Source organism: Anomalospiza imberbis, chromosome Z (genome assembly GCF_031753505.1).
Source record: "Anomalospiza imberbis isolate Cuckoo-Finch-1a 21T00152 chromosome Z, ASM3175350v1, whole genome shotgun sequence".
NCBI lineage: Eukaryota > Metazoa > Chordata > Aves > Passeriformes > Viduidae > Anomalospiza > Anomalospiza imberbis.
Window position 1 is genome coordinate 70,256,262 of NC_089721.1, and position 144,179 is coordinate 70,400,440.

General features: G+C 41.6%; 3 protein-coding genes across 9 annotated transcripts; 1 reads left to right on the forward strand and 2 right to left on the reverse strand.

The window, feature by feature from the left end:
• The first annotated feature begins 16,105 nt into the window (after positions 1–16,105).
• On the forward strand, positions 16,106–37,863 carry LMNB1 (lamin B1). Its single transcript, XM_068177546.1, has 11 exons — positions 16,106–16,541; positions 25,337–25,493; positions 26,172–26,297; positions 27,269–27,439; positions 28,787–28,912; positions 31,401–31,621; positions 32,914–33,139; positions 35,070–35,174; positions 35,590–35,709; positions 36,427–36,540; positions 37,664–37,863. Exons 1-11 carry the CDS (start codon positions 16,195–16,197, stop codon positions 37,703–37,705), a joined length of 1,755 nt encoding a protein of 584 aa, XP_068033647.1. The 5' UTR covers positions 16,106–16,194; the 3' UTR covers positions 37,706–37,863.
• Positions 37,864–44,878: 7,015 nt separating this feature from the next.
• On the reverse strand, positions 44,879–102,578 carry MARCHF3 (membrane associated ring-CH-type finger 3). 7 transcript variants are annotated; one of them, XM_068175696.1, is made up of 7 exons: positions 102,367–102,578; positions 100,980–101,129; positions 98,043–98,138; positions 64,336–64,549; positions 63,137–63,344; positions 49,862–50,071; positions 44,879–45,069 (listed from the first exon to the last, which is right to left on the reverse strand). In XM_068175696.1, the coding sequence occupies exons 4-7, from the start codon at positions 64,524–64,526 to the stop codon at positions 44,911–44,913; spliced, it is 768 nt and encodes a 255-aa protein (XP_068031797.1). In that variant the 5' UTR covers positions 64,527–64,549; positions 98,043–98,138; positions 100,980–101,129; positions 102,367–102,578; the 3' UTR covers positions 44,879–44,910. The 7 variants fall into 7 exon arrangements, with proteins under 7 accessions (XP_068031797.1, XP_068031795.1, XP_068031796.1 ...); XM_068175694.1 differs by lacking the exon at positions 98,043–98,138 and having other exon boundaries at positions 64,336–64,599; positions 102,367–102,577; XM_068175695.1 differs by lacking the exon at positions 98,043–98,138 and having other exon boundaries at positions 102,367–102,576.
• A 4,456-nt stretch (positions 102,579–107,034) lies between these two features.
• Positions 107,035–114,355, reverse strand: CZH5orf63 (chromosome Z C5orf63 homolog). Its single transcript, XM_068177547.1, has 4 exons — positions 114,157–114,355; positions 111,284–111,404; positions 108,570–108,626; positions 107,035–107,822 (listed from the first exon to the last, which is right to left on the reverse strand). Exons 2-4 carry the CDS (start codon positions 111,401–111,403, stop codon positions 107,643–107,645), a joined length of 357 nt encoding a protein of 118 aa, XP_068033648.1. The 5' UTR covers position 111,404; positions 114,157–114,355; the 3' UTR covers positions 107,035–107,642.
• Between the last annotated feature and the right edge of the window lie 29,824 nt (positions 114,356–144,179).

The following is a 144,179-nucleotide window of genomic DNA, read 5'->3' on the forward strand; positions in this document are numbered from 1 at the left end:
CATCCAAAATTCCAAGTGCAAAAGAGTGATTTTTGATACAACTTGAAAAAATAGTTTATTAATGATTCAATTTAACTGTGGATCTTGAAAGCATCATTTGAAGTATAATTGCAATTTTATAGATTCTCCTTCCCCTTCAAAATAGATTATCTCATTAAGGTGTTCTTACGCTCTCTGGGCTTATTAACTGCTGTTTGCCAAAATTCTCAAGCAAGCATGTAATGACACAGTTCAAGGTATAAAGGTGATGGGAAAAGGAGATGATTGTATTAATTATGACATTTTCTGTTACAGAGAAGATGAATTCCTTGTATTTTTTCAGAGTAAAGGTGAAGGCATAGACTAAGTAATAAAGACAATTCTTGAGGGTTTTTTTTTAAATTCTGAGTTTTATCAGTCATAAAACTTCAGTATGACAATGCTCATTATTTATCCCCTTAACTTAGACCATCCTGTGACTCAGGCAAGTCTGTCAAAGGCTATATTAAAAAAAAATGTATTTTAATGTACAGAGGAGAATTCATGGCTCTAGTGCATACAGGCTTACTTGGTGCCCTGCTCCTGTTCCTAACTCTTGCTGGTCAGCAGCACCTCAGATATCCAAGCCTTTTTCTGAACCACTCTGGGGCTTCAGTGGATCTGGGAATATCCATCCATCCATCCATCCAGTCTTGGGAGCTTTGGCATCACAATTTGCTTAGGGGATTCGAGGAATGTGGCAGAGATTATAACTGCAATTTCCTGGCACCACCTGCTGGATTCAGCAGGCAGCTGGAAAACCTGTGGCAAGCTTTGCAGCTGTGACCTCTTGGTGATTCTGGACCTCATGCATCCCACCTTACTCGTGACCTGCCAGACCTAAGAATTTCTTGCAGAACGAAGCTTTATTTAAAAAATACGTGTTTGAAGGTTTCTCGTCTCCCCATCTGCAATGCTGATAGATGCCACTTTTTCAGAGTTGTGGGAGGAACACTCAGCTGTGATATACTTAATATTGCCCAGCCAAATGCATTTCTAGAATCACAAACATCTGGATCTAAATAGTGACAAAAATGAGGAATGTGTATCTGAAGGGAGACTTCCAGACACCTTTCAGGTTGTCTTGTTCTTGTTTCTTTTTTCACTTGACCAGAAATATTTATTTAGTTATTTAAAGAAACAAAAAAATCAAAAACAAAAATTTTGTATCATTAAATACATACAGAAAAAAAAATTCTTACTATCTTGAAAAATTTTCCCCAAATACAATGTTTTATTTGTGGAAAACTTACTAGTGATTAACTATATCTGCATTCTTAAGACATAATCCCTTTCAAAGGTATTCTCAATTTTCTGCCAAAGTTGCACTTTTTTAGTTTGCCATTTGAATTTTTCATTTTTCTATCGCTGATTAATGGTGCTTGGATTTTGGTGTTTTCCCCCCAATGGGCAGTAAAGCTATTAACAGTCATTATTTTACATTTGATGTTTAGTTACCACTGATTAGTTTTGTACTGACACCATTTCAGCCACTGAAATATCTTTATTCAACATGCAGAACTGGGGGAAATAGATCCTGGAAGGCCATTCTGCCTTGGAGCACCAGGAGAGACCTTGACATGGAGCTGAAAGAAAAGCCTCCAAAAAAAAAAAAAAAGCGAGAAGAATTTTAGTTGCTGATATCCTCACACATTCCCATTTCCAGATGTTAGGCATCTGTGATTGCTTTCCCATTTGGAAAATTCATGAGCTGCTTTTTCCTCTTAGAAAACAAACTGGGATGGAATGGTATGTCATGTTTAAATGGCATACAAAACTGCACCAAACTGTTGTGTGAACTACTTTCTTTATAAAGAACAATAATTTTAAAACCCCACCAATTTGCCATTATGTTAACACGCTTTCCTTGGTAATGAATATGAACCTAAAATATTTAGGACTCAGGGTTTTGGTGAAAAATCAGAATGTCTGTGTAAGTGTACATAGAGGAGCTATGTAGCAGCCCAATCTTTTTGTTTTTCCCTAAGTCTCAAATCTAACAACCAAACTGCATTTATATTTGCTTAGGAAAATATATAAAATTTATCTTGCACCTTGTTGCTGCTCCATTAAGAACTTCTGTCATGGTGGATAAAGATCTATGGTTGACACAACCTTCTTTTCTGCAGAAGTTGCTTGTAATACTATTTCCATGTTTTAAGAACAGGTAACACCTTCTGGTGAACCTCATTTAATATATCAGCATTTAATATATCAGCATTAAAAATAACATTTTTAATGTTATTCCTCTGAGCTGTTTTCTGCAAACTGCCTAATTTCTTACCTTACACAGATACTGCCCAGTGAAAGGCACTGAAGATGAGTTTCTGTGCCAGAACATCCTCGGTACCTCTCAAAAGATGGAGCTTTTTGCAGGCTTGGATGCCCCAATTAAGCCAAAAGATTGTAGAGCAGATAAATTCCCAAGCACCACAGCTGGAAAGTGCAATAATCTGCAATTTGGAAAATGATGGAATAAAAAAATCGGGGAGCAAGCAGGTAAAGAAGTGTCTGGTCTTCAGGATTCCTTAACTTGAAGATATATTTTTCCTGGGCTCTGCCTGCCCTGACTGACTGCCTGGGCTCTCAGGAACACTGCTCAGCGGCCAGCTCAGGCAGTGACCTTCTCCAGGAGTTTCCTGTAGATAGGTCCAAAAGCATTTATGGGATAAGCTCCATGCCAAGGGCCCTGGCCCCTCGGGACACCACTTCCTCTCCTCTCTCCCTCCTTTTTCCCTGCTGCAGTTTTGTTTACTCTCTTCACGAATGAAAAGAGGGAGTGAGACATAAACCTGCTGCAATTTTCTCTGCACAGCAGCCCCATAGAGAATGGAGGAGTGTGTGCATGTGAGGCAAGCCATAAGGTAATTCTTAGAGTCATCTCAGCCTTAATACATCATTTTGCTTGCTATCTACAAAACTGAAGTCCCTGCCCAAGAGATAGCTAAGAGTGAAATCAACAGGCTCCTCCAGCAAGCCCTTAAAAAAATGGGGAATTAGAATAGAAATAGAAATAGAAATAGAAATAGAAATAGAAATAATAGAAATATTCCTATGAAAATCATCTAGTTCAACTGCCTGACCATTCCAGAGCTGAGAAAAGTTAAAACCTTTCATTAAGGCTATTGTCCAAATAATTTGTTTTAAGGCAGGGGTCAGGCATGGGGTATCCATCACCTCTGTAGGAACTCTGTTCCTGAACCTCCTCCGAAACAGCTTTGAGCCTTTCCCACCCATCCTGTCACTGGATCCCAGGGAGTTCTGTGGCTCCCTCTCCACATCCCCTCCTCAGGAAGCTGCAAAGAAGCATGAGGTCATCCCTCCAAACAGGACAAACCCAAACTTCTCAGCTGCTCTTCATGGGACATGAGACTCTGGATGCATTCCAAACCTTAAAATGCTGCTTAAACTGTGCCCAACACTCCACACAGAAAACCCCACAATGTTCCTTTGGCCTTTTGGGAGTGTTTAAGAGCTACCAGTTTTCTGTAGGGAAACTTAGGCCTTCCAGCAGTGAACAGGAATTGATAATGATGCTAACCACCTCTCTGAAATTATCTGATTTTAGTAATAAATGAATAAAATAATTAAGATTATTTGATTTTTATGAGGGAATGAGTTCAAGTGGGGAAAGCAGAATTTTCTTCTCTGAAGATGTAATTACTTGCAATTTTCAAACCAGCACACTTTCACTGTAGTTCAGAAATTCCTTAAAAAAGATGTAGATACAAGTGCCTTGATACTTCAGGATGAAGCAGGTAGATGTTAACAGCTCAACTTGTAAAACCTTTAGCCTCTAAACTGAGAACACCATATAGTAGGATTTAATAAGCCTCTTTCAAAAGCCTAAAAATTATCTACAGACTGCAGTCCAGAGTTGATTGTACTGCAGGAAACAGGCTGTGCTACAGCTTTCATTTGTTGCAGCTTTCATTTCCTTACAAGTCTGATTTGCACAGGGTAGAAAATAGAGGAAAAACATTTCCACTGAAACATAACCAAGTGATTCTTTGGTGGGAGGGGTAATTTCACTTGAGATATTTTACCACTACTCAGGGCAGGGAAAGAAGACTTTAAGAGCAACATGTGAGAAAATGTCACCTCTAGTTTCACTACTCCTTGCATGGGAATTTCTGCATGCCCACAACTCCCTCCAAAATATTCATTTTTGGCTCTGTGATTGTCCTTAATTCCTCTTCCCCACACAAGTACAGCAGAGTGTTTGCCCCAGTTGTCTCTAAGGGTGATCAGACTTCACCAGCAGCATGCCGACCCCTGGGCTATCCTAAATGTTTCAAAAGCAATGATCTCTACCCTGTTTATTGTACAGTATTTTGGAGAAATAGAGTTAGACCTTCCAGGAGGTGGCACTCAGCCTCACCTGGGAGTGAGCTTCCTACCCATTACTGGAAAAAAGGAAAACCATTATGGGTCTACGAGCTAAGAGTATTGGAAATTTTTCAGAGATCATTCAGGAGACCTGAGAGAAATTGGCTGATTTTTCTTAAACTGAAAGCAAATAGGAAAGTGTTAGATTCAGTGACTGGTGGTTCAAGCTGAAGATGTGGGAATGGCACCACATTGAGCAGTTGCATCCCTGAAGGAAATCCTGTGCAGGTGCTGGACAATGTCTGTGAATCAGGAATGTGAGGGGAAGAAATGTGGATCTGGTGTGTGCTGGGAGGACGGGCTCCCCCAGAGGAAGAGTAAATGAAGGAACTAGCAGTTTGATGTCTGAGAAGGAGGTGTTATCAGCAGGACCTGGAGCCAAACTCAGCAAGCCCCAATCATCTAAAGTGATGCTGGGGCTCCCCGAAATCCAAACGGAGGCACCCACCATATCCCCGCCTCGGCATGGGTAGGAAAATGATTTTATTTATACATATTTATTTAGTTATATTGAAAACTAATTTCAAAAAATTCTGCCAAAGTGTGTAATCGCTGCTTTCCTCTAAGTGTCGCTCATGCCCAAGCATTCCCTAGAGAAGGACAGGCACTAAAACAGCTTTTTGTCAAAAGGAGCTGGCTGCGGGGTTGTTTGTGCTGCTTGAATGTGTTTATCAGAGACCAACAGTATTTACTCTTGAGAACAATGATAATAAAAAAAGATAACACATTACCACTGCTTTGTGTTTCTGACGCACTTCTTTGAAGGCGGTTTTATGATGTTTGTCTGTAGAGCTACAATTTTCACCTTTAAAGCTCAGGTAATTACACAAAACTTACCAGGGGAGGGGGAAGGAATAATGAATTTTCTGTCCTAAAGCATGCAAACACTACTTGCAAGTGAAAAGGTTTACAGTAAATAAATCAACTGATTAATAAAGGTAACTATCCATTAGATTTTTCATGTATCTGTGAGTAGGATAGTCCTTTTCTACTTGGCAGTAGATTCAGAGTGCAGAATGAAGTTTATCATGCAGGCTGAATAAAAAATAAATTACTTCCTTATTCTTCCTTGGTTGTTTCTATACACTATATTTCTCCAGCAAAATATTCTTCCATAATGTTACATACAAGAGGAAGTGGTATTTTGCCAGGGCACATTTAGGGGAAATCACAGGCAAGAAAAATTAGCTACATCCTGAAAGGCAAGGAAAGGCTGGAGATTTTGTTGTTTTAAATCTTTATCCCAGAACTTTGGAGAGGATATCTTGCAAGTCTACTATTGCCTATCTGCACGCATATTTTCAGAACTAAGTCATCTCTGCAAGATGTTCAAGCAATCTTTGGCACAAGGCCTGAAATAATTACTCAGATATCTTTAAACTTTAGAACCAGCAGAGTACTGCTTCAGTCTTCAAGAAGTTTGGGAGATGATGAACAGATCCTCCGAGTTCTAGAATGCAGAGGATTTTTCAGTTGTAGCCAGCATATCAGTATCTTAGCTATTACCTTGTTTGCATTACACTACTTTCTTTGTAAGAACATATAGGAAGTGCATTATCCTTTAAAAAGCTTTATTAAAAGTTGTTTTTCCCACTCACAGGCTACTCCAAGGCAGAGCACCTTTCATTCATGAGATAAGGTTTCTGTCTGCTAATTCCAAAATGGTTTTTTATCAGTAAGAATATTAGCTCAAGTTCTTTATGGTGCTCTTAGCAGTATTTAACATCGTTTGCCATTTCAACAGTGCCCAAGAGAAGCATAAAGAATTCACTTTTGCAAATGAGTACGGAATCAAATAAGAGCCTTCTGTGAAATCCTGTCCTCTGCTGAGCAGAGCAGATCACATTAAAGTTGGCATGGATGAGCAGTCATTTATCCCTGGATGGAATTTGGCCCTTTGTGAGATGCCATTTGGAATTAATACCTAAATCTCTTAAACCATGAGGAACTAAGCTTTAGGATTCCAAAAATGCTTCATGTGCAAGGCAGCCAATTATCAGTGTAAAATAATTTTATGTATTATTGCAAAAATAATTTTATAATTATGCAATTAAAATAATATGGCCCTGTAGAAAATTACCAGAACACCTGAAACTTACAAAGGTGTGACTTAACAATAGTGATTCTCTCCTTGTCCTCCTTAGAGAAATTTCTAAAGGTAGTATGATTTTAAATGTAGTTTCTTGTAGTTTTAAGCAACAAGCACTCTAGTGACCAAGAAGCACATGTGCCCTCAATGCACTCAGTGCAAAAATTAAGGTGATTTGGGGAAACTGCTGCAAACAGTGTCCATTTGGTGACAGCTAAGGCCAACATTCACAATGAGACACTCACCGATCATGGAAAGTCTTATGTTTGGAGTCTTATCTGCAAGAAAAACAAAATTAAATAAAATACAGGAGCATGAAACTACAAGAATACATATAAGGCTCAATGAAAATAGTTGCAGTTAAAAAAAAATAATAAAAAAATAATAATAAAGGATTCTTGTTATAGAATAACATTCTATATAAGGATATAGGGATATAAGGATTCTTGTTATAGGGATATAAGGATTCTAATATAATGATTCTTGTTACAGAATAATCCTATCTTTAGTCTGTGATTTGTAAATTTAGCAGCTGAGGGGACTGGTAAAGTTTTCCCCTCCCATCCACACCACAGGAATTGTGATCCTCAAGCTGAAAGATCAGATTTTGTGTTGTTGGACCTTGGTTTACCTCAATTTAATTCCTTAATTCATGCCGGGAAAGTGAGCTGTTTTTATCGAGTACTTGCTAGCTGAATATTAGAGGCAAACACAAAACATTTCTTTAGCCACTGAAGCCAAGTGGAAATAAGCAACTTTTAATTTTCTGTAATTAATTTCAGGGTGCTTTTGCACTATTTGTAACGGGGAACTTCAAGAAGTGTTGCTCTATGAGCAAATTTATTCTGTGAAAGGCAGTTAATAATGAAAATTATAGGGTGAGATCAGTTTTGCTGAAGTACCCAGAATCTGCACAATAAAGCTCTGCACCCTGGTACAGATCTTTCTTTCTGAATAATTCGTCCTGCACTGTGCACTGAAAAATGCTTATAATGATGTTACTGGTAATTTAAAAGGTAAGAACCTGCCATCAATGTCCACTTCCCTCCAGAAGTAAGAAGCATCACGCCAAAATTAAATAGAGCCATCGTTAAAAAGTAATAAAAAATAATTAAAAAATTAAAACCTCTTAAACTTGTAGAACTGAAATTCTCCTACACTTGTGGTTACAATGTTGTATTTATAAAGCCCAGAACTAGACTCTTATAACCAAATACATGTTGAAACTTCCTTCTCAAGTTTTGGCAAATCTTTACATTTGTTCTCAAAGATGTTTTTTTTTCCAAAATGGCTACCTGAGTGCTTGTATAGTTTTCTGGGGATCCACAGTCCCACCTAACTTGGTGGCCACATATAGCTGGGCTGTGAAAAGGCACTGCTATGGCAGTTTTGAAATTGCAATCTTTTTCCTCTGCTAAACAAGATTTGGGACAGTTCGACAGATACAGCTAAAGCAACACTTAAATGAAGAGGTTTCAACTATCAACTTCAGCAGCCCGAGCAAGTCTCCTTTATTCTGAATCTTCAGAGAACTCACACAAAACACATATAGAATTTCCACTGGAGAGATACTGTAAGGCAGTATTACGTATCTAAGAAATTAAGTTTTCTTCTGGGCTTAGGAGGAAGACTCGCCTTAATTGCATTGAAATTGTTTTGTGGCTTACAATATTTTCCTTATGTCAGTCCTCTGTATCAGAAATCCCTTGACAGGTTGAAGTCATCGAAGTTCCTAACTCTGGAACAGTACAATTTTCACAAGGCTTCTTCACAAATGTGACTTTTAAAGAATAACTCTACAGCCAAGATGCCAGAGTTTAACACAATAATTAGTATGTTGCTAACTCATTTAACAAAACCATAAGGCTTTTCTATGCCCCTGTGTCCTCAAAGTATGAGAACTGGTATATCCAATGCCTGCAACACCCCTAGAACAAACTCTGACACTCCTTATCTTTACAGCCATATAGAAGAGGCTATTGGAATAAAACTAAATGTAAGGGCATGTCTGGACCAGAAATCTGCTGCATGTTTATTGTATTTTATTTGCGTTGTCACCCACAACAACTCCTGTAGGAGCAGACAGACTGTCCACATTCTAAGATTTGAGTGTTTTTGTGGAAGGTCTCAAAAAGCACCCTACCCCACCCCAACTCATTCCAACAGTGCTGAGAGCAGTTCTACAGGTGGGGTCTCACCTGAGCAGGGCAGAGGAGCAGAATCCCCCCATCCCTGCTGCCCACACTGGGGGATCAGCCCAAGGCATGTTTGGCTTTTTGGGCTGCAAAATAAATAATTTGTGTTATCTCTATAAATACAGTTGATTTGCCAGCCTGAGTCCTGTGAGGCTCAATGACACCTGTGCAATCCTTTAGCCATAAACTGCTGACCAGCCCTGGCGCTGGGGTTGGACCATCTCCTCTTTGAGAAGTACTTCAGAAAGTCTGGAGGTCATTTTTGCCACTCATGACATTGCAGGTGGGTGTCTGATAACGCCAAGGCTGTGGCTTTGATCCCTGGACGCGCCATTCACTTAAAAGCCGGACTCTGGCAAGGCTCCTGCGTCCCTACCAACTCAGAACTCTGTGGCTGCTGCGAAACCTTGTCTGAAGCTCCCCCCAGGCTGCTGCTGGCTCAGTGGCAGCAGCACAGCGCTCGCAGGGAGCGTTCTGGTCTTTGCTGCTTCCTTGGGCTCCTCAGGATGCAGGCAGTCTAAGGTGCCAGGCAAGAGACGGTGGGATCGACGTCTGGAAGGGCTGGAGAGCTGTGACCCAAGGAAACAGAGCCCAGATCAGCCCCCGTGTCTGCAGAGCTCCCCGGCTGCCGCCAGCCCTCGCTCCCCGCTCAGGTGAAGGTCGGAGGCAGCCCCTCCTCAGCCCGGCCCCGCGTTCGGCGCGGCCGTGCCCGGGCACGGAGCTCCGTCAGCTCCCGGCGCGCTCCAGCGGCCGCCCCAGCCCTGCCCTCGCCCCTCGGCGGGGCTGGCCCCGGCGACCACCGGGCGCGGCACGGGGCGAGGTGCCCGCCGAGCCCGGCTGTGAGGGCAGGAGGGGCAGGGGGAGCCCGAGGCCCTGCAGGTTTGTACTGCAGAGTGAATTCCTCTTTCTCATTGCGGGAGGCCAGCAGCGACAGGACCCCAGTGTGAGCTCCCAGCAGAGCCGGCAGGGCTGCCCACAGTGTGCAGCTCCTCGTCCCCAGCAGCAGCTCTGGGGTCACCAGGCCTTTTCCTGCTGACTCACAGCCAAGGTGATGAGGCAGGTGTCCTCCTTAGTGTGGAAGAGCCCTTTGTGCCGGAGCTGGATGTGTAGGACTTCTCCACCAGAGTCTGAGGTGCGGGGAACATCCGCTCCCACAGTCTGAGGCTGTCCCTGCTAGGGAATGCCCTGCAGCATTCCTCGGGTCTGGCAGTCAGAGAGCCTCAGGATCCTTCTGCCCACAGGGAACAAGCCCTAGGGCTGATAGCTCCTGTGTGGTGCCACAAAGGTCAACATGCAGTTTCCCGGGGTACTCGTGAGCCAGCATTACAGGCAGGGCAACCAGGCTGTCCCCAGCTGACACTGCATCGGTGTATTCCAAGTTTTCTTGTCTGCTGTCTGCAATTTGTGGGACCTGGAGGGGCCACAAGTGAGGGTGGAGCAGCCTCTGGAGTGCAGCCTTGTCCTTAGCCGCCCTTCCCATCCCTCTCTGCTGCTCTAAGGTGGTTTCAGGTGTACCTGGGCTTAGGAGACAGGCTGGGCTCATGAGCACAGGGCGGTGGCCCTACAGACACCCAGGGCTTCCTGGTGGGCATGACTGGAGCTGTGCTGGGACACCAGAGTGTCCCCTGCTCGGGGACAACAGGAACGTTCCCTCCAGGGACAGCCCTGCGCCGTTGACATTGTGGTAGGTGGGAGGCCCTCCGTGGGGGTGACACAGGTGACACTGCAGCAGAGGGACAAGGCCAGCCCCATGTCCAGGCAGCAGGGTGGGGGAGGTGTGTGTGTAAAATTTCATGGTTCCCTAAACCCTCTGGGCCCACCCCAAGACCTGCTGGAGAAGGTTTGCTTTCCACCCCAACTACTATTTTTGGGTGTAAAAATATAACAAAAATAGTTGTGCTTAGTAATTACTTAATAGTTGATAACGACAATCTTCCAGGTGTGGGTGAGTGGAAATGAGACATTTTCACTCCAGAAAGAGCACTAAATTATTTTCTAGAGGAGCAGCTGTGGAAGTTAAAACCCTCCAGAGCCCCAAACTCTCAAGATCTTTGTAAAAACAGAAGAGTGGCTCTCTGACTAGCAGGAGAGCAGCATATTTGAAAGACAAGCAGGCTGCTAAAATCTGGTTTTCTGAAATTCTGTGCTATACTTGTCCAGAGATGTGGAGCACATCAACTTCACAAGCACTCACCTTAACTCAGAGAATCTGGGAAACTCACCATGACCGCTGTTACCTGTCACATGCCAGATTAGACTTAGGGCAAATGTTTAATTTTCTTTAAGATGTTTAATTTTGCATTGACTCACACAACAGGTTTGCTTTTCTCCCCTGCGTCTAAGGGGTCAAGGATCTGTTAACTAAGACTTTGAGTTGTGATTAATCTGACAAGTTCATATTACTAGCCTTTGAAAACAAAGCCGACAGTTTCATAAAACTAATTACAAAGTCTCAGAAGATGGCAATAATTGATGTATTCTCTAACCATGCACTTACAGTGTGAATTAAGGTTGTCCTGTCACAGGACCAGCCAAACCAACACACTCCTATGTACTAATAGGGCTAATACCTCTGTAACTTCATGGCAAAAACATTTTTTTTCCTTTTTTACCAAAAACTAGTATTTCTCTATAAGCATAAGCCATCTGTGCTAATAACTGGGCTCTTTAGCAAGGAGATTCTGTATTTACACTCTGTTTTGTAGCCTGTTCTGCAGAAATGCAACTTTTCCAGTTTTGCATGGTCTTTTTTAAAGTGAGCCTTACCTGACCTTCATGTGGCACTGTGTAATTACGAGTTTCTGCTTCTTCTTTACCTTCCACAGCTTCTCCCTCTCCCTCCCTCTCTCTCTCTCTCTCTCTCTCTCTCTCTCTCTCTCTCTCTCGGTGTTTTGCAATCACTGTGGGGAGTGATTTCAACCACAACTAACAGCCATATCACTGCTTCTCCCCTGTGGGTAGCTCTGCAGTGTGGTTAGACAACTCCCTGGGCCGTTCTCAGCCAAAACCCAACGCCCACCCCATGTGTTTATCTTTTCAAACACACATCCCTGCCTGGCTCAGCATCTGCCTAAGCAAGGCAAGCTGGAGAGTGGTGGTTTAGATGATGATTTAGATGGTGAAAACCAGAGCAGGGCAGTTCTTGTGATGGTTCTTTTTGCTTCTGTTTCTCCTGCTCTTCTTCCTCTGACCCTGCACTCCTTGATCTTCCAGCCTCTCACAGGCACATGTTGTGTGTCCGTGTCCCGAATGTGTTCATTCATCCTATTTTGGGCTTCTCCTGGAGAAAGAGACCCCACAGAACACTAAACAAAGTTTTCTAAGAAAGTTCTCAGTGTGAAAGATTCAGCAGAAATGAAAAACAGGCTTTCCATTCTACCTGAAACAGCAGCTATAAAAAATTGCAGATTTTTTTTTGTCATTTGTTTGTTTTCATGTCATATACTCATTTAGCTCAAACAATATTGGTAGCTCTCTTTGAATCCTGGTAAGATACAGTGCTGAATTAACATTTTTAAAGTATTTTCTTAGGAAAGGCTTCAAGTTCTGCATGAGGGAACCTACAAAGTGCAGTGTAGTCATACTTAAGTTATTGCTATACAGAGCAGCAATTAGAATTTTCAGCAGGGACCATGCAGCAGTCACAGTTATCATTTTCACATCAATGAAGCCAAAAACCAGGGAGGAGTATTACTATTACCCCATCTGCTCATGTGAGGAGTCTCCAGATTTTGCTCTCTTTCTAAACAGCTGCAGACACCCCCGTGCTCTCTCCTCCTGCCATGGCTGTTACAGAAAAAAAAAAACATTTCTATTCATTTTTTGTTGTTTTGCTTTGTTTCTTGAAAGCCCAGACTGAAGCAAATTCTCTTTTTGACTCTTCTTTAGCAGACATTCCCCAGGTGGAAACAAACACAGTATTTTCTCATAAGTACTCAGCTTAGGTAATATAAAGTTAAATATTTTTATATTGTTCTTCTTTAGGAGAACAATATCTGAATCACTGAGGCAACCCTCAGACTATGGACACATATGCAGAATGTATTGACTATAATTCTTGTCCAATTTAAAAGTAAATATGGTATAAATACAAACTATTATATATATCCATATAAAATCTGTTTTAGCAATACAAAGTTGGCAACAGCAAAATTGGCTCTTTTACTAGGAATTACAGGATCTATGCAAATTTCCCAAAACTTAAATCAATGTACAGAGAAAACCTTTGCTACGAAATGGTGCATGTTGGAAGGCTTTTGTTAAAAAATGTCTCAGTTATTGAAATGCTTTCCACATTTTGAAGAGATGAGTCCAAGAGGTGTAGTCTGTTGGGTCTGTAAGTTGTACAAGTCTGTAAGTGTATGTACAAGCCCCATATACACAATTTATGCCAACTGCAAAAAAATAGTTTATTAAAATTAATAAATTGTAGCTGCAGTGGCATTTTGAACCCATGTGGATGCTGTATTTTAGAGGTGTGTCAGAGGGAGGGCTGAGTCACACGGGTAAACACCACATTCCTCTTTTTCTGTTTGTTTGGAGCTGCCCTCAGTAAAGAGGAAAAGTGCTGATACTCAGTTTCATCAGCCCAGGCACATTTTGAAGATCCATCATTTACTCACTTCCTTTTTCAGGCTAATCCAGCAGGAAGAATTCAATCACATAAACACCAGAAAGAAATCTCAGATATTAAAAAAAAAAAAAAGGGAGGGAAATCTTGGAAATCTTGCAGCAGCAATGATTACTTATTTCTTTATGGAAGCTAGTCTTGCTGTTGAAACCAACACAAATTTATTTCTTTAAAATCATGCAATATTAATAGATTTAACTTTTGTAATTTTATATGCATAGAAAATGCTACATCAATATAGTTTTTTTATTAGGTGTAAGCAGCAACCTGAAAACACAAACTGGTGACAAATAAGCACGGAATCGGCAAGATCAACATTTAGTTTTTTCACTGGGTAATTACAATAAGAGGACTGATCTGGGCAGCTGCTTCCACTACAATATTTGTTTCCATTAATATTTTTTCATTGTATTAGCCAATCTTGTCTGCTAAATAAGCACCATTTAGTTCAATCTCATGTGGTAGACCAGGAAGCTAAAATGCAGTGGTTTCAACAACACAAAGTTGAATCTTGTGGCTTCAGAGGGGGAAAGGAAGGCCTCCTTACAAATAGTTTGGATTTTTAATACATCCTTTTGATTTGGGAGATGAAATAGAAGACATCACACACATACCTCTGCTGGGAGAGAAAAGTGCTTTGTTTCAGACAGACCAACTGCAAGACAAATATACAGGAGTGGGGAAGGGATGATACCACATTTTTGTATAACGAAATGAAAACTCCATGATTTAAAACCAAGCACCAAACTAAATTCTGGAAGCAGACAGAACCAAAGCCAGAACTAAACACCTGCAGAGGGCTCAGTTTGTCCAACAATAAAACCTCCCAAACTTTGTCTCTTGTACTGCCTGTGAACACAGAGCCTTTCACACCAGTGCCAGCTGCAGTGTATAAAATTACCCTGGGTTATAATCCTACTGTGCTGACAATTTTATGTTCCAGCAGGTGCTGTAGAATTTTTTCCCAGCTGCTATCACTCTTGTCACCCAGCTTTTCTATTTTTCCAGTGGAAAAGGAGCAAATTCTAGTAAGTGGCAGGGAATGAAAAACCAGAGATAATGGTTTGTGTCAGCAAAGGCACCATGTGGGAAAAGCAGGATCTCCCAACTATGACTTAATTACTTTAGCTATATACAACCCTGTGACTAGAATATATTATTTTTGCACTTTGAATGCTGCCACCTAGCAGTGGAAATTTGGAAAAGTATTCCTGTTTTTCCTGAAGAATTAATGTTCAACCTGTAAGTGAGTGCCTCTCACTGGCAGCAAAACTTCAGGAGCCACACCGACTTCAGCCAAGGAATATGAAAATGCAAACTCCAAATCTGGGCTGACTCTACCTGAGGAATTGCACTTGAGTCCTGAAATGAGCAAATTTGCAGAATCATGGAATCAGTTAGGTTGGAAATGAGCTCTGAGCTCAAGTCCAGCCTATGACTGAACACCACCTTGTCACCCAGACCATAGCACTGAGTGCCACTTCCAGCCTTTCCTTAAACACTTCCAGGGACAGTAACTCCACCACCTCCCTGGACAGCCACTTCTGCCCTCTCATCCTGTAGCTGGGAGATCCCTGGATACCAAACTCCTTCAAAGCAGCTCCACACTGGGTGATCAGGCAGCAGCAGGAGCCAATGTTGTTTTTTAAACCACAGCGAGGAGCCTGTGGGTGGGAGATGTAAATTCTGGGTAGGAAACATCTGGGACAGCAAAATTCCTTATTTATGAGGGGTTTATAGCTGCAGCTGAAAATGAGCCCAGATATGCCCAGGCACCAGAGAAGGCCGATGGCCCCCGGGCTGTGCCAGCCGTGGGGTGGCAGCAGGAGCAGGGCAGGACTGTCCCTGTGCTGGCCCTGCTGAGGCCACCTCGAATCCTGGGGGCAGCTCTGGGCCCCTCACAACCAGAAAGACCAACAAGTCCAGAGAGGGGAATGGAGCTGGGGAAGGGAACGGAGCCCCAGGAGAGGCTGAGGGAGCTGGGAAGGGGCTCAGCCTGGAGAAAAGGAGGCTCAGGGGGGACCTTGTGGCTCTGCACAGCTCCTGACAGGAGGGGACAGCCGGGGGGGTCCGTCTCTGCTCCCAAGGAACAGGGGCAAGAGGTAATGGCCTTGTTGAAGCTGTGTTGGGGGGAGTTAGGTTGGACATCAGGAGAAATTTCTTCCTAGAACGTGTGGCCAGGCACTGGAACGGGCTGCCCAGGGACGTGCTGGAGTTACCATCCCTGGAGGTGCTAAAGGAAAGCCTGCACGGTGCTCAGCGCCACGCTCTTGTTGACAGGGCGGTGTCCGGCCGTACGCTGGGCTCGATCACCCCCGCCTGATTTACCCCGTGATTCTGCAATTTACAGCCGCACCGCCGAACGAGTGCCTCTCGCCGGGAGCGTTCGGCCGGCCGAGGGGCGCTGCGGGAGGCGGTGCGGGGACCCCCGGGCGCGGCGGCGGAGGGGAGGCGGGGGCCGGGTCCCTTTGTCCCGAGCCATAGGCGGGAACGGGGGCGGGAATGACGGGCGGGAACGCGCGCGGGGCGTGGGCGTGGTCGGGGGGCGTGGCCTGAGCCGCACGCCCGCCGGCCGTTGGCGGGTTTTGAATTTAGCCCGCGGCAGAAGGCGGCTTGCGATTGGTTGGCGCGGGGTCACGTGGGCGGGAGGGCTGCGAGATCAGTCTGGCGGGGCGGGCACACGGCCATATTGGATCGGTGCGGAGCCGGTGGAGGGGGAGGCAGTGGCGGCGGTCGGTCCGTCCGTCCGTGCGTCTGTCCGCCCGCCCGCCCGCCCGCCCGTCCGTCCGTCCGTCCGTGCGTCTGTCCGCCCGCCCGCCCGCCGGTCCCCCACGCTCCCCGCCCCGGCGGTATCCCCCCTCCACCCGCGCTCCATGGCCGACCCCGCGCCGCGGACCCGCGGCCCAGCCGTCGCCGCGATGCCGCAGAGCCCGACGCGCATCTCCCGCCTGCAGGAGAAGGAGGAGCTGCGGCAGCTGAACGACCGCCTGGCCGTGTACATCGACAAGGTGCGGAGCCTGGAGACGGAGAACAGCGCCCTGCAGCTGCAGGTGACCCAGGGGGAGGAGGTGCGGGGCCGCGAGGTCACCGGGCTCAAGGCGATGTTCGAGGCGGAGCTGGCGGACGCGCGGCGGGCGCTGGACGACACGGCGCGGGAGCGCGCCAAGCTGCAGATAGAGCTGGGCAAGCTGCGCGCCGAGCACGAGCAGCTGCGGGGCAGGTGGGCAGCGGGGAGAAGAAAGGGCCGGGAAGCATCCGTGGGATGGCGGGATGGAGATGGGGATGCGGACGGAGCGGTGGCGGAGGCACCGGCGGTGCGCGGCCTGCGCTGCCGCCCGCCCGTCCCGCCGGCGCTCGGCCGGGGGCTGCGCGGCCGGGATGAATGAGGGAATGAATGAGGGAATGAATGAGGGAATGAATGAGGGAATGAATGAGGCGCGGGCAGCGCTGCCGCCGCTCCGCCCCGGCGGGAAGCGCTGGCCCCGAGCGCCGCCCCTGCCGGGTGCGAGTGCCCCGGCCCCCGCAGCATCGCGGGATGCTCCGGGACGGCTCCGACCGGTGCGGACGGAAAAAAGGGGGAAGTTTTGGTTAGACAGGTTAGATATTAGCCGCAAATTCCTTACTGTGCGGGTGGTGAGGCGCTGGAACAGGTTGTACAGGGAGGCTGGTGCTTAAGAAATGAGGTGCTCTGATTGCTACCCGCAGTAAGGGAGACCTTAGAGCGCCTTCCTGTAACTAAAGGAGGCTAGGGAGAGATTTTTGACAAGGGCATGGAGTGATAGGACAAGGTGGGAACGGCTTTAAACTGAAGAAGGGCAGGTTTAGATGGGATATCGGGAAGAAATTCTTGTCTGTGAGAGAGGTGAGGCCCTGGCACAGGTTGCCCAGGGAGGTTATGGATGCCCCATCCCTGGAAGTGTTCCAGGCCAGGCTTGATGGAGCTCTGAACGATCTGCTGTAGTAGTGGCATCCCTGTCTGTGTCTGGATACTTGGGACTGGACGGGCTTTAGAGTCCATTCCAGTCCTTAGCACTGTGATTCCATGACTATTCACCTCCCCCTGCACGGACAGAGGGCTGTCTTTAAGGCTCAGGCTGCTTCGGGGTGAAAAATTGAACCTTTCTGAAACAGATTAACTTCATAATGTGAAAATACTGACTAGGTAATACATGGATCATACTTAAAACCAAAGATAACTGTAATTTCTGTGTGCCCTCCTGGATGTTCAGATGTTACAAAAGGTATTTGTGTCCACACATTCCACAGATTGCCAGCTTTAGGCACAATGCCAAACTCCCCACTCTTGCAGTGAACTGATTTTGAGACACTAGATTTTGCTTCTTAAACATTCGATTCGATTCAATTGTTTATTTGGTTCCTTGATTGTGTTCACGTTTAATTTGATTTTTGTGACTACTTCAGTTTTAGGCATTCACGCTTTAGTCCTGGAATCACAAGTTGTATCAATGCTGGGAGGGGAAAAAAACCTCCAGAGTTGTTAATCTTCCTCTGCTACTATGTCTTAAATGCCTTCTCAGGTCTTAATTTTTGTGATGAAAAAGATACTTAATGTGTAACCAGCCCATTGATGTTCTTGCATGTCTGCAGACAGCTCTGATATCTTTTGGACTCTGTTATTTAAAGGACTAAAACCGTGAGCTTCTAATTAGTGAGTCTGGTTGTTCTTGGGGTTACCTCTTGGTGCCTTATGAAGGTCTTAAATCAAAGTAGTCGTTGACAGTGATAGGGGAAAGCCAGGTGTAGCTGCAGACAGGCACCAACATTAATTGACTCCAAGGTCAAGCCAGGAATTTCCATCTCTTAGTGCTTTTATTGAGGAAAACACACTCATGTCAGCTTCTCACAAGATTTCATGTGTGGGACTGGGATCTAAATGCAGTCTTGTAGTGGATTCCCTTTTTGTGGCTGGAACCAGGGCATTAATAATGTGGACGTGGTCATCTGCATATTCTGTCTTGCATTTGCCTGTGATGGGATACTTGGCAAAAACCTGTTTTGGTGGGGGCAGGGTGTTGATTTGCTAATAACTCCTGGGTAGTTTAATAAAACAAACATTCAATGCTGTTTGAGGCTCCCAGTTTCTACTTATTTGTGGCTGTTTGGTGCCAGACTTCACTATGGGCATGCAGTTTCTTAGTCGTCTTTGAGTGTTAAGATGGATATCTAAGCTTATCTGTAATTCTATTTACAAAGTCTTAAAAAGGAGCAGAGGGGTTTTTCACTTGAACTGGAGCACACTCCTTCATGGCTTCTTAAAGCTGTTAAGTCACATTATAACCTGACAAAAAGTACTTTTAAAAGCACTTTGCACAAGTGTGCATAGGAGTACTGTAAAGGTTTGCAAGGTAAGATGAGAATGTGTGCTCTCAACAGAATTTTCCTTGCCCTCTCTGAAAGCTGAAATGCAGTGTGCTGTATGCACTGGCTTTAGTTAAAATCTGATATGTAGTAGTTTGGATCTAACAGAGCCAGTTGAGGGGGAAATAAAAAAGGAAAAGTTACCTGCCATGTTTGGTTTGTGTGGTTTAGGTATTCTGGTAGCCATAATATTCAAATTAGTAATGGCTTTGGTTCCTTACAGAGCGTGGAGATAAATGTGAGGAGAAATGGCTCTCTGGGTTTTCTGGGTCTGTGGAGGGAGCAAAGATGGTTTGCACTTAGTTACCTGAAGCTGGGTAATACCATTCATGCTCTAGCTGGCCTTATTGTGTTATTCGAATATTTTTGCAGGTGTTATTCTTGTGCAACTCTGTTTCCTCTGGTTAGCATGGCATCTAAGTGCTTGATCCATTTTATTCCAGTCATCTTTAAGTCACTCTTAGTGCCTCAAACTGAAGCTTCTACTTACTCTTGAAGTGCTGTAGGGCTTCTCTTATTCTTTCTTCATAAAAATTAAAGATACAGTCACCTATTTGTTGGATTTGCTGACTTCAGTGCCATCTGTATGGTGTAATGCATCAAAAAGCTTGCTCTGCACATACTTCTAATCCCTCAAGAAAATTGCATTTGTTTCTTTAGCTGACACTCCTGTATATAGCAGGCTTGTTGCATGCTCTCCTTCTAGAGTGCTTGCCATGCAGTGGGTTCTGCTGTAGCAAAAATATGAAGGTTTCCCTTGATAGTTCAAATCTCTAAAGAACTAGTTGGTGGGGGGGAGTGAGATTAAAAAAAAGAGCTTCCCTATTTCTGTTCTGGGGAGAGGATGGGAAAGTGATACTTATAGTTGTGTAAGTAGGAACCTTGTGATGGGCGGAATGGAGATAAAGGGAAAGAAATCTCTGTATCTCAAGACTTGGGGGGGAAAAAAAAACCATGTAATTTGAGTTTAGGTGTATAGAATTCTTGGAGAGCTCTTGGGAGGTGGAGAAGAGGGAGCTCTCTCTTCCATAGTTCGAGAAAGAATTGAGAGACCGTACCAATTTCACAGTATTTCCAATTTATTTTCTCATTAGTGATTAGACAAGACTTTGCTGTATGCTTTGCCGTTGGTGTTGGCTGTTGCAGAGACATGCCTCTACTTTTATCCTTTAAATAAATAGTGTAGTTAATTGTTACTGCTGCAGTTTTGCCAGTCGAGGGCTGTGGAAGATGCCAGCAGCAGCTCCACAGAAAAAAATGTCTGTGCATATTGATTTCCAGCTGCTGGACTTGCTCATGAACAATAAAGGTGAAAGGTTGCCTGTAGATAGTGGGATCATGAAGTCTTAAAATGTGTGATAATACAATTACCAACAAATTATTTTGGGGTAACAACTCCTGTTATTTTTAGGCCTCCTTCCTACAACAGAGCTGCGTTGCCTTGGCTGGGAGTTCAGATTGCTGCAAATTCCCTCTTTCTTGAGAAAAAGATTAAATAGGCAAGGCATACAACTCAGTGAAAGATGTGATCCTTGGACATGTCATAATACCATCATTTAAGGACATGTGATAATACCATCTTTTAATACCATCATTGGGACCTGCTGGTCCCAATTGCTCCATCACATCCTACAAGACTCGACAAAGCTTCTGCTTTTGAGTGGAAATGTGTCATGGGTTCATCATTTGCCACAAGTGCACACCAGGGAGAACTGCTGGGCCGGGATGGTGGGGGGAAAAGGTCTCGTGTGTCTCTGGAGCAATTAACTTAACAAGGGTGCACATTGTGAAGTTTGGCACAGCTGTGTCACCAAGTCATGTTGAACAAGGGCCGTTCAGAAAGCCAAGGCTGGCTGCTGCGTTGTGTGGCTCTGCTGATGGGTCAGGTTTCAGCATAGCTTCCCACTGGTGGAAATGGTTTCCAAGATAAAGAAAATTTATTTCAAAGAATGTTTATGATGGGGACTTAATTCGGTGTACGGCAGGTCAAATATCCCTGGCTGGACTTGCCCACGTTCTGGTGGGTTGTGTGAGGAAATTGTGTTCTTTAGGAGGTATAAGCTGGTGTTATCTCTAGTTCATTTAGGAAACCCATTGTTTACATTTGTCTTTGGCAGGCTGGGGTTTCACTGTGGCAGTTTGCCAGTGTTGAGGGACATCTGCTCTCCTGGAAAGCAGACAATGTGATTAAAGTAACTTCGAAGGAAATTGTGTGTTTTATTGAAGATGTTGGTAAAGGACTTAATCTTCCTTTATTATCTTCAGGTGTTTTGTAGAGTGCAAGCATTAATGGAAAATGTAATTGTGGCAAGGAACTAAACTTCAGTTTTAAATATCAAAGAGAATTTTTCTGTCTGGCTGGCTTTGCATCTCCAGTTGGCCTTCCTTCCCATCTACACTCTGAAGTACATTTCTGCACTGAGATTAGCCAGTAAAATAAATATCAGGAACAGCTTCCCATCAGTCTGTGACTTGAATTACTGTGCAAGTGTGTGGCACTCTGCAGCTGGTACCCTGAGCAGCTACACAGAACCATGTGGTGTTGGGGCAGGCAAAGATGTGACACCTGTTCCTGGCTTTTCCAGGGTGCATATGTGCTGTAAGGAGCAGGGGAGGTACTATGGAAAGGAATCTGAGTTGAAATTTTTTTAGGCATATTTTTGTTATTGTAGGTGATCTTGAAAAGTGAGGGAAAGATTGGAGTCTGTGGAATTTCAGAGCTTTAATCTGAAATCTGTCACTGTTTGGATGTGTACCACAGAGCACCCAGAGGGGGAAGAAGTGGGATGATTAATTTGTTGCAAAATAATTCAAGCCACTGAAATTTAAGAATTTATATTCTGAAGTAAGCTTGTCTTCTGTGCAGTATAGGTCATAAATATTTGGTCTCAAATATGTGGACATGTAACGATGACAGGGTAATGGGCAGTGGCTTGACATGTGTTTATGTGTGCAGGTTCTGCTTAGAAATGGGGTTATGGGATTCACAAAGATGACCATGAACTTCAGGTTGGATTTGTCACTTCAAGCAGGGTCACAGCTGAACAGTATGTGACCAGAGATGATGTGCTGTTGTTGGTTGCAACTACATTTAAATAAAATGGGTGACATGAGACAAGTTGACACCACGTTACATATATTTATTTACAGGAAAGCCAACCTCATCTAGTTACTCTTATTTTCATGTTGGTCTTTATTCAAAATTTTGAATGTTCTTAGGTGCTTCTTAAGTTATTTTAAGTCACTTTCTTGCAAAATACAGCCTTAGTGTTTTGTCTGCCATAGGGGAAAAATGTGGGAAACTGACTTCTAGCTAAATAAAACATAAAAAATTCATTACTATAGTTGGGGTTTTTTTATTATTTTCATATTTCTTTACAACTGGAGTAGAAAACCAACCCACTGTGCAGTAAATGTAATTTTATATGGGTCTAAATATAGGCTGCATTTTTATCAGGAATTGCAACACGTGTGTATCTATGTCATGACTTGGCTGAAAGCCAATGCTTTTCAAGCAGGGTTTGATTAATGTTGGTAATGCTTAGCTTTGTGATCAGGCTCTTAAGTAGTGGCAGAAAAGAGTGGGTGGGATGTGGGAGGTGAGAAGAATCTGCTGTGGGCTGGTGGCATGCTGCACTAGGTCAGTTTCAAATTCACTTCTGAGTTGCACCTCCCAAGGTCTGGCTGCTGACTGCTTGCCTTGCATTAGGTGTGTGGTTTGTCTGGCTCCAGATGGTCAGTTCAGCTAGAAAATTATTTCTTTGGGGTTTTTGTTTGGTTGGAGTTGAGTTTATTGGGGGTTTTTGTATGGCTTTTCTATTAACTTAGCAAGAAGTTTTAAGAGATTACGGGAAATTCTAGGTTGTTGTAAACAATTCCATGGATAAGAAGATCCACACACTTTGAAGTCAAAAAAGAGGAGACCAAGCTGCTTCTTTGAAAAAGATGCAAGTCAGCAATTACTTGTTTGCTTTTATTTTCCTTTCATGAGTCAAAGTACTTGAAAAGGAGTACAGTTCTAGGTAATTTCTGAACACTGCAGCAGGAAGGTGTTTGAGGTTTTTTCATTTGCTGTATTCAGATGTAGCTTTGGCTCCTTGGGGAGGAAGAAGCCAGCTATTGTCAAGAGGCTGAAGTTCTTTATGGTCAAAATTAGTGGGTGTGAGGGTGAAGTATGTGTTGTATACATTAGTGTTTGTTTTTATAAATCACAGAGGCTCTTCTGATCTTTCCCTCCTTTCCTATGTTCCCTTTAGGGCTGGGATGACACTGTTGAGTTGCTGAGGTTTCATCTGGCTTCCAGCATTTGAAGTGTTGAGCTCTAGTTTCTGCTTTCTCTCTGAGAATGTGTTCAGATGAGCTGTCTCATAGTTAGACAACTCATGTCACTAACAACTAATAGTGCTTAATTTTAATTCTCCACCCACCCATCACCCCCCCCCCGCCGTGGCTTTTGTTGCATTAAATTATAGTGTGGCTTCACAGACAGTCTTGTTGCAAACAAGCCAGAAAGGGCTGATCTAACTGGTAATACTTTTTGTGGTACAGGTACTACACTGGGTTTTAATCATGTTGTTGTTGCTAGTCCATTTTATTGTAATAACCTTTTTTCTCTGCTGATGTATGGCAGGAATGTCCTTCTCAGCTGCCTTTCAGTATGTAAATGCATTAAAAAGGTATTTGCATTAGAATAATTTAAGATCCAAGCAGTTTTAATGTATCCACACACTTTGGGGTAGTGGCATATTTTGGGGAATCTCTCTGTTTCAGAGTCCAGGATAATTTAGGGCAGACTGGGGAGCAGCACATTGTCTATAGTTGTGCATCTCTCTCATTTCAGGGTCTGACTTGGTAGGTTTGGTTTCAGCATGGGAGAAGCAGTTTTTTCATGTTTTGATTAAAGCTTTTATTCTAGAAGTGATCAAACAACAAATGTTTGCTGTGGGCCCTCATACTTCCTAATGTTTTTTTTTTTTTTTTTTTTTTTTTTACAGATGTGTTTTTGTACAGATGTACAACTTACCTTCCCTTCCTTTTTTTTCCTCTTCTGCTGCACACCTTTCTTGCATGGTGAAGTTAGAGCAGGCCTCTGTGGAAGGGGAAGGACAGGACAGAACCTCTAGGGAATAATGCAGAGAGCTGGAAGCAGGAGTGTCCAAACCCTAAATCCTGTGGTTTTGTCTGAGCAGTGGATCCAGCTGTGGGTCTGAGGAGTGAAATGCCACTAAGGCGGTGGGGAGTGTTGAGCAGGAGGAAGCAGCTGAGTGCAGAAGAGAGTGTTTTTGTGTCTCAGGGGTTCCCAGTCTGGCCCTTGGATGCCACAGCGGGGGGAGCAGGTGCTAATCCCATGGGATCGAGATTAGCAAGCGCTAAATCTGTTGCGTAAAGCCTGCCATGTGGTGTGGCTGTGCTGCTGAAATCTCCAGACATGCATTCCATCCCTGCATCCCTCTGTGTGCACACACCTCTCCTGAGCATGATAAGTGCAGATAATCTGGGGAAAAAACAGATCTTGTAAAGCTGAGGGTGCCTCCTTTTAAAATTTTGTTGATTTTGCGTTAGGTCTCGTTTTGTCAAGAAGCAGTGCTGTTGTTTTATAAGCTGTACAGTGACTAAAAAGAGTAGTGGATATATTCTGAATCTATCCAATTTTAATTTTATTTTAATTTATCAATTTTCTGCGCCTTGTGTTGTTAATTCTGTTTTTTTTTTGTTTTTTTTTTTTTGTTTTTTTTTTTTTTTGTTTTTTTTTTGTTTTTTTGTTTTTTTTTTTTTTTTTGTTTTTTTTTTTTTTTTTTTTGTTGTTGTTGTTTTTTTTTTTTTTGTTTGGTTTTTTTTGGGTTTTTTTTTTTTGGTTTTGTTTTTTTTTTGGGGTTTTTTTTTTGTTAGGGTTTTTTTTTTTTTAATTCTGGAAAGAAAAGCATAAGAACTGAAGAAGGATATGCCAGCTCTGGTATTATTGAGCCTAAATCTGTCCATTCCTTTAAAAAGTTCATAGTTCAATTACAACCATCTAGGACTCTTGTATGCTACTGCCATTGATAGACAAATGTGGAAATCCCAGGAAGAAAAATGGTGAGCTCCAAGGCTGAAGAACTTGTTACACATTTAATGGCTGCTTGTGCCATCTAAGGACAAGAAACACTTTGATTCATGAATATGGGTTTCCTTTCTCCTGTTTTTGATAGTAGCCTGTTACAGTATTATTTGTGAATAATAAACTTGTGTTAATGTGACATTACTTTTTTCCCCTGTTTGATTTCCATGTTTGAATATGCTGGTTTAGGAGATAAACACCTAGAAAATGCTTGACTGCTTGTCTAGACACAAAAACTAATTTGAAGGTAATTTGAAAATCTGTGCTTGCCTTCATAAAGAAATCACATCACGTCTGCACCAGTGTAATTTCTATCATGGCAGATATTGTTGTATAGACAGGATTTGGGTCTGTTTCCTCAGCTCTGTGAAACTTTGCCATTTTTGAAGGGTGCTGCAAAGCACGGTAAATTTAGCTAACACAAAATGTTTTTGACAGGTGTTTCTCAGGTTCAGGATTCAGATTGCTTCATTAGTCAGCAGTCGACTTTTGGGGCATTTCTAGGTTTTCTTGCAACCACTTTGTCTGGTTTGTTCCAGCTATGCAAAAAAGGAATTTGACCTCAGTGGAGTCCAGGTCAAAATTCGTGAGTTGGAAGCAGCCCTGAATTCTAAAGAAGCTGCACTGGCCACAGCCCTTGGTGAGAAGAAAAGTCTGGAGGGAGAAAATGAAGATTTGAGAGAGCAAATTAGAGAGGTGAGAAGAAAAGATATCTAATCATCAGGTTCTCTTAGCGAGTGAGGTGGTTTTCTGTATTATGAGCTGCCAATCTGTTAAAATATAACTTGGTAACCAAAAACAAAAGGATGAAAACCTGTCAATTTTAAGAGCTGAGGGAGCTCTTAAAATTGCAGATGCTGAAATTATGAGGGATGTTACTGAGGGGGAAGAAAGCAGGTCAAGACTCAAAGTACACTTGACACTTTTCAGAAGTGTTTTGGGGGGGGCCAAATTGACTTCACAAGAACAGATAACTGACAAATAACAGTTTCTCTCTGTCCTCCTTTTGGTTCTGGTGGAACAATGAAGAGGAAAATCTCTTGTCCTAGTTTTGTTAGCCTTTGTTAAACACCTCCAGAGGACAAGTGGTGAAGACCACAAAACTGGTGTTTTCCATGTATTAAAAATTGATTTGTAAGGAAAATTATTAAGTAGTAGTTTTAGTGCCAGCTACTAATGTGAAATATATAGAACTCACTTGTATAAGCAACTGCAAAAGTGTGTATGTGTGATGTATAATATTACTGGGGTAAATATTGAGATTTGATTGTGAAGGTAAACCTTAATGTGTAGTTGGCTGTAGTTCTGTGAGGCTTTGGCCATTGTGTGAGTTCTGCTGCATAACTTTTTTGTTGATTCTTTTATTTCTTAAAGCTTGAAGCTTCTTTATCTGCTGCCAAGGACCAGCTTATAAATGAAACTTTGCAGAAGGTGGATCTTGAAAACCGTTGTCAGAGCCTCATTGAGGACCTGGAATTCCGTAAAAATATGTATGAGGAGGTAAATTTAGCCTCAAGAATTAACATTTTTAAAGGCAAGAAAACTGGGAGGTCATTTTTGAATAGGAAAATAATTTAGGTTGGGAGGTACCTCTGCAAGTTGTCTGAACTCCTACTCAGAGCAGGGTTCTAGCATGAAGAATTCTAACTTCCTTTTTCTAGGAAAAATGATTTTAACTCTGAATTCTTGTGGTAAAAAAAGTTCATGTATCATGTTGTTTCACCTTAAATTCTGATCATGGTATGCAATACGCATGTCTTTTTTTATTAATGAGAAAATTGGTTAGTAATTTCCCACATAATCCCATTACAAGAAATAAAGTGGAGGGATACTCAAACAGGTGATCTGGACCTGCAATGCTTTTAATTTCAAACCTTTCTAATAGGATGCTTTTGAATAATGGAAACAAAAGTGGATGAATAGTTGTCTCTTAGAACTTTCTCTTGCCACCCTCCCTTTCACTTCTGGCATTTGAGGCTTTCCAGGAGGAACCTTAGGGCAGTAACAAATGTACTTAACCATACTGTCTTTTTATCATGTGTGCTTTTTCTTGCTAGAAGTATATTCATAGCTTTTTTTCATATTGTTGGAATCCCTTTCTTTCCAGAGAAAGCACAGGCAAACAGAACTAAATGGGGAAAGTGAGGTGACTGTTATTTCACAGCAGTTTTATTTTGTTGAAGCACAAACGATACCTCAAGAAGGGAATATATTTCTAAAATTTAATGATGATGAGGTGTATTTGTTTGAAAGTTCAGTCAACTCTCTGAAAAAAATGCTGTTGGTATCCTAGCTCTTATTTTAATGAGTGGCTATTGCAAAATAAGACGGGGGACACCGTTTCTACTAAAAGTTTCTTGCCAGAGTAATCTGATACTAGAACCTGCATTACTCTCCACTCAGCAGGATAGTCTTCTGAAATTTTTGTCCTGTATTTAATTAGTGTTACCATGTTTCTGTGGCTCTCACAGGAGATCAATGAGACAAGAAGGAAGCATGAAACTCGCCTGGTCGAGGTTGATTCTGGGCGTCAGATTGAATACGAGTACAAACTGTCCCAGGCCCTCCACGAAATCAGAGAGCAGCACGATGCACAAGTGAAGCTGTACAAAGAAGAGCTCAAAGAGACATACCATTCCAAAGTGAGAACATGTTTTCACACAGCTGTTTGATGTGCTTTGTTTTTGTTTTGCTTAATAGCATAATTGCTGGCAGCTCGGAGGGGTTTATTAGGGAGCTGGGTTTGAAATTAGCATGCATTTGAGTGTGGATTTGCATTTTCACATCTCACTTTGGGAGCAGGTTGAATCCTCATCAGGCACAATAACAGAAGGGAAGACAGCACTGTTTGAAGGTGATCTGGGGGGGAAAGTGATTAATGCTGGGATTACTGTGAATTCAAGGAAAGTTTGTGCGTTGGTAAGCATGATACTGAACAATGATCCATAAGGTGTCCCTTGTTTTGTATAAAAATTTATAATGGGGCTTGCTGAGAAGACAGAAGATAAGAGTCCTCTGACCATGTACAAAACATGGGGAAGTTTTACAATGCCCAGTAACTTCTGTTTTTCACTCACCTAGGCAGACAGCTGAAATCAGTTATACTTCATCATTTCCTTCCTCTGCTGTTATTCAGCATTTATGTCAGGAGGCACCCTGATGTCTCAACTGAACATGGTTTCTGTGGCTGTGCTTGTTGCAGTTAGTATTTTTTAAAAGCAAGTGGGATTTTACAGCAGAAAAGCCCATATAAACTGAATTTATTAGCATTGGTTTTGATCTTTTCAGCCTGCTTATCTCCAGGCCTTCAATCTAGCTTGGAAAAGATTGTTTAAAATATGGTCTAGCCAAAAATGCAACCTCTCATTGCTTTCTTGGTCTTTATCATCAGGTATAACGTATTTTTGGAAACTTAGTTTAAAAAATTAAATTAGATTGCTTTGCATCATCATCAACAAGTTCAATAAATCTATGGTGCAGCTCAAGTGTGTGTAGTAGTGTTCATCAGGAATGATTTAGTTACTTTATAAAAGTAAAACTATTCAAGATTGAAGTGGTAGAATGAAGCAACAGTTGCTTAGGGCACTGGTACTGGTACCAATTTGCTTATATTGCCTGAAAGTTAACAAGTTTGTCTCTTTTTAGAGAATTGGTAATTTCAGTTCAGCTTCTGTCAAGAAGTTAAAGCGTATTGAATGTTTAAGTGTATTAAATAAACTTTGTCCTTTAGTAGTTCAATTTCAGTAATGTCTACAAGGGAAAGTTTTGATCCTAAAGTAAATACTCAGAGAATTGGAATTCCAGGCAGGGCAATCCAACATGGTAACCACATTTTAGCCCTAACGGAAGAAAGAAAAAAAGTTTCACTGCTTTGGAGCTGCAGAGAGGAACTAGGGTGGCTTAGCATCGCCTGTGGGTTTTTAGTGATTCATTCCTTCTTCTACTGGAAGTTACTTTGAAACTGATGTCTTCACTTGGTTGCCCTGCAGCTGGAGAGTGCCAGGCTGGCCTCGGAGATGAGCAGCTCTGCGGCCAACACCATCAGGGAGCAGCTGAACGAGAGCCGCATGCGCATCGACAGCCTGTCCTCCCACATCACCAGCCTCCAGAAAGAGGTATCCAGCTGTGCCTCCTCGGGCCTGCTATTTACAGATGTTGGCTTTTGTATTAAAGGGCTTTTCTTCCCGTTACATTTGTTGGTTTTTGAATTAAAGGTCTGTCTTTCTCTTAATTTGTAAGTGTGCTCAGCGTCACGACCGGTGTTCTTCTCTCCTACTGCTCTGTACTTTTTCAAATTCCTTAGTGTCTCCTCTTGACAAAATTTATTTTCATTTTCTGTGTGTAGTACTCTGCTATAGAGCCAGTGTTTGAAATGGGGTACTGTTAACTGTCTTTTGTGAAAATTTCTGTGGATAGATGAGGCAGTTTTAGACAAATGTGTATTAAATGATCTTGTCACTCTGAGCAGTTTAGTAGTGACTGGACCAGCCTGTAGAAGTCTACAAATCAATATTCAAGGCCAGAACTGGAATTTCCAGGCTCTTTTCATCCTAGGTCCAGTTTGCATGTAGACATCTAAAAAAAAAGCCAAAACTAATGATGTGATCTCGTCTAGATTAGGAATGTGAGACTGAGTAAAAACATCAGATAACTTAAGCATCTGTAGGGCAGGACCTCGAGCAGAAATTGGTTGTTCCTAGATCACAGAGGGCATAGATCACACCCAGAGAAGTATGACATAATGTATGACAAGTGATACGCTCAGTACTGGCCTATCAGTAACATTGTGTGCACTGCAGTGGGAAATTCAGAGTGAAAATCAGAAGTGTTAGGGGGAAGTTCTGCAGTAAGCTTTTGTAACTCACTTGAAAATGCAACGAAACATTTCAACTTTTTTAGGAATATAAAATACTAGTACTGTTTGATCCTTTCTGTGATACATTTTGAATTTTATTTCTCCTGTACGGTGGACTCGAATAGGACATCAAAATTCTGTGTATTTCTAGTGAAAAACATAAATTTGGGGGATATGATTTCTTAATTTTCCAAACAAATTGGCAGATACTAGTAAGAGTCTTTCTAGTTTTCCTTTCATCTAGTCAAGTTAGTTTCTGGAAAAGATCAGATGAGATAATGAATGTGCATGAGGTTCCACAGCAGCTGGATGGAAAGTTTTGGCCACTTAGGTCTTATTTCTGCCTTTAGATTACCATCATCTTTTAGAGGTTCAGTCAACAGGTTTCTGAAGTTAATTTCCTCTGTTCTGTTTCTTCAGAAGTGACAACTTGGTTCAGAGGACATGCTTCTGAACTGGCAGCAGTGTTTGTTGCTAATTTCAGGGCAGTCAAGTTCAGGGAAAAGCAACTTCTGTCAATTTGACTGTGATCAAGAAACCATTTTGCTATGGTTTTGGGGTGTTTTTTTATGGTAGCAATAGTGAAATCAGCCAGGACACTTTTGTTTTCCACTTTACTAGCATTAAGTAAAGCTTTATTTTCTTGGAAATCTCTTATCCCTGGTGCTGGTCTGGTTTAAATTGCCAGCATTGAGCTCTGTAGTAAACTCCACTGTGATCTTCCATGTGACACAAAACTCCATTTATTAAATTCCTTATCTGACTCTTAGCATTGACAACCAGTTACACTGGTCCCTTGTGTCAGACATGGAGACTCTCTTTTCTGTCTGTCTCTGGAATACATGGTGACTTCCTAAATTTGGGTTACATGCATAGCCAACTTTGTGATTATGGGGCATTGGTTCCTGTGTCCACTCCTTAATTAAAAAAAAAAAATTAAATCTCAAAGGGCTGTGAAACAGAAGAAGGCATGGTTATGGAAAGTAGATCCTAAAGCTGCCATCAGTTTGGGCTTTCTTTGATTAGCATTCCATTCCATGGGTGTACAGTTTTAAGATCTGCTGACCTCATGGAATTTTTGAAGCAGGAGACAAATCAGATTTCTTCCAGGAAGCCACTCTGAGCAAGCCTTGGAGGCTTTAAGGATAGCAGGCAGGTTTGCACTGACAATAACACCTATTCCTTTAGGGGAGCTGCCTCCCACATTTCAGGATTAGCAGCACCAAGCCAAAGTAGAAAGCAGACGTCTGGAGACTGCAGAGCACTGAAACACCTCCAGGGGTGGTGATTCTTCCATCTGCCTCCTTGGGCAGCCCATTCCAATATCTAACCACCCTTTTGGTGAAGAAATTTGTCCTAATGTCCTGCCTAAACCTCCCCTGGTGCAGCTTAAGACTGTCTTCCTGTGTCCTGTCTGGCACATGTTAAACACTTAAACTCTTAAACTCAACTTTTCTTACCCAAGTAAAGGCAAGTACAGTAGCATATTTTCACACCTCAGAAAAACAGAACAAAGTAGTTCTTTTTCCAAGGATGTTGCAGGTTTCACTGGAATTTGAGGTGCTTATGTCTGTAGTAGGTGAGGTGGAGAGGAGGAAGCTGAACATGGGTGAGTGTGAACTCAGAAACAGGGGAGGATGTAACTTCTGTGTTTTGAATTCTGTGTTGCCTGACCGGCAGAGCAGGTGGAGGCTTGGGTGGGCTTTTCCTTTCCACCGTCATTGATGTTTTCAATGTTTTTTCTCTAGTCCAGAGCGTGGCAGGACAGAGCACAGGAGCTGGAGAGCAGCTTGGCCCAGGAACGGGAAAACTGCCGCAAAAAGCTGGTAGAGAAGGAGAAGGAAATTGCAGAGATAAGAAATCAGATGCAGGAGCAGCTGACTGACTATACGCAACTCCTGGATGTTAAACTGGCACTTGACATGGAGATCAGTGCATACCGGAATTTGCTGGAGGGTGAAGAGGAGAGGTAGGAAAGGACATGGCAAGGAGGTGGTGTCTCTGTTCTCTCTGGGCTTTTCTTGTGTGTTTTCTCTGTTAAAAAGCAGTTTTCAGTGGTGCTTGACTGCTTTCCAAGACCCTGTTTTGGCCCCCTCCTGTCTGACACAAGTTCTAAGTCACCATGAGACCAAGCACACTGATTATCAGACCATCTCTCAAGGCAGAAAACACCTTTTTTTTTTTTTTTTTTTTTTTTTTTTTTTTTTTTTTTTTTGTTGTTGTTGTTGTTGTTAAGATCCAGCAAAGAAGAAGCAATGAATTGTCATTGTATGCCTGTTTGGTGCCGTGCTTAATATTCTTCTTCAAAATTAATTGCAGGGTTAATTAATCGTTACCCAAATTCCTCTTAAGTATAGAATAATTTTAATAAAGTCATAGCCATTGTTATTGCCCAGCTCATCAGCCAGCTGCATTTTCCACATCTGGCCTCAGAGTTCTTCCAGTACTGAGAATTTTCACCTCTGTCACAACTGTCATTTAAAGCAGTTTGATTCTTCACTGTATTCTGAGCTGCTCACTGCTGATTCCTCTCAAGTGTGGGGATGAAATAGCCAAAGCTTTTGTGCCAGTATGTTTTTGTATTAATTTCCCACAGTGGCTTAAGTCTCCCTAGGGTTTTTGTTTCTTTGTAGTCTTCAACAAATGCACAGAAATGCTTTTATGCTCTCAATGTAGTAGTCCATCAGTGTTCTATGCTCCAGGAACATTAATCAGCTGTTTGACAACATTTTATTCACCTCTTAAGTACTTAAGCCTTCACTTATTCATGTAACATGCTCTGCTTATTATGTTCCTGTATAAATCTATGGGAAGAAGAGGAGGTGAAAGAAAGTTTCTTTTAAAAGAAAGGTGGGAAAAGTAAAACCGAATAATGGAATCATTAAGGCTGGGAAAGATTTGAATGCAGCTGTTGACCCAGCACTGCCGTGGTCAGCACTAAACCCAAGTGCCCAAGTCCCCCAGTGTCCCCAAGTGCCATGTCCACATGCGTTTCCAGGGCTGATGACTCCACCACATCCCTGGGCAAAGCCTGACTGCCTTTTCGGTGAAGATATTCCTCCTGATACCCAGTGTACACCATCCCTGTCCCAGCTTCAGCTGTTTCCTCTCACTCTGTCCTGCCTTCCCTGCCAGTGCAGCCTAACCCCCAACTCACTTCACCCTCCTGCCAGCAAGTTGTGGAGAGCAAGGAGGTCCCTCCCTGAGCCTCCTTTTCCCTGATGTGATGTGTGTATCTGTTTTCTCCCTTGCCCATGCCAGGCTGAAGCTGTCCCCCAGCCCCTCCTCCCGGGTGACCATCTCGCGTGCCTCGTCCAGCCGCAGCGTCCGCATGGCCGGCGGCAAGAGGAAGAGGATTGACGTGGAGGAGTCCGAAGCCAGCAGCAGCGTGACCATTTCCCACTCTGCCTCTGCCACGGGGAATGTGTCCATCGAGGAGATAGATGTGGATGGGAAGTTCATCCGCTTGAAGAACACTTCTGAACAGGTTTGGAAGTGACCTTGCGTGTCGTGAGTTGAGGTGCTGGGGCGTCCTCGGCGCCCTCGTGGCTCCCAGGGCTTCACTTTGACCCCAGAGCTTGTGGCATTAGGGAGCTGGTGTCTCTCAAAGAAAGCTTTCACACACTATTCTGGATTGATGGTGACTTTTCCCCAAGGATTTTTGGTGCTTTTGTTTTACTACAAGGTGGCCTGTCTACCTGATCGTTACCTCGCACTTCTGCATTCTGCCTTGCAAGTCATGCACCTGTAAAACTTTACAGATGACATTGTTCCTGGTGAGCTGCAAGCAGACACCAGGCTGCTTTAGAAGCCTTTTTAGCACTTTCTCTGCCTTAAAAAGGTTCAAAAGAAATAAATAGAGATGCAGAATAAAGGTCTAGATGAAATTAACTGCCAATGTCCCTTGTATCTGCATAGACCTTTCCTAAATCATAGTTTTTGTTCTTCCTTGGCTGCACCCACAATTTTATGAGCCCTTACTTCCCATGCCAAAGCCACTGTTATAGTGACTACTGAGATAATTTGATTCTGTGAATAGGTTGGAATTTGTATTGGGAGGGTACACACATCTACACAAATGAAGAACCCTTTGATAAATAATAACCACTTCCTTACTTTGCCCTCAAAATGATGCTGTTACATACAGTACATTTCCCTCCTTTATCTTCACTAAAAGGCAGCTTGTTTTGATGAGCTGGTCTGGTTCCAAGTGTCCCAGTCCCATCTAATCAGTGAGGATATGGACAGGCTCCTCCAGATAGTGATAATGTGAGTTTTAATTACCTGTAATTACCACACCTGGGGAGCAATGGTTTTGTTTAGTGAATTCAGGAAAACTTTACATTTCTCTTGGTCTAGACAATTCAGTCTGTAGACTGACTCAGTTCAGCTGGGTCAAAAACTATTTCTGGTGTGTCAGAACCTGCCTTTTTTTTTTCTTTTTTGGTGTTTTTTTTTTTATTTTTGAGCTTCCCCCCAACACATATACTTGTTTAACTCCACATACTTGTTTTCCCTCCACCTTTAATTTGCCTACACATCCATTGTTTCATAATGAAGGAGGAGCATCAGTTTTGTTCCCAGTAACCATGGGTGGTTCATGTTTTTAGCACTTTTCTAGGGGTATTGATTTGAGCAACTCCTTGTAGTGCAGTGTAATAAACTGTACTTGGGGAATATTCATGAGTGTTTGGACAGTTTATATAAATAAATAGATTTTAAACATTTATAAAATCCTCTCTAAGTATGGTATGTTTTGGTGCAATGACAAACTGAATGTCAGCATCCGTTGAAATATATAAGATTGTTTATTTTAGATAATTTTAACTGATGGTGGCAACTGAATGATGAGAACCTATGTAGGTGGGACAGTTTAAAAAATGCTTGTTTTGAATTTAAAAAATACCTACTCCTGTTTTGAAGCAGTCATTCTGTAAAGATGACTTGTATATAATTTGTTAATGCTTTTCAAGTAGTTGATAGGGAAAAAATATATAGGTAGTATGTGGTGGCAAGTGTGCATATGCAAAAATATTTCAAGAATACCAACAGCAATATTTTGTTTTCTAGGAAGCCTACTTGCCATTCTGTGCTTCAAAAAACAATAAATATTTGTAAGGGGATTTTAATATTTAATACCTATTGCTAATATGTATTTCTCTGGACCAAGTGATAACAAAACTGATGCAAATCATAAACATTAGTTAAGTTAACATCAGAACTCAAAAGTAGGATGTATTAAGCTTTAACTTCAAATAAGAGGTAAGATAAATTTACCTAAAATTATTCTAATTCCATGCTGAAGATCAAGTGGTAATAAACCCCTTCACTGGAAGTTTTTTGTGTGTCACAACCTTAAAGATAAAACATACTACATGCATAGCAAAAAAATGGGGTTTTTTCCTCTCTTTTCTTAGGATCAACCTATGGAAGGTTGGGAGATGATCCGAAAAATAGGAGACACTTCTGCAAGCTACAGATATACCTCAAGATATGTACTAAAGGCTGGCCAGACTGTTACAGTAAGTTGTCAAGTTTCCCTTGAAATGGACTTCAGGCCACCTCCTGTGGGTCAAAAAGACACAAAGCTTTTAGTTTTGTCCTTCCTCTGTACATGTTCGGGAAATTACCACCTGAGTTTGTGTTGGGCATTCTTTGTGTCAATTGCTGGGATAAATACTACAGAGGGATGTTTTTGAGAATTTTCTGCATGAAGCAGTGATTTTCCCCATGTGCAGGTGAAAATTTTACATCATATTACATATTCTAGAGTCCCTGCATTAAAAACACGTGTGTTTTATTGTACAAAACCTTGGAAGATGCTTGGTTTTCCTCACTGGAAGAGATGCACAGCATCACTTAAATGAAATATAATAACTGAATTTGGAAATGTGGTAAGACTGGCAAAAAATGTTCCTGTATGACTTCTGTTGTCAGATCTGGGCTGCAAATGCTGGAGTAACTGCGAGCCCTCCCACTGACCTCATCTGGAAGAACCAGAATTCCTGGGGCACCGGTGAAGATGTGAAAGTTGTGCTGAAAAATTCTCAGGGAGAGGTAAAGCACCTCAGATCTGTGTGAGATTTTTTCTGTGGTGGCGTCACCTACAAGGGTTCAGACTAGGGCTCCATACAGGAATGCACCGCAGTGCTCTTTTGATAAAATTTTCTCCTTTTGGAGAACTAGCTGCAGTTTAGAAATGCCTCTACTGTGATTTTTTTTTTATTCTAAATAGTGAAAAAATATCTAAATAGTGGAAAAATTACTTGTTCAGGCACCTCCCTCATGGCAGGAGCTGGGCAGTGCCTTAGAATACGCCTTGGAAAGAGAGCTTTGGTAAACTCTTGAGTGATTTGTCTTCTAAATCAGTTTTCCTTAAGTCTGTGTGCTTATGAGGAGTGGGGAATTCCACAGTGAAATCCACATGAAGCACTGAGGAGTTAGTTCAGGTAAGGTGTGATTTAAAACTTCTTGTGCAATAGTTACTGTGACATGCTGCAAATGAACGAAAATATTTAAATATATATGAAAAAAAGCAGACTTTGGAAGAACCTGATGACTGTGTTGTCAGAAACAGTCCTTCTAATCGTTAAGATATTTAAAACTAAGCTGTTTATGATCAGCAATACTTGAGAAATATACAAACAAAATGAGAGCAAGTAGTTTTCCCAGCAGCTGGAGCTTTCATTTCTCGAAGTCTTGAGCAGGTGAGAAACAAGAGATTTTTTTATTTTTTCTTTTTTTAAGAGTTCAAGTCTTAAAACTGTCTTGCAGGAGGTTGCGCAGAGAAGCACTGTGTTCAAAACAACAGCACGTAAAGGGGAAGACGAGGAAGTTGAGGAAGAAGTAGCTGAAGCTCTGGATGAGGAAGACATGTACCGTCAGGAGGTATTTTCTTTTAGGGTTAACAAGATTATTTACGTTGAAAAAACGGAGGTATAAGTCATGAATTCTTAAATAAAAATATAAAAAATCGAGTGGGGATGTTATTTTATTTTCTTTAATTAGTAATGAAGGAAAGCATGGAGCTATCTTGTAGAAGCCAGTGTAAAAATATTGCCTTATCTATCCTCTTGCAGAGAAGTTCATTTTTTTTTGAAGTTTAAGATATGGGGATTTTTTTTCCCGTAAACTCTGTTCCTCGTAAAATTCCCCCTATGCTAATTGTTTATAGTAAAGTTTGGTTTAAGCAGGTAAGTTTACTGAAAGTTTTCAGAATTTAAATCTCTCTTTGTTTCTAATAGAGAAAAATCATGTTATTGTCTTATATTCACGTATTTTCTCTGATAGAGATAATTTGAGATTTGAAAACTCTTTGAGAGAAAATGTGCCTGGCATGCTGAAAACAATGAAGTTCTGAAGACAAAAAAAAAAAAAAAAAAAAAAAAACCACAACCAAAGGACTGTGTTGGAAATCAGAGATGTTACATTTATTACATAAAACCTCTCAAAGTTTTCTAAGTTCTTGTTTATGCTCCCTGATTCAAATATGGTAATTATTTGTGTTTTGCTGATACCTGTCCTCTGTTTCTCCTCAATAGGAAAGGACATGTAACATTGTTGTAATTCCAGGGTAAAACAGGTTGTACAGCTTTGCTGACTCTTGTTTGTACCATGCCAGGCCAATAATTTCTTATATTAAAAAGTGTATGTGTGTGTATATAATGTGTAGGTGTATGTATGTGTATTTATATATCTGTGTGTGTGTGTGTATGTATATATACACACACAGAAAAATATGAAATTCAAAATATATTAACTATATATGAAATATATAAATATATATTTGATAGGTAATATATAATTCATATAAAATTAATATCATCTACTTATTAAAAATTATATAATAAAAGACAGTAGATTATTTTGAGTAGAAAAACATTTTAAACATTTTGCTGCTGGGGTGGTTTGTTTGGGTTTGTTTGGGTTTTCTTTTTTTTTTTTTTTTTTTTTTCCCTGGTTGTTTGTTGGTTTTCTTTTGGTTTTAAATGGTTCTCCCTGTTCACAACAGGCAGAGCAAAGGGCATCCAACAGAAGCTGTGTGGTCGTGTGAAATTCCAGCTACTCCAGGCTCCTCCAGTATTCCCTGTCTGCAGAACAGAGCCTTCTGAGAAGCACAACGTTTTTTTCCCGTCTGTGAATTTTTAAAGCTGAGAGTCTGATGGCCTTAAATTTCCTTTGCCACTTAAAAAAAAAAAAAAAAAAAGGATTGTCACAAGCATCTTGACTTCCTCACAGGACATGAGCTGGTAGCTCTGACAAGGAGAATTCAGAGCTGATGCTCCTGTCCCTCTATGATTTATACACCAGTCTCTCTTCATTGAAACCTTGCTGGAGTAGGAATATTCCAGTGTGTTTTGGGGATCGATTTTTCTTAGATTATACCACTCCAGACTAGTTGCTACGACCTCTTTGTATTTTAGGTGCTGTTGGGGATTGGTTTAGAGTTCCTAATTCTGGAAGAGGATTCATTTTACACCTTGTAGTTGTGTTGTTGAGATAGTGTTACCAGCTTAAATTTTTATGTGGTTTTTTTCTAACAAATTAGAAAGCTGTTTTAATATGGCTTGCCTTACTTGTTTACAATTTTTAGTAAGAAAACAAAGTCTCTAGAAGTCTAGTCTACATTTGTATTGGAAACAGTTGTAACTTTACCAGTGTTGAAAGTTTTTCTGTCCTTTTCACATTATTCCAATGTCTGAAAACTATTGTAATAAAGTATCTCAGTGCTAAAGAGTAAAGTTTTTGGAATTTGTTTTTCCTAGAACGGAGCTAAGAGTTGAATGAGCATTGAATCCTTGAAGTTGATGGGCTTTGAAGCTGAATAAACATCCATTAAATGAAACAGTGGTATTTGAGGTGCAAAGATTTATTCTGAATAATGGCTGATACTGCTTCACATTTGGAAAATAAATTCTTTAGATCTTTATTCACACTCTGCTGCATTTGTGCGCATCTTGGCTCATGGTTCTGTTCTTACTGGACTGGATTTTACTGCATCCTGCAAGCACCAGACTAAGCAATGTGAGCAAGCACAGTAACATAAAGAGAAATTTACAAGTGCTGTAAAATAGTTATCTTTGACAGAGCCTGAATGTATTGTTTCAAATGCAAGGCCAGAATTTTGGAAGTTGACTGGGATTTTTTTTCTTTTTTTAATTGACTGGACTTTTTGTGACAAAATTAAGTTTTTTTTTTTTTTTTTTACATGTCTTTCACCGTGGATGAGCCCCTTTTCTGGTGGCATTTCAACCATGTGCCAGCAGAAGGTAGAAAGGGAGGGGTTGATATACAATTCTCAAGTTATGGTAGGAACCTTCCTGCATGATCAAATTCTTGGTTCTAGCTTTTGTAGAGCCTGTTCTTCCATGATAGTGGGAGAAATGCAGATTTTAGAATAATTTTTCTTTTTTTTTTTTTCTTTGCTGTGGCAGGAATTCATGTAAATTAGGAGAAGGGACTGTTGGGAAACACAACTGTGAAACATCCTGCCACAAGGTGGAGGTCTTGTTTTGCTTGTTCTGTTTTTCAATACTTGTACAGCAAGAACCCAACACTTCCTGCACTTCACTGCAAGTTCCATAACTTGATTATCATTGGTTCTGGCATTAGATGCATATTACATTCTCCTGCAGGTGAAAACTCTTTAGCAATTTACTGCTTGTAGGTGGATAAACACTTTGCCAGAAATGTTTCTGCTCAAATACACTCTTTCCTGTGAGAAACAGATTGAGAATTTAGGAAAAAAGTGGTCTGACCTGTGCAGCAAACCTGTGAACTGCATTCTTTTTTTTCCAGTGTTCATTATAAAAACCCAAGTGTAGTCAAAACCGGTGAAAATTATTTTATGGTGCTGTTAACAGCAGTTTTGTGCTAAAAATTGTTTTTTGGTTTGTATTTCCTTGTTCATGATTTACATACGTACATCACATTTGTCCAAGCAGACAGCAAAATATGGGCAGAGAAATTAATAAGCAAATTCTGTTCAACAGATCTAATTATTAATTTCCTTGTATAAATAATGCAATTTTAAATGCTGGTCTTAGTTTAATTTTTTTCCATGGAAATCTGCCTTATCAGTGTGTCATTTTGATACTAATCTGGGGGTTTCTGGACTGAAAAGGGTGGTTTTATCTGTGAAACACTGGGTTTCATATTCAGATTGAACCGGAAGCTGTATCTGTACTTTAAGTTAAATGCTGCTGCTTTTACAGAAACGGCCACGTGATAACCATGAAGGATTTTCCTCCAGGCAAAGAAATCAAGTAGTTGATGGAGAATAAAAGCTCTTAATGCCCCTGTCCCAGAGAGGACGACTGGTAATAACTGGTGATTTTTTAGAAAGGGAGTGGAGGTTGTGTGTGATGGATATGAATGCTTATTTAGCCTTTCCGGGACATCAAGGAAATGCTGGGACACTTAATTATTTATAATACTCAGCTAGCTCCATCACAGGATTATGGCAGAAGTTAGCTATTTTGTCTCAGGTTTTGCTTGGTGTGCATTTATTGCTCAGAGCCTTTTGCTGGTCTCCTGGTTTCTTTTTAGCAAGTTTGCATAAATACAGGAATTCTGTGTGATAAAAACACTGTGATTAACCCCAAAGAAAAGCTGCATTTGGGGCATTAATAAAGGAAGGCACATTTCAGCTTAAGGTGATTGATTGATAGAATTTTCCTACAATTAAAAATTGAGTCTTGGATGTGAGTTTTCATAGCTGTTCTGCGCTTTCAGAACAAAAAAATATTATTTTTGGCAAGAAAGTCTTACTTTCTGCATAATAGTAGAAGCCATGGAATTAAACTGTGACATTGATTTCCCCTGCAACTGCAGCATCTTTTTTTTGAGGTTGGTGTGTTTTGTTGTTGCTCCTAAGAGCATGTTGGACATCGGATCTCAATATTTATTCTTTATTTTGACACGTTTTATTGGGAAAGTATTTGGTACGCTCAGACTAAAGAAAATTCCCTTTGGTTTTGTAACCTTTCAACACCAAAGGGGGAGGACAAGTGTTTTGTAGCCTAGCCACAAACAGGTGTGGAGGAGGGGCTGTCAGCAAAAGATTCAGTACCTGAAAGGAGGTCAAGGACTGAAAGGTGTAACCCTTGATTTTTCAAAAAGCTGCCTCGTGAAAATGCATGGGAAACTAAGTTTGAAATGTGGAATAACAGAGTTGGAACAGTGAGGTGTCATCATCAGCGTTGGGACAAGCTCTGGTTATTATTTATCTTTACTGTTCTGGAGTGTTCCCTCAGTGAATTTGGAGATAACAAAATTGGAGTTCTGGATTACACTAAATTGGATCTGCTGGAGGGCAGGAGAGCTCTGCAGGAGGTCTGGATCCATGGCATGAGGCCAGTGGGGTGAGGGACAGCCAGGGGCAGTGCTGGGTCCTGCCCTCGGGTCACAACAACCCCTGCAGCTCCAGGCAAGGTGTAAACTGGGTATTAGGAAAAGTGGCTTCAGTGAAGGGTGGCATGGGCTGCCTAGGGAAGTAGTGGAATTATCATCCCTGTGAGTGTTCAAAAAACCTGTGGATGTGGCACCATGTGGCACATGGTTTGTGGTCATCATGGTAGTGCTGTGTCAGTGGTTGACTCGGTGCATCATCTCTTCCAACCTTAAAAATTGTGTGATTCTATGAGTTTGCATTGTAGTTTTATTTTGAATACCAAATAATTGGCAGTAAAGAGACAGGGCCCAGTTCTGCTTGCAAGGAAAATGCTTCTTTAATTAACCAGTTCTGTGTTAAATGAAGCGCCATCTCACAAAAAGTAACAAGTAAAGATATTTAATTATTAACATTTTGTTGGTTTTGTTTTTTTTTCAAAGGGAGAGCTTCTTTAGCTCTCTTAGTGCATGAGTCTGTCCCAGTATCTGTTCTCAAACCCCTTTCTGATGATACCCGTTGCATCAAAGGCCAGTTGCATTTGTTGGCTCCAGGTCCCTTTATGCAGAGTTGTCACTTTGCCCTGTGTGACATTGTATTGGTGCAAAGCCAGTTTACATAAAGGAAATGTAAATGATATTTTGAGATCTCAGTCTGGCAGAACTGTTCAGTCGAGTAATGAAAAAAAAAAAAAACCAAACACCAAAAACTGAAGTATCTTTAATAACTGTTTGTTATTCTGTGACTTCCTTCCAGCTGAACAGAAAGCTGGGGTATTTCTAAATCTTTATGTAATGTGATAGGTGGGTCCTGCAGGGAAAAGACTATGTAAAAAAAGTAAAGCTTCCTCATTTTGCATTACACTCATCACACTGAATCACAACAGGCTGCTTTTATCATTTGCAACTCAAAATACTGGCTCAAGTACTGTTGAATACTGTTCCTTCAATGTAATTTCTTATCTGGAAAGGGAATGTAAATGACAAGGTCAGCTGCATGAGAAGAAAGCATAAAGTTGCCGAGAGAGAAGTTGAGTGACATTTTAAAAAGATAAAAAGGTGGTCAGTCCTCCTGTTATTAATGATGTTCTTTAATTAATTTTGTTATTAAGGAGAGCATAACAAAGGTGTCATTGTACTGCCAGGAGCTTTGTTGGCTGCGGCTTCTGCTGTGGTTAATTTTGTCTTTCACTTTTGTTCAGACAGAAATGGATGTTGCTGCTGTTGTAGAGTATTTGCTGTGATGATCCAGCTTTTTATGGAAATTTGGGCTTGGTGTGGCATCTACAGCATCAACTCATGGAACAAAAATCAGCTCCCATCTGGGAGATCCTTCTGTCTGTAAATCTTTAGCGCAGAAGTGGGATTAAGAATTAATATCTCTCAACTCCCAGTTCTTGTGTTTAGGAAAAACAAGGAAGAATACAAGTATACTTTTTTTCCATGGGTTTAATGCAATGTTAAGTGCTTGACTGGGTTTTTCCTGCCACTTTTCCATCAAGAAAATCCATGGGACACTACTGTGACTTCGCCAGACTGTTCTGCTGTGCTGCTGCATCAAGCACAGAAACTGGGTTAGTGATGTGTGTGCTAAACTGGATCATAGTTTTAATCTCTGTCTGCTTTGATATGCTTTCTTCAGGTAAGTAAAGATGTCTTTACACCAAAAAAAAAAAAAAAAAAAAAAAAAAATTTGAAATCACACAAATGAGCTGGGCCAAGCCACTGTGCTGATCTCTGTTCATAGACCTTGCAGCTTCCTTTGAATAAATGTTTCTCTGAATGTTTTGCCATTTAATTCCCTATCACCCTGATTTTTGGTTTCATGAGGCAAAGCCAGCAATAGCACTCATTAAGAACAACAATTCTTTCAAAGAATTCAAGAGCAGTAATAAAGTTCTGAAGATAGCTTACCTAAAGTATGTGTGTAGGCATTAAAACACTGACAGCATCCTGACCCAGCTAGATTTGCTTTATTTCTTTGCCCCTGGCCAGCAGATATTTTTTAAAAATCTGAAATTCTGCTTAAGTGTGTGTTCTGTCTTCATTCCAAATAATTATTTACCTGTGGGAAGAGGTATTAAAAAAAAAATAAAGCACTACAGGGCTTAGGCTATCACACAGATTGTGGTATCCTTATCTCCAGAGCCTTGTATAGTTTTCTCTGGAAGAGAAGCAGTTATTCACAGCTAAACATGAGCAACCCCAGCCTTGTCAGACTGATGAGTACAGATCTGCAGGTTCATGATTTTCCTACACACCTTGGCTCGTTGTGTAAGTGCCTTTCTGTTGGAATGAGGCTGTTATTGCTTTATATCCCCATGATTCTCCTATCCCCATGACTGACAGTTACAAAGAACATTGTTAAATAACATGCTCACAGCTAGACTGGTCCACAGACAGAATAAAGAAATTTAACAGATTTGGCTTTGTGTACTAAGCTTCTTCCCCCCTCCCACAGAGCACACACAAAACATCAAATAACTTCTTGTCTGATGGTAAATACCCATAATACCTTGAACTTTATGAATAACAAATTTTTAGCCTTCCTGCTATGTCTTCCTTTTGATTTTCAGTTCCTGCAGTTTTTGGAAAACAAAGCACATGGTGGTATTGCCATCCATGCACAATTCTACGAAATTCATCTGTTCAGAGGGACTCTGTATCAGTTTCTATTTCTAGCAGCATTTGGTAATGAGATCTTGTGTAGTTATTTAAAATAAGTGTGTCTCTTCTGGGACTAAAAAATTGCTGAATGAATTAGGCATAAAACCAAGGGGAAGCAGATAAAGTCACACAGGAATAAAGTCTGATTTTACACTCCAAATTCAATTTGGTTGCCATAGAAGACTATGTATTACATATTTTTAATTTTTTTTTTTTTTTGTCTCAGTGCTACCATGAGAGGTCAGGGTTTGCACACACTCTGCCAAATCCTACCTGTCAAGCTGGAGTTTCTGCTCCTTTAAAATAATGCTGTTCTTCATGCAAGATGAGTCCCTGCTTCCTAAAACTTATCTGATGATCTCATTCATTATGTATGCAGAGCTTTCCCTATACAAAAGTAAGCAGTAGAGTTAAATTCAGCCTGGTATAAATGCAGGATATGTTGGCTAACTTTGAATTCATACCAGCAGAATGTGTACTTCACTGAAGAATGTGGTAGTTTCTCATGGAAAAGTACAATATTTTTTTTTTTCCTGAGTGCTATATACTATAATACTTTTGACAGGAAGATTATTGCAATTTGTGTAATTTTTTTCTTGCGCATGCTAGATTCATAACTGAAGAATCTTCCTGTCAGACCTTTCCTGCCAAATAGGAAAATGGGTAATACAATTTTCTAATCACTTTGTAGCATTTAAATAATGTGCCAATTTGTAGAGCTCATTACACACAGATTTTAATAATCAAAACATTGGTATAATAGACCTGCAGATAAAATCAAATGAGGAAATGCCATTGCTGTGCTTTAGGAAGCAGAAATAAATATTGGTTACTGTCCAGCTGCTCAAAGAAACAGTACTGTAGGAACAAGAAACCATAAAAACAAAGCACTTTTTAAACTTGTTTTGCATTGTTAATTACCATCGTTTAATACTTTAAACAATAAAAAAGGTTTGCATCACTTGATGACGCAACAATTAACATATTTGCAGAATCCATAGGGCCCCTGCTAACTAAACACGTTTGGCAGCTTAGCAAATGCCACAAATGTCTGCACCATTCATGACTTGAGTTCTGACTGTGATTTATCTCGCTGCAGTCAGTCTGTAAATCCAAATTGCACATTCCTGGGTGCCGGACGCTGCCCGACCCCAACAGGTCTGAGAAAAAAAAAACATCTTTAGTTTGCATCTGCACCCCAAATCACACGATTGTCTCCTTGGAGCTCCTTTTGAGGGGCTGCAGGCCCAGCAGGGACTGCTGGGTGGAGGGGGCGTTGGCTGATTTTGGGATGAGGAGCATCACCCTCTGATTGTTCCGACGCCACTCGTGGTACAGCCGGCAGTGGTACCTGAAGGACACCTGGGGACAGAGGGGACACGAGCTGCCTTCAGTCACTGCCACCCTGCAAAGACTCAGCTGGGGCTCCAAATGCCTTCCAGTGGCACAAAATGGGTGAGAAGTGGTGAAAAGAAAAGACCCACCATGCCCCGAGGTACCACAGCAGAGGAGAAAAGCAGCCTGTGACTATTTTACCTCTCATTCCCCCTTTTTCACAGCCTGAAAAATCAGACATCCTGCCTCTGCCTGTCTCAAGAGCTGTTGGCACACCTGGAATGAGAATTTGGGATATCTTCTCTTGTTTCAGGTTGCTAAATCGACTAAGAGTGTAGTTGTTTGCAGGCAGATGAGCACAGGGTGGTGTGTTCTACCTTGTAATGCTTTACTGCTGAAAGCATCAAAGCTGGGCTTGCACAGAGCCAATGAGCTGACAACGTGCTCAATTTAGATTGTCTCAGAAAGTTTTTTGATGCTGTTTTCAGGTAATTTCAACCTTTATGTGGAAAAGAAATGTGTGATTGCTGTGGAGATGCAAGGTAGCTAGGCCTCATGTTTTTAAAAAATAGTTTACAACTTGCTTTAGTGGCAGCCAACAGTTGTGGGAGTTGTAGCTCTGTAAGAGGATGTATATGTGCAGTTAAAAAAAAAAAAAAAACTACAAACAGTAAATTTTGAGAGAAATGTGCCAAGTGATGATTGTTTTCTTCTTGAGCTGTGGGCAGGAGTTGCCTTGTGCACCATATCCTTTCCTTACTGCGAAAAGGGTGCTTTTAACTAAAGAAATGTACCTTTCAGTGATGTCCTACAAGGGCTAAATATATATATATATATATATTTTAATTATGTCTTTTCACAGCCATCTGAAGGAAACATATAAAACTTTGGTTTACAGCTGGAACTTTGGATGTTGAGATTTTTAAACTTCCTGTGCTGAAAGGCAGAGATCCGCAAGAGAGCACTGCATTTAACTTGAGGCTGTGAAGAAGGCTTCTAAAATTGATTAACAGCACTAAAGTTATAAGTGTGTAGTTAGTTAGAAATGTGTAATATCACAGGGTGGAAAACTTAGAGTTTGGGGTTTTGGAATATAGAAATATATATAAAGTAAGACAGAAGTTTTAAGGTAGTGAAAAGTTGTTGTTCTTTACTTTCTTCTTCCTTTTTCTTTATGAGTTTGGGTAGTATTTTGTAATTAGACAAAAAAGTCCACATTCCAGGCTTCAAATTATTAGTTATTAAGTTAAAAGAGAAAATAATTTAAGTGTTATTTCTTAGTTAGATATTTTACCCTTAAAAGACCTTGTAACAAGAGATAGCCATTTTGTACCTTGCTAATAAAAATCTGCAGAACTCACAGTAATGAGACTATAACATAGATAAGAAACAATAAATACCTGAGTCTGAACATGAACCATCGTCTCAAGTGCCTTCAATCCCAGCCTCAACAGAGGTAGAAAAAACAAGCAGAGAACCCACAGTTCACTAAGCAGTTTTGCAAAGACAGCTCTTCACATTGATTCCCCCAACTTTCAACTTCCTCTCCTCCCCCTGAAGGAAAGCATCCTGCATCTTCTGTTTCTGTGGAGCAGTGTGTGTGAAGGAATACAAGAAATCCCTTCTCAGAAGACACTGCAGGAGCAGCAGAAGTCACTTGGAGTAGTGAGGAGGGTGAAAACACCCCAACATCTGCAAAGTTGGATGCCCTGTAAAATGCAGTGAGAGTGAGCTGGAGTTTGGTTTGGGTTTTCAAGCAGCACAACATGAGGTTCTTTGAGTAACAGCTGCTTCGTTTGCAGGCAAGTATGTCGCACAAGGGAAAGCAAAGTGTGGCCCTGAATTCTTAGTTTAAGTAACAATCCCCTTTTTGTGTCTGGAGCTTTCTTCTTGGGAGGACCAGGTACCTTTTTTGGTGTGTATCAGTGTTAAAAATAAAGAGTAAAAAGTAACAGTGTTTTATGGAAAACTTTTCTGTTTTAGAGAGAGGGATAAAACAGCTTCTGGGATGCCAGAAATAGCATCCCTGCTGTTCACTGCTCACTGGGATAACTGTGGTGTGTAAATAATCTGTATGCCAGGTTTTGCCTCCAGACAAGCAAAGCTGATTTACTGGAAGTGAAACAAAGTTTCATTCTCTTAATTTCCCCAGGACCTAAAGGAATATTGTATCATCTTGTGTGTAATTTACCACACAGCACTGAACCTATTCCCTGCACAGCCATAGCTATGTAACAGCATTCTCCCACTCCTGAAAGTGACAAGGCATGTGCTGCTGAAGAATTCGATGAAATTAGCACTTCTGCGTGTGGGACCATTCCTTCCTGCACGACAAGGGGAGCCTGGAGCCCTCCCCAAGGCAAACCCAGGCTGGAGCTTTCCTACATCACTGAAAGGAGAGTTATTGTGCCTCCCAGCTTCAATAATTTGGTGATTCACTCCCCTAAAGGCCTCCCTGCCTTGCCCTTCTCAGGTTAACACAGTTCTTCCTTAGCCCATCCATCTCCTACTGCCCTAAATAACAATTTAAAATGGAATTACAGCTGTCCACAACTGAGTGAGCATCTAAGATAGTGAGTTTTGATTAAATCAACCAAGGTGTGCATTTACATCAGGCTCACTATCACTAGCATGTTCTCCAAGAGCCAATAGCACATTTCTCTGTGTGCTTTTGAAGGGGTAAAATTTATAAAGTGAATATAAGGGATTTTTGCCTCTTACTCTGCAAATGCGACACCCAGGGATAGGGACCAAAGTTGAGATGCTGCAGTAGTCTTAATAAGCGAGGCTGGATAAGTCCATGTGTCATAGCTAATTAAATCCACCTGAAAAAAATTCCTCTTAACCACTTCCAACCATTTTGGTGATGGTGAATTAAGTGTGTTAGGTAAATTGTTTGGCATTTTGGTTTCTAAGACAGCCATACACAAAGGAAATTTGAACAACATTTGCTTGCATACCTGCCAGGCACATCTACACCCAGCACTGCAGGAAAAACAAGTGTGGCCTCACTGCTGGAGTACACGGCCTGTCTCAGGAGAGTGCTGCTGCCTCACAGAAAAGCAGAAACAACAAAAAAAGATGAACTGCACGAGGCTGAGGCACAGCTCTGAGCTTTCCCTCCTGTAGAGCACTGCCTGCATTCTTCCGTGGGTGAGACAGGGCTCACAAATGTGCAAATGAGATTTCCCTTTCACAGGTTCCTTGTGAGGAAGTGTAGGGTTTTTGTGCTCCCCTCACATCCCCATTTCCTCAGGGCTCAGCACAGGGGGGCTTCTTGCTCCACCAATGCAGTTTTTTAAAAGAGCCACCTCCTCAGCAACTTACACGGGTCCAAATGTGTATGGCCGTACCCAGTGAGGGACAGAGCTGTGTGCTGGCCCTGTGGGATGTGGCCATGCCACGGGCAGGTTGGGCTTTTGCTGCCCCATCAGCACAGCCCGGCACCATCTGAGTGCATTGCTGTGAGTGCTGCCCCCCTGCACCCACCCTGCTCCCCCCGCTCCACAGAAAGAGCTGCGAAACGTCAAGCACAGCACCAACCCGGGCTTTTCAGTGAGCTGCTACACCATGGCTTGATGAGCACCCTTTCTGGCAGCTGTCCCCTGTGCTCCTCTCCTTTCTGCTGGGCCAGTGCACTGGGGCCAGTAAATTATCTCAATAAACAACCTGACAGCGAGCGAGTGGCTCTCAGGATGGATTGGCATGAGAGTGACTCGTGCTGGGGTGCAGGATGCAATTTAACCTGCACTGCAAAGCCAGCTCTGTTTTTACAGACCTGGGCATGTGTGTGTTCTGACTTTCTCCACATCCAATACTTCTGAACTGTAAAATTGGTAAGATGTTGAATTTGAATAAAATCTGAATCCTCTGTGGCAGCCAGGTTGTCCACCTAAAACTTTTTTTTGTGTATGTGTGCTGTGCCTTCACCCTTTGCACATCACATTTGATGAAACTCCCTCCTGTAGTGTGGATTCTTTGGGGTTTTTTTGTTAAGGTTGGGGTTAAATGTGTGAAATGGTATTTTTTGTTCAGACTCAGATGTTTATTACTTTTTATCTATATTACAGTAACACAAACTGTGAGTTCTATAGGACTTCACTCTAACAAACTAAAAATGGAGCTGTCTCTCTCTCTTTACAAGGTTTTTTAAGGATAAACTGTCTAATTAAGAAATTACATTTAAATTACTTTTAACTTAATAGCTTACTCCTTGTGGCCCACAGTGTGGACTTTTTTATCTAATTACACAATACTACCCAAACTCATGAAAAAGAAGGACTAGTCTCCGCCCTAAAATCTCTATCTTGTTTTATATGTATTACTATATTGTAAAATGTCAAACCCTAAGTTTTCTACTATGTGATATTACACACTTTTACTCAAATTACACACTCATAACCTTAGTTCTCTCATTTAATTTTTGAATCCTTCTCCACGGCTTCAGGTCAAATGCAGTGTTCGCTTGGGGCTCAGCATGGAAAGTCCAAAATTCTCAGTAACCAGGGTTCCAACACTGCAGCATCTGTCTTGAACTCCCCCCGTGCTACTTCCCTGCCTCCCTCCTGGCTGTCCCCACTGGTGCTTGGGATTTGAGAATCCTTACCCCGAAGCAAGCTGTCTTTCTGGTGTTCCAGATAGTTTCAGGGAACTTGAATGTTGTGGAAACAAGAGGTTTCTTGCAGGTGCACTTTGCACTCACCAGCAAAGGAGGCAAACAGAAGCAATGCTCCCCACAATGCTCTGTGCGATTAATTTTCCCATTTGCTTTTTCCCTTTTTTTTTTCCCCGTGAGTCAAATAAAAGCCCTGATACTTACCAGGGTCCAAAAGAGGTAAATAGTGAAGAGTGCCACAGTGAGTGCAATGAGGCCAACAGCTTCCAGCCTACTGCTAAAGTGCAGGTGGTCCACGGCTCCTCGCAGGCACAGCCAGCCGGAGACGGTGGCCAGCGGGGTGATGAACAAGAAGCACACCATGTCCCCAAAGAGAGTCCTCTTCTCATGCTGGGGGCCCGGGTTCCTCAGCCACTGCACAGGCACAACACAGGCAAGGCAGGTGTCAGCACAGGGAGGATGTTTTACCCTCAGCTCAAAGCACAAAGCCACCCCTTGGAGGACTGAACACGGAGCACGCGCAGGACGCGGCTTTTGGTGTCCCCCGGGATGCCTCTGGTGGATCTGTAGGTTTTTAATGTATAGCTCCATAGCTCCTGGTACTTTTCTATAGCTCCTCCAGAGCTTTACACTAATATTTACACTAAAAATGTTGAAAGCAAATCAAATCACATCGAATTTGATCCCTTACCCTCCTGAAACACCCTTGGAACCCCAAGAATTAGCATTCCTGCTTTCCGTGAAATTGGACTTTTATGTTAATTTTAAATACACGGGAAGAAATCAGTCTAAAATTTTTTTAATGTTTCTCCCTATCACCCCGTGTAAAAGAATCAAACCTTTTGGTACAATTATGCTTCTGGCAGTCTTTCTAAATACAGTAATGCAGCTGCCATTAGGATTGTTTTTAGTTTATAAAGATCAAGCCTGAGCCTTTTAGTGGCTGGAGTTTTTTAACTACAAGATTCTTTTTAGGATAGGTATGTATGTGATAATTTTATTAATCATGATACCTTTCAATCTGTGCATAGATTAATTAATAAAGCCATTAAAGGGGTGTTTTTGGTCGAAAGGAAAGGGGGAGATGTTGGAATATTGAGGGACACAAGACAGATGATGGGCTTTGGACCGGGTTAACATAGGAGATTTGATAACACCATGCCTTGGCAAAAGCAAAAAGAACTTTGAGGACTGCAAGATCCAGACAGGTTTACCAGAAAAAGAAAATTACACCAGACTTCTGCAAGCAAGAGATGTTTAAAATGCATAAGTTTGTTTATGTGATCTTTAACCCAATCATTGTAGTACACATTACTAGCCTCCCTAAAATAGTATATAAGAGTTTGCATCCCACGAACTCTTGTATCTGTTCATCATCGACACTTTTCCTGCCCCCTCTCACATTTCAGAATGAGAAGCCAACACTTTCTAACACGTTCTTGGAATTCTGTTTAGTCTCACTCTCAAGAAGAGAACTTCTAACCAGGATATCTTGGTTTTCATCACAAAATATAGAGCAAACAACTCGCTGGACCAACTCCAAGGGGCAGACCCCAGGACAAGTCTCTTATTGCATGTGCCTGCTAAATATACTAATTAATTAACCTTATTAAAATTGTAGAAATCCTGTATCACTCACTTGCATACTTCCACTTTGTGCACCTGAAATCTTTCATTAAAGAACTGCTTTTTACCTTACCTCTCTTAATATTGTTTGCAAGGTTTTCCTTTGTTTTTAGGCAACACTAGAGGCCTGAATTTCTCCCCCTTGTTTCCTGGGCGTCCACCTTTATCTGTACCCACCGTATCATTTATTTAGCTATGGTAAAGGCTGCCTTGAGAAGTATTTTATGTATTGTAGCCCCTTGCATTTGCCCACTGGCTGCTTTGAAAAACTCCCTTCTTAATGTGTAAACGAGCGTGCAGAAAATATTTTAACATTTTTCATGCTATTTTAGGATTTTTTTTTTTTTTTTACATTCTGCTCATAACATTTGCAAAGCCATTTTCAACTTGCTTTCAGATACCCCCACATTTAAGCAGAGTTCAATGCACACAAGGTTATTTTTATTAAGAAGGTATTAATCTTGAGAAACACAGTGCCTGAAAGTCAGCTGCTGAAGCAAAGGTTAGGATTGAACAGCTATCAAGTCCACACACCCACATTTCCATAAACAGGATTTGGGGTAGCAGAGGTGAAAGAAGTTCCTACAACAGTACATTGAGGTCTTTTGATTAAAAAAAAAAAAAAAAAGCCAAACCAAACCTCATCACACAAGTCAATATTTGAACAGGAGAAGTACCCAGCCCTGTACTTTTTGGCAGTGTGAGCTTTAGGATTTGATCAAACCTGCTCTACAGCATCCTTTTTTGGGGCCAGCAGAACCAGATGAGGCTCATGCATCCCTAAACACTTTGGTCCTCTTATTTCCCCAGGGCAGTAGAAGCCCTGTCCCATGTACAACTCAGGAATTTAGAACGCAAAAAATACGTTCATAAACTTTGGTGGGTTTGGTTTTTTTGTCTGTTTATGTTTTTTTTTTTTTGTTTTTTTGTTTTGTTTTTTTTTGCAGGATATAGACTTTTAACTTGCTTGAATGGTTCTGAAATGCTAGGTAAGTACAAAGCACTTTAAACCAGCTACGTATTACTATGAGCAAGAAGTTGTAAGGGAAGATGCCAATTAAAGAGGGAGGCTCAATACTGTATTTTTCCTCTCCTTGACCAGGAGAGATAGTAACCAGCTGTGGTCAGTTTACCCCAAGAAGCAGCTAAATCCCCACACAGCCATTTCCTCACCCCTCCACCCCATCAGTATGAGGCGGAGAACAGCAATAGGCTGTAAGTAGAGTTTTCTTCAGCAGAGCTTGTGCAAAACAAGGGGACATACATTTACATTTGAACACCTCTTTATTTTACTGTAGCTTGAAAAGGAATGCTAAAAAGTGAGTAAAAGTCTCACACTACTTTCCTTGGAGCTTCCAATACATTTATTTATAAACACCCCCAAGGGTTTATGCACAACAGCTCCAGGTTGTATGTGGTTGCTTCTGAAAAGACTGATTGCAGTCTTCCCCTTGTTTTCCATTTCCAGGAACTCCTGCAATGTGAAACCACCAAGAAACTGGAACACCAAGAGGAACTGAAAGCACCTGATAGCAGAGATTGTGCTTTTAAAGGTTTTAAAATCTGAAAAATAAAAAAAAAAGTTTTGTGGAAAGCACTTGTTTGAAAGGTGACCTGGAAGAGAAACACCAGGCATTTGTACACTTCTCCTTGACCTCAACAGGAATTGCAGGTGTTCACCACTTTCCCTGGACAGACTCTGAAATTTTGGCACCCGTGCACCTCAGGTAGTGCAAGAAATAGTTCCCAGTTCAGAGTAAGGAGGAAGAAACATCAGGAATGCAGGGGAGGGAGCATGCATGTCAAGGCCCGTGCTGTTATCCCCACCCTGTGACTGTCACTACACACAGTGCAGCGCACCTGAATTAAGACAGCATTTTAAACTGTGCCATCAAACCTGACTGAAAGTCTGAGCAGATTAAAACTGTGTGGAGCTGCTTCACAGGCTGATGGCTCCCTGCTCCTGGTGCCCTGTGGCACAAAGAGTAAAACCCAAGCAATTCAAATATTAGATGAGGCTGTGACAGGCAAGAGTAGTATTAAATAATAAAGCCATCACAATTCTACAGTCTAGCCTCGAAAAGCCGGAAGGATTTCATTAGCTAGCTCTGAAGCATAAGTCAAAAGCAAAGATTAAGCAATTTCAGTGGTTGTACAGATTTCAGCCACAGCACTTATTTTTCTCCTGAATCTGTACCCACCTGCTTCAAAATCTGCTTCTGTTTTGAGGTTTCAGTCATTTGTTTTGGGAATGGAATGGGCACTGTCAAGTTACTTTATAGCTAAAAAGCTAAGTCAGCAGATCCTTTTGTGCAACTCATACCCACACAGGGATCCTAACAAAGCTCTGAGCTGATTAATTACTGTGACAGTATGTTATGGACTATCCTGCTGGCCAAGAAGGAGATGTAAGGCCAGATGAAGCTGTCAGATCTGCACTGTGACACCCTGAAATCTGTCCTATTAAAATGTGTCAATGTGCCCAATTATTTCTGCAATAAATCCAGACTCTCAGAGTGATAACTTCCATTTAGGGGAGCAGGGAGGATGGGGAAAGAAAAAAAAAAAAGAGGCTATAAAAAGGGTCATGTTTGAAGTAAAATTCTAGCCTGCCAGGCATTTTGTGAAGTGCAATCTTAAAGTGATCAGTGTTCCCTGTTCCTGATCCACAGGTAACTGGAGCTGGAGTAACAAGACATGAAATTACTTCAGCAATGGCAGCAAAAAATATTTCAAGAACTTTAAGCACAGCACCTGATGCAAAACCCAATCTTGGCTCATGACTGAAACAAGTCAAGAAACCCTTTGAGAATCCAGCACCTCAGAGAGATGGGGGTTAACATTTATCTCAACAAAGTCTAAATGCATCTTGAGGAAATCCAGAAGGGAGAACTGAAGGGGGCCATCAGTGAAATAAAAGTGCTACTCAAGGTAAGGGACTTAAGGCTGGCTTCAGAACAGATGGATAATAGTTGTCCCCAAATAAATTTAGGATAAGAATAAAGAAAAAAAAATATCCCCATCCTTCAGAAGATCCAGCTCTGGAGCAGCCTCCCAAGAAGAGCAGCTTAGGCTAAAACCCTTAAAAGCTGACATAGTTTTGAGAAGGAACTTGCTTACATCCTGAAAGAGATTTTTTGATGCACTGCATTTGACTTGACAAAACACTGTGAGCACACCTGTGGCTCCTCCACCCCACACAGAGAAAGATTTGCTGCAGTCACTTCAAAAAGCAGAGCTGAAATTGGAGAAGGAAATCATTGGAACAAGCTGCAGCCAAGAACCAGAACTCCTGGAGAGGCTCAGAATTTATCTATCCTAACCAAAATGAGCTGCCAGCAGAGCACTGCTGTAAAACACCTCCACGATTCCGAGCTGCCTCACCACTGCCAAAGGCCAGATCCTGGAAGTACTCATCTCTGCAGGTCTAACTTCAATCAGATGACTCACAAAAGTAGAAGTAAAGTGTGTGCACAGTGTTCTTCCTGATCAGATCCTAAGGCTACAATCTGTTTCTGCTGGAGAGCCCCTTCTGGTTCAGTTCATTTTCCTTGGAGAAGTGATTTCAAACATTACTGGAGCTACACCACGTAGCTGGGTGGAGAGGACAGGAAGGAATTATCTCCCCTAAATGCATTGTCCTTTGAGCAAAAAATAGCTCATTGCACATCAAAACTCATCAGTTTGTTTTGTCATTTTCACTCTGATGGCTCAGCAGTGAGTCCTGGTGGAAGCAGGCTGTACACAAGCTGAAGTGATGGAAATTACTAAGGTTTCTGGTTTCATGCCAGCAGCCACCAATGGGAGCATTCTGGCTTTGGCTTTAAGCACTGAAAGGCTGATATTACCTCTTTTTTTTAAAGAATAGTTCTCTGGAATGAAGAATATTTTTGAAGACCAAGAGGACCATTTATTCCTCCTCCACTTCCCATTTATTGCCCATCCACAAAATATTGCATCTGAGGGGTTTTTTTTCCTGACACTATTTTTACTTGAAATATTCATTTTAACATTTTTCAGTGAAATGTTTTGAAACTTGGCTTAACTACATGTAACTAAAAACTAAAATCTCCCAGACTAGAATGGTAGATATGCTTGTTTTCAGTGTCATGAAAGATTTTGGGTGACTTGAAACTTTCCTAGGTTAATGTTTTGCCAAGGAAAACAAACATTTGACAGTTACATTTTTGTGAAGAAAAAATATTTATGCTTCAGTTTTTGGGTCTCCTCCTCATATCAAACATTCTGTTACTGACACAGTGATATTATCTTCAGCAGGTGCCTTTAGAAAGGCCATGGTGATAGCTCACAGAGATGTTTCTTTGGTCTCAAAGAGTGTATTTGAGAGTTAAAATCAAAATTATTTGATCTCTCTAATGTTATTGTGCCAATATCGTGGCACATATTTGTAAATGAGTCTGCTCTTACTTAAGTTTAACCCCTATTTTAACTCAAATTGCAGGAAATATTTGAAATGTGGATGTCTCAATGAGCCAAGCGTTCTTTTTGAAATAGCAAATAAATTTTGCATTATTCTGAGTGTTTCTGAAAGGGGAAAGATTACATTTTCCATTGTAAGGAATGATAAAACTTTAATTTTTGTTTTGTTTTGTTTTCTAGAAAGGGTAAATCACAGCACAGACAGCTACGACCTAAGGCTGGTTCCGCAGTGTGAGGAGATCACCACAGGCTGTTACTGTCACACCACAACTCAATTTTCAATTTAGACCTTGGGTCATTTGCCAGCCAAAAAACAGGAGCAAGAAATTGGGCAGGCAAGGCAAGAGACCAGCACGGGTCACTGGGGACCTGCTGGCCAAAGGAAAGGGGAAGAAGCAAACAAATGCACAGGCAGTAAAAGCAAGGACAGGTGAGCTGGGAAGAGTCCAGAGATTGAATTCTCTAAGAGGTGGTGGAGGGTTGGGGTCAGGAAGGCCAAGGTGAAGCTGGAACTGAACCTGGAAAGGGGGAAAGAGTACCAGGACGTTCTAGACCTTCATTAAACAGGAAAGGAAGGGCACAGGAGGTGTTTTTCCCCACTCCAAACAACACTGGCACACAGGTGACGGGGGATGGGGAGAAGCCTGAGGTGCCCAAGCTGAGCTTTTCTGCCTCAGCCTCCAATGGCAGCCTCTCCTCCCAGCCCTCCAGGTGGATGGAGAGCAGGATGGGCCCTGGGGAGCAAAGGCTCTGCCCTGGAAGGAAAGACCCTGCTCAGGGCCAGCTGAGGAGCCTGGGAATGCTCAGCTCGTGGGACCTGATGGGATGCAGCCCCGGCTCCCCAGGGAACTGGCTGAGGGAGCTGCCAAGCCACTGTCCATCACTGGAAAAGTCCTGGCAGTCAGGTGAGATCCCAGGAGGCTGAAAAGAAGGCAAGGGAAAAGGAAGAGCCTGGGAACACCCAGCTGAATTCCCCTCTGTGCCTGGGGAGGTGATGGGACAGACCCTCTGGAAGCTCTGCTGAGGCTCATGGAGCTCAGGGAGGGGATTTGGAGCAGCCAGCACAGCCTCACCAGGGGCAGGCCCTGCCTGACCAACCCAGTGGATTTCACTGGTGGGGTGGCAACACCAGTGGACAAGGGAAGGGCTACAGATGTCATTTACCTGGGTTTCTGGAAAAAGTCTCCCAGAGTCTCTTTCTGCAAAAAGAGTCTCCCAGAACAGCCTTCTGTCTAAACTGGGGAGAGATGGATTTGATGGATGGACTGCTTGAAGTGTCCCAGGCCAGGCTGGACAGGGCTTGGAGCAGCCTGGGGCAGTGGAAGGTGTCCCTGCCGTGGCAGGGGTGGCCCTGGATGGAATTTAAGGTCCCTTCCAGCCCAAACCACCCTCTGATTCTGATACAGAATGCTCCACCAAGCAGCATCAATGCAGTGGTTCATAGGTGTGGTTTCATGTTTCTGGATTGCACACACTCAGCTTCTTAGAAAGGATTAGTAATTCTCTGGCGGTGAAAACAAACAGCAGAGCTTGCTAAATGGCACTATAAAAGCCTATGAAATGTCTTGCAGGTCCAATTACACAATAGTATGATTTTTTAACATTAGTCTGGCTCACTGCTGTTGTGTTTTCCTACTAGCCACTTTTAATTTACAGTTCTGGAGATTCTTGTATCAGTTAAAGCATTTCAGGATGTGTCAAGAAAAAAAGGACTTGGTGGAACGATGGGAAAAGCTGTGTTTCTTTCTATCAGTGTGTATTTGCAATGCTCTCCTTCTGTTTTGGATGACTGTATTCCCAGTTAGGCAGACAAATATGCATTCGAGAAAATCAACAAGATAACATTTCAAATTTTAAAACAAAAGCAAAGCAGATTTGCTATTGGCAAAACTTATTTCAAGACATTGTAAATGTCCTGATCTACAAGCTCAAATATATGGGAAGCAAAGACATGATAGATAATTAAGGCTTGATAGGTCTTCAAATAAAGACGGATCCATTAAATCCTACCACTTCTATTTTCCTAGAAAATGTAAACTTTGACTGGCTCCTGTCAGGGCTAGGAAATGCTGCCAGCAGGAAGGACAGAGATAGATGACAACTGGGCAATTCAGAGCTATTTTACAGGACCATGATGTCCAAAGAAAAGTCACCAAACCCATTGTCTAAAACAAAAGAAGCTGCGCCTTTGGAAACTCCAGCATCTTTCCCCTATCTTGCTCATTTTTGAAGCAAATCTGACTGTTCAGCTACTTTCTTCTGGGAACTTTCCTTGAGATTTTTTTGCCCTTGATTGTTATAAATTTAGGAATGAGCAGTTACAGATGTGATTGTTTGAACCAGTCTGTTCACTGACAAGTGATTTAAACTTTTATTTTTTTACGGGGAGTGGGTTGCTGTTGTTTGCACTCTTGCTGCCAGTACTATAAGAAAGATTTGTGCATTGTAGCAAATCCTTGCTGCAGGGAACATAAAACAGCTACCTAATTTCTCTTTAAAGGAGAAAGAGCATAATGGTTTGGTCTCTGGATTTCACTCCATTACGAATAAATACATTTAAAAAAATGCATCTTGGAGAGTTTATGGTTTTAAATCTGTGCTGGGGAGTTTATTACTTTTTTTATTTTTTTTTTAATACTTTCTTTAACTCAGACATACTTCTACTGGAGATCTACATGGCTGCTTCAAATCCTCCCTGCATGAGTTGGTCTTAGGGAGATTATTTTCACAGCAAAAGACAACTAGGTACATAAATGTCTCTATCACCTTGCACTTTTAATCTGCCCTTTTTGGGTCAAGAAAGGAAGGAGGATGGACACACCTTAATTATCTACTCCCAGCCCTAATATACTGTATGGACAGCTGCAGTTCCTCCAAACTTTGATTTATGAAAGTTTTCCTGGTAGGTGACTATGCTGAAGAACCATTTATTTTCCTTCTGGTTTGAGGCATGATCCTTTTATAAACTACCTGCAGCAAATCGGGTGTCTGTTCATTACAGTAATTTAATGCTAATGACGTGCTTCACTGAACAGAGGAGAGGAAAAATAAGTAAAAATAATCCCAACAGATAAAAACATCGTGACTCAAAGCCTTGCACAGGAAATTAATTCATATTTCAGTGTAAGGCTTCGTGAGGTTTCAATTTATAATACTTCATGCATAGGTGTACATTTTAGAGGGTTTTTAAATTTATTTTACCTTACTCATATAGGCTGTATAGCCAGCAACACAGCAGGGAAAAACTGAAGTTAATTTCTGCCCAATATTGCTGTAATTATCCTGACTTTATTTTTTCTCCTAGTCATGCTGTTTTGCTTATGAGCTTTGTATTGTTAATTAAGTGCTTTCTGTTTGTTTACAAAAAAAAAAAAAATAGTGAACCAACAGATACCAAATCCTGGTTGGTTTAAAACATGTAAGTAACTTACAAGCAATACAAGCCTGACTTACATGGTCACATAATACTCTTATACCATTTTTATTTTGTATCTGGCTGTTCCCTAACATTTTATTATTGCACATAAATATATTTGTACTGCTGCATTTCGTGCCTGCTTCTGCACTGAGTCAAATGGAAGCAACACAGATGCAATGTGGAAACTGAAATGAAGATGATACATAATACTTACATAAAGCTTGACTAATCTTTATGCTGAAACACAGCAAAAGCAGCTACATGAATAATACCACACATTCCTAATGCAGATTTTTTTTTCCTGTGGATTGGCTGAATTAAAAAGGCAGCTTATATAAAACTGGAAGGTCCATAAAAGTCAGTAATGGAATTACTGCAGCTTTAGATTTCCCTGTGCTGGTTTTCAGGTCCTTGGCTGGCTTGTCACAAGGAATATCAGCTCTGTGCATATCAGCCACCACATAATAGATTTCTCTTTCCTTTGTCAGGGGGTAGAAGGGGTGGGTTCAGACCCTGACTCCTCTGACTGAATTTTGCACTCTTGTGAATGCTGAAGGAGGGTTTTAATCACCACCGTAGTGCCTGATGCACATACCCAGTGTGGAAACACAATTTTCTGGGGACAATAACGTGAGTTCAAAACCAGAAATGAGCCAAGAAGCACCACAGATTTATTGTTGAGGGGATGGATCTGCCTGACAGACTGCACCACCATTGCCTGCTGCACTGGTTGGGTTTTGGGCAGCAAAGAGTCAGCACTTTGTGCATTTCCAAGGAGAAGGTTCTCCCCCAGACAAAAATACACAGAGGCAAAGAAGGAGCTCAGACTTGTCTCTTGTCAACTCCTCTGCTGCTTCCACAAGGATGGACAGAAGGAGGAAGGAATTTGTCTGAGCCATCAGCCACACCACTTACTCCATTTCAAGCTCACTGTTGCTGCAGACTTTCCTGCTAACAGCAAGAATAAATTCACATATGATATTTCCAGATAAAATGAGCAAAGTGCCTCAATTTGTTCCCACTGAAACAGATTTCTTCCACTCCCATGCCTAAGCCACCAGAAAACAGTGATAAATCTAGTGAGGGATGAGGAGAAAACATAATAGCATGGTTATTTTTTGTTTTCTTGGGGTTATTTTGTCCTGTTGGGATTTTGGGGGCTTTTCTGGTGTGGTTTTTGGTGGAGTTTGTTTGGTTTTGTGGTTTTGTTGGGGTTGGGTTTTTTCTTTTTGTGTGTGTGTGTGTGTGGTTTTTTTCAGGTTTTTTTTTGTGGTGTTTTGGTTTTTTTTTTTGTTTTGGTTTGGTTTTTTTGGGGTGTTTTGTGGTGTTTTGTTTTGGTGGTTTTTTTTTTTTTTTTTTTTTTTTTTTTTTTTTTTTTTGTGGAATTTTTTTTGGCCCTTTGAAAGAGAGTATAATACATTTTGGAATAGTCAGACATACATCCCCCACCCCCTCGCCCCTCCCCCCCCCGTTTGGAAGATCTCGTGGAGAAAAGATCAATATTATGACTGATTGCTTGGAGCATTTCTTTACTACCTGTCACTGACCCCTGAATGGGATGTATTCACCCTGTGAGATAGGGCCTGTTGAGGAGTTACTGGATAGGTTTTTAGAGTCTGTGCTCTATAAATCACTTAATGAGTACAATAGCCCCTCTTGACCTACTAAAATGCGCTGGTAAAACTCATCACTCACCTCCAGTGAGAGGAGGACCATTTACTCTTCCCATTATCTAGGTCAGGGGAATCTTTGGAGAACTAATCACCTCACTAAACGAAGAGAACTTTGACACCCCACCCCAAAACCTACCCACTCTGTGGTGTTAAAAGCAGGTGGCCACTTTGGCTTGTCACTCATCCAAATGTTACAGTAGGGTTTTTGTGAGAAATGGTCCTACTATGCCTGATAAACCTCCTTCCATGTCCTCACACTCTGGGTGACACAGAGTGACAGGCATGGAGGTGCTTTTAGGACACAGGAGATGAGGGAATCTGGCAGCTTGCATCTGCTTTAGTCCTGCTTTGGGAAGTTTCAGATTTTTGCTGCAATTATTTGCATGGGGAGGTTTTTGCATTTCAAAGCACTGTGTATTAAATAAGTATAAATGTCCAGGATAAACTAAAATTACACTTACAGAAATCAATAAGTTTGTTTATCTTTCTGCTTAATTTGCCCGCTGGCATACAGCTCATCTCTGCTGCTCTCAGCTTTGAAAGTACACCTTCATTTTCCTTCTAAACTGAAAACATATTGCCTTTATAAGATCACAAAGGATTGTGGGTTTTTATGACCTTTCCTGCAACTGCACCCAACTGTTGATTTCTGCACTAAAATACTGTGGGTGTAAGTAGCTGAGAAGTCAGAAAATAATGAGTTGTAAAGCTAAAACCTATGTTTCAGCTATGTTTCAAAAATATTCTTGCTCAGGGTTTTCACTTGTCCTCAACAAACAGAAAAAACTGGCAGTTTTACAATTATTACTCTAAATGTCTTTGTTGCTGTTTCTACTACTTATTACTGCTTCTGCCAAAAAGAAGCCTCATTTCATCAGGGAACAATCAAGCAACCACAGTACCCCATCCTGAGCAGGGTCAGCTTTGCTTTCAACTCTTTCCATCATCAGCAGCTCTGGCCAGCACCACATCCAATTTGTGCAGCACAGGCCTCACCAGGAGCCATCACAAGGGAGAAATTTCCAGAAGATGGGCTCTGCAATTAAACTGTGATGCCTCAGCATCACCTGTCTTTCTTCTCAGTGGGCAGATGCAGAGTGGCATCGTTCTTGCACCAAAGATTGAGAGGAGAGCCAGACAGCAACCCAGAGGCAGCCAAGCACAGCTGGCCAGGACCTGCTCTGGGTGCAGGACTTGTGCTAAATGCCATGTCTTGTACCTTTTGTGGGGGCATCCTGAGGAAGAATGAAGATATCCTTAGGCTTAGGCACAAAATGTGCATGCCTATCTCAATTAAAGCAATTTTGGTAGTGTTGAACTGCTCATCCCCTGACCCACCTCCCAGCAGTCAGCTCTGTCCTGTGTCCTCTTCCCTGTGAGCAGGAGAAAAACAAAATGCTGCTTCCCCCTACCCATTTCTAATACTGTGCCTCCTCCCACCAGTTTTGACACAATTTAAAGGAACAATTAAGATGCACAGGAAATACACTTTGTCCTGAACCCAAGTTCTGCATATAGGTGCCTGTGTCACCAACAGGCACAAAACAGTTCTTCTCATTAATTTTGCCAAAATGCTTTAAATTAACTTTTTATTCCAAAAGAAACCCCAACTTTGCTTCATCTTTTCCCAAAATAAAATAAGGGAGGAAAAAGGTCATTAACAGTGTCAAGAGAGTGAACTTGTTTTGATTTATTTTCTTTTCCTGAGGACCAAAAATTCCCTAAAACCTGGAAAACTTCATGAAGCTGCTATCTATAGTTGGCAAAAACTAAATTTTCAATGATAAAGGCGAAACAATTGCCCAATTCTCTGTCAAGTCTGGCACATAGGCAAGAATAGGCCAGAAGGTGACTCACAAATGTCAAAACATGCCAGACACTGAACAAGAACTATTCCTTCTTGTGGGCTTGACATACAAACTGGGTTTCCAAGGCTCCTAAGTTTGTTACCTCCCAAAAGCAACTATAAATAAATAAATTTCTGACCTATATTTAATACTCTCAGTCCAGAGACCTGTCCCGCATTCCACAGAAATTGCAACTTGCCTCTCTTCCACCCTCAACCAAGCTGGCTGGCACCCCAGGAATTTGCTGCAAAAAAAACCTTGGCTCGGGCTTGCAGTGAAGCAAACCCACTGATCCCACTCTAATAATTTGCTCTGATTCCCTCCAAAACAAGGGGTTCTGTCACACCCCACCCTTCCCCTGAGCTCCCACCCTCACATTGCCAAACCCCACTGGACCCGCAGAGCCCTTGTGATGCCTGCACGGAAGCAGGCAGGATTTTTCTGGCCAAAACTCAGATTTCAGGGCCGTACTGACCTCCACCAGTGGCCTGGGCTTGCGCTCCACTGCAAACCTGAAGTGGCAGAGCTCACAGTAGCTGGTGTTGGAGGACGACAGCCAGTGCTCCAGGCAGCTGCGGTGGATGGTCCCCAGCGTCCCCGTGCACTCGCAGGGGGACAGCAGCTCCTCGTGGCTGCTGCCCTCGTGGCAGATCCTGCAAATGGGCCGGTCATTGAAGGGGCTGCTGCAGGAGAGGGAGAGAAAACTGCTGGTCAGTGCTCAAGGGTTGTGGCGACAGCTTTTATTCTCTCTGTGTTTGCATTGCTTTGCCTTCTAGTAATCCAGGCTGGTGGGCTAATGGTTTAAGGTGTTTTGTTGTTCTTGCATAAAACACCTCTTTTATTAGGGAGGGGAAAAGTGTAGAGTGGCAGATGAGAGGCAGACGACCAAGTCCTTCTGTATTTTGTATCTCCCAGCTCTTCACAAAGCAGCGGTGCAGCCACCTCAGGAAACCCAAAAGTGCACCATGGAGGCTGTAAATCTGCTTCAGCTGGGCACTTCTTGGTGATCCTCGGACCTAAGTATTGTTTTCACTGGCCAGCAGCAAAGGGCAGCAAAGGGCTGCTGAAAGAGCAGCACCTTGCCCTGTATCGCCTCGAAGGCAGGGCCACGACTCCAGAAAAGAACATGAAGACAGAAACCTCCTCTCTCTGGAAAGGGTTTCCCTCTCTTTGGGACAGCCCACAGGCAGGTCAAGTTGGGACAGAAACAGATGTGTGCCAGACACATCCCTGCTGTGTGGCTGCAGATGGGTATTTCTTCTGCACTGCTTTAAGATCCATGAAGTCATTCCAGCTCACCACCAGCAAAGACAAATTTAATTTTGACCCAAGCATCAAGTCTGGATAAGGCCAAGCACATCAGAATACTCTTTCTTGCATCTAATGAGAACAAAGCCAGCCTGAAGCATGCTTCAAAGGCATAGATTAACAATATATTTCACCACTAATCTGCCTCTCTAAACCAGCAGCAGAAAGAAAGGTCAATCACTCTGACGACTGAAGCTGCAACACTAATGCTAGAAACAGCTTGTCTGGCTGCTCAGCATGCCGGGGGCTGGTCAAGTGTTTTAGGAAGCTGATGCATCCCGCAGCACGATCACTGTGATGCTGGGATGGGGGTTTTGATCACACCTGACGGGAAGGGACCTGTTCCTCCTTCTGTCCCCCACATACCTCTGCACGGCCAGGGTCCGCACGACGGACGAGAGCAGCTGCCCATCCTTGGAGGACACCTGCATGACATACTGGGGACAGCTGGTGGCCAGGCCCCCGCTGCTGCCAGGCAGGCTCTTGCCATCGGGGGCTGGAGGGCGCGGGCACTCCGGAGGGACTCCAGGCAGGTGGCTGCAGCGGCTGGTCCTCATGGCGCTGGGCAGCGGGTCCCCATCTAGGCAGGAACAGGGACAGGGAGGTGCTGGGGGGCACATCTCTCCCTGTCTGACCAACAGCAGGCGTGAGAAGGAGCATCCCTCGCTCCCCACCCCAGGTTTCCGAAGCCCACTCAGCAGGGAAAGGGGGTTTGCAGTACCAGGCGTTGCAGAAAAACAGCCTGCACATCCCACAAGCAGCAAGGCGGCAGCCCTGCTTTCTTCTCCCCACAGACTCCTGAAGTCAATGAGTGATCAATAGAGAGGCTGAACCTTTTATCACTCCCCCTCCAAATGTTTCAAAGGAATATACAGTTTCACCCTGTGCACTTTCAGATTTAAAGGCTGCCACTGTCTGCCAACAGGGAAAGTTATGTACTGGAGGAGAAAATGGTGGATTGGCTTCGAATCCCCTTTGAAAACACCTTAATGATGCTTAGTGTCTTCTGCCACCAACCCACAGCAGAGCACAGACCTGGCAATTAATCCTGTACAGAGCTTTAGTCACAGAAACCTGTTTAATCACAGCCTGAGTGCAGCAGTAATTTATGCCACAAGGTGAGGCAGAAATCACAGCCTGCCCGTGCCTCTCTCCTCTGCTTTGCTCCTTCTCACATCACTGTGAGTGTGTTTTGTGCAGTGCTTTCACACATGGCAATTGGGAAGGAAGGGTTGTGCTGGGGACAAGGGTGATGATTCGTTTGTGGGGAATTTTGGAAGGAATTTGAGACGGGGCTTCTGAGTTGTTTTTGATGATGTGGTTTATTTTTCTTTCCCACATAGGTAGGAAGGGTGAATTTGGCTCACATCTTCACTGCATGGTTCAGAAGGTCACAAGACCCCTAGTTACAAGACATTTTAAGGAGTTATTGATTAATGAAACACTGCTAACAAAGATAACTATGTTTTTGACCCAATCCTTAAATATTTTGTCTTATGGACCCATGCTACAGTGTAAGCTATCTTAGCCAATCATGCTATGACACACAAACCTACAGCACTGCATTCTAAACTCCTTGTTTACCTTTGTAACTACTTTTATTTTTACATCTTTAACTCTAAAACTCTAAGCTTTCCTTAGCTTAACGTGCCTCTGCTTTAAACTATAAATCCACATTCTCACTACTAGCACCTGAGTTTGGAAGCCTTCTCCAAGGCCTCAGATCAAATCCTGTGTTTAATTCTAAGCTTTGGCTCACGGGCCCAAAGTTCTGAGAGTTCCCTGCATTTTGGATTCCAACAAGGAGGAGCATGGGTGTGTAAATTCCTGATGTCTTGGTGGGATGGATGCTCCTGGCTAGGTGTGACTGTCATGGAGGGTTCCACCGGGCCGTGTCCCTGCCCTTTGGGTCAGGCACCAAAAACACACAGGGTGGGTTAATCCCTCTGCAAAAGCAGGGAAAGATTTCCCAGCACGCCTTGGGACACTTGGCTGCAGCCCTGTGCAAACTTTGCAGGTTGCAATGATGATATTCCCTTGTTAAAATCAGGAGATTCCCCCTCACAAAAAAAAAGAAAAGTGTACTGCGTCACTCAGCACAGCTGTATGGTGCCAGCACTGTGCCTGAGAAGAGCCTTTAAAAACCAAACACGGACAAAACCCTCTTAACGGGGGTGTTTCTATAAGGGTTTGGGAGAAACCCTGTGATTTTACTTTGTTGGGTTTGAGGAAGAGCAGCACCAGCCTTGGGAAGCCCCCTGAAGGGATGTCCTTGGCAGTAGGATTTTGTGGCATGTGAGGACTGGTGTGGATGCAGGAGCACTTGCACCACAAAAGTTTTCACACAGGGAGTCATATTCCTAGAAAGGCATCTAAAGTAGGAAAACAGGTTTGTTTTGCAGGGTCACCTCAGCTGTTTTCAGACCACACATACCCCAGGGAGTGAGCTGGAGGCTGGTGAGACAGCTCACAGGGCAGAGAGGGTTCACGGAATGGGGAAGGGAATCGGGCTCTGAGCCTCATTTACAATGAAAATGAAGCAAATGGCTGATGTCAACACCATTAACATATAAAAGATGCAGACATTTCAAGGGAATAAGAGCCACAGACTCTCCAAGGAGACCATGGTATTCAGCAACGTTTTAGTTTTAAAATCCATGCTGAGACTGTTTAACAAGAATGTTCAGCTGCTGAGTAGCTGCTTCATTAAACTTAAAAAGCTTAAGAAGTATCATGCTTACAGACCCATGCTGCAGAATTATGTATTTTTATCCTGATTGCTTCACTGACCCCATTAAGTACAACAGTGGGTTTATAATTTCAGACATAATGACCATCCAGGCCTTTACAAACACATCCATCAGTCACTTGATGAGTTTGGAGGGTTTGCTGGAGCATCAGAAGATGCAACTAAATGCAAAGCTTTAAAGCACACGGGAAATAATCTGGCTGCATCTCAGCAAAGTTAATTCAAATTTCTGCCTACAGCACTGCATTGATGTCCCACTTTGGCAGAGCAGATACAGGTAATCCCTTTCTACTTTTTTTAAAAAGTAAGTTGAAAGTTACAGTATATTTTTCTGAATTCAGAAGAACCACTTTCACTCAAAATCAGTGCATGTACCTGAAAAGTGACACAATTATGGAATTAAATGATGTGTGCTTTAACACTGAACTCCATGGTAAATAATGAAGATTAGTTGTCCCCAGAAGCACGGAGATCCTAAGCAAATCCTAAGTTAAAGCTGGCATTAAGGAATTGCAAATCTTAACAGCCACAAACCCTCAAAGTCAGTATTTACCCATATGTATGTATTATGTCAAAAAAGTTTTTTACCTGAAACAAGTGGAAATCTGTCAAAAATGCCTCAATAAATGAGAAAATAAAGAACAAAACCAGGAAGATGTGTTTAGCTAGTATTTATGAAGGCAAGCAATATTAAATTGGGGAAGACAGAATATCAATATTTATTCCAGACACCAGAAAATTCTGAGAAAATTGGCTGAATTTGGCATGATGAATGTATGGTAGTATCTAGCTCTTTGTTTTTATCTTTTCTGGGTTGTCACTAGTTGTAGTTTTTCATTTATATATATATATATATATGTGTGTGTGTGTGTGTGTGTGTGTGTATGGGTTTGTGGGTGTCACAGTAAAAGTAAAGGTGTTGCAGGTATTTTCTTTATGCAGTAAGTGTAAAAACAATGACAAACCAACCAATAAACTCGAGCAAAGTATCTGAAGGCATGTTGAAGCTAGGCAGAGGATTCAAGTGCAGAAGACATCCTTTGCCCCATAATAATTTATAGGATGCTATTTTCCTATTTATAACTCCTGTTCCAAAAAACCCACAAGGCTCAACAAGTGCCACTGAGCAAGGTACTGCCACTCCAGTTGAGTCACACTCGAATAAAAAGCTAAAAACCAGCATTATTGCCCTGAAATGGAATTTAAAGCCATCTGCAGACCTGGAATACAGCTGGAATCCTTGCTGCACTCCTTCTGGCTCTGCATGAGTTCACCCCAATTCTGAGACCCACAAGGCATCATCAGGGTGACGAGTTAAATTATCACAGCAGAGCTTTTTTAAAGCAGTGCTGTTTTCCTGCTGAAGCTGTGAGTGGCTGGGATTTGCACAAGCCAAAATGATCTTTACACTTCAAGCAGAGGGTTGCAAAATGTTGAACAAATACTTGTGGAGTTGTTCCCTTTTCCTTTTTTAATTTTTTTTTTTCAGCACCTCTGCTAAGAATAGCACTTCCTCCACCTCTCTCAGTCGTGGTTTCAAACTTGGAAACCCATTCACCTCTCTTATTCCATGTTTCCACGAGTTCACCCTATTAGTTTCAAGAAATGTGACATAAGCTTGCATCAATCAGCTTCAACACTTAAAAATATGCATGAAAAATTACTAGCATCCCATCTGGAGATGTTTTCCCAAGAAATACTGGGTTATTTTAAAAAGACAGCCAAAATACTAATATTAATAATGATTATGACAGCAACAACAAATCAAACCAAAATTTAAAAAAAACCAAATCACACCAACAGAAAAATCCCAAATACACACCCACAAAGAAAAATAATTTTAAAAAAACCAAACCCAAACAAAGAAACAAAAAAAAAACCCCACCATCACCACCAACAACCCTAAACAATCAAAAAAACACCCTCCAGTTTTCAGAAGCCTTCAGAGATCTGTTTTAGTTTATTTACTATTTATTTATTATTTATATTAATATTACTAGAATATTGTCTAATACTATGGTGTAATATATAATATTATTATATTAAGCAATATTATAATTTATATTATATATTTCTATACTATTTATTATTTATTTATTCATACTACTTATGTAATTTCACATAATTTTGCGCAGCTTGCTCCAGAATTTTGCACCCCAGTGATGTGTGAACAGTTTTTTACCTCAGACAGGTCAGCAGATCTGGAGCATAGAGGGAGATAGAATTCTCTGCCTTACATGCAAATCATGGAGGAGCATCTCCTACCCTCTTTTCTGCTATCAGTCCTGGCTGGCTGCTCAGAATGCCAACTGTTGCATTCTAAGTAATAAATCATTGTTTTCAAAAGCTGTCAGCAATGCAGTTTTCAGAGGCTGGGTGAAAAAGGTATTCCAGTGGTCTCCACTGGCTCAAGTGTCACAAGATCGTGCATTACCTTTGTTTCTAGAAAAGGGGAGCAGGAACTCACCTTTCCCTCAGTGAGGTTTAGACAATAATTTTATGCCACCCTTTAGGATGCCCCAGGGACCAAAACAGCCACTGCACTCCCTGGATCACACACAGCTGCTGGGTGATCCCTGTGTGCCCTTCCCACCAAAAAAAAAAAAAAAATGCAGAGGAAGAGCCAAAATTCTCAACTCCAGAACACTCTGAAACCTCCTAGATTTTTACTTACCAATAAACAAGGCAGGGTACTGTGAAGGTGGAATAGACATATCACTTTTTAAAAAGTAAGAACCCCTGGGGCACCTGAGAATTCTATTTTAGTTGGAAAACATTGAGTTTTATGCAGGTCCTTTCTCAGACACTTCTATCTGGGATAGTTTGAAATGTTTCTTGACTCATTCCTCCACAAGCCACCACAAAGACCTTCATGGGTGCCCTCCTAGTTTCAAACACACAAATATTGAGTAAAGAAATTGGTGAAGTAGCTGGCAGTTCCAGCTGAAGCTGTGGATGCAGCAGCGCCACAACACCCCCAAGCCCCCCAGAGCAAAAAAATAATCTCTCTGAATTAAGAAGAAAAATTCCTAGAGTTGATAATGATATGTGGCTGAGCACAAGGAGAGGAAAAAAAAAATGCTGCCTGACCTGTTCATTTTGGAGCTCTAAAGCCATCAGTAAGAGAGGACACGGCAGTTCTGGGACACGGTGACAGGAGAAGGCTGGAGAAAATTTTATTTTGGTCAACAGTATCCAGCTTGCTGTGTTACACCACCACCTTTTAAGGAGCTATGAGAGACCACTGAAAGGTGCAAGAGGAAAATGTGGCAATTGTTCCCCAGCTGAGGAGGACAGATTTCATGTTAAGGTCTTTCGACACATAGAAAGTAGCACGGTACAAACCCAGATGACATTAGGCAATTTTACTCTGTTTCAGCCCACATTTTACTAATTTTTCAAGCTGTAAATAGCATTTCCCATTCATCTGGTCTGACTGCAGAGAGCTGCAGGGGCTTTTCAAAACTACCACACAGTAGGCTGCATTCAAAGTGCAATTTCATAAACAAGCTCATCAAAAAACTGAGTGCTCATTTGAGGCAGCAGCACAAAGCAGTTCAGCACAAGTAGTCCTTAAGAGTCTGACCATGCATTTAAAACTTCACTGCCCACCCATAAATCATTGTTATTTTGTTATGTACTGAACCTTGAACCACTTTCCATGAGAGCAATAGACTCCCTTCTTGGCACTGTGAACTTTAATAAATTGCTTTATATGCCTGCACAGCCACGAACTTGGGTCATTTGCTTAGATTTGTATCCTTTTGTTGGTTGTTGAAATGAAGGTTTTCAGATGATAATAAATACCACAAGTACTTGTGGTGGTGGCATTTTAGCCTTGCATTAATAAGGGAAAAAAACCAGAAGACACAAATTCAGTTTACAACTGATCTGGAAATAGAATTTTTTTCCCCTCAAGGTATTAGGAAATATGTATATTTTCTTTCCTTGTATTAGTTTTTTTCTAACAGAAATGTCTTCCCTCACAGGTTACAGAGGCACGTACTCTAACATGTTCCTAAATTCCCTTTTTTTCATTGCCAGATCTGCTTCAGATCCCCACTCTCCTATTTCCTGTCCACAAAATTCCTGCTTTTCCCCAGAACATGGCTTAAACCACAATTGTTTTCACACTTAAGCACCAAAATGCAGTGAAAGAATTAGTATCTGCTTACATACGCAAAGATTGCATATTAAAAGGCCCAGAAGTTTGGATTTTTTGCACTAGAAAGTTCTAGATTCTCTTTCCTCTCCAAATTAGGTCACCTTATAAAAATGAGTCAAGCATTTCTTGGCCTAAAACGTGAAAAATGAGAATTTAATTTGCTCTCAACAGCTGTCAAAGGACAAAGAACTCCATGTCAGTCGAGGGTTCCTCTCTAAAAATCATTTTGTCCTGGAGAGTGACAGTATTTCTTTTGCACACTGTGTTTTACTGATGAGGCACTTCCTTCATCATGGAAACTGTAAAACTTTCAGCAGTCCCATTCCCTGCAAGTACCTCGGATTTTATCAGAAAACATGTCTTTTGCAATCTCCAAATTGTTTTTGCAGTTTTAACTGCATCAGCCAGTGCCTCTGGACTCTGACCTCTGTTCCATTTAGGTGCTTCATTCCTGCTGCTTGTCTTGTCAGTAAAAGCAAAATCTGAGAGTGCAGGGTGCTCACTCCACCCCCCTGAGACTCACAGCACACCTGCACACAGCAGAGTGCACAAAAAAAATTGAACAGAAGTTACACCTTGATGTTTTCAACTACTCTTTCAGCAGATGGGGAGAATTGAGACAGCCGGAGGACCAAAGTTTCTGTCAAATATAAAGTCTTGAAGTCTTTCTTAAATACAAGGTCTTAGGAGGGCAAATTCAGTCAGATCTGATCCAAATGTGCTGCATTTGGTGGAACTGTTACTATTGACCTTCCCCACATTTAGGCTGGACTCAGAACTTCTGTCCCACAGTTGTGGGATGGAGCTCAGGGGAAAACTCTCAAAGTTAAATATGTATGTACTCCCAAGGCCATGTTTTCACATGTAAAAATAGCTCTCCCCATTTCCACTGCAAGGCTGAAAGGAGGGCTGCTAACATCACACAGATCATTGCCCTGCCCCATGTAAAAAATCCCCATTTTGGCTTTTTTTATTTGCTCACCCATAAAACATCAGCTGAATCCAACTGATTCCTCCTGGCCAGGCAAGACCAAGCTGAAAATTACTTACTTAAACTGCAAATGGTGTAAATGTTTAATACTTGAAGCTTGACTTCCTGCCTGGGGTTTGGTAATGAACTCCTGTTCATGTAAATCTTGTGTAAATTAACTCTTTGACAAATAACTCTTAAATTTTGGGTCTACCTGGCTCACAGTGGCCAAACACACATGGATTTTGAGGCTGTGAGCAAGAAATTTGTTTGCAGAAGAGTTTGAGCAATAGAGAGCACAGAGAGCGCTGGCAGGTGATAGAGGAAAGAGCCTGAAAACTGCAGGGCAAAAAGAGCCAGCAAAAAGCAAAATGTTTTTTAACTACTAATGTGGGACACTTGGAGAAATGTGGTCATGGTATTTCTACAGACAGCCTAACAAAAATGCTAATTCTTCTGGTCATCATTGCTAAGTTAATTATTTGACTGATTTTGGTACATTTGATTCTTCCAGATCCTGCAGTCGATACTGCACACAAATATGATCCTATTACAATTATTGCATTTATAGTTCTCACTATTGATGGCAAAACAGTTCAATGTATGAAACTTAAGAAAGATACTAAACCCACTTTTAAATTAAAGTAAGTGGGAAATTGAAAACATTTCTCTTTGTAATAGCTTTATATTTTAATTCCAGAGTTCAGCAATATTGGCTGCATCAGTCTTGCATTTGAGAAAAGCTTCATTAGAAGCTCAATGAGCACAACTTGTCATTAAGTCTCCAGTTTTGAAACAAAGATTATTATCATACCGTGCATATGTTTTGATGCACTGTAATTTAACCTGAAATCTTTCAGGTACCTTCATATTAATTTTTTGTCTTCCTTAGTCTTCAACTGCATAAACAATTAATATTGATATTTAGTTCCTGCACAGAGGACTCCTCTCCCTTCCATGCGATGCATCCCAAACATCCCACTGTCTGCAAGGTGCCTGCGTTACTAAAAATGTTGTCTGGTGCTCTGCACTGAAGCCCAAGTACAATCAGAAGATCTTTTTCTTCTTCCCTAGGTACTGTCTGTCACTTTTACAACAGGACTGAAAACCCCATGGGGTGGATTAAATTCTCATGTTTTATTCAGCAATGAATCACCTGGATGACAGTCTGCAAATACATGAAACTTGGCTTGCGTGTGATGCTTTGCAAAGCATGTCCCAGTCTAATATATTTACACGTGGAATACGTGCTTTCACTTGTTCTCTGGCTGTGGGATCACCCCAGGTGCTTCTGGAGGCGCCCTCTAACAAGCCACTTTCCTTCCCTGGAGAGAATTTACCTTGCATTATTTTATCTTGTTGTGTTTCAGCTGGCAGCAGCTGAGTGTTTGATGTTTAACGATGGGGGAATTTAGTTTTCCAAATATCTTGTTTGAAAAAGAGGAAAACACTTTAAAAAGCAAAATGCCTCCAAATGCAGGTCTACTCCTCTCCCTTTTCCCTTTTTACCCTTCAGTCAAAAGCGGCTAAAAATATTCTTGCTGCGTTTTCCTTCACATGGGAAGATAAACCCTCCCTGTTCCCATATCAGTCTATTTCTCTCAGCAGGACCAAAGTGTGGACTCCGTGAGTTTCTATAATATTTACATAAAGATTTCCCTCTGAACTTCAAACTGGAGGAGGGGAAGAGTTTTTCATCAAACTCCAACACTTGCACTCTAGTCCAGAATGAGACAAACACATGGGAATATTGTGAGTTAATTAAAATCAGTGATAATTCCCTACACTAACTAGTTTTACATGGGTATGTGGTGTGTTATGTGAAACTATATGCTGTGGGGACTGAACAGCTCCCTCTCTTTTCCAGTTACAAGAACACCAAGAATGCTTTTAGTCATTGTCACATGAAGTTGGCATTGGTCAAACTAAATCAGATGTGACATGCAGACCTGGAAAGGAAAAGTTATTGCTGCAAAATAAAGCACATAAAATTCAATTTCTCTTCAGTAATCTTCAAGCAAATTACTGAAATGCTGCACTAGTGAATGAAAACTACAAGACAGAACTAAATCAAAATTGCAGAGGTAAAATTTGACTGGACAACATTATTGCCCTAATAAAATCCATGAGAAATACCAACGAGAGAAATAACAAGAGTTAGAAGTGAACTGGGTACAAGACTTATTTATATGAGAAATAAAGGCAGTGGAAATCTGGAGTGGGTTTGAGCTGATCTCAGCTGGGATTTTACTCTGTGTGTTGTTTTGACTTCTGCACTGAAATCAACCATGACGTGCAGATTTTCTTGCACACCTAAGACAAGCTTGGTATAGGACTATTAGATCTTTGCAGAACAGCAGTGAGCCAGGCAAATGCTAAAAATATATACTATTGTGTAATTGGACCTGCAAGACATTTCATAGGTTTTTATAGTGCCATTTAGCAAGCTCTGCTGTTTGTTTTCACCGCCAGAGAATTACTAATCCTTTCTAAGAAGCTGAGTGTGTGCAATCCAGAAACATGAAACCACACCTATGAACCACTGCATTGATGCTGCTTGGTGGAGCATTCTGTATCAGAATCAGAGGGTGGTTTGGGCTGGAAGGGACCTTAAATTCCATCCAGGGCCACCCCTGCCACGGCAGGGACACCTTCCACTGCCCCAGGCTGCTCCAAGCCCTGTCCAGCCTGGCCTTGGGCACTGCCAGGGATCCAGGGGCAGCCACAGCTGCTCTGGGCATCCTGTGCCAGGGCCTGCCCACCCTCCCAGGGAAGAATTTCTCCCTAATATCTGATCTAAACCTACCCTCTGTTAGTCTGAAGCCATCAACACTTGTCCTATCACTCCAAACCCTTATAAATAATCTGTCTCCATCTTTCCTGTAGCCTCCCTTCTGCATCAAAATGGTCACAATTAGGTCACCCTGACACCTTCCCTTCCCCAGGCTGATACCTGGAGTTGCCCCAAACACCGGGGCCAAGTCCCACGAGGTCTGAGAACGTGATGATTGTGATATTCCTTCAACCACACTTTTAAAGCAGGATCTTTAATTAAAGATTCACTTGCATCTCATCAAAATGTTCACACGTCTTTGTACCACCTTGCACATCATAAGACATCACTGAGGGCACAAAAATCATCCAGAAGCGGGGAAATGCTAAAACTTGGCTGAGCACTTTGGCTCTGCTGCAGAAGAATCTGTGTGAAGTTGGCTGTTGCCAAAGGGCAAAGTAATTAAAGAGCTCCAAGTTTTACCCTAGGGGCTGCAAAATCCTGGGGTTTCTGGAGATGTTGTGAACAGCCAGAAGTAAAAAGTAAGATAGAATACTTATGTGCTTTCAACAATATGTTTTACCAGCCTACTGCATCCTCCAAAAAATTATTTTTTCTTAGTAAAGAAGCAACTAAAAGATTTCTCCTCCAAGACTTGCCTTCCTGCCATTGCCTGCTGCTGAGGCAGGTGAAAAGGAAAACCCGGCTGGAAGTTTAGGATATAGGTTTTCCACAAACTTTTGATTGATTTCTACCTTACACACTGCAGGGTTTTGTGGGTCTGTGTCCCCTCCACTACTCTAAGTTTAGGGTCAGCCAGCCTTACCTCACTCTAGGGCTGTGGAAATTTCTAGAATCTCCTCACTCACCTTCCATCTTGACACTTACGATGCAATGGATGCAACAGCTATTGAGGAGAGTTTAGGTAGAAACAATCACCAGTGAAACCTAAAAATGGAAACCTTAACAGCCCTAAAAAACAGCCCTAGCTATGTACTCCAGATCCATCTCTTAATCAAGAGCAATTTATATTTACACAGCTCATGAAATGTAAACTTTGAGGATCCTGGCTTCAAAGGCACCCTGCTATTTAATAGGATAAACACACTATTAATTCTATTAAACTATTCTATTTAATAGAATAAGGACACCAAGTTTTCCATGTGGAGAAAATTCCTTGGTTCACCTGATGCTCAGGACTGAGCTTTCAAAGCACACTTCACAACAATCCACACCTGGTGAGCAAACACACAGGACCAAATGCCCAGCTCCCAGTTCTGCCTGCCTGTTTGGCACCTGATGAGCACAGAGCTCTGCTCTGTGTGACAGAGAAAAGATGACACTCCTCCTCCCTGGAGGCCTCCACGCAGAGATGTCTCACACACAGTGGTAAATTGAGTATACAGATGATTCTGCTGGTTCTGGCAACCAGAAAGAAAGCAGAAATACTATTTTTAGCATGGCACTTCATTACCAGTTTAATGGCATCCCAAGGTTTAGCAGCCTGTCAGGTCAGAAAGAAATTACACCTTGTTAGAGAAAAGCACTGAAACAAATTTCCTCATTAAGTACCACGTCTCCCAGCTTTTGCCTATTGCTGGAAACATCATTTTTCACCCTGCAAATTGGATAAGTAAGATTCAGTCTTTTTTTTTTTTGTTTTGTTTTATGTTAGGCTATCTCCACCACTTTTATCTTCCTTGCCATTGACTAGTGAGATTTTAAGTGGGTGTTTCTGGGTCTTTAATTAAAAATTATTAAAATACTTCCACAAGTATTTTACAGTAACATTGATGCTGAAGTTGAAAAATGGATGCCTTTATATACAAACATCTTAATAAACTAGTGAATATTAGTTAATTTTTGTATCATCATTTTGAGACTGCTGCATTGGCCAAAGGTTAATTACATTTCCCTTGCCATCTGGGCATTGTTCTCAGCTAGTCATACTAGTAATAAAATTTGTTCAATTTTTCCATCAAATGAATCCCCAGTGTTTTTCTGAGGAAGGTGACATCCTCCAACAGCTCTTTTTCCTTTCTAACTCCTGATTTATCTCCTACCACAGCTGTGGGAGCAGAATGAATCCCTGATATACCATCATTCTATAAAATATATCTTAATACTCTTGGCATACTTGTCTGTGTAACATCCTTCAGGCATACAACGTATCTGTAGCCTTAATGAAGAACAGTGAGTTAGAAGAGTGACAAAAAATGAGTTTAAAGTAAGCCAAAGCCTTGTTCAAACCCCTCCTCAGTGCAGCTCATCTCCAAAGCTGAACAGTCCCATGTAAAAACTGCAATAACTAAACCACATATTTGCTTCCAGTATTTGTGATATTTGTCCTTTCTGACAGCCAGTATCTGTTTCAAGCACATTACACACCTGGTTGCTGATACAGATAGAGGATAAATTAATTATGGGTAGGAATTTGTGACCAAGTGTTTCCAGAAACTCGGACTATCTGTCTCACTGCACAGAGCCACCTGCTCTCAGCTGCCAAGCAGGACTGAAATAAGCAAAACAAGAGACAGGAAACTCACTGTCTCAGCCCCGAAATACTCAACAACCTTGGCCCAGGCCAGAGCACACTTGTCTTTTGTCAAAAGCAAAACAACAGAAGCCTAATGATCAACAAAGGCAATTAATCGCAACAGGCCAGCACTGGAGGAGGTGAGGGAGTCCAGGTGGTAGAAAATTTCACTTGGATTTTGGGGGTGGTTTTTTGTGTGTGGAAATGGGAGGTGGCAACAGATTCACTGCCTTTTGAGTCTTCAGGGAAGAGAAGAAAAAAAAAAAAAAAAACAAAAAACACATGTTTGCACGCCCCTGAGCAGATTGTGCTCCTAACAAAGTGTGGACAGCAAACGGAGAAACTCTGGCAGACACAACCCAAGCGAGCTGGGATGGAAGTGCCCTTGTGCCACCCAGCTCTAACAAAGATTTATACAAAACATGGGGAAACCTGAGCCATAGTTGCTCTCAGTTTTTCATTTTTTCCCATTTGCTATTTCATTATTTAATTTGATTCAGTCGATAGAAGCTTTTAAATCAAACTCTGTCTGGAATCTGTTCCAGTGGGTTGAAAGCCAGCAAGCACAAGCAACCTGTACATGCATAAAACATTTCAAAGAACTGGGAGAGCTGTCTCTAATTTCTAAACCTTAATGGCAGCCGAGCCCGATTACAGCAGCAGTGTCCAGTGAAGTACTTCCAGTTGCTCTTCTCCATTGCAGTTTTTTCAGTCTTTATGACTGTTTTCTCCATTGCAGTTTTTTCAGTATGACTGGCTGCTCATACTGGCAGTCAAACAGCACACAACTGAATAGCAGGCAGTCCAACAGCAGCTAGAAATTAACTCTGAGTTGTGTGCCACAGCTGAAAGCCCACACCAGCCTCGCAGCTGCCAATTACTGCCAGCCCAAGATGTGTTCTTAAAAGCAGGATTGTCACAGAAGCCTGTTGTAACAAAAAGTGAGCCACCAACCATTGCTGCACAATGAAATCAGTTTACAGGCAAGGAGCTGGCTTTAAGGGCTCTATAAGGGATGAGTTCCTCTTGTGCTGTTGAAAATACTTTGATCTCCTGGGTTTCAGAACATGTCTAAATTTAAAATAAGCTGCTGCAAGGGAAACTATCCTTTTATGCTGCAATTGAGCTGCATGGATTGGAAGGTTATGGGCACAAGCAGGAGGGCAGGAATGGGCAGGTTAGCTCCCACATTCATCTTCCTGCCTGGCTTGGCGCAGGTGCATGCACTAAGTCAGAGAAACCACGACTTCAGCAGCTGTGAAAAAGTGGATCTGCAATTTGGTAGGAGGAGAAAAGAGAGGGGGGATTCAATTTCCAGCTTCTGATGGTCTTCAGGGACTGGTCCTAGAACACAATGCTTATTCTGTGTGTTATTGATACTCCCACTGACACTGATTTAACAACTCCTCCTTCTGCTGCACCAGCCCCCTCAGACATGATCTGGCACAGTTCACCTCAGGAAGGAGCAGCCTGAGGATTTCTGTAACATGAAGTTCACAAGATCTCCAGCGGCATGCACAGGAGGTATTTTATTCTGTTTCATAGAGACCTTAAGGAGTAAACTGGGGGCAAAAAGCCCAGAAGATGAAGGTGTAAACCTGTCCTCCTCCTGTGAAGATACCAAGGGCTTAAACAAGGCCTTTATATTCCAGCTCCAGCCATGAAATGCTACACGGTTTTATTTCCAAGCGTTTTGGAGATAAATGCATTTGATGCTTCTCATAAACAGCCTAGAGCAGATAAGCAAAGAACCAACACTGACCTTGTGTCAGATTTACAATTTTTATTTTTTAAGCCCTCAGAAAACCAATTACCTAAACCATAAGCTAGTTTGGAGAAAACTAATCTCCCCAGAGCTCAGCCCAGTGGGGCTTGTAAAACACCCAGCTCACACAGAGGTAGGAGGAGCCACACGGATAAGAAAGGATTGCAGGCTATTGCAAATAGCTCTGACCCTGCCTCATGCTTTCATGCTTCTCATGCTCTCTCTCTTTGAGGTAAAGCACTGCCCAGACAAAAAAAAAAAAAAAAAAAAAAAAAAAGTCTACTACATTTCACTTGCAATTTAAACACCTTGGATTATTTTTTCTTCCATTGTGTCACTGATGGTGGCTGAATGGAAGGGTTAAGCACCAGTATAACACCAGGTTATGGGTCAGCACCTCACACTGAGCACCCCAAAGCAGCAGCCACCATTCCGAGTGTGCAGCTTTAAACCCCTCAGAATTCCACACCAACCTGTAGGAATCCCAGGTCTGCTAAAGGGATGGAGTGAGGAAAGAGCTGAACAACTGCAGCTCTGCAGCAGCATCAGCCTCCTGACCTCTTCCTCAGAAGTGAACAGGGTGATCCTGAGCTGTTCACTCAGCAGTTTAACAGGTGAAACATGAAGCTTATCTGAAACAGGGGCTCCAGAGAGAAGAAAAAGGAATTACGGAGTCTACCAACCCCTGCAATGATCATAACCTGATCACTGGATAAAAGTTAAAATGTTGGGTGAAATGCCATTGCAAGGGTGAAATATGGCCAATTTCTTTCCACACCAGCTTTTTATAAAATACCAATTTTAAAAAGCTTCAGACTGCCTGGGTTGTAACAGCTTCACAAGAGTATTTATTCATTTGTGTTTACCGTCACATCCTAATAAATATCACAGTCAGTAAAAGCTTTATGCTAGTTGCCTGTATCCTTTGGTTAACCTTCTGCAAAATTTGTCTATTCATCATGACTGTCATCATCAAGACAGAAATAAAAAATGTTTTCTTTTGCTAGTGTTGTTGGTTTTTTTCCCTGTGTATTTTAACACAGAGACGCCTTTGCAAATTTTATGTGTTAATATTTTAACACTTGCTTAGTGGTCTTACAACACTTGCTGTAAAGTTTAGACAGCCTAATATAAGAATAATAATTAAAAAAAATCAAGCACTGGTCATCTCTAGCAGAGTTCTACTCTAAAATTCCAGTGGCCATCTCCACTGCTGCTTTATATAGAAAAGCATGGCTTCTACCTTTTTTAATTATTCCTTCTAAAAAGACACCCAACATCTGAGCAGCAGTTTATCAAGGTCCCCTGGCAAGCCTCGTGAACCAGAGATTTATTTCATGGCTTTGACTATTTCCTCTCATTCTAGCAATCCCAAGTCTTGCAGAGACTGCCCCAAGGGCATGATGTCTCCACAGAACAGTCAACATTTAAAAAATCAGTAAAACTGAGTGGAAGTAAAAGATTTTGTCAGAGTCAGTGTTCTCTATCCAAACCAATGTGCTTCTCTACACGAAGCCATAGCAGTTAGACAAGGAAATTTTGTCCTCAGAATTCAGCAGTTTCGTGTTACAAGTAGAACCAGATTAATTCAATATTAAAAAAAAAAAAAGTAAAAGAGATTAAAAGAAAAAAAAAATCTTCTCACTCCACTTTCACTTAGACCAAACTGCACCAGGGGAGGTTTAGGTGGGACTAGAGGAGGAATTTCTTCACACAAGGGGATTGGTCATTGGAAGGGACTGCCCAGGGACGTGGAGGAGTCCCAGCCCCTGGAGGGGTTTAAGGAATGACTTGGCACTGAGTACTCTGCTCTGGTTGACAGGCTGGACTCAGAGCTCTTTTCCAGTGTAATTGATTCTGTGGTTCTGTGTGATTCCACAAAATAAAACTCAGTAAAGATCTGCATGGATCAAAGGGAAAGCATTCAAGATCTGTCTTGAGCATTTAGAGGGTTTTTTACAGTGTTAGAATAAATATTTTGTCTCTGCTTTAGCAGTGCCAGCAATGATTCATCCTTACAAAATAATGTTGAATAATTAAAACTAGATGATATCTCTGTTCTCTCTTAATAACATTTTTTTTCCAACTCCTATTTTTTTCCTTTGAAACAAATGTCTACCAGTCAGTTAATTAACATTCATTTTTCTAGGATCTGCTCAGCACGGGAATACACTAACTCTTCAGGTGAAAGTAATTTATAGACTACATTATCCAAAGTTATTTGCCATTCCTTTGTCCTTGGCAGAGCAGCATTGCAATGACAACCAACATCTTAGAGCAGAACACATTAACAAGATTGTTAATTTCCTGATTCTGCTAATGAGGGAAAAAAAAAAAAAAAAAAAAAAAACCAAAAAAACAACAAACTTCACCACTGCATTAACTAAAATTAAATGGCAAATATTTCCAATTTTTTTTTCCACAAAGAACAGAGAATGAAATCCTCAGTTCAGTGAGCTGTTAATTACTCCAAAGGATAAATCCCAGATCCATGAAACTTCTTATTCTCTGTTTTGTGGAGCTTTTTTAGATAATGGTGTGAAAAAAAACCTCTTTTCTGAGGGAGACTGAGAGGGTACCTCAGCCATTCATCATTATTATCACAGACCTCCTTGGCCATGCAATCACAGAGAAAAACATTTACAGGGGGAAAAAGGTTGGGTGCCTCCCATAAAGTTTAACATTTCCTCCTCAACTGACACAACCTTTTGCTCATCTCTGGGGATCAGCATATGCTGTCCAGGCTGGTTATCCCACTGTTTACAGGGCTGCTGAGTGCTAGGATCTGAAGGTGGGACTTCACCCTGGATCTCTATGTACAGCACAGTCACCCCCACTGCCCCGTGGTGGAAATTAACATTGTGTTAATTAACATTCCACTTGGTGAAAATTAACATTGTGTTTCAGCTAAAGGAGGAGCAGAGCAAGAAAGGCAGTTTTCTCAAGTTTTTTTCCTTTTCAAGTTTTTCCAACTGAGTGGGATGTTTCACTTTGAGTACTACATAAAAGCACTTACAGTTAAATTGTGAGGAAAAACGTGAGGCAGAACTATGACTTTTGGTCACATTAAAGTGATGTCTGTGCTAATGCTATTTTTTTTTTTTTTTTAGAAGGTAGGCTTTTCTGGAAAAATTGTGATAATCTGGAGAGCTGGAGACGTGACTGTTGCACCAAGTTTCTAAATTATTTCAATTTTAGAAGACTTTCCTGGAATCACTTCGTGCTAGGTTTTATGAAACCATGAAGCATTTGGGGTTTGCATGCCTGTCTGCATACTTAAAAAGCAGGAAAAGCACTTAACCTGACCTGCAACTGATCACATATTTTCCTTTTATATCTGATAAGGAGTAATAGGGTTTATTTCACCGGTGGTAAGAACTGGACCCTAGTGGTCACCTTGTTAAGAAGAATTATATATTTTCAAGGAGTTTACTTCCTCCTATTTTGGGAGGCTTTCAATGTGTACAAGGAGTTTAGTGGATTTTAGGGTGTGTTGAGAGTAAAATGGACACTGGCTGTGGGTAAAGTCTGAGTATTTACACACAATCTTACTACTAGTTCTGCAATACCAAATTCAGTATTTTCACAGTATCTACCAGTATTTTATTCTTAAACCTGTGTCTGGTTTAAACCTGTGTCTGGTAATCCAATGCTTCTCTCCTTCTGCCAAGCACAAATTTATAATGTATTTTGCTTTATTTTATTCTCTTGAAAAAAAAAATTAAATCTATGTATTCTCTGGAATGTTTGACTTGATTGCATGTGCAAGTGTTTACTAATTTTCTGCAAGGGCTGCAGTTAACAAAAAGAACTCTATTTTTAATTTTAGGCTTTAAATTTTTGAGTAATTGCATCCCTAGGCACCAAATAAGAAAACGGGATACAGAACAACAGAGTTGCTTTCTTCCAGTATTTATCTGGCACCTCATGGGGCCCAGCAGCTTGGTCCTGCCACATCCTGTTGGACTGACCCAAGAGCAGCATCAGACTCATGTCACCTGGAAAACAAGTTTTTTAAAACTCCACACTGAGGGAAAAACCCCAGATTTTTGTGAAGTTTGTGACAGGAACAAAGCCCAGCAGCAGACAGCGAGGCAAGCTCACAGTGAGGGAGTTTAGCCAGGTGCAAATCCAATAATGCAACACAAACATTAGAGGAAAGAAGAAAAGGAACACATCCTGTCCTGCTGATTTTCTCAGCACAGATTCAACCTGGAGCTTTCCATCTACTTCCATCAAATTCCAGGGGCTCTGATCCAGCACCTAAGATGACCTGAATCCACTGATTTCTAGGACAAGTTTGCCACTGAATTCAGTAGGGCCAAGATTTCCTTGCTGTTGCATTGGCCATCATCATCCTACTGCTTTAAAAAGGTCCATCTCAGTAGGTTCTTGGCAAGATCAAATATTCTGCCTGTTTGCAGAACAGGCTTGGAAGCCCAGATTACAAAATTGCTAATTAGAAATGCTAACCATTCTAAGAAACAGGATTTACAGCAATTAAATTCAGCTTCTTTATTTATTTCTGTTTTGCCTGCTGACAAAATTAGTATTACGTTATTTCTCTCTGATTCTTCACTTGATATTCAGCTATTTTGTGTCAAACATTGAGTGGCTAGTTTTACTTTCAGCATCTCAAACCCCAAGTCAGACACAAATGCCTCACAGCAGTCCTGAGGCAGGCTGAGAAGCCTTTCCAGCAGTTCAGGTGAGGTTACAGGATGTGAAAATTAAATTTATGCTGTACCTACACCACAGTTTCTAGTTGCCACAGCACTAGAGCAGGACAGAGATTTCAAGCAGAGAGTATTTAGCTCATCATTCAGTCATGGATAACCATCCATGACTTAACCTGGGCTATAACTGATCGCAGGTTTCCTTTTATATCTGATAAGGAGCAATTATTATTTTCCATTTATATCTGATAAGGAGTAATAGAATTTATTCCACCGGTGGTAAGAATTGCACCTTATTAAGAGAAATTATATATTTTCAAGGACTTTACCTCCTCCTATTTGGGGAGGCTTTCAATGTGTACAAGGAGTTCAGTGGATTTTAGGGTGTGTTGAGAGTAAAATTGGCTGTGTCTGAAGTAAAACTGGCTGTGAGTAAAATCTGGGCAGCTGCTCACTGCCCAAAATTCACCCAGTCAATCACGATGCCACAGGCACAAGGGACATGTCAAGGCTCTGGGAATTAATGTTTTGTTATAGCCTATTGCATCAACAGATGGAAAAGAGGCTTCCACAAGATGCATTCCCTGGCAGGCTCAGAGTGACTTCAGCACAGGGCTGTGGGGGCAGATCTCTGGCTCAGCTGGCCACCCTTTTTCCTGTTAAAGCTTTAATGCAAGAGAAACTGGCATGCAGTTCCACGATACCCAGGTTTGGCTGGGAATCACAATGCAACTCCAGAACAGCATCAGCATCTATGGGGCAGCATGGTTTTTTGGACCACAGCTTAGGAAAAAGGCAGAGATTACTTTTTCAGTGCCCCTCTCCACTAATGTTTTGCTTTACCAGGATTCAATTCTGCAGAAGCAGAAGGGCATTCAATTGTGTGATGCAAAAGAAAGCACCAGGTACTCACAGCCCATTTGATTATTCCTAGCCCGGATAAGCATCTTCTCTAAACTCATGGCAGTAAAATCAAAAGATTATTTGTTAAGCCCTCCTGACAAAACAGGAGGGAGATCTTGCTGGCTACACATGGCCAAGCTGCTTGAGAAATCCCTGCAGACAAGAGCTGCCTCCCAAGGGCTGCTTCTCCCACCGACCGTGTTCCAAGCACTCACACAGAGCTTTTAGTGCTCCAGTCCCACAACATATGTTTAATTATTTAAAAAATAAAACTGAGTACAATGCATTCGTAAGATTTTTATGACCATCCCAAACATATTCAGAAGCACTGAGTTTGTATCTTTAGCCAGTCATTCACTCTAATACTGCACAAACACTAACACTTCTTTTAGTTTTCTGTAACTGTGAAGACACCCCACGTACCCCCGGTCTTGTTTTCTTGAGATTATAGGGCCAAATAAAGAGTTCTATTTCGATCATGAGTTCTATTTCTATCTATTTCTGTCATGAACACATATATAACTGTTCACTGTACAAAATTTAAACACATCTTCTGCTAACTTTTCTCCCATTTTCTTCTGGGATAAAAGCTTCGGGAACCTTTAAAACACAATAATTAGATTATATATCCAAATGTACTTCAGGTTATCCATCCCTATGATTTGTGCATCTGGTCTTCAACTCTCAGTTTCAAAATCACATTTCAAATGTTGCACAGTTATCAGCAACTGTGATTTCTGCCTTTTAAAGAGACTATACTTACTTTCATGTTATTTTGTCACATCTAGCATGAAAACTTCACAAGAAGATTTCAAAGCTTAGCATGCCTAAAAAAGGAGCATTTTCCACTGCCAGAAACATATTCCTGTTCTCTCCCACATATCTTAGTAGACTGTGAAAGTAATTTTGTTTCATATAGGGAAGTTTTAAAAGAAGAAAAATCCTTTCCTCTCCAAATCACAGTCACAAATATCAACACCTGAAAACCAAGGAGTGCAAAGCAAAATGAAGAACCAGGCTTCACCCTGGATATATTTTGATTCCTTTCCTCCAAACCCAGAACGACAATTCCTGTGCTCTAGCTCCCTGTGCACCTTTGGATGGCACTTCCAAAGCAAACAGATGTTTCCCTGATAACTTTTTTTTATTTTTTAAATTTCTTTTAAAAACTTGGGGAAATGTATCCATGAAACCCTCTGCAATGCCTAATTTTGCGTGTGAGCTGTGCATCATCCAAACTTATTCCTACAGGGGTATTCAACTGGAGAAAAGCTAATTCATTGTGAAATGCACCACTCTTCAAAATAACTCAGGACTTTGAAAGAGCTGACTGCTACGTAACTTTTTTCCTAACACTTCTAGCTCACAAATACATTAACAGCTCAATGGTTAGCAGTGGTTAAAAGTGGTTAAAAATGGTTAAAAGGTGACCATGGAAGGACAGAACTGATTGAGCGGAGCACTTCCATTCCTCTTTATTCTACTTTTTATTTGCATTAAAAAAAAATAAATAAATCAAATAAGAACCCACACATAATGCAAAAGGAGCACAAGTCAGCTGCAATCTTGTTGTATTTCATTAAATGCTTTAAAATTTTGTTTTCCTTTTCCATCCTTAACAGACTTCTCATCCTTTCAGCAGAGCCACAGCCACCGGGGCATTTACAGCTGCCTCCCACAATATTCCTGAGGTCCTCCCTTGCACACACAGAGCCCTAACTCCTTAGTCATTAATGCTGAAATGTTTCTTTCAGCTAAAAGGATCAGGCACGTGGCTCCATTAAGAAAACTGCATGGCCAGAAAGAGTGCTATAAAAAGGCCAAAGTCAAATGCAGCATTCTCTGTCCTGTAAAGTGCATCTCTGACAGCATTTTCTGCAGGGATGGGTTATTTTCCTTCCTACCAAGAAGCAGAATAACAAAAGAAATTTAAAAATAAAAAATAAAAATAATAATAATAAAAAAATAAAGCCCTTCCACCACTGGGTGTTTTGCACAGTAACCCCACACCTAAAATATGACAGCAGAACTGTGCATGTCACACCACCCCAACAGAACAAGCCATGCTAGACACCCCAAGAGCAAATTACAACTGGTCCTCTCTGCTTTCTCTCACAGTGTGTTTTTTTTTTTTTTACCTGTCCATAATTCACCCCCAAAGCCTCACGACCTGTGATACCCCCCTGTTTTTGTTTACCTTCTCTGTTTCTGAAGCAGCAAGCAAGGGGATCTCTCATGCCATGTGCCTGCCACACAAAGGGCTGCATGTCAGCTCCAAGATACAAAATTAAAAGAAGCGTGATTTAGCTCTTTTTTATTACTATTCTTTTAACTAAGGCCACAGAAAATGCATTCCAGCAGGCAGAGAGATTTCCTGGTGTGTGCATGCATGACATCCAGCAGCAGAGAATTATGTTTTTAAACACACAGGACGTGATGAATGGTGAGAGGAATTATGGCAATTTTACTAGAAAAACTCACTTTGCCAGGCCACTTAACAAAACAAACCCAAACAAACCACACAAAACAGCGAATGGCTACTGCTGTGCGACGAAGACTTTTTCCTAATAGTAGCTTTTTAATTTTCATGTTATTTTTAATTTTTAATTTAGACAGAAATTTTTACATGCCACAGTCTATCTTGAGGACTACAGCAGGTGTAGCACACTTATAAACTTCCTACCCATTGCCAAGAATTGCAAAAGGTACTCATCAGCAAGTAGCAATGGTTTTCTCTTAGATGGCTATTTAATTTTAAAAAATGTTCAGAAGATAAGTGAACAGGATGTTATAGCTTCTTATGAGAAGACTATACCATAAAATAAGCTACAATCCTCATCTGTGTTACTCTGTTCTTTCCCCTTCTTTAAAAAGGAGAGAAGAACCCTACCTATTGAGTAAAAAAAGGTTTGTTGTTTTATTTTTAAGTGTGCTAAGCAGGCACAGCTTTATCTTCCCTGATTTTGATACAAACCAGCATCTGGTAAGGGGACTTAAAAGCAGCCAAAAGTGTTGCCAACAATAAAACACTCAGGACTAGCTGGCACTGGGGCTGGTGAATGAGTTGTGGACTCATGACCCCTGTTCCAATGTGCTGTAAAATTATCTCAGAGGCAGCTGGAATAGCCCCTGCTCTTCGTTTAACAGTCATAAACCTGTGAAAGAATTTCAGGTTTAAAATCTCTTTGGAAGCATGAAGATCAAATCACTTCTTCCTTGAAATAAGAGAGATAAATAATTTATACTGTGACTCCTGGCTTTTTTTTTTTTTTTTTTTAATTTTATTTGAGTTGGCAGTGCCTTTTCCTCAATGGAATTCATTGTCCTTAATCTTTTCCCTTCAGATATACACAGTTCTTGTACTCTCTTCTCTCTTCAACTCCTGCATCTCAGGCTTAAGCTTTGCTTCCCTGTGTTAAAACTCTCTTTTGCTGGGTAACTTCTCTTTCCCCTCTTCACCCAGCTGCTCGCTCCTCCCCTACAAGATGTACACAGAAGGCCTGAAATTAGTGGCAGCTCAAAATTAGGGAGGTCAATGGAAAAAAACTAATGAGAAAACAGAGATTTGCAAATGTTTGTAAAGCTAAGTCTCTTTCCTACCCTCTGGGAAAAGAGCAAGACACTGGATTTTTACTGTATGCTTTTTTATTACTACTGTTATTCTACTATTCTGTAGAAATCTCTTTCACATAAGCCTCTAGCTATGAGGTAACATTTCCTAGGGAAAAAAAAAAAATATTAAACCTCTTCATTCATTCATTCTTGCTGAGTTAATGTCTTACAGAGGTGTTGGGGAGGAATGAGCTGGGCTCAGAGGCTGCCTGACCTTATCACACAAGAGAAGCAGCCTCTTGCAAAACCAGAAAGCAAATATTTGTATGTTGAAAAGTTAAATTACACACACAAACACACAGACACAGACAGCCTCTGCTTTCCTGTTTCAAAAGCTGCCTGGGAAAAGTCAGAAGATTTTTAACAGCACTGAAAGATTCCGTCCCTTTTCACAGTGATGAGAAATGGTAATTCTTCCAAGGAAAACAGAGTTTAGGCAAGATTGAAATTACACAGGCTTCGGGCTGACACACAAGGCTGCCAATATGGATTTTTGCCCATTAAAAAGATCCACAAATGACAGGAAAATGTGTTGGTGCTCTCAGTCTCACTTTTCACATAAAAACCCAGCTTTATCACCCTGAAAGAATTCTATCTGCTTTAAGGAATATAAGATATTTGACTTCTTTGTTTCTGAAGCAGAAAACCTCATCAGACTAAAAAAAAGTCTCTATTTTGACTGTAATATTTTAAAGTAAGAGATGAAACAAGTAAGAGACAAAATATTTAAAACACTGGGTGTGGGTTTGTTAAATCCATCTAGCTTCTACTAGAAAATAAAGGGCACAGAGAGCTCTATGAAAGGCTCTGCTCCATTCTTGCAAGCAGAGCCTGACCAAACCCTTGATCCAATTTATGTATATTTCAATGAACCCTCAAGCGAGAAGGAAAAGCACAAGAGGAGATTGAAAAGAAATACCACATCTACACCCCAAAGGTTTAATCAAAATATTTTCAGGCAGAGAACTTGAGGAGTCACAAAATGCATGGGTTTATTTCTCTTTTAAGCACTGTGTCTCCATGTAAAGAAAATCCTAATTTATTTTTGGTAGCATGTACTAAAAAGCTTCTGCTATCTCCCACCCAGCTGCTTCCACCACCCTTACCCCCAGAGAAAGCTGAATGTTTTTTTTTCAATACTCTGGAAATGTGGGTCTTTTCATGGTTTTTTTTTTTTTTCAATACTCTGAAGACATCCTGTAAATCAGCTTCAAGTATTTTAATGTCTGGCTTAAATACAAATATTTTTGTGTGTATATCCATATGTGTACACACACAGTTTGTGGTGACATCTTAGAGTACTGGGAGGAAATTGGGCTACTGATTCTTCCCAAACACAAGAAACATGAGCTTTTAGAAGGTGACAAGTTAAAAAAAAATTAAAAAATCAAAGTTTTCCCTTAGAAAAGCAGGAAAAATCCCCAAATTCACAGAGTAGATTCCAGCTCACATCATATCTAAGTTATGTGTAGTACTAAGTCCCAAGACCCTGCTTTAGACTTTTCATGACTTTTCATGACTTTTCATGACTTTTTATGACTAATATTGTTATTTTTATTTAATAATAAGACACTAAGAAACTCAGCCACTGCTGCAAATGTCAGGGAATGACTGCTTACTAAATACTGTAATTTGTGCCTGCAACAAAAATGAACAAATCAACAGCACAGTAGCTGTGGTTTGGCATAGCTTTATTTTGGCTGCTTCTCCTGGATGGAGCCCAGAGTTTAAGGACCTGCCAGGAGCCCTTAAAAAGTAAACCAAGCTATAAAATGTAACACACTGGGGAAGAAAACAATTATTCTGGCCAGGAAAATGCTGTTGGCAAGAGCACAACATCCTCGTGCACACTTTTAAACACCCCTCTATTGTTGCACGACGCTCTGAAAATCTTTAATGTGGTGTAAAAATGTCTTTCAAAAATAACAGAATTAAACTCCCAGCCAGAGATCCACAATCAGGTGTAATCAGCCACCATCCCATACCTGCTCCTGGTTATCCTAAAGCCCAGGAATTTGTGGATGTCATTTTTGTTCCTGCAAATCACTTGCAGAAATTCAAGAGCGTTCTTATCTCCCTTTTGATAATCAGCAAAATACTTTGATAATTTGTGCGGAGCGACCATAAATCATAATTCCAGAGGAAAATAGGAGCCAAAAGGCTTCCGGTCACACCTGCTTGGGCAGAAAAATGAGAGCAGAGGGTTCTGCCCTTGTGCCCCCTGCACTGGAGTTAGCACCACAACAGCAGCACAAGACAAGGGGCGCGTAAAGGTTGAAATCCAGGGCTCAGTTCATTGCCTAAAAAATCATCCTTTTATTGATCTGTGTCCAAAATGCAATGAGGAAATACTGCCCTTGAAAAGGTGCTAAATAATAAACCAGTATTTCCTTTTGCTCCTTACAGTGGGATAATGAATTTAATTGAACTAACCCACTGCAGGTGGCTGGAGTTTTACACATGGAATAGTGAATCCTCTGTGGATCCAGGACCACATCACATTGTGTTTCATCTTCCTACTGCTCTATCTGGAAAGGATCCACACATCCCTAAGTGGAGTTTATCAGAAGCAGACATCTGCAGAGGACAATTATTTTCCCCGGTGGTTAAGGAAATAGATTCTGCTGTTTCTGATAGGATGAGGCACTAGCATGTACTGCAAAAAAGGTTTGGTCATCACCTTTGAAATGTCACAGTGGGTGAGTGCCATGTTCACCTGAAAAAGATCGTCAGCATGAAAAATGCAGTGCAAAGGGCCTTTTGTTCCAGAATGTGTGTAGCCAACATGAATTACAGCAGTTAGAACTGAGAGGTGCTGGTGGCTCCCCACTGCTGCTGGGAAGCCCTGAGGGGTGTGGATGGAGGGACCACCAAGGATAAGAGAGAAGAAAGAGATAAGGGAAAGCAGAAGAGAAAGGTAACAAATAAAGGCAGAGGGAAAACAGAGACAGGGAAATGGTAATGAACCAGCAGTAACTCATCAACACAAAATTCAGACAAAAAGCCCCAAAAACCCCCCCAACCCCAACAATACCACAGCAAGCAATAAACAAAATTCAAAGCTTTTCCTTGAAGGGGAAATACATTTGTACAAGTATAAAAATGAACTGAGGACTGGCAAGGTTTAAAAACCAAGAAATGCTATTCTGTCCTTTTTAAATGACCTCTTCAAACTCCTTTCTGAAGTGATGCTTTGATCATGATCATTTTATGTAGAGGGCTGAGCCAACCTTGGGGCAGAGTGAACTATGTAACTTCTTCAGCACAGGGAAGTGAAATGCAAAGCTAAGGAAAGACAAATCACTCTTGCCTTTGGCTATCATTCATCCCCTACCATTAAGGAAAACCCAGTGATTGATGATCACTGCTGAAAGGGGTAATAATCTATGAACAGAAGGAAGACAGCACATCTGGTGCTGCTCTAGAAGATGTCCTGAAGGGTTTGACCATCACAGATAAACAAATTCTGCTATTGTCACTTTACTGAAGTTATGGGTAGCAAGCAAAGCCACTACAACCTTTCTAGCCAAGTGGACACACACTAAAATATGAAACCATCACTTTCAGGCAGTCATATTCATTCTACAAATAATAAAACAGAGGTGAAAGGAAGTACTGCCTTTATCTCCCACTTGCAGTGGCAGGAATAGGCTGACAAATTCCCCTTTTTAGCTGCTAGGCTGAATTTTCTCTCTTCTGAGGCCCCGTGCTGCCACGGCAGCAATATTCAGCACCAATGAAGTGTAGAAGTTGGTTAGTTTACAGAAGAGCAGGGTTCTGTAGGACAATTTTCCATCACTTTCTCAAAGCACCAGGTACCCTGAGATGTGCTCTGAGGAACACAACCAAAAGTGAGCACACTGAGGTCAGCTGTGAAACAAATGTTACACTAATCCAAAGCACCTCCAGACACAGCCTTGTTTTCCACCTGAACTTGCACTGAGCACAGGTCATGTTCCCATTCCAGTCTGTCCATACATGCTCCCTCAGATTCCTTTCTGGGGATGAAACTATTGGTTTCGCCTGAAAACTGCCAGATTTTCATTCTGAGAGGGTCTGTGTGACCACATGGACACACAGAGATTCATTCAGACATTTGAAAGGTCAGAAAATATCAGAAACTACCCAAAGCCTTTGTCTACAAAAGGAGGGTGCAATTTCCTGAACTGAGAGAGGAATGGAAAAGGAAAAATACCTCTGTGAAGAAGGAGACTTGCTAAGACTTCTATTCAGTCCTGTTAAATTCATTTGCCACTGAGAGAAGGGAGAGAGGTTGAGAATATTTATTTTTACCACAAGTTAGTGAAGAAGCACCAACCTTCCGCTGAAACATTTATACAGCCACAACAAATCCTGGGGACGATCAGAGTGAGCCAGAATTTAAGTTTTCTTTAAAGAAGACAGCAGTTTGTTCACAGGATCTCTTTCTGTACAAATTTACAGTTTTCTGAAGGACTATTTCCATTCAAGATTTTCTCTCCTGCTTTAAGCCCCCATGTTTTCTCTGGTGGCAGACTCTGCTGGCTGCTCCAGCACGATGCAGACAAAGACATGAAAAGGGAGGAATTTCAGCTTTTGCTTAATAGGGGTCTCACAACACACAAAACTGCTTTTTTTTTTTTAATGAGCTAAGACACACAGGTCTGTTTGCATTGCAATTTGTGGCTGCTGTGTCTGTAAATCAAATGTATCTGTAACTCTGGGCTTAAACTAGTCCTTCCACAAAGGCAAGGGTGATGCTGAAAGGTTTTTTTGTTGTTTTGTGTTTTTTTTTTTGTTGTTTGTTTGTTTTTGTTTTTGTTTTCTGAAATTCTTACATATGTCTCCACTGCAAACTGCATAGGTGAAATGAAAAAGCACTGTCCTCTGCCCAATTTACAAATGTCCAGAAAACCCTTGAACTCTCTTTGGCAACACTGATTGCACTCTGGTAAAGGTGAAGCTCTAGAAGTTGTCTGGGATTCACTGATGGAACAAGAGCCAAAGGATAATTCAAATTTTCTTTAGCATTATGCCTGCAACTAAGAAATGTGTTAAATCCTCGCATCACAAGTAAGATTTTATTCATAAGGATTCCCTTAAAAAATTAATTAAGTCACAAGCAGCACCAAGAAAGAATTGGTTTTAATATTACTTGTTAGGTTCAGAAATGAAGGAAAATAGATTTTCAAAAAAAGTTGTGTTCACATATTTACAGATTACTATGTATATTCTACAGAGTTATGCACAGGATAGAGAATATTCACATTACAAATGGTTACCTACAGACACCATGAGTCTATAAACTCCCTCAGTGAACAAACTTAAAGTATTCCCACCCTTTTCAAGTACAGTTACTGAACACAGACTGCTGGGAAGGTCAACAGCACAGCCTTCAAACCTGTACCTAAGCACTGTTGTGCTTCTATTGCTGTTCTATGCTGCTGCTTAAACATCTTGAATATTACAGGGACTAATCAGCAGTTCAGAGATAGATAAATAATTCCTTTTTTTTTTTTTTTTTTTTTTCAGATTAAATGAGACCCCACCATTTTTACTATCAAAGACTTTAAGGTAGGACACATACATTTACCATGCCCTCGTTACCACAATTTTTCAAACACCCAGAGAGTAAAGAGGACACCAGCGCCTGCAAAAGTGCATATCAGCCTTTGTAAGCTCTGGAAATCCTCTGGGATTTCGTGAAGTCAGAGTCTCAAAATGTCCCCGTGGCCTGGGGCAGCTTGTTTGGTGACAGCAGCAGAGGGTGACAGTGCACGTACAGACCTTGAGCCCCAATTAGAGCTGAAGTTTCATTTTGGCTTTCCAGAACCTTGTCAGCATGTGAGCACATGGACACCACGCGCAAACTTGCAGCAACACTCCTGTGGAAGGCCACAGCTGTGAAGTGATAGTGTCACTGCACCCAAAAATTACTTACTGCTGATTGCTTAATGGTTGTGTTAATAGATAAAATATTTTTCAAATAAGAATAACAAGTAAACTCCTCAGCCTAGGGCATTTGTAATCCAAATACAATGAAGCAACAGGGTGTAAGTGGTGCTCACATCTAGATAATTCCCCTTTTATAGTGCTACAGTGATTAAAAATGAGATAGGACTGAGGCTTAACTAAAATGGACAGTCAGCTCTAATGATACATATCTAATGCTGAAAACTACCGGGTGAGGGGTGGGGGATTGCTCTTCCAAGTGGAATCACAGAAAGGCTGAGGTTGGAAGGGACCTCCGGAAGTCACCCTGTCCATCTCCACTGCACCAGCAAGAATATTCAGGTGACGATGTCGTGAACAGCTTCCCACATAGGGCAGCACAAATGCAAACACAGAGATGGTTACAAAAGACTCGGTCTGAGGGTGGAGTGAGACAGGTCTGAGTGGTCAGAGAGATGATTCAAGTGGAAGTAACACACTGCAAAAGAGAGGTGTCAAGCAGGCAAAGTTATGTGGACTTTGAAGAAGATTTAAATTCAGTTCCACGGAGGAATCCAGGGAGAAGGTGACAAATCAGTGTCAAGGACTGCTGTGGCCACTGGGAAAAACAAGGTTAGAGCAATCTACTGTTAATTGCCTGTAGGGCAGCGTTCAAATTCACTGCTGGTTATCCATTACCTCACTTAACAAAACAGAAACAGGTTTCAGCTTTAGTGGTGGCACTCTCAGCAAAGAAAAACAGAGATTTGTTTTGCCACCACACTCCCAGGGTGACCCTCAGCTCTGTGGATGGGATTCAACAGTTTAATAGGTGAAACATGAAGCTAATCTGGAACAGGGGCTTCAGAGAGAAGCAAAAGGAATGATGGAGATGGTCTTAGTGGAGACTGGCAGCCACTGCATGGTGCCATAACCTGATCACTGGATAAAAGGTAAAATGTTGGATGAAATCCCATTGCAGGGGTGAAATATGGTACAACTCTTTTTCTATACTAGCTTTTTACAAATTACCAATTCTAAAATGCTTCAGACTGCCTGGGTTGTAACATCTTCACAGCAGTATTTATTTATTTGTTTGTGTTTACTGATCCTAATAAATATCACAGTCAAAAAAAGCTTTATGCCAGCTGTGGCACAGGACCCCCAACACACCTTCCCCTACACAAGGTTTTATTGCTGGGCATGACAACATATTCTGTGGAAAACCCTTTGGCCAGCACAGGTCAACCTCCCCAAAAACCTACAACCTACTCGCTGTGGGGGCAGGAGGCGGGGGAGGCACAGAGGGAAAAAACCTCGACAATACAGTCCAGCCAAAACCCAAAACCTCAGCAATTTATGGACTTCTGCTAAAGGGAATTACCTCCACCCCAGCCAGACCCAGCACAAACTGGGAAGGCTGGCTGGGCAGTCACAGATGTGTTTGCAGCAGCCTGTCTCAGGATGATTTTGAGGACTGGACCGTCAGACCTCAAACTCCTTCCAACAGTCAGAACACAAATATGTAGCTTGAAAAGGGAGGGAATTCCAGGTCGTGCCTACAGACCTCATGATCAGATCCATAATGTGATGAAGATTATGGATCTGAAACTTTACTAAAATCTTCCATGGCACTGGAAGTCCCCTGACAAGAAAAATGCCTCCCCGAATGCTCTTTTCAAAAGGGCCTGAGAGGCTGATTTAAAGCATACTGCCTGAAGTTAAAAAGTGTTCAGTCCAGAGAATTTTATGTGAAAATGTGAGCCCAGAATTTTCCACAGATGGCTGCAGCAGTCACCTGCATGGTGTACCCTGTGTTTGGGTTATTTCTGCTCAAGACTTGCAGCGAGTGAATGATGAGTCTCTCTCATAACAGATTCAAACTCAGTCATCGCTGCATAACTCTGCTGTAAACCTACTTTTAGCTAAATAACCCCAGGCTTCTGGGCATCTATTCAACCACCTAAATTAGCATGAGGAGATGGTTCCTGTCAGTAACCAGAGCCAGTCTCAGTCTGGCGCTAGTAAATATACTCCTGCAAGCAGCTGGGATGCCGAAAAGATTTCTGTATAGCTCCAAAATTCTGCTTAAATTAATACCAAGTTTATTCCTGCCCTTGCCCCCTTTTTTTCCCCCCCCCAATAACTGCAATTTTCAAAAATAAAGATTCTTTTTCCACTTCCTATAAAATTTGAAGGTTCTCCTACAGAATGCTGAGGAACTCAGAGGTCTGAGGAAGCATCTCTGCCTATCCCCTTCTGGCTCACAGGTCACTTTATAATCCTTTACTGGTACTAAATACACAAACACCTTTATGCAAGGATTTCCATTTAAAATATTCATACATCTTAGAGAAAAAAATCTGAATAGCCACGGGTGGCTTCTCTGGCTACACTGAGAGCAAATAAAACACTGGCAAATTACTTGAAGTAATCAAATTCAATTTAAACAGGAGCCAAATATTTGGACTGGGCAACAGACACCTAATAGCTAAGATTAACTAAGTAAAACAGAATGTAAGGTAACCTAGGAATTTAAGTAAAAGTAGCTACCTACATTTCACATGATTACATGTAAGTATTTTTCCCCTTGACACTGGATTTCTCCCTTTCCATTATGAGTAGATTAAATTAAAAACTATTCCTAACAGGGGCACTGAATTATTTCAGATTATAATGCTATGCATTTCAAAAGTGTCTTGACTCCCATGCCTCAGCTAATCCCTTCTAAATGCATTTTCAGATAAGAATACCAACTATTCCACGAGGAAACAGAGGCAGAGAAGACTCAAAAATCAGAGAAGTTCCAGTGAAGATCCTGCTGCAAAGATGTGGTCATCAGCAGAAAAACCTACAGCACCCTCAATTTTCCTCACTATGGAAATAGTCTCTCTGCAGACAATGGGGAATGACTAAAGAAAAAGTTCTTCCTAGGGTTGTTCCTAAGCAGAGGAATTCAGCCCATAGTGGATTTCAGATGAGCACCAAAGGGCAATAGCAAAGGTCACAAAATGCACTGGTTTGGCTTCTAAAGGCTGTGACATTTCCTGTCCCATGTTACGCCACTAAATCACCTCCTCGTTCCATTTTTTCATGGGATTTTTCAAAGCTTAAATATCAGATCTTAAATATTAAAACTTCATTTTTCCTCTTTCTAGCCAGAAGCTCACCATGACTAATATCAGCAGAATATAATAAATGAGATGCTGGAAGTTCTCCTGTAATTTGCTTTTGCATTACTGAAACTTTGGCGATATAAATTGGGCTCAATAATCACATTGATTCTTATTTCTTATTGTTTACAGTTTTCTTTTAAGACATATAATGAATGATTCTTTGCCATTAGTAAAAATTTTATAGGATGGGAGAGGAAAAAAACTCTTTAGTGATAAAATTTTTCAACAGCAGAAAAAAAAAACCTTTCAAAAAGACAATTTCCTCGACTTATTATTCAAGTTTTTACAGTGGCTTAGAAACATAGAAACCAATTAGTTTTAATCTCCATTTAATTTTATGGAATGCCTCTAGAAGAGCTCTTAACACAAAGCTAAGACTCCAGTAAGGACAGTGCAAAGATGATGAGAACTCTGCTAATATTATCCTCACAGAGATAGCAGAATTGCAATTCTTACGTGCTTCTGATAAAAAAGTATTATGGGCATAATGGTCAAAACTCTCTAGAAATTGCACTTTGAATTTACACTGGCAGTGGCTGCACGAGAGCAAATTTCCTCACACAGGCACTGGGGTGCAGGCAGCAGAATTCAATCCAAAAAGGGGCAGAAGTACAAGGAAAAGTCACTTAAAATGCTGGAAAGCAAAAGGAAAATATAAAACCTCATTTTGAAAAATCATTAAGACTAAAATACTGTGTTAATTGTTAATACTTTTAAATCACAGGTATTTAAATTTAGAAATATCTCTCTACTTCTTTTTAGAAGGATAGATATTTCTATTTAGATATTTAGAAATATCTCTCTCCTTCTTTTAAATACCTTTTTGAAAGAAAATTACCTTTCTGAAGACTGGCTGGAGTTATACTGATTGTTTATCTGTGAAAGGCCACTCAAAATCTCTGGTGTTTTTTGCTAGCTTTGACCTGTAAGTGGCCTGAGAAAGGAAATTCTCTGTGAATTAGTAACAGCTCTGCACCTCCCCTGCCACTGCTGCCCAAAACCCTGCTCTTCCAAACCTCCAAAATGAGGTGAAAGCAGCTCGCAATACACCTGCTTAAAGGTGTTCCAGAAACTCTTAGGACATTACATTTTAAATCTGTTTACATAACACATTTAGTAAGTGGAGACTGTTAAAAATTGATGGAGGTAATCTTTAAAATTTAATACAGATACCTTACAGTGAGTAGCTTCAGTCCTGGAGACCAAATATTAATTAAAAAAAAAAAAAAAAAAAAAGAAGAGCATTTCAAATGAGACCAAAGATTAACAGATATTAATGCGTATTACCACATTGTAATATCAGGGAAGGATTTGTTCATCACTTCAATTTAATACTGAATTTAAAGACAGGTAATCAGTAGGCTCTTTTGCTATCACTTCTTTCAAGTATGCCTCATTTTCTTCATCATTTCTTACTGGCTACAGGCTTTTTGCCCACAATCTGTTTTATAAATAGCCCCCTCATCCTTTCTCTGGTATTTTGAGATACCAGAGTGTCAAGCACTGGGTTTCACCAGCAGGAATAAGTCTGATATTGCTAATCTGTGGTATAAGCAAATAAAACTGAGTGACAACTCCAAGAGGAAGCTGGCTGTTAGGAAAGAAACGTGCTAGTAATCATCATTTCTCAGAACAGAGCACAACAAATGCACTGCTGTTAGATGGGAATGCATGACAACATGCATGTATCAAGAAAAATAAGGATAGGAAAGTGCACCTTTCAGTTCAAGAGCCAGGGAGGATCCAATGACCAGGAATTTATGAGGTGATATTCAACGAACCAAGTGGTCCACGGTTGCCCCATATTAGTCAAATTTCATCAGTGTCACTGCTACATTCCCTTTAACCCTGGTGTTGATCCTTGTTCCCTCCTTTCCACTGGTAGCTCACAGATTTGGATGCTGAATTATCCCCCAGACTGGTCCCACTAGAAACCCAACAAGCAGTTTTCCACTGGCACACCTCTCTGAGGCATAATCAAAGCAATATCACTGTGATCACCACAGTGATCACAGAAGGAGAAATCTGACTGAAGTCCTTGTCCTGAGCTGGTCAGAGTGTGCAGGTTGACACTGAAGAGAGAAGAGGAAAACAAAAAAAGCAGAGTGAAGATGCTGGCAAGTATACTGGTTCTGCCAGCTGAGTTTTAGCAGGGGAAGGCTATCAAGGAAAGAAGAACTGTGAGGTATATACTGGCAAATTGGGAACAAAACAAAAAAGTGCAAGACATGATGCAGAAAAAATGTGAAGATAAGGAAGTGTGGAAGGATGGTAAAGTGCCAAGGCATGGACACACTCCAGGTCAGAAACAGCATGTCTGAGGCAGATCTAACAGTGGTTTTATTATAATTAAGTGTTTTGGGAATTAACAAGGCCTTCTAAAACTGTCTGGAATGAACAAGTATCACACAAAACCCAGAGTTTTTTCAGGGTAAAAGCAAGTACCAAGACACCAGAATTTTTAACACACAAGAATCCCCATTTTGAGGGTTTACCCAGAAGAGCTTGGCTAAGTTGTGTTAGGCTTCAGGAATAAAAAACTTCTTCCCTTCTCCCCTGCTCCTCCCTCAATACCCTGAAAAAAACCACAGCAACTTTGACTGCCATCAGGATAGAGAGAATTTTATATTAAACAATTGCCCTAGGCCACCCTGGGCCACTCAGCTGAATTAAGTCAAAGGGACTGCTGGCAGGCTTAAAATAGGCATGTGTTTAAGAGCTTTCCTGGCTTTGTTGCTGCAGTGGAGAAAAAAAAAAAAGCTGCAGATGCATAAATTTGAAATTGAAAATATCATCAATATCTCCAAGACACAGAGTATAATTAGAATTAGTAATTAATTCTGGTCTACATTGCCTTGCACGAAGCTTAAATGAGAGCAAAGTAAGAGATACCAGATACTCTTTTTCCCTTCCTGTTGCTTTGTATTGCTCTGAAAACAGGTCCAGTAATCACAAGAAAGAGAGAGGTGAGATTTTTTGCTGTGTGGAGGGGTGTACCATAGCAAGGACACAAAAAAATACCTATAGCACAGCACCAAGGGGGCTGACACAGCGAGGATGACACAGGAGCAGTGTAAGGATCCCTTGATAAACGTTCCTATTACCCCTTTGGTGGTTTTCAGCAATTTGATTTTGTGACAAGCCTTCCTGCACTGTGTCACAAATAATTTCCTACCCTTTCAGACTGTGGGTCTAAGCAGCAGCAGCATTTCTTCCTGCCAGCTTCCATAAGGAAAGCAGGACACCCTCCTGGCAGCAGAAATCTGCCGTGACCACTTTTTGTGATGCTCCCAGATACTTTTCATTGGTCTATAATCTGTTTTATTTTAAGGGAAGGCTGCCCACAATGGCTCTTCTGGGCCTGCTCCAACTAGCTGGAGTCATCTTTAGGATAATATTTTCATCATTTTCATTAATGGTGGTCTGAGGATGAATCCATTCAGAACATCTTTCAGAAACAGCTCCCCCCTAAAATTTCTATCAAGAGACCTTGCAGGAATGCAAAGAACACACTAGATAGATACGTTTACAAATGTTTTCAAATGCAAGTGAAGTTTCTGCTACTACAGAAACTACACACATCTCTTTGCATCTGTTGCAGAGAACAAGAATATTTACAAATTCAAAGAGAAAGTGGCTCTGCCAACACAAGTGCCACAACAACCACAGCTACCCCGATGTGTTTTAATAGGCATTATTTGCAAAACCATATTTTGATAGATCAAAATAGCTCCCAGCCTAATTACTGCCATTCAAAATGGAAGATATTACTCACCCTTTCAGAGCTCAAGCCTGTGAGCCACCAGGCAGTGGCTCAAACATGCTTGAAGCCCTGCTGTGAATGGAGCCCGTCCATAGGGGCAAGTGGAGACCTCACAGAAGTCGTAGGCTTGATGTGGAATTTATTTGTGAAATCCTGTGTGGCCTGTGATAAGCAAGAGATCAGAAAAAGCATTAGAAAAAGTCCTTTCTGACTGTGAAACCTGGCAGCCAGCTGATCTGTGTCCTCCCAGGTGAGTCTGATACCTCCACACACAAGCACCCCGCACCTGGAAGTTTCTGAGCAGACACTGCACACCCCAAGATGCCACCACAATAATAATTACTGCAGAAAGGCTGCAATTTGCCTCATCAGCCTCACAAACAGCAGCAGACTGAGCCATTGGCAATTAATTAAAGATCAGTGACATGTTGAACCCCAAGGAACACACGTGCAATTAGCAAATGTACTTAAAACAAGCCACAAACCCGCAAGTGTCTGTCTGACACCACTCTGCACCTCGTCCCTCTCCCTTTACAAGCCGAGGGGGCTGTGGGAGGGTTACCTACCGAGTTCCACTCGGCAAAGCACATTTCCAACACCCTGCTCTGGTCCAGAGCCCACGGACATGAGTCATCGTCAGTGAGCGTTTTCCTGTTTATTCCAATGGACCTTGGATGGCCTGTAAACATCCTTGCCAAAGCAAGTAATCTCTAATACTACAAACATGCTCTGCTTTCACTGGTGCGATGGGTTGGGAATGGCTGGATTGCCCTGTGCAGTCCAAAGTTGAGACACTACTTGGTAAACATCCTGCGTGCACCATCACCAGCCCCAGAGGGTGCAACACAGGGCTAAATTCAAGTTTAAACAATTGATTTGCTTTGAAAGTTTAACTCCTCTGACATGGGCAGGCACATTACTGAGTAGTTTCACAACCCCTTATACCTGCAAAGAGCCCTATGATAACCCGGCAATTAAAAGGAAAATTAATTTAAAAATACTAAAAGGCGAAAGGATTTGGCATTCCTAGGCTGAATCCCAGAAATGGCTACAATTTGTCACAGCCTCTGGAACGGAAAGAAACTGTATTTCTTTCCTCCCCGGCTCCGAAGTCCCGAAGGTAATTCTGCCTGAGACAGCCTCCAGCCCGATCACTTCACGCTGGGCATTTTTACTCTTCACATGGTTTTGCTTTTTTTTTTTTTTTTTTCTTTTTTTTAAATGAGAGAGTTAAACCCAAACCTCAGCTGAACCACTGGAAAACGATGATAACGACGACAATAACATAAGGAAGAAGAAGAACAACAAGAAGAAAGAAGCAGCAATTTACTCCCGCACAGAAAACGCGAGAGCCACACATTTTCATTCCCGTGTGCCCGGGGAATGAAAGGGAACTCACCTCCTCCACCCGGACCCTCAGCTCTCCTCCCAAAAACGCGGATGCAGCGGCCAAACCAACGGGAGAGAGCCAGGAGCAGCAGCCTCCGGCTCGGCTGTCGCCACAGGACCTCGCTCCATCAACCCCTCCTCCTCCTCCTCCTCCTCCTCCTCCTCCTCCCCTGGCGGTACCCGCGGAGCAGCAGCGACACAAAGGAGCGCCCGGGTAGCGACAGCTCCTTGCCAGCCTGGAAGCAAGGAATTTCATCCTTCTCTTGTGACACGGGAGTTAAAAACCTCAGAAGAGCCACAGTGTGAGAGGGAAGAAGCTTTCCCGGAGCTGCTTCGGTGCTGAGGCCGATGAAGGCGCCAGAGTTGCTGAGACTCAGTTGAAGCTGCATCAGAAATGACAGCCACAAGTTCCAAAGACAAACCCCTAGGCTAATATTTTTCGTTGCCTAACCACAGTTCTCCATTTCACTGCCTCTGTCACGCTTGCTTTGTTCGGAAATAAAAGGACTGTTGCAGGGCTGAGATGGTATTTCATAAAATTGCTGTGCACCCTGAATACAGCTGCCCTGTTAAAGCAGCAAGATGTACTAAAATTTTACTAGAAGGCAAATCACAGGGGCAGGGAGCAGCTGCCCCTGGTTTGCTTTCCTACCAGTGAAGCACAAAAATGCCCACCTGTATTTGCATGACCTGCATGTTCACCCCCAGCAGCACAGCTGCACTTCCAGGTGGGAATGGAAACAGCACACAGGTGATACCTGTGTGTATTAAAATAAAAAGGGAGAGCCTGGCAGGCCCAAGTCACTCAGCACACCTTAGCAGGAGGCAGGTAAGGCGAATGAAGCAGAAATGTAGGTGTTCAATGCAGTGGGGACATCAGTGAAGTCACTTGGATCCCAGCCTTGCAAGCGGATCTGCAGCTTCAGCTCCTGGCACCTTGGAGATCTTGTAGCAATGGACGGATCACCTCCTGGAGAAGAAGCTTGAGTTGGTGTCTGGTGTATAAATCAAACCTGTGGGTATCAATGTGGTTTGATTCACCACGCTTTTCTCCACTGGATGGAGAGTATATGTGCCACCTTTCTGGAAGCAGATCTCCAGGGAGTGTTCAGGGAATGTCATACTAAGGAAAAAAAGCCAAACCAAATCAAAACAAAACAAAAATCAAAACCTAAAATCAAAACAACAGCAAAACAAAACATAAAAAAAACCCCACCAAACAAACAAACAAACAAAAACCCACCAAAAACCAAAACCAACCAAAAAAATAAAACCAGCACCAAAAGCCAAAGAAAAAAACCCCAGCTGTATCACCTTGTTGAATCAGTCCCTGGGTTAAATATTCCTGGGAAGGACTCAGGAAGGAGAGAAAGGAAGGGAAGGGATTGGGCTGACTCAAGATTACATGGTCCAAGTCTCATTTCTTTATGTGTCAGGCTAAAACTACCTGGCCTGTAGCAAGACCCTGAATTTTGCACACCCTGACCTCGTGTCTAGGTGCATTCCAGTAATCCATGTCACACCATTGTTCTTGTGCCTTCTCCCCAGGAGCAGGGAGTGGATGCAGTTGTGTCTCATTTCAGAGAGATTTGTGTATAACTGGGAGGGATTTAGTTTTTATCCTTGTAATCAACCATATGTGCCCCAGAAGGCAGCACTGAGGGAAAATGAGGAAGGTCAGGAGTGCCGTCAGTCCCTGCAGTTCATTCCATGGACAAGACAGACAGCTGGGAGTATTTGTCTCCCGCAGGAACTCATTTTACCCTTTGGATAACCTGGTCATACATCATTTATCTCTGGAAGATCCAGACCAAGAACCAGAATTTTATCTGAAATGCTACCAGAGGTGAGAATAGAGACAGAGGACAGAGAATGGTTTTGTTGCTCTTACCATAATTTTTTTTTTTTTTTTTTTTTTTTTTGCCGAAGCAGCTCAAGCCATTATTCAGATGGAGTTCCCTAGCTGGAAACTGCTCTGTTCTCACAGCTCCACTCATGGTTTTCGAAAACTTAGGTTTGGGTCTATGAGGCAAAGCAATTTCACAAGAATGGGATGGAGCCTTCTTGCCAGCAGGTCATGGTGGAAAAGAAGAGAGATGTTATTGGTAGAATATAAAGCAAAACTGCCTGGAAAGTGATATTGCCACTGAAATTAAAAAAAAAAAAAAAAGATTAAAAAAAATAATATGATCTTGTAAACACTTGCACATGGGGCTTTGTTTACTTCCACGTGTAGTTAATCCAGACGGCCATGTGATTACAGCTGAGTCTGAGATTATGTGCCACAGGCCAGTTTGGACAGGAAGACACTGTGACTGGAGGGCTGTGCCTAAAACATTTTCTTCCATGTCTTGTGTACAATTTAAAGACACAAAGAAAGAGAGAAGCTAGATCACAGAAGAAAGCAAGCCCAGTGGGGTATCTGTTTTTTATAGTTAGTGGAAGAAGATGGGACGTTGTCCATGTGCTTTTTAATTGGCTAGAAAGAGGAAATGAATCCATCTTCTCCATTTTACTACAAAGATAGTGCATTACAAGGTTTTGCACTCCTGCCAATACTCACTGTGCATATTGCTCCATAAATATATATTCAGCAGGGGCATATACCTTCTTATTTTAATATCTCTGTTATACTTTAACACATTTGATTAGAGGGATGCATGTGCTGGAAGACTGCTGCATTTCTTACATTCAAGAAGAAGGGAAATAAACCCCTCAAATTTATAGAGGATGCATCTTTTATTGCTTTTGGAAAATGAAGGTGAGGCTGTGCCACCAACACTCCATATTGACACATTCCCACCTCCTATCCCTGTGTCCAAGCTGATGAGAAGAGGGTTTCCACTCTCTTAAAAGTGAAGAACAATAAAGCCACTGGAAGGTTTTTGGCAGCACAGCCCTAATGGAAAAGCTCAATCCCACTGATAAAAGCAATAAAATTGACAAAACTTATTATGGAAATCCTGTTATCATTGACTTTACAAAATAGATGGGGGAAAAATTATGTGGCAGTGGCTACAGAGGAAAATCTCCACAGTCTGACAGAAAAAGGAACAAGGGATTCATCAACTCTAAAATGATTAAGAAGTTTGGTTTTAGCTTCCTTTTTTTTTTTTTTTTTCTTTTTCTCCTTCCCAAAACCGACCTTACTAAAATAAAACAAAGGCAAAAACCTCCCTGAGAGTTCTGCCAGTCTCTGTCAGTTATGTATTTTGGGAAATGGGGCAAGTCCACACAACCTCTGTTGTCCCCATCTTTGAGATAATGCTGTTACATTTTAGAGGAGCACTTGAGCTGTGGCTGACAAGTGCTCTATGCAGTTCTCTTATCACAAAACCTCAGTAAGGAAAAAACCTGGGCCCTCTGAAACCATCTCAAATCATAGAAGAAAGGCAAGTGGCACTTGCTGATACAGAGATAATTCAGATCTTTTAACAGTGACCCATGGAACGGTTAGAAGTTTGACTGTAGCATTATGAACTGCAGAAAGTATAGAAGTTTTGTCTCTAGAGCCCTGTTTTCTGCCAATGGTGATGAAAAACACTGTGGATCCATGATCTGGCTGATCTTACCTCAAGTTGTCTGCTAAAAAAATGGCACAGGTCTCCCTCCTGGGAATACTTGGATAGTTTCAGAACCTGAGTGTACTGAAGCTGCTAAGCTGGAAGTTTTAATTTCTGACTCCCTCCTCCCCAGAAATTCTTCATCTTGGAGAATACATCAAAACTAGATTACAAATTATTTGTCAAATGCTAAAGACACTGCAGGATGAGGCCATGAAGGAACAGCCCATTTTCACCACAGCAGATCAGCTGACTTATTAAACCATACTCCAAAATTTAGAGTCTTTCTTGAATCCTGCTGTATTTTAGTTTGGTGTTCCAGCCAGATATTGCATCTGGATTCTTCCCTCTGTGAAGACACATCTGTCAAGTGAACCTGCTTAAATTCCTAGTGAGAAGAAAAGACTGAGTATCACCATGATAAGAAGAAGGAAAATGCAGCAGGTAGGGATTAATTTCTGTGTTAAAGAATCTATTAAGTACATCAAAAATACCAGCAACTTTCTCCAGTCTATTACAGATTACTTAACCTGAAATGGTTTTCCTGAATCTGTCATTCTCTTCTTCCTGAAAATATGTTTAACTTGGGCATTCTATCTCCTTCCCAGGCCTGCATTGCCTATGTAACTAATGTAACTAATCTAACTGCAGCAATCCTTGAAAAAATGGCATTCTTGCCATATGATAAATGGATTTGCAGCTGTGTGGTAGACAGAACTGAAATGTGAAAAATAAACCATTCAGTGTTAGGTGTTAGCAATAACTGTTCCAAATTGTGATGATGACAATTCCAGTGAGAGTGTGTGGTCTTTAATCAAGTGTCTTTTTAATTTGACAGTAAATGGCCTATTTTCTATTTTGAATTATCATTTAGGATAGGCTCCTAGACTTCTTCAAGGAATTCTCCTACACATCTACAGTCTAATCTACATCTACACGTGCTAATCATCTTTTAAACACTGATCCTGGCTGGATGCCATACACCCACAAAAGTCACCCTATCAAGTCCCTTCACCAGCTGGGCAGAGGAGGGAAAATACAATAAAAGTCTTGTGGATTGAGATGAGAACACAGAGAGAGATCAGTCACTGATCACTGTCACAGGCAGGAGAGACTTAGGGAAATTAGTTTATTACCCATCAAATCACAGTAGGATAAAGACAAAGGAAACTAAATCTTTAAAACTCCTTTATCCCACCCTTCCCTTCTTCCAAGGCTTAACTTTGCTCTCAACTTTCTCCTCCTCTTTCCTCTCAGGGAGATGGAGAACGGGGTTTGTGGTCATTTTATTAAACATTCTCTCCTTCTTCCTCCTCATCACTGAGGATGTGGCCAAAGGATCCATCCTGGAGCTGGCTGGCTCAGCTGGACACAGGGGAAGCTTCTAGCAGCTTCTCAGAGAAACCACCCCTGTACCACCCCCCACTACCCAAACCTGGCCATGCCAAGCCCATACAAACAGAGTTTACTTTATCTGCTGTTATGGAGCAGCTTTTATTCTGTCAGTGAAAACTCCAGCCCACGAGAGCAGCAAAGGAACAGCACAGAAAAGGTGGCCCCTGGTGCAGCTGGGCTGGGTGATTAATACAAAACAGAACACAAGTCACTAAAGTTTTTCAGACTCATATGTCCTAAGAAATTTAAGGCCACATGATGAATATGGGGTTATTTTCACACAGTTCTTTTCACCTTTGAGATCTGCATCAGAGCAGCTGCCTTTTCTTCACTGGTTTCCCCCACTTTGCAACTCCAGCTTCCTAAGTTGGTCCTCAAATTTTTGAATGTCGACACGATGCTTCATTAGGAACTTCCCATTTAAGTGAAAAACAGGTATGTCATATTTGTATTTATCATACCACGCTGAGTTCTCTGGAAGGGTAATATCCACCTCCTGCAGAATAAACTGTGGCAGAGAAGAAATATGTCAGTTCCTAGTGGACACTGAAAAACAATACCTGCTTGTCTTCTGATCAGTGTTTTCCTCAGAAATGCAAGGCTGTTTTCTTGAAGTTTGCTCTTTGTGTTGTAGATAAGGGCCTGCTTTTTTGAGTACAAAATATAGCCACAACCCTTGGCTGCCTCTCCACAAGGGACTCTCTCCCTAGCCCAGAACATTCTTGCTCTGCTGTGCAGAACCATTCTCCTGTGGGCAGCAACCTCAACAAACACACAGCTGGGAACAAAACAGGCAGCAGAGTGCAACAGCTCTCAATGCTTCCATTAAAAGTTTCATCCTTCAACAGAGAGATCAAAACCCGGTTGAAAAACGGCAAAAAATTGCAGTCACATAGTTCAAATATTCAAAGCCCCCACTTAGTCACATCCTTCCCAAATTACATCCTGGCTCGTAAAAGATGCAAACTCCTGCTTCAGACAAGGCAACAGTATTTACAAAAGGAGTGTTTTCAAGAACTACTGCAACATGGTCTATATTGGTTTAGTTTGCCAGTACTTATTTGAGTAGCATTATCACAAAATGCTTTTGGATAATGAGTTTTATGTAAATCAGTGCTGAAATTGTCTTGAAGAGGTCATCCATGAAAGAATAACAGATGCAAATAAATCCAAGCAATTTTCTTTTTACAAAGAAAGAATCCTGATTAACTGTTCTTCCCATATAGAAAACATGTACAGAATTTCCATACATTACCCTTCTCTTGAATGGCTCAAGAACTTCTTTTGCTTCATCACATAGAGGGCACGGTTTCTAAATGAAAACATTCAGAGTAGCTTAAAGCATGCAGTAAAACACAGAAGTTGTTTGTACTATGAAATAACACACACAGACAGGAGCATTCATTACTGTAAATTCAGGTTCCCTTCCCTGCACCAAGCACCCTGTCTTAGGGCTTTCTAAAACATTACTTATCAGTGCAATATGAATGAAAAAAAAGCCCAACAAACTATCCAGCCACTGAATTTAATTATTTTACATTTACTATTCCATTTCTCATGGAGGATATGAATAGTCTTCCAAAAGCTGATCAAAAGGAATGATCTGAAAGGTCTTGCAGAGGCCCCTCATTTTGGTCAGCAATGAATATTCAGAGCACTGTCATCACCAAACGAAGACGGCTGCAGGTACCATTCCTGCTAAGAGGAATGAGAAAGCCACACAAGTAACTTCCAGCCTGTCTCAGATCAAGACACACGGCTCAGTTCAAACAGGAAAAGAAGGCAATTTAACATTGGGTGGCTTTGCCTGGAAGAATTTAAGCAGGATCCTCCAAACTGCAGAGCTGGAAGGAGAGTAACCTCCAGCAGGGAGAACTGGCAAACAGCTGCAGTGTTTTGACCTGTGATGAGGTCAAAAAAATGCTCACATTCTTGAAAACTCCCCCATCTGGGTTCTGCTGACCACCCAGGTTGTAACTGAAGAAGTAACTCATGAAGGCATGCTGCTCCAATGTTTGCAGCAGAATTTGGCCCATAATTCACCTGGCAAAATATATGGAGGTGAACATGATGTCTCTGTCCCTCTGCCCCAAAACACCTTTCACAGCTGGAAAAGACCTTCTTCTCCTTCTCCCACTGAAAAATCTTCCTAGGGCTTGTTTAAATGTGAAGTTAATCTGAAACAGCTACTTTTCATTTCCTGCATGTGAATTGCTTGGGATTAAACACTCTAGTTTTATTTAGATCTAACCTAAATTGCCTTTCCCACCCGGACAAGTCCTTATGCTCTGAAAACCTATGCAGGACACTGAAGAGCTGTGCTCTTCATAGTCCCGGTTGCTTTTGGAGGGACTGGTCCAACAGATACTGGTGTATCTGAACTGACCCAGAACCCTGCACATCAGTTTTATAACACACCAGGCTCCTCCCAGTCAAAACAGGACACACTTGGCTCCTCTAGGCCTGTGGATAGCTTCCCAACATACCAGGCACATAAATGCATTTGGCAAAGGAGGCTAACTTTTGGGAAACAAACATGGTTTTACTCTCATGGCAAGCTCAAGAACTAGGTGGTACTGGCTGAAAATCAAAACTGAATTATTTTAACAAACAGTGAAATCTTTTCTAAAAGTAGATTTATATAAGCAAATGTTGCACAAATGCAGAAAAGGAGAAACAAGGGAAACCCATTTGGTAGTTTCTATCAGTTTATCCAGAAGTCATGACTCCCTTCTGCTTTCTCCTCCTCTTTTCTCCTTATTAAAAATAAGAAGGAGGCAAACAAGGGGTTAATTCGCATAACATAGTGTAGATTAAATTTTTTTTAATGGACTGCACTTTTAGCAGTAAACATTTAAAATTAGGTTAAAAAGCATGTTCAACAAAAGGCCATTTCAGGAAACTGCTGGAAATCTGCTACTAGAAAATTTGATTTCACACAGTGCCTTATTAGTTAGGAATTCTATGACACAAAGAGAATTTTTTTCCAATTATTAACCCAAAGATAAAAGCATTATTCCCTACCTTACCCCATTTGAATTATGAATGAGTTGAGGCTGAACAGGGCAGGGGGAGAAAAAGCTGCAACTTTAAAGTGTAGTTCTGGTTATTAAATGGATGCTGATCTATTATTTTAAACCTATTCATTTGTCACACAGTTTAAACACTCCTGTATGGTTACAGATGGAATGAAAAAACTCTATGCAGGAGGAGGAAATTATTTTAATCATATCCAAAACCACCACACTGATGTCAGCACTCTCAGTGCTTTACATTTGTAGTTATTCTCCTCTTGAAAGCTGCAACAACCACATAAATTCAGCATAACCCACTCTGTACCATCCTTTATAAAACTGCAGAACTATGCAGGTAATAATTGAAAACCATGCATGGAATGTGACAGTCCACAAATGACCTTTCCTGCTCATCTCATCTGTTTTCTAAACATGCCTAGGAATCCTACCCACGTTTTATCAGCTGCCAATAAAGCAAAAAGAGAGGGGTAAAGAAAATGTGCTTTTCCCCCACATGCTCCCAGCACTAATTGGATACATTTTACAGTCTCACAGGTGGTGCTGAAATTAAGCATGAGCACTTTGAAGAGCCTGCTTTGACTGTTGATGCTTGTGGTTGGCAGGTTATTGTATAGCAATTCATGTCTGTTCTCCATTTTCAGGGTGAAACACTGGCAGCTGGGCCAAATCTTCAACTAGTAAATGAACCATAGAGTCACAGAGGCAAATTTGTCCTGAAATATTTGTTGATTGCTAATTCTTACTTGCTACAATGACAGCAGGACTGTGCAGCAAAGCCTGGTGTGCAGAAACCCACTAAGTCAAACGCCCAACACTACTTTGAAGGGGCGTGGGGGGAAAAAGGCAAGGACTAGCCATTTAATCTGTAATTCCTGTGTATCAGAGCTGACAAAATCACAGTCTTGCCCAGCTTTATTGTATGCACAGCTCTTACCTTGGTGAATAAAGTCAACACTGGCTTATTTGTGCTGGCTGAGCAGAGTCGTCTCCCCAGTGGGCTGGGTGAATGCCTGGCTCGTGGCAGGGCTCTGCTCAGAAAACAGAGCACCATCATCCTGTTTCAGGCAGAAGAAATAAAACTCTGAGTTGCTCTGCTCCAAGTTATAGCTCATGAAATTTAATGTCAGGATAAACGCGACGCTTCCGTGGCAGCTCTAAATCACACGCAGCCAAAACATTCATCCCCGGGTTTTTATGCTCACAGTATCAACACATTCATCAGGGAGGTGGTTTGCTATGTGGCAGGCCAGAAACATTGCGGAGCTCAAAAACCAGCAGTTCCATTAAAAAAAAGAAGAAAGAACAACAAAACACCTACGTTTTCTTGTCGAAATGCCCGTTTTAAATTCCCTAACACAAATGCTGACATAAATGCATTATGCTGTTCCAGCTCCACAGTTGCCAGCTGGAATTACATATTTAAAAATGCAAAGTGCCATGCTTTGAACCTCTGTAATCTTGCTGCAGCGTTTGACATAGTCTACTTACCCGAATTATTCTGTCAAAAAAACTAATCTGTACCTAATCAGAATATTAATACAATGTGCTCTGCCGTGAGTAAAAAGCTGTAGCCAAGATGATTTAACTTGGTAATATTAAAAGCATTCACACTGCCCCAAGTCCTCCCTGTAATAGCAACGTGATTGATGGGTTTGTGATTCCTTTGGGAGAGTTTAAGTAAGTAAAGTGTTATTGAAAGGTGCCACGTTGGAGTCTTGAAGTCACCTGTTCACAATGTCATTAATAGCAACACTGCTTCCCCCAAACTTTTGTCTTAATATGACCTCTACAAGGCATTTTAGGACTGAGGGACAAAAAAGGAAGCCAAAGGGAGTCTGCATGGTGATTACCAGCAGACATGACACCTGATATATCAGGATTTACAGTGGGAAAACCAAACTGAATCCTTTTTACCCAAAGCCAAACTGCTTCTGCTCAGTTTCAGGCCTGTCTTACCTGTACCTCTGTTTTCTAAAGCTAAACCCACAACGTGATGTTCAAATTTCAAACAGCTTAAGAGTGAGCAGGATCTCATTGCAACTGCTAGGCACAGTTTAGGATGTTCAGTAAAAAAGAGCACAGTGCTCTTCTGCTTCACTGGATCTCTCAGTACCAATATCACAAAGATTTCTTTTAAGAGGACAGCTTATCCAGAATAACCACTAAGGAAGAACACTGCAGTGGACTCTAAAGCTGTATTTCTAAGCCACAACCACAAGAAAAATCAAATGGGTGACAGGGCACTGCTCCACCAATCTTCCTGCACAGCCAAAAGACAGCAGCTATTAGTAAGAGTCAGCTGCAAGGGGCAGAGCAGAAAATTCCTGTCACTGAGCAGTGACTGGCACAGCACACACTGCCAAAGGTCACGGTCCTTGGCAGCTACTGCATTTGTTTCACTTAGCAAGGTGGAAATAGGACTGCCTGGGATTTTACATGTTAAATGTGTGGACAAGCTTGGAACCTTTTGTAAAAATGCAGATCTGGATGACAGGAAGAGCCTCAGTCAGACGTGGAAAACTTTTAAACCCACAATAAATGGAAGTCCAGAACGGATGCATGCAGTTTTGGCATGAAGTTCTTACAGCATGTTGGCCTGTTCACATGCAAGATAAAAATTGGGGAGGAAAAAAAGAGGTCTGCTTTCTGAAAAGCTTTTTAAGAATTCTTTTGTTGCCAGCCTAGCGAGCCTTCCAATTGAGAAAGATGCTCTCAAATTGTTTTGTGGATGGCACAATGAATAAAGCCCAGATTTCCATAGATCACATTCTCCCTTCACATGCAAATATATGTGCATAAAACAGCTCCAGTTCAGTCCTATATAGTCCCTTTTTCATCCCTCAGTGCTCTGTTGTCCTGAGGAGAACTCCTACCAAAACATCAGCTGAAGGGGAATGAATAAAACAATATCACTACCTAAGCTTTGAGACCCCACCAAAAAAAAAAAAAAAAACAAAAAAACCAACCAAACAAAAAAAACCCAAAAAAACAAACCCACAAAAAACCAAAAACAAACAAGCAAAAATCAGTCAGCAGTGCCTTAACTTCCACACCAATTTTATGTAATTACAGGAAATTCTACCTTCAGAATCCAGCGGCAAACCTTCACTGACCAGTACTGCTACTGAGGAAAGGATCTGCTGTTTCCAGGGCTAACACGAGACTGGCTGGCCATGTTTATAAATAACCTAAAGAAAACAGAGTCCTGTCTGTCTATTTATTCACCTAAGCAAAATGATACCAAAGACACTAAAATGCACAAAACTTCCCATATCATTATTCTGAATCTTTTTCTAGACTAACCCCAACTATAAGGATTTGCTTCAGGGGAAAAAAATGAATACATAAATGCAAAAAAGGATGCTTGCAAATTTGAGAATTTACCTTCCCCTACACCACAATGCTACATATTTAACAAATTATTCTTTTCAGTCTGGACTTGGCCCATCCTCTACTTTGCAAAGCCAAGTTGGACTCAATTCCCTTAAACAAAATTTCCATCACCCAATAAATCCTCATCTGCAGGAAAAGTAAGTTGTGACACTAAAACCATCCATTATTTAGATGAGGTAAGTATCTGTATGAACTTAATCTCAGCATCAATAAAGAAAAGACAAGCGTGGATGTTTTTTTCTTGAAGTCTTCACCCTCTAAGTAACAGCTGAAAGAGAATGGGGGGAGGAAGTAGATGCAAATATCAGAATGCATGTTGACGGCATTTAACACACCTATCTCCTGTTGTCCTCATTCAAAACCAGCTATGGCCATCAAGGAAACTAAATTTTCTGGCAGTTTATATTTGATTACCTACCAAGGAAATGCTGAGCAGGAAAATAGGTGACACAGCCACAGACCAGGGAGTCCAGGTGAGTGGGGACAGCAAATCCTGCAGCTGTGGAGACCCCCACACAGCTTTTACCCCACCAGACATTCGAGGAGGCCTGCAAAATACAAGAAAATATTTCTGCACATGCTCATAACTCTAGAAGTCTTTCAGGGACAATCAGGTTCTTGCAACAGCTTGAAATTCAAAGATATCATCAACAATGCCAGCTGTAACTGTGGGGTGATGTTATGCAGTCAGTGCATGTTTCCATGCAATCAGTGCATGTTTCCATGCATTTTCCCCTCCAAAGTACAGTAACCCAGGGAAAATGCCACAAAGACACTGCATTCCACCCCAGAAAAGATGGACGTGTCACTTCATCCCAATGAGCAACGCATTTTGTTCAGTAATCCCACCAGGAGCGTGCATCCTAGAATCTGGGTGGTCCAGGGCCACACTCCAAACTCCGAATAATTTAAATTACACCCAACAGGTTGCTGTAATGGCCTGTTCTGAATACTATACAGAACTTGCACAAAACAACACACTGCTACCATAACGCAAAGTTTGTAACTGAGTTTAAAAGATAATAGTAATAATAGCATAATAGAGGATAATATATACGTAATATATATCATAGAACGCAGCATACAATATTTTATATATAACCATGTATCTAATGAAATTATGTTAATATCTTAGATGCTACACAGCCTATAACATTATCATATTAGCAAATATAGCAGTAATATAAAAATATTAAGATATTGCTGACATTAATACATATTAATATTTATATAGGTCATATTAAGGTCATATTAATATGTCATTCATATGCAATTAATATTGTTTTGGTGTATTGCATTAAAAATTATATTAATGACACTGTATATTATGCTATATATAATATGTATATAAATTATGTATATATTAATATTGTATATTATGTGGTACATATATATTTTATATATATGTGCAGCTTGTATGTTTTAAGTACATACATATTTTACACATCAATATATACCTATATGTATATATACTCATACAAATATACAAATATTTTTATGAGTATATATACATATATAAAAATTATATGTATACGTATACAAATTAATGTTAATATATATGTATATACAAATACACACATCTATTAACATAAATTATATATACATAATACTTCTACATTAGACATATATACATATATGTATACATTTTACATACACATATATGCATACATACATATACACATATACATACCTACAGATATGCCTATAAATAGATAAAATAGATACTAATGAATAAATGATAGATATAAGAGATATATAATCTATAATAAATAGATATGAATAAATAATGAAATCTTTTCTAAATATTTACATATAAGATACATATTTGCGCTCATTTACATATAATAATACATGCGTGTAAGATACACATTTGTGTGTGCATAATGTGAAAAATAAAGATAAATATATATTTTATATATAAATAAATATAAAAAATTTAAAATAAATGTTACAAATATATAAAAATATAAAATATATATGTGTGTGTATGTATGTATATATATATATGCATGTATGTGTATATATATGTATGCAAATGTAGGAATTACGTACATTATAGCTATATCACATAATAAGAGTTTTAAACATTTCTATCCGGAAACTTTTTTGCCGAGCCACCCCAGCCGCGCCGGCGAGCCCAGCAGGGTACAGTGTATCCAGAGGCCTCCTGGTTATCCCCCGCAAGGAGCCAGCCCGACTGCTGATGCCGATACTTGCAAACCTGTACCCGGACCCTCCGCAGGAGCCGGGACACCGCGCTCCGGAGCGGCCGCGGAGCCGCATCCCGCGGAGCGGAGCCGCATCCCGGCGGAGCGGAGCCGCATCCCGGCGGAGCGGAGCCGCATCCCGAAAAGCCGAATCCCGGGGGAGCAGCATGCCGAGGAAGAAACCGCGAGGAGCGACGCCCCGAGGAGCCGCAGCCGCTCCGAGTCGGGTCCGGCCGGTCCCGCACCCACCTGCGGGAGCTGCGCCGGAACGCGCGGTGCGCGGGCGGGGCCGCGCCGGGCAGCGCCGGCTGTGACGTGACTCCGCCACGGCAAGGAAGCGACACGGGCTCGGGAAGCGCTCCCCCGGGGGCGAAGGGGGCGCCCGAGGTCCGCAAGAGAACGTAAAATGTTAATAGCAATAGTAATAGCAATAACAGGAATAGCAGTAACAGTAACAGCAATGATAGTGATGCAGTAGCAATAATAGAAATAGGAAGTGTAATGGTAATAATGGTGTCACGACGTTTTGTTAGTAAGTTGGAGACTTGCCATGGAAGTTGGTGTATTAGTCTCTGAGCTGCTGCTGTGAGAGCATGGAGGGTTTGGAGAAAAGGGCTAGGTGGAAGGAAGGGAGGGAGGGAGGAAGGAAGGAAGTCCAGATGATGAGATGCCCTGGGTCCTTCTGTGGTCTCATCCCCCCTACAAATCAACCTTTGGCCATCACTTCATACCCACTTCCGTGCTGATGCTGCCTTTTATTTGTGTTGTTCTAGAACAAGGATTTTTGTCCCAGAAAAGTGCTGCCTTGCCTCTGCATGGCCCCTTTTCCTGTCACATCTTGCTTTTCCTCAGTGTGTTGGCAACAACAAGCCTTGGCTGGCTCCACAGCCATCAGGCTCCCCATGGCCAGCACCAGCACTGCTCCAGTTCTGCCTCCAGAGCACAATCCTGGGTGGCAGCTTCCCCACTCCCCTCACTCCATGCCCTCTGTTATGTACTAGAAAGTGAGCAACAGCCTCAAAATCTTCTCCTCCATCCTCCTGCAACGTGGAATTTGGGCACCCAATCACGTGGGTATACTATATTATGGAAAAAATCCACATTATTGGAGGGTATCATTAAAGTACAAAGGGTCACAACAATGAAAGCACTCAGGGAAAGAGCTGGGCCTGTTTAGTCTAGAGGTGACTGAGATGGGCTCTTATTAGTGAATATAAATATCTCCAGGGCAGATGCTAAGAGGGTACTCTTGATGCTCTATTTGACTACTCTGAGGTGTTTCAGTTGTCAGGTGTGTTCATTTTCCTTTCCCCAGAAAAGTTTTAAGTAAAAAATAGCAAGTGTCCACTGCTGGGCAACTAAAGCTGCAGGCTCATGTTCACACACGGGGCTTGTATTTCTGTCAGGATTTTGGTTTTGCCATAGTAGCTGTCCCTAGGCTGAGAGTGGGAGACAAATTTTTAGGGTAGAGGCTCAAGTCAGCTTCTCCTCTTCATCTGTGCTTTGAGAAGCACTACAGCACTTAGGGGAAAGGCGCTCCAGGGCAGTAATCCTACCCTGCTGATGTGACACGTGTAATTAACCAGCATTTAAATTAACATGAGGGAGAGTCAGCTCGGGGTCTTAGTGACTTCTTTTCAGGCGCTATCTTAATCCGTTCTGTTGAACAGAGATGCAATGCTGGCAGCTGACACTGGCTGCTCTTCTTTTTTTTTTTTTTTTTTTTTTTTTTTCCCCAGCATCAGAAAATCCAGTGTCAGGATTTGGTGTTTGGCACCGGTACAGGACAGACCTGACCAGGGAAATACTGAGCTGGCTCTCACCTGGCTTTTACTTTCTCAGAAATGGTGGGAGGACATTCAGAGAGAAGGCAGAGGCAAGTTGGAAAGCAGGTTTAAATAAAGAGATCAGCATGCTCTTGACATCTCAGAGTGTCAGATTAATTTTATCCCTCTTGCTCCCAAACAAGTCTATCCTTCTGTGAGACGTGTGTCTAAAATTCCCAGAGGAACCTGGAGGAGACAGCTCCCAAAACTGGTCAGTTTATTTAAACAAAATTGCTGCTGAAAGCAAGAAGTGATCTGGCTGTGTTCCTTTCCTGGTTTCAGAAGGATTGAGGATTGTCATGTTGCCCAACACAGTTCAATTAACCAAACCACTGACTGGTCCTGCCAAATCAGAATTTTCTTACACTGCCAGATGTGTTTATTGTTGTGCACTCAGGTATAAACTGGTTTCACCCTCAGATCAGGTTGTTTATAATTGCAGCATAAGTATGAAAAAAAAAAAAAGGTTGAAAAAGGATGGAAAACAAAAAGAAGAAAAATTATTAAAAAAAATGTTTTCTTATGCTACAAACATCTGCTTTGCAATTAACCAGTTTTGTTTTGGCAGGTTTTTGATACACCACTGTAGATATCTCAGCACAAAATTAGCTTTGGTTTTAATCCAGTATTTATGAGATGAATCTTCTTAATCTTCATAGTGACAGATGCAGAAAGAATTATTACTTAGAGCATGTCTCACGATCACTGTACTTAGGAATGAGATGGATTGCTGTAAAGTTTGGTATTTTAAAATGTGTTCTGACATATGAAAGAAGTACAACTCCATGCTATTTTTCATTACAGCACAAAGGATGTCTTTGTCTTTAAATTTCAAGGGCAGTTATGACTCAATGGCTAAATTTCTTGCATAGGTACCATACTATGATGAACAAATCTTCCTTTTTTTTTTCTTTATAAATATATCTCTTCAATAAAGTGTGGACATGGTTTCACATTTCCAAACTAAAAAGAACTCATGCTCTGATGGATTACATTCAATTTGGTTCTCCTCCAGATTTCTATTTTATTTCTCTTATGTTTTTTTGAGTTAGAATCACAGAAACACAGAAGGGTTTGGGTTGGAGGGGAACTTAAAGCCCATCCAGTGCCACCATGGCAGGGACACCTTCCACTGTCCCAGGCTGCTCCCAGCCCCAGTGTCCAGCCTGGCCTTGGGCACTGCCAGGGATCCAGGGGCAGCCCCAGCTGCTCTGGGCACCCTGTGCCAGGGCCTGCCCACCCTGCCAGGGAAGGATTTGTTCCTAATAACTGGGTTAAATCTACCCTTTTTCAGCTTAAAGCCATTCCACACCTCAAATCCTGGGGTCAGTTTTGAGCACCTCACTCCAAGGAGGACATTGAGGTGTTGGAGCATGGCCAGAGAGGGGAACGGAGCTGGGGAAGGGAACGGAGCCCCAGGAGAGGCTGAGGGAGCTGGGAAGGGGCTCAGCCTGGAGAAAAGGAGGCTCAGGAGGGACCTTGTGGCTCTGCACAGCTCCTGACAGGAGGGGACAGCCGGGGGGGTCGGGCTGTGCTCCAGGGAACAGGGACAGGAGGAGAGGGAACAGCCTCAGGCTGGGCTGGGGGAGGTTTTGGATATTAAGTTTAAAAAAACTCTTCGCTGAAAGAATTATCAAGCATTGGAACAGGCTGCCTGGGGGAAGGAATCATTTTGTGAAAAGTGAAATTCTTGATGGTCACGTAACTTGAGTATGGAAAAGGTGACAAATCGAAAAAATAATCACAGCATCACACATTCAGTATCTTCAATAAGGAGCAGAGGAATACCAGAAAAATGTATTAGAGAATTTGATTCTAATATGAGAGGTTTTGTTTTGTTTTTTTTTTTTTTTTTGCTGTGAAAAGAACAGCTTTTAGAGATCTTAGCCTGAGGAAAAGCACCTTGAGGAATATGCTTTAAAAAAAACCCCATAACGTGTTCCTTAAATGATGAATGCCAGTGGAGGAGCATTTTCATTTGCCTAAATGACCTGCAGAAGGGAGGGGACTGCCTGCTCATGAACTTTTCACTGTCTGCTAGCCCAAGGATCATCTGAGCATTAGACATGGTGACACATTCATTGGCACATTGTGTAACAGCAATTTGTGCAGCACAAAAATAAATTCAATTTTTGTATCTCATGTTTTCTATTGGACCATTGCCATGGTGACACATGGTATCCAAAAATTAATTTATTGAGCACCAAGAGAGCACTCGGTTTCAGGCTAAGCCAGAGCCTACCGGAAATCAATGCTATTCTTTCTCTTCCCTTTAAAAAGCCTTGGGTCAGGCCATTCTTTCGCATGCAGCACAGAAAATAATTTGTGGTATGTTTGCTCTGAGTGCTAGGACTGAGTTGTATTTAGCAGCTTTTTTAATAGTAAAATTTTCTTCGCATAAATTCCAGCTCAGTGGAGAGTATTTGAGGGAGATGGAAGTTTTTCTGGGATCGAGGATAAATACATATTTTTCAAACAAATTAAGGCTGCTCTGTTAGATGGTGTCAGCAAATGCCCAACTCCCCTCATCTCTGAGATTATATAGCTGAAGAATAACAGGACAGTGAAATAATGTGTATATTTTTGGACCATGTAAATTATTCGAGGGTTGCAGCAGTCCCTTTGCTAACCAAAATTCTCCCATCACATGCTCACTATCCCTTTGATTGCTCATAAGTGACACGTGAACAAATAGCATTTGTTTGGCATTAAGAAGTGAACAGCAGAAATTTCATTTTACTCCTGTATGATCATACCTGCTTCCTAGAAATACCTCCCTGTGCTTTGTCTCTCAAGGCTTCTCCCTGTAACACCCTGCAAGCCTCATCACTAGATAAAACATTTACAGTTTGAAAGAAAATGAGGGAAAAGACTGAGTGTGAGGCTCTGCTATGGTCTTCAAATGAAGAGCAATTTATTTTTCAGGCTAATGATGTGCTTTGCAATGATGTGTTCAGTAATGGAGTACTAACTAATAAAATATGAGTTTCTTTTATTTTCTCCCACATGATATGGGTTTCTAAAGGAAATGGATCCTTCTTCTAATACCTTACGCTCTTAACACTTCTTTCAAAGTAATGCAAGATATGGTTACTATCATGCAGAAGTTGATTCTTGCTGTTATTCCTAATTGATTATTTTATAGTGAAACACAAATCATATTCCACCCCTTTGCTAAAAAGCTAATAAGAAGTGTTAGAGTGTTAAAACTCTGTATTTTGAAGTCCACTTGAATAAAAAAGCTGTGCTTTTACATTTGAAATTGCAATAGTTTTAAACCTAGCTAGCAGATTAAAGTCAGCACGTGGCACAAAAATTCTATTCACGTGATTTTTTTTTTTTTTCAGGGATATTTTGTTCCTTTCTGCTGTTTCCCCATTTGCTACCCAGTAAATTATGCTACCAGCATAATTTATGTTATAACCCATTCCCTTTAATGCCGTGGACATTTGTTGGTAAGTGTTTTGTGTTTCGCTAATTATAACAGCAGCAGTGTTGTGTTTTGTGTTGGTTTAAAATCAATTATAAAATTATTCCAAAGTTAAAACTGAAAGGTGCATTTGACCCTGATATAGAAAAATCCTCATAGTGGTTCAGCTGCAGAGGATTTTCCAGGCCTAGGGATGTGACGAGTGACTTGTATGATAAAATTTTTTCTTTTACCAGTGGGATGGAAGATGAACAAAGGCAAATGGGTACAGCTTGAAAATTCATACAGAGCCTGTCTCCTGAAGAGAACTTTTCCAAAGCATGGGAATTACTTCCTTGTGGATTTACTGTTCTTTTCTTAAACAAGAACCTAAAGTCACAGAAAAACACCTTCATTTGCTGCTAGGCCTTTACCTGGGTTGTTTTGCTGCCCAGAATGTGATCTAGCACGTGATGTTACAATGGTATTTTTTATCACAGATGAGACCTCCGACTTTCTGTGTAGAACCTTTTGTTACAAAAAATGTGTTGGGTTATAAATTATCCTTGCCTAAACATCTCAAGAACTTGGTTTGACAGCAGCAAAAATCAATTGTGAAGTACTGTGTGGATCTCTGAGTGGGGCTGATCACAAACCCTATTCAGAGCTAAGCTTCTAATAAAGCTTTTTTATAACTGCAGAGAGACACATGATGGGCTAACTCCTGCCTGGGGTGTTGCTGTAATTATGATCCCACAGCAGAAAAGTTGTAAGAGACAATGATATAAAGTGCCTCATCATACTTTATCAACTGCTCTGAGATCTACATAAAATAAACAGCCAGAAAGAATGGCAACTTTATTACAGCAGCATTTCCAGTTAAAGCAATCCTGTTGTAACTGGTGCACAGGTGCTGTAAAATATGAACTCTTCATTTTATTCATAATCAATGCAGCTATACAATCCTCCTCACCCCTTCTGTTCCTTCTGTTTGATTTAATTTCAGGGTATTTAATTCAGTATTTCACTGGAGATTCAACACTTTCCTGGAGAGATTACACTGGAGTTCCCACAATTTAAATAAACAGTGTGCAGGCATTTTTTCTTTCTACCCAAAAGTAAATTTTTAATCCAGAAGTAACATTTAACAAGACTGTGTAGCTTTCAGTAGGCATACAGGAGAAAGAACTTATTGTTTTCTAATGACTCCTTTATTCCCTGATCAGCTCTCTGTTTTAGCAGGTGTGTGGATTACTGGGTTGAAAATACTAAAAGGAGGGAGGATTCCACAATATTCACCTCTTTTTTTTTCTCAGCACATTATCTGTCAGTGAATGAATCCTCAAACACAGGTTCAGCTACTGGTGTAAGCTAAAAATTCTACATTCTAGACATCTCTACTGTTCAAATGAAAATGTAGCTAGTTAAGTACCGGGTTTTTTTCCCCCTTCTTTTCTTTTTTCCTCCTGTTAGTTTAGTTTCCAATTCTGCAGAAGTAAGACATCATTTGCCTCCCTCTGGGTTCTCTGTTGCCTTGTTCTATTCTGCCGCTGTGGAATATCACACACAGTGTGTCTTGTCAAGCTGGTAACTGGGCAAACCCTTAAACTCATCCCCCTCTTTCACTGGTTCCTTCTTTGGTCTACCTAGATCTTGTCATACAACATCTCTAAACAATTTTTATGGGTTTTTGTCACTTATTTATAAATGAATTTATTGACTATATACTTACACATCTAAGATTCTTGTCTGCAATGCTTCAGCTCATTACAAAGACTTTCTGCTACTTTCTGTGTGTTGGAGACAGCTATTTTCAGTATTTCAGAAACTAATGTGACACAAAACAGGCAGGCAGTTGGTACCTTTACTGTCCGCTATATATATTCACCTGATTTTCTGTGCTTTTCTTCTACTTCCACCGCTGTTTCATATTCAAGAAAAGAAAAAGGACCCTGCTGTCTAGCAGCCTGTAGCTTCAAGGAAAGTTCTTGTTCATGAAACATATCTGAAATGTGACTGCATGCTGCCCAGGAATCAAAATAATACAGTAGATACTCAACAAAATGGATTTTTGAGAATGCCTGCAGAGGCTTTTCTGCTGTTACATTTCAACGTTTTGTGTCAGTATTGTGTGATGCATGTATTTATTTCTTTGGTGAGATAAAGAGAAAGATACTGAGACAGTTGTTCTGAACAAGGCAAAAAGATATATAAGTAGGCAAGAATAATTAGTGAACTCTGGGTTAGTACTGCTGTGCAAAGGACGAGGTAACTTTTAACTGAGAAGTACAAACAGAAAGTTTTAGAAGTAAATGCAGAACTCTTATTTTGGGTTCACTGGGGCTGTGTAGACAGGAATTTGGTGAGTCAGCCGACATGGAGATGGAGCTCCATCACGGCTTCCTTGTAAAAAATTATTTTCTTTCCCTGATTTATCGGATTTATTAATATCTCAGTCATGCTGCAAAAACTTATTCCTTAGGGTGGAATCTTGGGCAAAAGGTGAAGAACTACAGTCCTATTTTTTATTGTCTTCCTGTTAACTAGTAGAAAACTAGAATTTTGAGAAAACAGTATTAAGAGTTGCTGCTTTACAAATTTTTAATTCAGAGTTGGGTGCTAAGAAAAGTGCGTAAGCACTTTCTCAATACAATATTACTGTAAACAAAATAACAGATAAGGTAACGAATCTGGATTGATGCTGATGATGAAGACGAAGTGCAGTGTTAGTAGCAATTTATTTCTTTTAACTGAAGAACAAAATTAAACTGACATGACTGAGATACAGCATTTGGGGTGTCTTTTTACAAGTTTTTCCTTATAGTTCAGGGAAGTCCAGTTTTGATGCTGTGATGTCCCTTTGGTTTGAGCTGAGTGGAATCTTGTCAGGAGGCAAAATTGAGGCTCAACAATTGTGTGTAATTATCAGTTCAGGGACTTAGGCTTTGTCAGAGCAGAACAATCACCACAATTCAAAGTTTATATCCAGTACAGGTCTAATTCTTTTAAAATGTGCCTAGGATTCTTCATCCAGACAGTTAGAAATCCATCAAGAAATAACACTTTGCAGTTTTAATATGTAATTTTAATTAGCAGATCTTCAGTCTAATGAGCTTCCAAATGTTCCTTGCATTTGCTGAGTTTTCATATAACCATGTGAAGTTTTAAGTACATTAAATCTTAGGTTTAATCATAACCATGGTGTGCTAGCATGGGTACAGAATGACATAATTGATTGTAAATTAACATTGTCTGGAAAACTGGTCAAATAGATAGTTGGAATAACATTTTTCTCACTGTCTTTGCATGCCTGATTACTTTCAGTGGCTGAAATGGTGTGCCCATAGAATATATTTATGTTGGTATTGCTACACTCATTATTTTTAGTACTGCTCTAACATTTGTCTAATAGTTTTGGAGGGGTGGGGAATTTTGCAGAATATTATGGAATTATACTAGAAATACTGCTTGTTACTGAATACAAACAAATACAATCTCTCTTAGAGATATTTATGTTTAATTGTGCAGACAGGTGGGAAGTTCATAAGGAAGATAATTGCATACTTAAATAGTATGCAATATTATGTGCATACTATTTATATGCATATAAATAATAATAAGTGCAAGATTAAAATAATTTTATCTACTTATGCTTCAATTCTTATTCTAGCGTTTGCTACACCTTAAGTTTTAAATCCCAAATACTACATAGGTGGTTCTCATATATTTTAGCCCAGCTAACCCCACTCTCTTGCACTCCATGACTTTTTCCAAGCAGCTGTTTTGGAAGTAAATATGGCAGTGTACTACCCATAGTAAAGTTACTTGAAATGTATTTATTTTTAATTTAAAAATTAAAAGATGCCATGAGGAGGTGCTGAGGCCTGTTTTCCATTCCTATTTTAGAACCTCAGTAAAAGGTATGGGAGGTAGGTTCCAGTTCTTAGCTGAGAAGTACAAACAACAGAAATTAATAAACCCAAAAATTTTAGGTTCTGCAGTGAGCTGGGGTAGGACAATCTTCTGATTATCATATTTCTACAGCAGGTTACGGAAAAATAATTATATTCTCCTCAGCAAGGTAGCTATTAAAAAGCAGGAGAATCTGCTATTCTTGAAAATTATCACTGCAAGGTATTACAAAATCAGTATAAAGATGAGGAAGCACTTCATCACTTCGGGGTTACTACAAGAAGCAACTGCAAGGCACCACAATTTCCCTAACAAGGTACTTGCAGCTTTGGTTATAAAGCAATAGAATAAATAATTTCTGTCGACCAAGGAGAGTCAGTCTCTGCCACGGCCATTTCAATACAGATTTACTCAGTCAGTGCAGACCAGTTTGTGTTGAAGCAACACTGGGAAGAGCCATTTACTACTTAAACTCATCTTTGTCCCCGGTACAGAAGGACAAGGCTGGCAAGAAGGTATTTGCAGCTCAGGAATTGTGCAGATTTTAAATTAGGAACTCTGTGCACAACACCAGAACAGGTGGAGCATCAAGATCTTGGGGGATCAACTTCAAAATGTTAGGAGCCTGTCTAAATACAGTACACACTAATTAAACCATAGACTAAAGCATCTGATCAGAATTTTGTGTGGTGTTAACAGTGGAAAGGAAGAGTTGTTTGGAGCTTGTCTGGCTCTGCCTCTGCGTTTTACTCCCTTCTGTCGTTCTGTTCATGCCGAATTTCACTCCTCATTTTAATCACTTCGCTGATTGCAGTGAAGCAGCCGTACAATACCCCGTAATTCCTCAAGGTGGGTCACCGGGATGCGAATGCAAAACCACTCCTCAGCTCTTCCGAGGTATCACCGCAACTTTTCCTGTTGTCCCAGACTCACTGGGCAAGTAAAATGCAGGAAGTGTTCCTTATTTGGCAGAAGAGCGGCACCCTGTGGCTCGTGCTCGACTCTGCTTTGAAATATCTAAAATCTCACCGACTTCCTCTGGTGCACGCTGGTTATTATTATAACACAAGCTTGAAGTTATTTCAGTCCATGAAAGGTAGCAGATTTCTTTTTAGAGACCTGAAGATGCTCTGCATATGAGATAAGAGTGCACTGGGGGCAAGAATATGATTCTATCTTCAAACTGCTATTAAAACGAAATTTTGCGTTGTATTTATTTTCATTATTCACAGAACAACTCTGAGGTGTTTACACGCAATTATATGCCCTACTGTATGGAATAAAATTAGTCAAACTGGACCTGTACCTCAAGTAGTGCCTTGGGTAGGGCTTTGTGAACCTGATCCCCCAATGTTTAGAAACCTAACATGTATTATTTCAATTCATTCCTCAAATAAGAAGCCTGCTGCTAATTTCTGCAGGCCCTGTGTTCTGCTGGTGCAAAGGACTCTCAAAAATGAGACAGTAGTCTGACCACCTTCCAGTATCACACCTCCTGTGCCCCCTGTGACACCTTTGATTATCACTGTCACTCACAGCATCTTCAAAAAATCCTGCCACAGCTGCCAAAAAAGTGAGGCAGTGACACAAAATAAGCCACAAAATGAGTTTGCACTCTCATTGCTCTATGGTTTAATCTATTCTTTCTTAACCAACCTTACTATCACTAACATTTGTTCCACAGCCTATGTGATGATATTTCTTTAATAACCTCTGCAGAGGTTAGTGCTCGACTTGGAAAGGAGTGAAAATGTTGATGTCTCTGTTTTTTTTACTGGCCACCAAATTTTCAGCACTCAGCAGGAGTCCCAGGTGATGGGTTTTGCTCCAGCAGCACAGACGTGTGCCTTGGCCATGCAATAAAAGCAATAATCAGCGTTTCTAGAAGAGTAAATTATAACTGAAACACACAGAGAAGTATAAAGGGTTTCTGCTGTGCCTTGGGTGGAATTCCAGTTGTGTAGGTCACAACAGGGCTTTACTAAGGTCATGCTGCCCAGAACCAGACCAGCCTGTGAATCTCTTCTATGTGCAGGTTGTTATGTAACTTATATATGCTTATTTCGTGTGCCCCATCCTGATTTTGCACCCGTATTTCAAGGTTTTCTCTCAGACACTGAAGCAGCAGCTGAACAGCCCCTGCTAGCTGACAGATATATTGAAAAGAGATATTTTTCTCAGATATATTGAAATAAGAATCACAGTTCCAGAACAGCAATTGCCCTTCCAGTTGGGGCCGGGGTGGAGACAACACTACTGAGGCAAGAAATCCCAGAGCAATCTGACAACCAATGTAAGAAAACAAGGAGGAAGAGTGCAGAGAGAGTGGCTGGTGGGTGTACAACTGTGTAAGGGAGAAGAAAGAAGACCCTTTAATCTCATTTTTCATTTTTGACAGGTATCTATCAGATTATCCGCTCTGTGCAGAAAAATGAGAGCAGAACAGTGTGAAGATACCTGACTTGCTTTAAAATTACTGCACTGGATCTGTAGCAGGTGAGATACAACATTGCAGAGCTCAGTGGGTAATTTGCCCTAATGGCAAGTTAATTGGCATGTTTAAATACTTACAGCTGTAGATGTTGTTACTAGTATTTACTCACAGGTTCATATTCTCAATAATCAATGAAGCCAATAACACCTTTCAGGTTTGAGCTGTTGGATATTCCACCAGAGGCTTAGGAAACAACTCCATGGCAGGAAATTTACTGAAGAGATCCTGAAAAATAAACTTCATTCTCCTGAATTTTCAAGTGGGGTTGTGAAAGAAAGCTGTGATTTTTAAATAAATATCAGTTTCCATAAGTACATTTACAACCATTTATCCACTTAGGTTCTAATGCAGAACAGAAATAACGATTTTGACACATTAGAAGAAAAGCACACTGAAATCTGAAAATGGAAATCTGTCAGTATGACATTCCAGTAACTGTGCTCCATCCTGTCAGTAGATAATGTTGGATGGATCATTAGCAGTTCAAAACTCTCTATATTTAGGTCCTCTGAATGTACATCAAAAGTCTGAAAAGGGTGTAGAAGAAGATTTTTAGGTCAAATCTGCTTGCATTTAATGTAAAATGTACAAAGGCAATACTGAAATAACAATAAAAAATAATTCCAAATATTCAAAATACAGTACATAGTATACATATTTTTTGGTTTTTCTCAAAATTAGAAGTTATATTTCATGTTAAAGTATATTTTACCATTAGCAAGCATGTAGAGTTTCCTGTATTGTGCAATACATAAGGGGCATATAAGGGGTAACTGGTAGACAGGCTGGCTGGGTTATTACAAAAATTGCTGGAAACTTAAATGAAAAGTCTTATACTGTCTAACATATAAAGCTTCTTTCTGAAAGAAAAAAAATAATTTAATGATAAACCAATTTATATATGTATAGATATTTATATTACTAATAGCTGCTTTGTAACCATCAAGTATTTAATAACAAAAAAATCTAATTTTAAATTTACTCTGATTTATATGCTCTCTCGGAAAATTTCCTGATTAATAAAACTGAAGAAGTGTTGCTTTTTCTTCCTTCATAATCTGGAATTTTTTGAACATCTTAATCCATGGAAAAAATATTGAGGTATGTAAATTTCCACAACTTCACCAGTTTGGTTGTAAAAATATATACTGCTATTAGGAGTTATATGCATTATAACTGGAAGAAGCCTAATTATAATCTGTGGAAAGTACCCCACATTCAAGCCTGGACATTCAGTTTAAGGAAAGCTAATAATGAGACACTGATCTTTCATCAGAAACTCAGGTCAGGTAAAGCACAGAAACATTTTAGGCAAAAGCACTTCTTATTTTTAGAAACTAAAAAATCCCTTTTTCCCCCCTCCTTTTCTGAAGGAGGAGAAAAATCCTTAAACTTGGAAAATTCCTCCTTACCTTGGAAAATTCTTGTCCTAATTTGAAAAATGACTCCTTGAGAATTTTACTCAGGAGCCTACACTTCATAAACAAACAAACAAACAAACAAATGTAAATAGCTGCTTAACATAATTTTATCTACAGATCTCTCTGCTTCACTATAACAGTGGTTATTATATTTATGTAATAAAAATTATTAGTATCTAATAATATCTAATTAATGTATTTAACAATAGTAATATTCTGTTCATAGACTTTTGCAGAGAACAAAGACTAAAGCTGCAAAATAATCCTTTTGCTGTAGATGTAAAAACACTAAGAAATGTCTTTATAAACAAGAACTCTTCCTCTTAAATATCCTTTTTTTTCCACCTAGACTACTCCATGAGACAGGAATGTCTGCTTTAGAGTGTATTTTGGAAGTCATACTCCTGCTTTAATCCAGAGGCCTCTGAACTGTCCACTGCACGCACAGAGGAGAGGAGTTCCAGCCTAAAATCCAGCTGCTAGTGCAGCACCTGGAGCTAAAAAATCAACACAGAGGTGTTCACATTGATGTTATTTCCTCTGTTAGATTTGTTTATTGCAGCTTTGGGGATCAGCTGGTATTTTCTCCTTTCACCTGGAGAAACTACCCAAAGAGTATCCCTTGCCTCTAAATGGTTTCCATGAATTTTGGTTGTGGTGTGCACTTTGATAGCACCTGGAGTGGCTGCAGTCATTCCTGAGACAGCATGAATACACAAAAAAGTACCATGCAAGTGTTCCCATTCTGTTTATTTTACCTTTTCTGTTTGTGTATCTGTAAGGCACCACATCAGCTTCTGCATCTTTCAGATGCTTAAGTGTAAAAATAATTAGTAATTTCTGCTTTATTATGTGGGAGAAAGCAAAGGTGATAGCCTAGTTTCCACAGGGATGTGAGCATAATACATAATTTTTAAAAAGTATAGGGTGAAATAAATAAATAAACAAACAAGCAAACCCCTATGGGTAATAAATAAAGTTATAAATTAATATTGACCTGTTGAGTCCAGACACACACTCTGTGCCTGATCTATTGCCCCCAAGAGCACGGTGATTTTGTTATCAAGCATGCATAGCTGTAAATATAATTGCTTCATTGATTTCTCTGCCCTTAGGTACCAACGTGAACAACAGCAGAGAAGTGTGCTGAGCACAGGCACAGGCACAGGCACATCTGGCAATGCCTCCGAGCTCCAGGCAGCATCTCCACATTTTCTCTGCAATCTTATTTCCATGAGCTCCGAAGCTCTGAGATAAAGCAAAGCTATGACAGCCAACAACCAGTGGCACCTAATTGAACTTCAGGCTACTGAATTACGGTGGAAGGAATGTGGCAGTATTTCCTACTTCTGCTTTCCTAGCCTGGCAGGCATTTCTAGTCTTTCAGACTTCCAGCTCTGCCATAAAATGTAGCTGCTAATACACACCAGTTGTGTTAAATTGGAAGAACCTCCCCTTAAGTGTTTAAGCTGAATTTGAAATGCAAAAGAAGTAATCCCAAACCCCAATTATCTTTTGAAAAAGTAAATAAGAAAGCACCAAATCCTTGAGGAGGGCTGATTAAATCCTCCACCCATTTAAATGCTAAAGGATGTTATATTTAAACTGTGAGCTAAACACATGAGGGATCTCTGATGATTCTCAGTGCAGCTGGCAGGGCAGTATTTGGTGCCAGGTAGGTGTAATAGGGAATGGAGCGCTTTTTTTGTGGAGGGCTGGAACACCTTTGTATTTCTTGTAACTTGTTACAACTTGTAAATTGTGTAACTGTTCATGTATTTTGGCCACCATGAGTTCGCCCTCTTCAGACATCTCTGCCAGGGAAGCTAGTGGCTGAGGTCCTGTTCTGGATTTTTAAGTCCAGCAGTTTAATTTCTCCTTTTGTGGCTTATTTATTTCCTAGATTCTTGAAATGATGCAATTAGGGCTGAGTAATAAGCAGATACAGTGTGATACATGCGAGCTGCCATAGAGCCATCAGGAGGTAGAGATGGTTTCTGTCAGCACACTGGAGCACTGCCCAGGAGGCACAGGAGGGTTTTCCACATTTATTGAGGTGGTAGAGGTTGGCTGTAAGTCTTACCATGACCCCTGTGTTTTATAACTTGATAAGAGTTTGATCTTTGGCACAAACTATTTGTCTCTCTTTACTCTGTGCAAAACTGCCAGTTACATGGGAACAGCAAAACTTCACAAATACAGACTTCGGTTAGAAAATCAGACTGCAGTCTGCTCCCTGAGCTGCAGAAGTTAAGCAAAATTACTCTGCATTTTCTGCCAGCTGTGGAACTGAAGCTGGAATTGAAAAGCTGCTTTTCTGCAATGGTCAATGCTGACTGTAGTATTACACATATAGTTTTTTAGGTAAGAACTGACAATACTTTTGTACTATTTTCACACATTAGAACAAAGTCTAGATTGGTTTAGGAAGAATGTTTTAGCCTCATGCTTTTAGCTGATTGGATGTTTTACAAATAAAAACACCCTGTACTGAGGTGTTTGTCATGAAGGAAGGGAGAAGGGAGAAGGGAGGGAGGGAGGGAGGGAGGGAGGGAGGGAGGGAGGAAGGAAGGAAGGAAGGAAGGAAGGAAGGAAGGAAGGAAGGAAGGAAGGAAGGAAGGAAGGAAGGAAGGAAGGAAGGAAGGAAGGAAGGAAGGAAGGAAGGAAGGAAGGAAGGAAGGAAGGAAGGAAGGAAGGAAGGAAGGAAGGAAGGAAGGAAGGAAGGAAGGAAGGAAGGAAGGAAGGAAGGAAGATTCCTGCTGCTGCTGCTTGGGACATTGGACTGTATGCCAGGGAACACCTGTTGCTGCTGCTGTTCCTGCACAGAACCTTGGACTCTATGATTAGAACTCTTTGCCTTCGAGACTGATGTATTCATGCAATAAACAACTTTATAACAATGAACATCTGTTTTTGCCTCTTTGAAGACCCCAGACCCAATGACAGCCTCGACAGGAAAGTAACAAAGACATAGCACTATACAGACATCTCATGCTTGTCCACAGGAGCAGAGATCACTTTTACTGTCATTGCTAATACTTTAAGGTATATAGAAGCAAATTATATTCCATTTCTGCAGTGACACGGCAGAAGCTGCTGAGATCACTGCCTTCCCAAGAGCGTCTCCCTTTGGGAAAGGCAGATAGGTCAGGACGAGCACCAGATGCTTACGCCGCCAGGTGTAGAGTGCAGGTCAACGAATAAAGAGGCAGGAGGGTTCCTCATATCAAGTTCCAGGAGCAGTTTAATAACAGGCACAGTTTAATAATAATCACCGGAGTGATTCAGGGACAGAGAAAGAACAAGAACAAGGCAGGGTTCAGGGTTTATATGTGGGATGGTGGAGGTGGAGCATCAAATCTGAGGGCCAATGGGTAGAGGGATCAGGGGTGGTACAAAGGCGGGCCAGGGGAAAACAACCAGCAGGGATACAGAGGAGGAGTTTCAGGGAATGGGAACCAATAGGGAAACAGGAACAATGAACATTCTAGAACTGGGGAGGAGAACAGGGGTGATGCAACCGGGACCATTAACATACAGAAGCAGGGAACTGTGGGAAAGTGTCTCACTGTGTCACCCTATCTCTAAAGTGGGTGTCCTCCCAAGGCATCCCACTTTCTGCATCTCCCTCACCAACCTGGGATGCAACACATTCTCTTTTAGATGTCCCTGCTAGGGCATGTATGCCTGCCTTGCTGTGCCCTTGAGCCAGCTTGGCAGGATTGGAGCAGGGCCTTTGGGTGATCCTACATGGACACTTGTCCATCCCTGCAGAGGGACTCATGCCTGTGGCACTCGGCTCTGTTACTTCCTTATTGTCCCCCTTGTGTATGATGTGTCAGGGGGGTATTTGGGGATACACAGCCATAAGAAATGAGCTCTGTCAACACCTCAGCCTGATGAGTCCTCGGGGTGCTCCCTGCAGCTCTGTGTCGATGAACAACTGATCAATCCTATAGTGTGGGCCCAACCAGGTAACCGGGGTAAAATGGACATTACTCCTCTGGCAGTTTGTTGATTTATATGTGTTCTTTATTGTAATAGCTAAATTTTCTCTGTCAGTTAGTCTCAATGGTTTCTTCCATGTACCCCATTTTGCTCCCCTAATGGTTCTTCCCCTAAGTTGTTTACTTCAGCATTTTCCCACCACTTGCTTGTCAATCCCCACTTCAGTCTCCCCAACACCTCCACTATTCCCATATATGCCCCTGCCAATCCCGGTTGCTCTACCCCTTCTCTGTGTCCATCAGTTGTTACACCCCTTGTGTTCTGGAAAGTTCTGTGTCATTTACCCCTTCCTTGAAAGATAATTGGATTGTGAAGTTTGTTCCCTCCCCTGGTTCAATCCTAATGGATATCTCCAGTTATATACTTCTCCCCTAATGTTCCCCTATTGGACAGAAGTTGTATCCACCCCTTTTACCCTCCCCTCTTCAAAGGTCGCTGTAAACCTTTAGCTCTCAGTCATTTGTCCCTGACTCCTGTGGGGAATAAACCTCTCTCAGAACTCAAACAAGTGATCCCTCTCTGTTCCCTCTGTCTTGGTCTGTGGGAGTTGGGGTTGAGCGAAACAAGGCGGGGATGCCTTGGGAGGATTCTTATGTTTAACTCAGGACAAGCAGATGTGACAATCTCCCAAGGTCCCTCGCTCCCACATGTAAATGGATGCCTGTCTGTCACCCAAGGATCACTCCCACACTCCAGAAAGTTGTGTTCCCTGTTCTCCCATTGGCTCTCATGTTGTAGTCACTCCCCTCCTATTCTGTCACTGGGTGGATGTGTGTCACCCCACCTCGACTCCTCCCTCTGCCCTTATCCCCATTGGTTCATTGTACCCTGTCCCTTCCTATCTTCCCCGTTTATATACCCTGTACCCGCTCCTGGTCGGTGTGGTTGGAGTGGTTGCTGCCCTCATGCTGCTGCCCTTCTGCCACCTGCTCTCCGTTCCTGGTTCCCTTCAACTGCGGTTGTTTTCCTTGCCTGCTTCACCTACCACCCTCCCAGCCTACCTACCTTCCTCATACCCTTCTGGACCCTCAACCCTATCCTTCAATAAACCCAGTTGAATCACCATACGGAGTGCACTGCCATCTTTTACTGGTGAAGAAGAATTACAACATCCAGGCACAGGCGTCTGGTCGGCTGGGGGAGCTGTTCATTGGGCCTGGGGTGGAGACATTGCCAGTTCAGCAGGCAACCCTTCAGGATCTGCCCGGGGGGGCCCGCACTGGTCCCTCGTGTCTTGCTGCTGCTGTGTCACCCACGCCACGGCCTCCTGCTGCAGGGACTTGCAAAGTCCTGTGCACACTGCCACCCAAGAAGGTCTCGGTCGAGATCTGGTGGTGGCAGCCTCTCTCCTGTGTGCCCATCGGTCACAGGGAATGAGCTGGCCAGACAATATCTGCCCTGCGACCGCAGTGTGCATCCAAATACACCCATCGTAATTAATCTCCTTCCAGACATTAAACCAGCAAAGGTACCCCAGCAGCCCCTTACAAAGACCAAAAGATATGGGCTAAAGCCCATAATAATCGAACTGTTGCATGATAATGTACTAGAACCATGTAATTCCTCATACAACATCCCCATTTTAGCAATTAAAAAGCCTGACAATACCTACAGGCTAGTTCAAGACCTGTGTGAAGTAAATAAAAGAGTGCAAGCTACATACCCATTTGTATAAAACCTTTATGCCTTGTTAAATAAGTCACCACCTACACGCTCTTGGTACTCAGCGATTGACTTGAAAGATGCATTTTGGTCATGCCCTTTAGATTCTCATTTCAGACACGTGTTTGCCTTCTCTTCGGAAGATCCAGACACTGTAAGGAAACAGCAGCTTACCTGGACCCGGCTACCTCAAGGGTACACGGAGTCTCCCACACTCCTTGGTCAAGCCTTAAGAAAGACTCTTAAGTTCCTTTTCTCCACCTTCAGGAATATAAATAACACAGTATGTAGATGACATGCTACTCTCTGGAGAGCAAGAATCCACTGTAAAATTAGGCACCGCTCAATTACTGAACTTTATAGGAGAGAATGGACTAAGGGTATTTAAATCTAAATTACAATTTGTTAAATAAGAAGTAAAATATTTGGGACATGTAATTAGTCATGGAACCAGAAAATTGAGTACCGAAAGGATTGAAGGAATTATAAATTTACAACCTCCCCAAACAAAAAGGGAGGTTAGACAATTATTAGGCTTAATTGGGTATTGTAACATATGGATTGATGATTACACACAAAATGTCAATTTTTTATATGAAAAATTAACTAAATCAGAACCTATTAATTGGACTCAAGAAGATAATAAAAATTTAGAAAATTTGAAACAGAAGTTAATTCAGGCTCCAGTTTTATCTCTTCCTTCTATAGAAAAAGATTTTCACCTATATATTAACATGGCCTCAAAGAATAAATAATTATAAATTTTTAACGGAAATATGTGATCAGTTACATAATAACCTTACTTACATAATTCGACTGGTAAAAGCAGGCCCAGGCTGTTGGGGACTCAGGCTTCTATTGCCTGGTTGACCAGGAATAACCTCATGAGCTCCTTAGGTATATAAGGGAGTAAGATCTCAATAAAGTGAACTGTTGCTGCATGAACTCAGTGTGTCTTGTCACTGGTCTGTCAGATGGTGGAGGCCTGCTCTAAGGTAACTTCCTTCGAACACACCGTTGACTTAGCAGTCAGTAAAGGGGTGGGTGAGGTCATGGTGGCACAAAACACTATTAGGTGCTTTAACTGCGGGCAGATGGGGCACATTCAAGCACATTGCCCTCATCCTGTGTTTAAGCCATCAAGAAGCCATCGTCAACAATAACGGAAATGGACTTCAGAGCACAACACGACTCCACGCCATGACAACAAGTGAAAGGTCGTATTGTCCCAGTCTCCCCACCATCCAGGAGACCCAATTCCCAAAAGGTACATTTTGGAGAAGAGAAATGACTCAGAGGGACTCATGTTTTTTTCAATGAACCAACCAATTAAATCAATCTACAAGACGTGTATTATACAGCTCTCTGTACTTACTACTGGACGATGAGAGTGTTGTAAGGGTACCTGTGGGATACATTGGTTCTGGCTAAGGTGAGAGACGTACCCAAGTACTATTAATCAGAGATAATATTAATACACCAGACAGCATCACAGTTATCCCAGAGGTTGTCTCAGTCAATCCTGGACAGGAGTTGACTGTCTCAATCGTTTGCACCAACCCACCTTTCACCCTAACCAAGAACATGCCATTTGCCCAAATGTATATATTAAGTGGACAAGATTACTTAGATACAGAACATTATGACGTTTATGTTTCTCATATTCTCAACAGGGAAAAGCCAGTGATTTACATTACCATAACATACAAAGGGAAGACTGTTTCTTTTATAGGGCTGGCAGACACTGGGGCTGATGTCACCCTCATTCCATGATCTAAATGGCCAGGTGATTGGGAGTTGGTGTCCCCTTGTGGCACAGTTTCTGGATTGGAGGAGCTGTCACCTCCCTAAGGAGCAACCACCTTATCAACATGGAAGGGCCAGAGAGACAAATTGCTACGCTGAGACCTTTTGTAGTACCAAGCAACATCACATTATTGGACCAAGATGTTTTATCCCAGTGGGGGGTGAGGCTAGAAATCCCACAACCAACCTTGGATTTCTAGCTGGGGCCACTGTGGAGCGTGCCATGCCACCACTTATCTGGAAAACCAATGAACCAGTGTGGGTGCATCAGTGGCCCCTTACAGAAGACAAACTTAAAGCGCTCCAGTCCTTAGTTGAAGAACAATTGTCCAAGGGACACATCTCACTATCCACCAGCCCTTGGAGCACCCCTGTCTTTGTCATAAAGAAACCAGGCAAAGACAGGTGGAAGCTCCTTCAGGACCTTCACAAGATAAATGAGGTCCTGGAAGATATGGGCCTTTTATATATCACCTTCCATGCTCCCCTCGCCTTCCATGCTCCCCAAGGACTGGCAGCTCACAGTCCTGGATATTAACGACTGTTTCTTTAACATCCCGCTCCATCCCAGGGATGCTCCCAGATTAGCTTTTTCAGTTCCATCAGTGAACGGTCAGGCCCCCTTCAAAAGATACCAGTGGTGTACTTTACCACAGGGAATGAAAAATTCCCGTTTTGTGCCAAATGTTCATTGCAAGAATCTTGTCACCAATAAGAAAAGTCTTTGCAATCATTCTTCACTACATGGACAACATCCTCATGTGTTGAAAAATTAAAACCTTCTTAGACTACATTATCAAAAGAACTGTTGCAGCTATTGAGGGTTTCGAAATTGCTCCAGATAACACACTTGCCCATGGAAGTATCTTGGTTATGTAATCAGTGAACAGACCATAGTCCCTCAGAACATTACCATCAAGGATGACCCCTGAACACTGTTGGGTTTGTGGAGGGTCCTTAAAATCAGAAACCTGGCCTTGGCGAGGTGTCAGTATTGGACCCCTCAAATTACTTAAACTGAAAAGTTTCCCCTCCCAAACTCCAAAAGATCAGGACAATTGGCTATTGAGGGACACAGTTCTCAAAGAGGAATGTATCTGGAAAAAGGGAAAAAGACTGAGGAAGTTGGAGAAACTATCTGTAAGAGATATTTAGTAACTGAAGATCATAAGATGTGGATACTGAGCGAAACAGATACTTTTTGGTCAACCAGAAAGATCAAAAATAAGAACTGTATGTTACATCCCAATGAGCAACTTTATCAGTGCTGGGACCCTAAAGATCAGCCTTATTCAGTAGTACCCCAACTTTCTAAGTATTGGACCTCCACTTCTAACACCCAATCACATTTCTGGGAGGCCCTCTGGGTTTATTCTGGATTTGTGGACAAAAAGCATACTCTAAACTCCCTTCTCAGGCGTGGCAGCTGTACTTTAGGAGCAACACAACCTAGCTTCTTTTTACTATCAAAAGAAGCTAGAAACCAGCTAGGAGTCCCCCTGTATGATGAACTAAAGAGACAAAAAAGATATGATAGAGGAGGGATGCAACAATGGGGCGAGGAAGAGTGGCCACCAGAGAAAATTTTAGAAACTTATGAACCTGCCACTTGGGCTCAGTATGGGAGCTGGGGATATCAAACTCCCATTTATATGCTAAATCGCATTATTAGATTACAAGCCCCGATTCAAGTTATATTGAATCAAACTGCCACTGCAATTGATCTTTTGAATGCCCAACAGGCCCAAATTAAAACAGCTGTGTATCAAAACTGTTTATCCCTAGATTACCTATTAGCCAAAGATGGTGGAGTATGTAGCAAATTTAATACCTCAGACTGTTGCCTACATATTGATGACCATGGAGAAGCTATCACTAAAATTACCCAAAATACCAGAAAACTTACACATGTTCCAGTCCAGAAATGGTATTCTCTCTCTACATCTGAATGGTGGAAGAATATGTTCTCTGGGGAGTGGTGGGGAAAAAAAGCCTTAATTATTTTTGGAATTTCCCTAGTTAGTCTTCTGTTTCTCCCCTTGTTTGATCCCATGTTTCATTCATTAAATTACGTCAGTAGTACAAAGCATGCCCGCTATTCAAAACCTTCAAGCGAACCGACTTTCTATCCCACCTGTCCAAAAAAATCATGAGTGTAAACCAAACTAAGAAGAACAGAGAAAAAGGTAAAAGGGCCCAGCAAGTTTACACTGATTTTAAACAATTAAAAACTATCAATGAAGAATTATCCACGTTTGTGTAAATGCAAAAGCCTGTGATTAACGTAAGAGAAAAAGGGGGGAATTGTTATTTATAAGACCCCCTTGTTTGGCTTTTGCATTTGTGACTGTTTTAAAGTTACTAATTTAATTAATTAAAAGTGTTCAAGTTAATGAAGTAAATATTAAAAAGGTCATTATAAAGATACACCAGTTAAGCTGTATGTTCCAATTAAATGCTTAATAATTATGTTAAAGTAGTTAACAATTTTAATACTGTTTCTATAATCCATTGTTCTTAAATGAATTACTTTTAATACATTGTTTGTAAGTTTAATGATCTCTTTAAGTATATCACGTTGTGGTGTGTTTTTATGTTCATAAGGGTTGAATTGAGGCAGTTATTTTATTAATGTTTGGTTAGAATGGTATGTTCCTTGTACTCCCCCATTTCCTTCCCTCACAATTAGTTCAGTACAAGTTGTTTACCCCAAAAGCTCCTGCCACTTGGCTCCCCAGTTTACTGTCAATCTCCTCACTCCTCCCTGCTCTTTCCTTGTTTGGTTCTGCCACTCAGAGTTTGTTAACATCCCTCCAGCTGTCAATCCTGTGGCCAGCCCCAGTTTCTTCCTGAAATTTCTGTGTCAATCTCCCCTGCTTAGCTTCTCTATTTGATCTCTGATTTTGTACCCACCCCTGTCACACTGTCATTGGTTATTATGATCTATGTACTTCCCCTATGGTTTACCCCTATTGGACGAGACAGGTTTACACCCCTGTCCGCCCACTCGGTATTTAAGTTGCTGTAACCCTTGATTTTGCTGACACTCGTTCCTGCTCCCACCCAGAGAGGACCCTTTTTCCTGCCCCGCCTGGGGGAATAAAGACTCTTTGGGCACGCAAACGACTGTCTGTTCCTTTGTCTCTTCGCCTCCTCCCAGCGTTTATTGGCTATCTAAGCTGCGCAACCAACACCGCAGCACACAGCACTACCAGGGTGGCTGAGCTATTCCCTGGGAGTGGCCACTCTCGTGGTGGTCCCCAGCCTTATACGAGTGGTGCTAGCTGGCGCATTTCATCAGCTCGTGGCCATAGCAGGTAGCCACCACATTGGAGAGATCTTACCTCATCGTCTACTAGCACCAATCATCAGAGACTATGGGGGGCAGAACTACAAGTATAGACTGAGGGGATCGAGAATATAAAAGGGCAACCTGACCTGAAGAGCTGTCTTTTGCTGTTCTTTTGACTGTGGGCTAGCTGCAGCAGAGGACCTGACACTGCAGGCTTCGGTCAACATCTCTTCTTAGAAACCTTTTTACAGATTTTGGAGGCTGACTAGCTGCATTCACTGCAGTGCCATCAAGTTCTTGCCTTGCGGCCAAACACTGGTACGGCCACAGGTTTCCTTAATCCTCGGGCGCAGGATTTATCCTTTTTCTTTTTTCTCCTCTCCTGTTATCCCTTCCTCCCCTTTATTTTTCCCCTTTAATAAACACCCTATTTTTGTTCGAATCCCAGAAGTTGTGTCTTTTTTATCACAGAATGTGATCACCCTGAACCATCCCAAGAGCTTCAAGCCAGTTACACTACGGTCAAGCAGCTCCCTAATGAGCCATTCTTGGATTTTGTAGACAGGCTTCAAGCACACATAAGAGACAAGTTGAGGATCCATGTTTGCGAGACACCATCCTGCTAGAAATAGCAAAAGCCAATGCCAACGACACCTGCCAAAGAGTCATTTTAAGCATGCCCCTGGATCCACCACTATCCTTGCCTGCCATCATCGAAGCCTGCACAAAGATGGCAGCTGCCATGGCTCGACCTGAGAGAAATAAACATCTCCCCCAGGAAAAGACAGTAGCTGCAAACACACTGGGCCCATCCACCACTCCAGCGTCACAGCAGCATGAGCCATTCTTCTGTTATCAGTGTGGCCAAAAAGGACATCTGATGAGGAACTGCCTGGCACCGAGTCCCAGCAGACCGGACTGGCAGAACCTTAGTGGGGAGGAAACCAATAAAAAAAACTAGGGCAGAAGCTCAGACCTGCTCCCATGTGGATAAAAATGGAGCTGATTTTGGAGGGGGAAAACCGGATTTGACGCTCAACCTGAACGTTACACAACCAACCAGATTGACACTTCTCTTGACCAGCAGAAAAAAACAGTAAGGTCTCCTCAATCTCCGCGGTTGTTAACAACTTTGAATGGCATCTTTTTCAGGTCCTGACATTGGACTGTGATTGCCATGGACCTACTGGATGGAAGACTGGTGCATCAGACTGTAAATACTTTGTCATTGGGGACACAAAGTACACACCCCCTGAGACTGAGAACTCTCCGGTCATTTTACCATCAGACACAGAGCATCCTCATACACTTGTTATTCACAAAGCTGTAAAATAAGCTTTTGCATGTTTGATTAATTAAAGATTAAATTAGAAAAAGTTAATATAGTTGTTAATTAAGCTAATAATTACCATGTTCAACCCTGTTACCTTTCCATTAACCCAGTTAGTATCCACAAGTTCTAGTTATGTGTTTAATACCCTTTTTAAGTGGGCCTTTTTCTAGAAGCAGAGACAGCAAACCTACTAGTGTTACCAATATCTAGGACGGGACGTGCTTTGGCTTGTCTGGCCTCCTGCTGAACCAAATAGCCGCAACTGTGGTGTTTCACCCCAGAGACACTTTTGGCTAGCTGGATGTTGCAGCTCGGCAGGCGGAAACAAGTCCAGACATGTCGGAGCTCCGGTGGTGGTGGGATGGAACTTCCTCTCGCAGAAGGTCCACTTCCTCAGAGGTTTTTTCTCTGCTGGAGAAGCTTTAAGGCAATGATGAAGGAAAGGAATCGGTTCTGATGAAGGGTTTTAATCCAGAGCTTTTATTCTGGCCCGCAGGCCTCTGAATGTAGCAACAGCTCCAACCAGAACTCCCGGACCACGTGGTTCCCCTCTCTTTTACCTGGAGGAGGGGAGGGGGCAAGGGATAGGGAGCCCACCAACCTGTTACAGGAGAGGAGGTCTCAGGGACAAAGGACACCTGGATGGCCCAATGCCCTCTGGTGGAGGGCATCTTTTGAATCTGCCCAATCACTTGACACACTTCTGGAATGCCAGGACTGACAGACAGTGCTCAGCAGGGGTCAGAGTGGGGAAAGGAGAAGTGATTGACACACCAGGGAGGACATCTTCAGGGGAGGAACTAGGGTATGGGGGTAAACCATGAAAGCACACTGCAACACAAACCCTCACAAGGGCCACATCACTGAGACCAACAGCCCTTGGAACCTGCCTGTCTTCGTTTTAAGAAAATCAGACAAGGACAGGTGTAGACTCCTTCACGATCTTAGGAAAATTAATGATGTCATAGAAGACATGGATCCCCTACAGCCAGGCATACCCTCATCCTCCATGCTCCCTCGGGACTGGATATTAGCCATCCTAGACATCAAAGACTGTTTCTTTAACATTCCTCTCCATCCCCAAGATGCACCCAGGTTTGCATTCTCAGTTCCTTCCCTGAACAGGCAAGCCCCTCTAAAAAGGTACCACTAGCTTGTGCTTCCCTAAGGAATGAAAAACTCTCCTAGTATATGCCAGTGGTACATGGCCCACATCCTGTCCCCCATGAGAGCCCTGTTCCTGGACTTCATAATCCTGCATTACATGGATGACATTTTAGTTTGTGCTCCAAACGAGGACTGTTTACAAAAGACCATGCAGGGAACCATCCAGGCAATTGAGAAAGCTGGATTCAGAATCTGCGAGGACAAGATTCAATACACCTGCCCTTGGACCTACCTGGGACTCCGGATCCGTGAGTGGACCATCGTACCCCAGCAGCTGACCATCTGAGACAACCCAAGGACCCTGCGGGACCTTCACCAACTCTGTGGATCCAGCAACTGGGTTCACCCCCTGCTGGGAGTTACGATGGAGATCCTCGCACTGCTTTTCAACCTGCTCCATGGCAGCGAGGACCTAGATTCACCATGTGCCCTCGTACCAGAGGCCCGGGAGTCCATCGCCTTGATCCAGGAAGCCCTGTCCTTGCAGCAAGCCCACCACTACGAGCCCAGCCTGCCTTTCCAACTGACCATTCTGGGTAAGGCATCGCATTTCCATGCTTTAATTTTCCAATGGGACAAGACGTTGAGGAACCCATTTCTCATTATTAAGTGGGTTTTCACACACAGTCAACCAGTCAAAACTATCACAACTCCACAAGAAGTTATGGCAGAACTCATAAAAAGGGCTAGAGCCTGCCTCCGCACTCTTGCGGGGTGTGAGTTCACATGCATCTTTCTACCATTGAAAATAGGGGATTAGGAGCCTTTACTCCAAACCAACAAGAGCCTCCAGTTTGCCCTTGATAGCTACACAGCCCAAATTTCCATTTATCTACCTGGCCACAAATTATTCACAGAAACTTTCAATCTGGTCCCAAAATCACTCTTGAGCAAAATATCGCTCAAAGCTCTGACTTCACTGACGGCTCAGTGAAATCCCACAAGTCAGTGATTACTTGGAGGGATCCCAGGACGGCTCAGTGAAATCCCACAAGTCAGTGATTACTTGGAGGGATCCCAGGACACAGAAGTGGGAGTCTGATATCCAGGAGGTCCAAGGATCACCTCAGATTGCAAAACTAGACGCTGCCATCAAAGCCTTTGAAAAATTTCAAAAACCTCTCAATTTGGTGATCGATTCAGCGTATGTTGCCTAAGTAGCTATGAGGGCTGGACATGCCTTTTTAAAAGAGGACCCCAAACCAAATTTATATAAATTGTTTTCTAAACTTGTACATCTCATCTCCCACAGAAAGCAACCATTCTACATCATGCATGTGAGGTCACACACTGATCTCCCAGGTGCAATCACCGAGGGGAACAAGAGAGTGGAGGCACTTGCCATGTTTGCCAGAACAGCCAATGTCCCGGACACCTTTGCACAAGCAAAGTTGTTCCATTCTTTCTACCACCAAAATGTTCCAGCATTGATCTGAATGTTCTGTTTACCCAGAGACCAGGCCAGAGCAATTATCGCCACCTGCCCCAATTGTCAGTAGTACGAAATTCCATCTATGAGTCCCTGGAGTTAACCCCCAAGGCCTCAACAGCTGCCAAATATGGCAGACTGACATGACCCACATTCCTTCTTTTGGAAGGACAAAATACGTCCACATACCAGTAGACACCTTCTCAGGCGCTGCATGCAGCCCATGAAGAGGAAAATGCAAAACATACCATCAAGCATTTCCTCCTTGCATTTGCCACCCTGGGAGTTCCACAACAAATTAAAACTGATAATGGGCCTGCCTACACCTTCCACTCCCTAAGAGACTTCTTCAATCAATGGGAGGTGAAGCACACCACCAGCATACCACACTCTCCTACATGTCAGTCTATTGTAGAGAGGACCCACCAGACTCTTTCAAAAGAGTCCTTGATCAGCAGCGGGAAGGAACAG

Coding starts and splice junctions, on each gene's coding strand:
- LMNB1 (XM_068177546.1), top strand. CDS start 16,195: ATGGCCGACCCCGCGCCGCGGACCCGCGGCCCAGCCGTCGCCGCGATG. Junction 26,298..27,268: donor GTAAAAATATGTATGAGGAG/GTAAATTTAGCC, acceptor TGGCTCTCACAG/GAGATCAATGAGACAAGAAG. Junction 36,541..37,663: donor AAGACATGTACCGTCAGGAG/GTATTTTCTTTT, acceptor TGTTCACAACAG/GCAGAGCAAAGGGCATCCAA.
- MARCHF3 (XM_068175691.1), bottom strand. CDS start 69,835: ATGGCTTTAGAGCTCCAAAATGAACAG. Junction 50,072..63,136: donor AGCCCAGGCCACTGGTGGAG/GTCAGTACGGCC, acceptor GTGCCTGTGCAG/TGGCTGAGGAACCCGGGCCC. Junction 45,070..49,861: donor TTTACCTCTTTTGGACCCTG/GTAAGTATCAGG, acceptor CTCTGTCCCCAG/GTGTCCTTCAGGTACCACTG.
- CZH5orf63 (XM_068177547.1), bottom strand. CDS start 111,403: ATGATGGTGCTCTGTTTTCTGAGCAGAGCCCTGCCACGAGCCAGGCAT. Junction 108,627..111,283: donor TGTTGACTTTATTCACCAAG/GTAAGAGCTGTG, acceptor GTTTTCATTTAG/AAACCGTGCCCTCTATGTGA. Junction 107,823..108,569: donor TTGAGCCATTCAAGAGAAGG/GTAATGTATGGA, acceptor TCTCTGCCACAG/TTTATTCTGCAGGAGGTGGA.